At 43.8% G+C, this 144,179-nt stretch overlaps 1 protein-coding gene across 1 annotated transcript; it reads right to left on the bottom strand.

Annotated features, from left to right (window-relative positions):
- Window positions 1–25,975: 25,975 nt before the first annotated feature.
- On the bottom strand, window positions 25,976–140,939 carry POU2F3 (POU class 2 homeobox 3). The gene is made up of 13 exons (XM_086956787.1): window positions 140,813–140,939; window positions 122,222–122,287; window positions 79,723–79,757; window positions 62,380–62,481; window positions 60,512–60,608; window positions 50,029–50,099; window positions 49,082–49,258; window positions 45,045–45,186; window positions 44,047–44,180; window positions 43,494–43,655; window positions 43,320–43,386; window positions 37,627–37,753; window positions 25,976–27,150 (listed from the first exon to the last, which is right to left on the bottom strand). The coding sequence occupies exons 1-13, from the start codon at window positions 140,838–140,840 to the stop codon at window positions 27,111–27,113; spliced, it is 1,248 nt and encodes a 415-aa protein (XP_086812913.1). The 5' UTR covers window positions 140,841–140,939; the 3' UTR covers window positions 25,976–27,110.
- Window positions 140,940–144,179: the final 3,240 nt, after the last annotated feature.

Raw genomic sequence — 144,179 nt, 5'->3', positions numbered from 1 at the left:
CCAGGATGAACTGGCCAACCATCACATTTTTCTAAACAAAAAAAAAAGAATTAGGTGCCACATCAAGATGCACTGTCCCATTTTCTGTCGCAGTGTACACTTAATTAGATGTGCACAGTACATCTTATTACAAATAAAAACAGGTGTTTTCAGCACAAGCATGATCTCTGCTCTGACAGTGCAAGAATGCACTGAGGAGAGTGCAATAGTGAAATATAGGGCCACAGGTTGAAGCTGCTGCTCCATCTTTCACTAGAGGCGGACCGGCCTCACTTCGAAAATGGAGGATGACTGGGGAAACCTGGTACCCAGTACCCACTCCCTGTGCGGCATACAGTCAGTGGGCCTACAAAAATGGTTTAGCTTCTACTTCCAAATCTGCAATATGGTGCAGGAGGAAAGGCAGAGTGCAGTGGGGTGCAGGCACAAACCCCTGTTGTGGCCCAGGAAAATGTCTGTAATACAGCCGCTCGTGTGTGGTGTGTTTCCTGCCTCCCGCCCAGCAGAAAGACTGGGGTTAAATGTCCCAGAAGGGCAGAAAGACTGTTTTCCTCTATGTGCTTAATGAGGTGTGATGTCAAGACAGGTCAGCTCGGAGCCCATTTTTTTTCACCTTATCCCCGGAGCATAATGGTCTTCCTGCTCCCTTGTGGTGTAAATCCCACAATTGGCCCTCCAGAGAGCTAAAAGATTTTTGGATCTTTAGGGCTGATGCAACACAATGCCCGGACAGCCTGGCACTCACCCTATTATTTATTAATGCATCCAAAATTATCCCGGGTATCCAGTGTGCTTTCTGTACGCCCAAGAAGAGATCAGGCTGGGGTTACTGTTTCGCCGTGATTGAGCATCCCTGAGCCAGTTTTAATCTGGTCGTTACAACGCCGTACTTAGATGCTTGCGCTGCGTTCCTGCTAAAGCCGGGTGCTGATTCGCTTGCTGCCTCGCCAGTGAAGTCTAATCCCTTGATTCACAGTAGAGTTCTACAATTTTGATTTCCTATTTGCGGGAGTTCTAACCCTAGTGTGTGCCTGGAAGTTCCTAAAAACAGGACGACTGTTGACCGTTTATGAGAAGCGAGGGGCCTTGATTGAATTGGTGCCTCTCGAAATTGACATTTAGCCCACCTGCAGCAGGGCAGGTATTTTGATGTAAACCCTCATAGACAGGGAACCACGACTAGTGTTTCCTTGATTCCCCACTCCCTTCAAATCCTGTTGAAGTCAAGAACATCTTATTTTAGCGCCCTGAAGAAGGTGTTACCAATATTGTGGTGGTCACCGAAACATACTTTGGCACTGGTTACAGCAGGAACATTAGGATATTATACCTAGATAGAGGAAACTATTCTAGGATATATAATGTAAAGCAAGATATGTTGACAGCTATCTATTAGCTTTGTATTTCCTTTTGAATTGAACGCGATGTAGCTTTTATGTAAAGAAATTGTTTCTTGGATTATGGAACACTAGCAGCCCGTCCCGACGTTGTCCGGGTATGAATTGCTGCCGGCCAGTAGTATATTGTTTTGTAGGATTTCGTTTAGATAGCATTTCTTATCTGTGACAGGCCTGTGAAACGCTCCGATTCCCAGTGCACTGCTGATGCACTTAAGAGTGCGCGTTCAGTAGTGTGTGAACCCGAGTTTCCTTACTTTATTTTTCTTTGCAATATTATATAGCGCAAACTCGTCAACATGGTATGAGCACAATTTACATTACAGAAGAACACATTCATTTGTGGTAGGCACGGGGAGATAAAGCGATTTGCCTGGAATCACAGGATGTTGAGCTGATGCCGAGATTCGAACGTAGCTCCCCAGCTCTAAAGTTCGCAATTCTAGAACTTGTGGCGGGAGGTGTGTCTAAAAGTGTATGTCGGTGCTGGCCATCAATGAGAGAGACCTGTGCATTTTTCAAATGGGTGGTGAAAAAATATGAGTATGTTGCTGGAGATGTGGGCCGCCGTGCCACCAATGTACTTACCGGGGGAGGGTAAACACCCATTATTTCGCAACTTTCTTTCCGCATACCATCACTCCGCATACTTTAATTACAAAAGTACCATGACTCCGCAATGCCATTATAACGCATGGCATTACATTTTATGTGCTTTTACCATGCATACATTTACAACAAAATTCGTTGTAAATGCATGAATGGTAAAAGCATGTTTTTTAAAATGTTTGGATAAGGTAAGTATGGGTATAGGGGCATATGTTTTGGGGATTCTGTGGTATAAGTTTTGGGGTGTTGGGGTATTTTAAGGGTTCAGATATAATTTTGGGTTATGGGGTACAGAGGTAGTTGTAGGGTTTAGGGATAGGTATGGATTTTGGGGTACAGGGGTATTGTTAGGGTTCAGGGCTAGGTTTGGGTTTTGGGGTATAGGGGTATTTTTAGGGTTCATGGGTAGGTTTGGGGGTACAGGGGTATTTTAAGGGTTCAGGGCTAGGTTTGGGTTTAGGGGTACAGGGGTATTTTTAGGGTTCAGGGCTAGGTTTGGGTTTTGGGGTAGAGGGGTATTTTAGGGTTCGGGTAGGTTTGGGTTTTGGGGTACAGGGGTATTTTTAGGGTTCAGGGCTAGGTTTGGGTTTTAGGGTACAGGGGTATTTTTAGGGTTCAGGGGTAGGTTTGGGTTTTGGGTACAGGGGTATTTTAGGGTTCAGGGGTAGGTTTGGGTTTTGGGATACAGTGGTATTTTTAGGGTTCAGGGCTAGGTTTGGGTTTTGGGGTACAGGGGTATTTTTAGGGTTCAGGGGTAGGTTTGGGTTTTGAGGTACAGTGGTATTTATAGGGTTCAGGGCTAGGTTTGGGGTACAGGGGTATTTTTAGGGTTTAGGGATAGGTTTGGGCTTTGGGGTACCGGGTATATTTATATGGTTAAGATGGGTTCGTGTTTAAGGGTGTTGGTGTATTTTAAGGAGTAAGGGTGGGTTATGATTATGGGGTGCAGGGGTATTTAAAGGGAGCAGGGTGGGATTAGCACACAATATGAAACATGGCATGAAGGGCGGAACGTACCACACGCCCCCAGCGTTTGTCACGCCCCCAGCACACGCCCACAGCACAACGCAGACACGCCCACAAGGGACTACTTTGCTGGCACGGTTCTTTTTTTTATATTTTAGATATAATTTTGGGTTATGGGGTACAGGGGTAGTTTTAGGGTTCAGGGCTAGGTTTGGGTTTTGGGGTAGAGGGGTATTTTAGGGTTCAGGGTAGGTTTGGGTTTTGGGGTACAGTGGTATTTTTAGGGTTCAGGGCTAGGTTTGGGGTTTGGGGTACAGGGGTATTTTTAGGGTTCAGGGGTAGGTTTGGGTTTTGGGTACAGGGGTATTTTAGGGTTCAGGGGTAGGTTTGGGTTTTGGGATACAGTGGTATTTTTAGGGTTCAGGGCTAGGTTTGGGTTTTGGGGTACAGGGGTATTTTTAGGGTTCAGGGGTAGGTTTTGGTTTTGAGGTACAGTGGTATTTATAGGGTTCAGGGCTAGGTTTGGGGTACAGGGGTATTTTTAGGGTTTAGGGATAGGTTTGGGCTTTGGGGTACCGGGTATATTTATATGGTTAAGATGGGTTCGTGTTTAAGGGTGTTGGTGTATTTTAAGGAGTAAGGGTGGGTTATGATTATGGGGTGCAGGGGTATTTAAAGGGAGCAGGGTGGGATTAGCACACAATATGAAACATGGCATGAAGGGCGGAACGTACCACACACCCCCAGCGTTTGTCACGCCCCCAGCACACGCCCACAGCACAACGCAGACACGCCCACAAGGGACTACTTTGCTGGCACGGTTCTTTTACCTTTTAAATGTATATGGTGGGCGTCTGCATAGCCTATGTCCTTCTGCTGCAACTGCCCTTTTCAACGCTGTATTGGGTGTTGTGATTGGTGCTGTGGTTCCTGAGATTACCCGCCTCAAAGGTTTGGGCTCTCTCTTTATTATATTAGTATGGATATGTACTGTGACACTGCATTATTATATGTTCAAATTTCAGGTGTTATCTTTTGTTCCTATGTATGCAATCTTTTTATATGTATTTCGGTGTGTTGGATAATAGAGGTATGTGTATGAGATGAGTGATTGTGGATATAAGTCGATGAGGATTTTTTGGTTGATGGGGGATGTGAGATCTAGATTTGATTCCTTTTTTTTTTGGTAATTTATTGTTGTGTTGAAAAAGTGTGAACTATATATAATAATCTACTTAATTTGGGATTAATACTGTATGTATAAGCAATTTGAATTACATACTTTTATTAAATATATTCATACCTGGTTTGATGTATTGTGTTCTTATGATTAGCTGGGTCACATTTGGGGAATGAATATCCCAGATAAATGTGAGATATTCCATTTCTTTTATGAGTTTGGGCAGGGTAGTTCGTTTGTATTACATATGGGGGTAAATCCCTAACTGTGCCCCTGAGGAGGAGCAGAAAACCTTTTGGGGCTTTAGAGGTGGGGATGCAGCCCAATGCCAGGGTGAGCTGGTCTAACCCCATTTTTAAAAATAAATATTACTCCCTGGTAAATCCCCCAATTCGCCCATCTGGTGGGGCAGAAATACTCAGTGTGCTTTAGACATGGGGTTGTAACAGCCCAATGCCAGAATGGACTGGCCACAACCTCATTACAAAAAATAAATCATTCTTGCCGTATGGACTTTCTGCTGCCCTAAACCCAATTTCCCCCCTGGAGAGAGCCGATTGAAGTTAAATCCCATAGTTGACAGGGGAAGAAAAACTGTTGAGGTCTTAGAGGAGGCAGTGTGTCCCAATGCCATTTATCTATTGCAGGAAATGTCTCCAGTATCTAGTGTGCTTTCTGCCCCCGGAGGACAGGTAAAGGGTAAATCCCCCAATTGGCTTATTTGAGGGATAGGGACACAAAGACTTTTTGACCTTTAGGGGTGGGTGGTATAAGACAATACCAGGTCGACTAGTCCCCATCCCATTCTATTTTTTAAATAAACTATACTCTACTTTGGTGGCTAGTGGGCTTTCTATTACCCTCTATGGCTGAAAGCCTGTAGGTAACCTTGTTGGGTGGGGTGGGCAGTTAGCTATGCCCCGGAGCTGCTCCCTGAACCATTTAAATCTCTTGAGGGTCCTACTCGGGAAGTGAACTCATGGCCCAAATCCCAAACAGGAATCTGATAGGAGAGACATCAATGAAAAGGGGACAATCTCCCTTTGACGTCTGTGCTCAGAAGGCTGAGATGTGAAACGAGAAGGACAGAATGTCACCTCTTACTATCATTTTCTGTCATGATAAGGTCAGTGTGCCATGCACTCTGATCTGCTACATCTTATCCCTAGCACCTCCAAGATGGGGACTTCAAAAGGGAACCCCCTCTGTGAGAACCAAAGGGATTTTCTCCCTTTGGTGGGAGGACGTGATGTTCACGTGTGCCGCACTTAAAGAGTTAAAGCTCCTCCTAAACTAATTAGGCTGTTGGGCCTTTGGATGCAACTATGTGCTTTTCCGTTGTACAGGCCTGATGAAATACAAGCAGCATTTCATACACGCTGAAAGAGGTCAGCTACTTTCTGCATAAAAAAGATTAATCACCCATATGCTATGTTATGTTATGTTATGTTATATTATGTTATAGAAGTTTTATATCGCGCAGAACAGGAATGCAAAAAACAGAACTGGCTACAATAACTAACCGTGGACATTACTTTACTAGGGAGTTACTGAAAAATGATTTAATGCATTTACCAGAATGCAATGGGGACATTTTGCCGTGAACCCGGCAGTGTGCTCCCACCACTTTCTTTGTATTCCGATGTAGTGATTCTCAATATTGTGTACCTGGAGCCCTATTATTTAAAGGATGCACTTTTCCTGTGTGCGCCCGGCGCACATTAAAACAGGTGCGCCAGGCGCAAACAGCAAAAGTGCACCCTATTACATGGAATGTGCTGCTCCCCAGGGCAGCTGCGAACTAGCGCTGCCATAATGGTAGCGCATTCCTGTGAAAAATGGAGCAGCTGCTTTGAAGCCGCTCTGTGTTTTCACTGTCCAGTCGGAAATAAACCTGCACTTTCAAAAGGAATTAGAGATCCCCTTGCAGGCGGGTGCAGTCAGTGACTACATCTGCCTGCAAGGGGACGTCTGGGGGGTCCATGGGATGTACAACAGAAAGGGAACTCGCACAGCTGGTGTGATCCAAGTAAAGGTATTTTTAAGAGTTGTAGTGTGCAGCTGGGGAAACACTGTCTGGCCTTGCAGTGTAAAACGTGAACGTAGAAAAATGGCTCTCCCGCCTAGGGAGAGAACACCCCTGCGCACAACTAAGGGGGACCAAGCGGTCTGATTCAATAAATCCCAAGTTCAATAACTCATATTCACAGTGAAAGTATTTTCATTCTTCCAGATTTAATGAGCAATCTTGTTTCTGATGCGTTCAAAATTATGCTGTATATCAAATCTTGTAATCCAAAACAACGTGCATGATTCTAGGTGTGTTGATTATCACACAACCCAATGCATTTCGGGCGGAGCCCATCGTCAGGGGAATACTCTACAACAAAAACAGAATGGCTGGCTATAATCACGGGGTAAAGCAATGACTGGTTACAGAGATAAACTAAGTGCATGCAGCGTATTGAAAAATGAATAATGAAAAATGACTGAGTGAAAAGCACTATAGACCGAGTGGGGCCTGGCAGGTAAGTGTGCATAGATATCAAATAAATAGGAACAACATACGTGAAACTGAAGAAACCAGGTAAAAAACAATGTCCATGCCCATAGCGCAAAAAGACCTTCACCAAGAAACTGTCATGATGCAAAGCGAAGATACACAGTGTCTCACCGAGGCAGGTAACCCCATGCTACTCAGAGTGAAAAAGTCTAACCAAAGGTGAGCACAATAGCGAGTGTCCCAAAGCGGGGTACTTACTTGTGTGATAATTGTGTTCGGACTCCGCGGAGTTCCGAGAAAGGTGACAAACCGGCGAGGAAGGGAAAAGAATCAAGTAGCGGGTACTAGATAGTGAAAAGGGACTAAACGACCCGGAGGGACTAAAAGTAAGAAAAATGTGGGCGCCATGTTATAAGAGACAAACAATACGAACACAGAGTCTAGAAAAACGAAGCAGTTCACAAGAAACATTGAAAATGCAGATGTGAGAACAAAACATAAGGATAAAAATGCAGCTAGTGATGAATAAGTGAAAAAGTTATAGGTAGCACAAAAATTCAATACGATCATTAAGCCCCAAGGGCGCCATCGTGGACAAAAAACGAATCCAAAAGTTCTCCCTCTTGAGTAAGAGGATCTTGTTGTTCAAGGTGATAGGTACTTGTTCCAGGATCTGATATTTTAATTGGGCCACTGAGTGTCTGTTTTCCAAAAAATGGGTGGCTACCGTAGATTTGAGATTTCCAGTGCGAATATTGGACTTGTGTTCTAAGATCCTAGTGCGGATCTTTCTTTCCGTATGTCCAACGTAGCATTTACCACATGGGCATTTCAACACGTATATGACATTTTTACTGTTACATGTGGCGTTGACTCTCAATTTTATGGAATTGCCTTTCATGGGATGATGGATTTGGTTCCCCAGTATACAATTATTGCAATTGCTGCAATTATGACAAGGTCTGAGACCGGTGTAAGTGACCTTGGACTTGGGTCCACTGGTATCGCTCAGAATCTCTTTGATATTCTTGCCCCTGGTGAATGCAAAGATAGGGGGTTCAGTGAATAGGCCTTTGAAATCCGCTTCCATTGTCAAAATGGGCCAGTGTTTTCGAAAACACTGGCCCATTTTGACAATGGAAGCGGATTTCAAAGGCCTATTCACTGAACCCTGATAGAATTCACTTTTCGTATCCCTTGCAGGTGCAGATGCCTGCTGTATGAGAGCATTGTCCACTGTTCTGAGGCTCGGTAACTTTCCACAAGGGGCGTACCCCATTTACTGTATTGCATTATAATGTATTGCTGTGATGCAGAGAGTCAGTCCTCTCGTTCGCACTCCCTAGGAGTGAGGTCGGACAGGGCCCTCTCATATGAGTGTTGTTTGGCCTAATAAAGACTTTTGTTTATACTTCTCCACTGTCCGGCTGACTTCCTATAAGGTAATTATAGGTGAGTGCTGTAAGTCACTCCAGTGGATTTGAGCCACGCTTATCAGATGGCGCCCGAACAGGGACCCCGCGATAAGGATCTTTCTCACCCGTAAGTGGGTAGCAGAAGACCGGGGACCCGCTGGTCGGCACGGTGGGCCCGGGATCCCATTTGATGCCGAGCTTGGTTCTCGCAGCGCTGCCCCACCCTGATGATCGGGAGAGGTCCCGGTTCGGATCTTACGCCGGGGTCCAGAAGGCGGAACTTGAAGCTGACCGTGTTGGTCCTGGCAGCCGGAGGTGGAGAACGGTAGAGGTCGGTGCCGCCTACGGAAGGTGAGTGATCCACCTGTGATTGCTGCAGGAACGGGAGTGTTCCGGGAGACTAGAGTGTCTCCGATGGTTTGAGGAGCCGGTGTCCTCCTGGGGCTAGTGTGCTCCGGGGAACTCAGAGTACGAGTTGGTGCTCTGACAGACTTGACGGGGTTGGGGATGTATTTCGAGGTAATTGTTTGTAGTGATCCGACCGAATGGTACTGTGGTGAAGGCGTGGCTCATTGTGGGTAGACTCTGGCGCGCTTACCCTGAACTCCTAGTGTGGTGATTCAGTGGAGGTGTGATCCGGGTTTCCCGCGGTAAAGTGCGCAGTGATCCACAGTGCCGCACGGGTGGCGGATTTGTTCCCCTTCCTCAGAACAGTTAGCGTACTGTTCGGTCTGCGGTAGAGTCCAGGTTCCCCAGGACTTGGTCGACGGGCCATGTCCCATTGGTAACACGTGTTTGGAGATATTGTATATGTGTACGTGGTTCTCTAATGTACGTCTATATGTTTGTGTGTGAATGAACTTAAGTTGTGATTCAAGATAAAGTAAAGATGCCGTGTTTTAGCAAGTTGCGATGTTTTGGATGCTGTTGTCGACCCTCAGATACTAGACTGGCCGAGAGCCAACCTGCACCCCCTGAAGGGACGCCAAGTTTTGATATGTATGTTAAACATGGGCTGGTCCCGATTATGTTTGGTACCTTGTGGCATCGGTACACTGCTGATAATGTGGATTTACAATGGCCTTTGACGGGTTCTTTTGATGAAGCTAAGTTGGATTATTTGCAAGACAAACTGTTTGCTAGGCGTAGCCGTCAGAGTATGTTCGACTCTCTGCGAGTGTGGCAGAAAGAGGTCAGGAAACGCAAGATGCGAGAGGAAAAAGAGGAGTATAAAAGGTCCACCCAGACTATGGCGCAGAAAGCGAAGGAACAGGTGGGGAATGAGAATGCACTACGCATGGAACGCGCAGATAGACTTTGTAGGTTGAGGGAAAATAAAAGTTACGTAGTGAGAGAGGACGACCCAGATGAGATGGAGGACATTTTGGATGCCCGACCCCCTCCCCCTTATGCCCCGCAGCCCTTGTACCCCTCCTTGCCACTCACGGCACCCATTCCAGGTCCTTCAGCGAGTGCCCCCCAACAATCCCTACCCTCGACACCCCTCGTTTCTCTACTCCAGACCACTTCACCCGCCCCCTCACCATTTTCTTTAGCACTCCCTACTGTTTCAGCTAGTACCACTCCCAGTCAGGAGATGCTAACACCGAGTCGCGGCGCAGGTAGCGGATTGTTTTCACAGGTACGGAAGTTGCTTACACGTTCTACAGTTGGTTTAGATGAAAAAAGTATGGTGGCTAATCAGGCATGTCAATGGGCCAGGAATAATATTTATTCGTTCGAGGATATTTGGTCCACCATGAAAGATTTTGAGCCTTTGATGCAGCAGCACGCTCTGTGGCACATGGCTGGTGTATTGATACCGCTATGGGAGCAGGGATATGGAGGTGTGGCTCCGGCGGTTTTACGGGATATACAGGCTGGAGCGTACAGAACGAACACGGGGGTGAAGGAGGTGATGAGCAGTTTGCGTGCACTATTGCAATACAGGAATGAATTGCCCTCTGCCAGTACACCCCACTTCCCAGGTCTCCACCCAATGCGAGAGGTGCACCCTATTTTTCATCCTGAGGTCCCCGAGTTGTTAGACCCAGTAACGAGAGCTGTCACACGGAACAGAATTGATGCGCATTTTCAGGAGCAATGGGTGTATACGCCATGGAAGAGAAGCGAGGTGTTGTCATTGAAGGCTCAGCTACCGGATTCTAGAAAGAATCCGACCGCCTATTATAAAGAGCTCACGGAAGCAGCGTCTTCTACTGTGATGACGTTGGCTGATGTGGAATTATTTTTCGGGCTTTTGGTCCCGGTTGATGTGTGGCGACAGGTGAAAGGTACGGACCATACGGAGGAGCTGGGAGGTACATGGCAGGAGTTACAGGATTGGGACAAGGAGCGTAAGCCAGGGGAGAAGCCGAGGGCTGAGATATTAGCTCTGCCAGGACGCATTATAAAGTATATGCATTCTCTCATTCCCCCGAAAAAGGTAGATTGGGACAAATTGACGGCTTGCAAGCAGAAAAAGGATGAGGCGGTCTCAGATTTCTTTACGAGGTTTGAGGAAACGTTCATGGATTTTAGTGGACAGGATGTGTCACAGGATGGAGGGTTACGACTCTTTGTTAACAGGTTTGTCACCAATTTGTTGCCTGAAATATCAGCTAGACTGCAAGCGTCCGAGAGCACGTGGACGACGTCCTCTCCTTCGGGAATACTAAGTATGGCGCAATATTACGAGCACAGGGAAAATGAGAATAAGGACAAGCAGGAGAAGAAGGCTAAGGATTTGAAGACGAGGGTTTTGTTGCAGCAGGTGGCCAGAGGTAGAGGAAGAGGTGCGGCGCTGAGTCGCGGAGGTGGTTTTGGGAGAGGTGAGAGTAGGGAAAGGTTGGGACCGAACCAGTGCGCCAAGTGTAAGCAGGAGGGGCATTGGTGGCGAGACTGTCCGCTGCTCCAGTCAGGTACCGGTCCAGGAAGAGGACGAGGACGAGGTAGTGGTGATTTTGGGAGACAAGCTGCGCGATCAGAAGGGGGCGGGAGACCAGGAGGCAATTACTTTGACAACGGGACGGATAGACAACAGTCACAGAGGAGCGGGGGCCAGTATTACAATGATGATTACTCAGTGGACGATTTGACAGGGTTCTCCCACAACTAGGACAGCGTAGGACAGAGCATGGGACCAGTACTTATGGAAGTTGATCAGAGGGGACCTTATGTCGAAGCCGACTTACTAGGGTCTCAACAGAAATTTCTAGTGGATACGGGTGCAATGAAAAGTTCAGTGGCTCGTTCTCGGGTCCCAGGGGCGGCTCTGTCTGGCAAGAATAACATATCTGTGGGTTTCGCAGGAACTCCGGTGATTAGCCCCATTTCCAAACCTCTCACGTTAACGATTGGTCCTTTTACTGTTGATTCACCGTTTTTATTGACATCAAATTGTGGAGAAAATTTGTTGGGTTTAGATTTATTGAAGAGATTGCATGCCACCATTTATTGTTCTCCGGATGGCGTGTACCTTACTCTCGGCCCCAATGTTGCCCGCCCACTACAGTGTTTTTCAAAAGACGATCCGCTGCCACCTGAGTTTCGAGGCATACCCGACAGCTTGTGGGCTGTCAGTGATAATGATGTAGGGAAAATGGATATTGCCCCGGTGTCAATAAGAGTGAAGGTGGGAGCAAAATTGCCCAGAATTCCACAATACAGAATACCTAGAGAGGGGGAGAAGGCCTTGTTACAAATAATTCAGGAGTTGATACAGTCTGGAGTTGTAGAAGAGACTGATTCGAATATATGTAACAGTCCTATTTTGCCTGTACTTAAAAGACGGTCACCTGATGCAACTGATAATACTCCTGATGTCTATAGATTTGTGATTGATTTGCGGCAGGTAAATAGAGTAGTGGAGCCACAGTATCCGGTGGTCTCGGACATCACTACAATATTGACTATGATTCCACCTTCGGCCAAATATTTCTCTGTCCTAGATTTGAAAAACGCCTTCTTCAGTATTCCAGTACATGAAGAAAGTAGGTATCTCTTCGGATTCTCATTGGCTGGCCGAAGTTTCCGCTTCAAGAGAATTCCTCAGGGGTACACTGAGAGTCCTAGTATATACAGTCAGGCTCTAAAGGCACAATTGGATGACCTGGAACTTCCACCTGGCAACGTAATGTTGCAATACGTGGATGATATCCTAATAGCATCGGATGATGAGCAGGGTTGTCGGGATGCTACTGTAAAATTGTTACATCATTTGGCGAAAAGGGGGCATAAAGTGTCCCTTCCGAAATTTCAATACTGTCGAACGGAGGTCACCTACCTCGGTCACCTCCTTTCGAAAGTGGGGAGGAGATTGACGCCGGAGCGCATAAAAGCGATCACTAACATGCGAATACCTAATACGCAGCGAGAGGTGCGCGCGTTCCTAGGCATAACATCGTATTGTCGTCAGTGGATACCTAACTATGCGCTACTAACAAAACCCCTATTGTATCTGACTACCAAAGAAGTGCGCGAACACCTACCCTGGACCCCCGCATGTCAGGAAGCGTTTGAGTCACTAAAAACGTCTTTGTGTTCTGCGCCAGTTCTTGGAACACCTGATTACCAGAAGCCTTTTGTTCTTTACGTGCACGAGGCGGAAGGTTGCGCGTTGTCTGTCTTAACTCAGTGTTTTGGGGGGAAGCAGAGACCGTGTGCATACTTCTCTGCAGTGCTCGACAATGTGGCAAGAGCGCTGCCGAGCTGTCTGAGAGCCACGGCGGCTGCTGCGGTCTCTATAAGACAATCGGCAGGGCTCGTGCTGGGAACAGATCTCACAGTAATGGTACCGCATGCTGTGGATATTTTACTGAACAGGACACAGACGCAGCATTTAACAAGCGCTCGTCTGACGGGTTACGAGATGACTCTTTTTGCGCCCCATGTAACAATTAAAAGGTGCGCCACACTGAACCCGGCCACCTTGTTACCTATCCCCACAGATACGGACATAAATGACGATGACATACATGACTGTCTGTATAGGACTGAGGAGGAGACAAAGGGGAGGGTGGATCTGACAGACAAGCCCATGGAAGAACCAGACGGGGAACTGTATGTCGATGGATCCTGTTTTAAATTACCAGACGGGACATCGACAGCAGCATATGCAATAACAACATTACAGACAGTGGTAGAGACTTCTAGAATACCTTACAATTCTGCTCAGGCTGCCGAGATTATTGCCTTACTGAGAGCCTGTGAGTTGAGTGAGGGGTTGGATGTGAACATTTACACCGATAGCCAATACGCCTTTGGCGTGGTTCATAATTATGGGCGACTTTGGGCAGAACGGGGATTCTTGACCTCCCATGGACAACGCATTCAACATGGTCCACTGATATTACGACTGCTAACGGCACTGACATTACCCAAAAGATTGGCTGTGATAAAATGTAGCGCACACAAGACAATAGTGGACGATGTCGGGCGAGGCAACGCTTTTGCCGACGAGACAGCAAAAGAGACTGCTAGAGAAAAATTACCACGAATGTTTGTGGCAGGGCCAGCACGATGGGTCCCAGATATTCATATGTTCGCAGACACGGTACAAAGTGTCAAGAACATACAGGGCAAAGCGACGGATGAGGAGCTGAGAGCATGGAAGGATGGGCAGGGACGACTGGATGCGGATGAATGTTGGACAGATGTGACAGACAAAAGACGATGGATGTTACCAAATGCGTATGTCCTTCCAGTAGTGACGATGGCACACGGGCCTGCCCATGTGAGTGCCAAGGGCATTTGCAAATTGTTAGACCCGGTGTGGAGCAATAAGAATATCTCTAAGATGGCCACCAATTTGGTTCGTCAGTGTATGGTGTGTTTGAGACACAATCCTGGAAAGGGTACCCCTGTCCCAACTGGAAATTTTGCACCCCCCTCTTTCCCTTTTGAGGTGATTCAGATGGATTACATCGAAATGGAAAGAGTCAATAACTTGAAGTACGTCCTCGTAGTCGTATGTGCTTTTAGTAGGTGGGTGGAGGCGTTCCCAACGAAAGACTGCACGGCTATGTCTACTGCAAAAATGTTGATAAAGGAGTATTTCTCCCGCTTCGGATTACCTAGGGTGATCTGGAGTGATAATGGCACGTCCTTTAATGCTGAATTAGTGAAAAATATATGCAAAGGTCTACACATCACCCAGAAGTTCCACTCAGCCTTGCATCCTCAGGCGGCAGGACTGGTGGAACGGTTTAATGGCACACTCAAGTTAAAAATTGCCAAAATATGTGAGAGTACAGGTCTCCGTTGGCCAGACGCACTTCCCTTAGCTTTGCTTTCCACAAGAGTCACTGTAAATGCAAAAATGGGCGTCTCCCCGCACGAGGTGGTATTTGGCCGCCCGGCCAATATCTGGGGAGTGCCCCGACCTAAATGTTTTTCCGAAGTTCCTTACCCTCTGTTGACAGATTATCTGTATGCTTTGACTAAAGATCTTCGTTCTATTCATCAGCAGGTAGCAGACACTCTGAAGCCGTTGCCGGAGGGGCCTGGACACACCATCCACCCAGGGGATTGGGTCGTGGTGCGACGATACCAGCGGAAGTCCTGTTTGGAGCCGAGATGGTCAGAGCCTCGTCAGGTGCTCCTAACAACGCGCACAGCACTGCGGGTCGAAGGTAGAAAAGCGTGGACCCATGCCTCTCATGTGAAGAGGGTCCCGCTCCCGTTGCCCTATGATCAATGGGTACAAGACGGCATCGCTGACCAGGAGTTCGAACATATCCCGAGGTATGTTCCTTTCTCGGATGCTTCACTGATTGGAGAAGAGCGAAGCGGAATAGAGAATACTGTGAGCTCTACCACTCCTTTTGTTGCTAGCAAAGAGATACCGGAAAGTTCAGCGTCTGCCACTGATACACCTGCTTTGTTTTCTGACCCCGAAGTGCCAGGGAGCACTCCCTATAATTTGCGGCCCCGAAGAAAATAAGCACAGTGCTGGAATATGATGGACTAAATACTGGAAGAAGGGCTTAGTGGACATTCTGAAAAAGAAGATTTAGTGGTAGGGATGGACTTGTAAGAGCCCTGGTGTTTAGCCGAAGATTGTGTTCCTTGAGACTATAGAGTGGCGCGGGGCCCGAATTAAGTGCTTCCCTTGTTTCAAATTGTTGAACAGCGACGTTGGAGTAGGTATGGACGGTAAAAGCCTGCCTGTGAGGCTTTGAAGGACACAGGGAGAAGATCCCTTTTTAAGGGTTGAAGAACCCCTCTGGCCGGTTGAGGATTGTCTGGGACTATTTTTTTAGAAAGAGTGTGATTTTTACTTTTTGATTTTTGATATTTTTGTACGATTATTAGAAATGTATCCCTTTGGGCGGCCAATACCTGATGAGGAGCAGCCTTTTGCAGCTCCCCCGAGACGTGAGCCTGATTCCCCCTGGTTGGCCCTTTCCCGAAAGGGAAAGATAGTAGTGGTAATAATAGTTTTAATTGCCTTTCTGGTGACTCTTGGAATACTGTTTTTCCTAGATAAACATTATCCCGTTCATACATTCGCACCCACACCTACTGCTGTTCCGGAACACAAAATGTTAACTGTTGAGTATGGTGAGAGAATGATACGCAAAAATTATAAAGATAATGTTTTTATTAAGACTTTGCATCATGCACATGCCACTACCAACATGACAGATTGCTGGGTTTGTGGGCTCTTGCCTTCTGCTGCTTATAAGAAGGATAGGTTCCTTGCTCTCCCTTTAACTCCAGTGAATAGTTGTGTGGGGTGGTATACTCTTATAGGTCTTGTTAAATATTTCCAGCAGCCAGATTCTTTGACTCCACGCCTTCAGAATAGGGGGTGGACAATGACAATGCGAGTGCGGCCTTTGCCTTCAGCTTCCCTTGGACGAGTATATACTGACGGACGTTTTGACCAAACTTTTATACAGACATGTGAGAAAAAGTTGGGTCGTTTCTTGACACCTAATGATACTGATCGACTAAGGGATAGTTTCATGAAATTGAACGCCACTTTGTCTTACAGGCATCCCCCTAAGAGTAACGACAGCTCCAAGTCTTTGATACCCCTGGCTGTGGTAGGTCCTCCTCCATTTTTCTGTATAGAGGGAAGGGGTCCCATCAAGGTTGGAAATAGCTCTTGTAATGTGACTGCTTCAATACGCCTGCCCGTTAGCCCCTCTTTGATTGCCCCACCCAGTGTCTATTTTGTATGCGGTGAAAATGGATACTTATGGTTGCCTGAGGGTTGGGGTGGGGTGTGCTACTTGGCTTATATGATTCCTCCTGTGTATGTGGCCCCCTCTGATTACCACAGAACTCATCGACGATTCCCCAGTCCTCAAGAGCAGCCGCAAGAGCAGCGTAAAAGGAGGGAACTTCAGGTAGAGGACGTTGATCAGACAGATACCTCGTATCAGCAATGGACTGATTTTTCTAAGGGTCTGCTTCCTTTCTGGGGTCCTATATTCAACAGTAGAGCCATTAGACGACTATCTAGGGTAATGGAAAAGGTGGTTCTGGTTGAGGCTGACATTACGACCAACATCTCTGTTGAGGTTCAGGCTATGAGATTATTCACGATCCAGAATAGGATGGTCCTTGACGTCATACTAGCTGATAGGGGCGGGGCCTGTCGCGTCATCGGGACCTCTTGCTGTGTTTATATCCCTGACTCCGCCCCGACTGTTAACTTGGCAGTGCAAAAATTGCATAGATTAGCGACTGAACTGCATCAAGATAATGGGACATGGTCTCTCCAAGGGTGGCTCTGGGGTGCCTTTTCTTCCTGGGGTTGGAAAATACTGATGGGTTTGGTTGGAGTGGTGAGTGTAATTCTGTCATGCTGCCTTTGCATATATTGCCTCCCTCCATGTTGTTCAATGTGTGCTGCAAACATACGTCCGAAAAAGAAGTTACATGGTCAATATGCTACTTCTATGATTACTGAAATTCCTGCTGATGCAAGTTGGTTAATGTTTATCGCAGAAGATGTTCTAGACTGAAGTGGTAAAGTCCTGCCCCTAGAATGGATGTCGGCACTACCTTTGGCAAATAAATGAGGCTATAGTTAGCCAATGATGCTAAAAGGAGGGTCTGATAGAATTCACTTTTCGATGCTCTAATTACCCTATGATGACGTGTGAGTTAGCATCATATGACTAACTAATGCATTTCGTATATACACCTATGCTGAATACATATTCTTACTTACTGCTTATATTCAAATATATGCGTGACCATATTAGTTTCTTAGCTTAGCCTGTGTGCCACCATTTTGTGTAACTCTCTGTGCCTGCGGGCTCTGCTCGCTCATGCCCCTACCGCAGGAATACAGAAATATACTAAGACAGCAGTTTTCGTTTCTCGGCTTACTGTGGCCGAAACTAACAAGTTCCGCTATCTGCAATGTTCTCATACCCAGAGGCGCCGAAGCCTAGCTCCACGGCCTTGAGCAGAGATAATAATGTATCCCTTGCAGGTGCAGATGCCTGCTGTATGAGAGCATTGTCCACTGTTCTGAGGCTCGGTAACTTTCCACAAGGGGCGTACCCCATTTACTGTATTGCATTATAATGTATTGCTGTGATGCAGAGAGTCAGTCCTCTCGTTCGCACTCCCTAGGAGTGAGGTCAGACAGGGCCCTCTCATATGAGTGTTGTTTGGCCTAATAAAGACTTTTGTTTATACTTCTCCACTGTCCGGCTGACTTCCTATAAGGTAATTATAGGTGAGTGCTGTAAGTCACTCCAGTGGATTTGAGCCACGCTTATCAACCCCCTATCTTTGCATTCACCAGGGGCAAGAATATCAAAGAGATTCTGAGCGATACCAGTGGACCCAAGTCCAAGGTCACTTACACCGGTCTCAGACCTTGTCATAATTGCAGCAATTGCAATAATTGTATACTGGGGAACCAAATCCATCATCCCATGAAAGGCAATTCCATAAAATTGAGAGTCAACGCCACATGTAACAGTAAAAATGTCATATACGTGTTGAAATGCCCATGTGGTAAATGCTACGTTGGACATACGGAAAGAAAGATCCGCACTAGGATCTTAGAACACAAGTCCAATATTCGCACTGGAAATCTCAAATCTACGGTAGCCACCCATTTTTTGGAAAACAGACACTCAGTGGCCCAATTAAAATATCAGATCCTGGAACAAGTACCTATCACCTTGAACAACAAGATCCTCTTACTCAAGAGGGAGAACTTTTGGATTTGTTTTTTGTCCACGATGGCGCCCTTGGGGCTTAATGATCGTATTGAATTTTTGTGCTACCTATAACTTTTTCACTTATTCATCACTAGCTGCATTTTTATCCTTATGTTTTGTTCTCACATCTGCATTTTCAATGTTTCTTGTGAACTGCTTCGTTTTTCTAGACTCTGTGTTCGTATTGTTTGTCTCTTATAACATGGCGCCCACATTTTTCTTACTTTTAGTCCCTCCGGGTCGTTTAGTCCTTTTTCACTATCTAGTACCCGCTACTTGATTCTTTTCCCTTCCTCGCCGGTTTGTCACCTTTCTCGGAACTCCGCGGCGTCCGAACACAATTATCACACAAGTAAGTACCCCGCTTTGGGACACTCGCTATTGTGCTCACCTTTGGTTAGACTTTTTCACTCTGAGTAGCATGGGGTTACCTGCCTCGGTGAGACACTGTGTATCTTCGCTTTGCATCATGACAGTTTCTTGGTGAAGGTCTTTTTGCGCTATGGGCATGGACATTGTTTTTTACCTGGTTTCTTCAGTTTCACGTATGTTGTTCCTATTTATTTGATATCTATGCACACTTACCTGCCAGGCCCCACTCGGTCTATAGTGCTTTTCACTCAGTCATTTTTCATTATTCATTTTTCAATACGCTGCATGCACTTAGTTTATCTCTGTAACCAGTCATTGCTTTACCCCGTGATTATAGCCAGCCATTCTGTTTTTGTTGTAGAGTATTCCCCTGACGATGGGCTCCGCCCGAAATGCATTGGGTTGTGTGATAATCAACACACCTAGAATCATGCACGTTGTTTTGGATTACAAGATTTGATATACAGCATAATTTTGAACGCATCAGAAACAAGATTGCTCATTAAATCTGGAAGAATGAAAATACTTTCACTGTGAATATGAGTTATTGAACTTGGGATTTATTGAATCAGACCGCTTGGTCCCCCTTAGTTGTGCGCAGGGGTGTTCTCTCCCTAGGCGGGAGAGCCATTTTTCTGGGTCCATGGGATGCCCATTCTCCCCGTCGGAGGGCTGTCATCAGGGGGCGCACTGTCAGTGTGCCTCCTGACAGCTTCTTTGCCTCTGAGCCCGCAATATGGTGCGAGCGCAGAGGCAAAGCAATTCCCTCATTTTCATGGGGCACACCCCCATGCAAATGAGGGAACGCCCCCTGCAGATAGTGCTGGTGCTTGATGTGCACCAGCACTATCGGTATTACAGAAGGGGTTGCACAAGCATCTGCGGGCCCTTCTGCATTAAAAAAGTGCCCCAGGGGCACGCAAAGTGGGCACAAATGGCGTTTGTGCCCCAGGAGCTCTCTGTAATATGGCCCCAGATGTGCAGGGGGTGCGCCCAGTGAGACAAGTGGCCAGCCTATTCTTAGATGCTCTCTATTTCAAAGTCATTGAGGGTCTACATTTTAAATCATTAAGTTATTCCTTGGTCAAACATAATCAGCTCAACCAACACCTTTATTGATGCACTTGCAATAGCCCTCTATAAAAATGCTAAACACCTTCCCTTCAAAGTTTCTTGTTATTGCCCACCAACTACTAATTATTTCTAACCTTGTTCTCATCATTTAAGAGTTGAGTATGTCATAGTTTGTCAGGGTGACTCTATCTTGCTTGTATGGTTCATCCATTTTCGAATTAACTTCCTCATCAAATGTGAATTTATCATGAAGCTGTGTTTGAACCCAGCCTTGAAACTATGGCCACTGGTCAAAATTCTTATCAAACTCAAACTGGCAAACTTTCTCAAAGCTCTTGCTGCTTTCAAACCTCTCCATGTAGCCTCATGGACTACATTCTCTGCTCAAAGAAAGAGCTGGCACAGTCTAACAATTAACTTTCCTCAAATAAATGCACCCCAAGCTCATCACTAAAAAAACAGTTCATATATGATCTCCTAATAAAGATTGTGGAGTGAACTGGAACAATGATGGACAACACCAAGTCTTGTCTTTAGATGTAACAGCATAATGCACACACCTCTGTGCAAATCGTACGCTAGATTGGTTACCCTTTCCCTCTGTAGAGCCGCCCTAACATTTTCCAAAATGCCTTGTGATACTAAAGGTATAAAATGCACCTTTTTGCTGAAACATTACATCAATTGGTCACCAACAATTTCCCACTGCAAGTGGATCACCATGCAACTCATGTTAGAATGTTTAGACCAGGCAGTGGTGTAGAAACAGTGCTGACGGCTCTAATGTAAGCAGTGAAACTGAGCCACTTACCCACCTGTTGGTTATTAAAATACAGCCACACCAGGGTAAAGTTGACACCTCACCAGTGGCCCTGCTGTCCTAAATATAGCTCTGCCTTGTATTAAAACAATGAACATCTGTTTCTCTCAAGACTGTGGTCAGATAATCTCAATTCTACGATTCTAGATCTGGACCCACCCCTTACATCACATCTTTCATGAGTGTTCTCAAAATCTCCCATAATCTCTAATAGACATTCAACACCATTAACTTAAGGGCAGAATTTGTGCTTCAAGATAAAGAAACCTGTGCAAATAGAATCAATAAGAGCTGCTTGGACTGAGTGAAAAGGAATGCCGTGAAAGGCTGCCATATGTTTGCAGTGTTGAGATGCTGGCCATATTAATAAGACTTATGAGAAATAAATTCGGAAGAATTTAGATGAAGTCCAAACACTCCTGAGAAAGAGAGAGACCCTCTATGAATAACACTTATAATCATGTGCTCTTATGGATCGTTTTGACAATAGAAGGGAAATTAATTCATGATTCTGCATTATTGGATTGTGGTACCTGCAGAAAGTACTTTCATTAAGATTGAGCCACTAAGGATAACATCCCAAAACGAATAAAGAGCACTGTTGTAATCATTTGAACAGTTGCTTTTCCTCCATTAACTTCGGGTACAATAGGGAAGCCTCATCACCATTACAAGTTACTTCAGGCATTATACGGAAGTGCTACCTTTTGACATTGTTGCCTCTTTCAATTATGCAGAAATAGTTGTATTCCTTGGTTGAAGAGACAACCCATATGTCAATTTGTTTACCAGGATAATATTGTTGTCTTCATAGTTTATCACAATCATGGTTAAGATGCATAATATTATTGGTCACCTAATGAGGAAAGACATCCCACCTCAAATGTGATCGTGGATAACCTTTATTTACTGTCACCTCAGTACCATGCCTTTTCTCCGGATGTTGCTAAGCCTAAGGTCACATTAATTCTTTATCACAGCGAATATGATAGCATCGTTCCAGGTGTCCCGTGTGCTATTATTCCTTTTGGATGCATTTATTGTTTAAGAGAAAGAAGAGGATGAAATACTGAAAGTTTACTTACAGGGGAATTTACTAAATAGGTTAATTGCACCATCTTTCGGTCAGGCTGGTGCAACTTTATTGTTTGTACCCAAGAAGATTCAGGACTTTGTCCTTGTATTCATTATAACGGTGTAAGTCATATCATGACTAAGATCAGTATCCTTTAACTGTAACAGAAGATAAATTACAATTTGTTCCAGGAGCAGAAGTCTTCACTAAGCTTCATTGATGAGGTGATCATTTTTTGCATAAAATGGAAGATGACTAGCAGAAAATAGCTTTTTTAAATTTTCTGATGTGTTGAATTTGTTTCTCTACCTAGATTGCATCCTGGTGTTTTCTCGCTGGTGGAAGAGCAGAACCATGTGAACCTGGTTCTATCAATACAAGACTTCAGCAATATTCTATGTTACTGTAATGCAATCCAAGATAATTGGGACAACTGCAGGATCACATTCTCCTATAATAATGTAATTCATACTGCTACCAAATCATTTTATTTTTCTCCTCAGAGTAACCTTTTGTTTCTTTCAGCTACTCACTGTTTGTCAGTTACAAAAACGAACACAACTTGTTTCACAAAGAGTGCACTGGTCAAAGATCTAAGTGAAGGAACATGCCGATACGCTTTTTTTTGTTCCCGGAGTTAAGGTTCAGCTGTCTTCCCACTTTCTTCCAGTTCTTACATTAGCAAGCACATTTTGACAATGATTCGTTGGCACATTTTTTAAAAGTCATTAGATCAATCCTGTGGACTTCCAGTTGAAGTTACCTAATACATGGAAATTCATTTGGCCTTTCATTCATCTCAACAGTAGCCACACACACCAGCTCCTGATTATCAAATTTCATCTGAACCTCTGCTAATTATGGTACAAGGAAACCCAGAATATGAAGTTCAAGAAATTTGTGACATTTGGATTTTCAGAGGTTGTTGTCAATTCATGATACACTGAAAAGACTCTTTAGGTAGCACACTTGGGAAAATGCTTCTTCTGTTAAAGTCCCCTACTGGTTTTCAGATTCTTTTAAAAGCATCCTGATAAACCTAGAGGTGTTGGAGGGGGCACACTGAAATATCTTTGCCAAAGGCCTACTGGAGGCTGTCTGTGGTTAGAGGAAGATTGGGTGCACCATGCTTACAGGTGGCATGTTGCTGCGTGCCTCCCCCAGTGCCTAGCTGGGTGTCCTGATTTCCTGGGTCACTCTGATAGTACTGTGGTCATGGTCACCCAGACAAGTGTTACAGTATCAATTAGAGGCATTTGTTGGCATGGGCAGTGGTGGATCTGAAGCATTGGGAAACGATATAAAAAATTGCTGTCTTTGTGGGTTTATCGGGTGGCATGATTCTGAGAGAACAGGTGTGATCCAGCCTATTAACTACCCTTCCTAAGATGGTGGGTTTTCCAGGAAAATCCATTAGTGGATCTCAAACCAAGATGACATATATGTCTTTCATGTACTGTCAGTTGCTGTTCGATCATATTTCAACAAGGCAATCATGAGAAGATGTGACACAATGGATGCGTTCCATTTTTGTGCCATGTTCATCACTCAGTTGTTTTCTGTTTTTGCCCTTAATGTTTGCTTCTTGCAACAGGATTCCATTTGCACTCTTATGAATTATTTGGCCAGTCTTTTTTCCCTTTCTGTTGTCAAGTGAAGAATGGTTTCTAGCGTATCTACTGCAACATAAATCTACATCTACAATCAAATATTATATGATTGCCAAGGAGTTTTTTTTTACACCTTGTCAATTATTTCCCCCTTAATATGTACCCCATAAGTAGGCACATGACATCAGTCATGTGGGTTATATTGTGCAGGAAGGCTGTTGAGGACTCACCCATTCTTCTGTCAATCAAGAAGGAAATGGAACAGAGCAAGGGTAATATCTCCAAGAAGTAATCAAGTCCTTAGGGGGTTGTATGTGGCCAAACACAATTTAGCCTAGGTAATTATGAAGCATTTACAAAATGCAAAGAGGTGGATATGCTATCTTGATCTGCACATCATCATATGTACAAAAGTCATGTTAATTGCACTATGTCACTTTCCAACCTTAGTATCGGGTGCTAGAACGGTGGCAGATACTCATCCCCATAGAGTATCACACTTTTGGATCTACCAAGTAGTCCAAATCCAAATACACCTCATAAGCACTGTAGCCCACCAGAGTGAAGTCACTGTAGAAATTGCTTGAACAGTTCTGTCATTATCATTTACCTTATTACTTCAAAACTGATCGGAACGTACAAACTAGGAATGATGATGATTGGAACTATTACCATATATTTCACTCTATATATTAGAATCCTAATGAAGTGACTTTTGCAAAGACAGATGTCCATAAAAAACCTGACTGATTATATGAAAGTAACAATTACTCATTCTAAAAGCCTTGAGGAAGCCCTGCTGGGGAAACACGCGGCGACTGCTGTGTGCATTTGGAATAAAGATTGATTACTGAAATCGTGACGTGGATCTGGATCACTTTGTGGAGTTCTCTGTGTCATATAGGACACATTTTGAATGGATATTACAATTGTGAGCCTGTTGCATTGATAATGGCAGAACTGTTCAAGCAATTTCTACAGTGACTTCACTCTGGTGAGCTACAGTGCTTATGAGGTGTAATTATGAAGCATGTATGTGTGACAGCCAGAGGGAGAGGTGTGGCGCAGCAGCCAGGGCAGCTGACTCCGGACCGCGGGTCTCACAGTTCGATTCCCAGCACCGCTGGCAGCTCAGCCCAGCACCATGTGACTCTGGACAATAGCTCCCTTAATCTTCCCGACTGCCCCCAGCTCCTTGAGACCCTTAGGGGTGATTAGTTTGTGCTTTACAAATACCGGGTAGACAGAGTAGAATGGAGCAGAGTAGCAGTCCTCATGTAAAAATGCTACTTCTGCCACTAGGTGCCAGAGGAATGCATCTGCTTCTTGACCAAAATATCTGCCGGTTCCAAGGCATAACACCAATATTTAGTGTAGGATTCTGTGTACGGAGATCACAGTTTGAATGATAATTTAAGCAAGCTTGGGAGTTAGAAAGACTGGCTCAATTCAAGTGCATATAACAGGGAAGATTTGTCTAGACGGAGGATTCTCAGACTGAAAAATGGAAAGCAGTAGGAAACCATCCCCTTCATACAGGGCAGGGACCCTATGACTTGTTTCTTTGGTGTTGGTTGCTGATTGAGAAGGGAAGATGAATTGTTAAAAACATTGTGGATTGAGTAACTGTACCAGTGAGCTCTCTCCGGTGTATGTCTGGCTCCCAAAGCATTCTTCTCTGAAACTACCCTGCCTCACCTGGCTACCAGCCATATACCGAATTCTGATTTGAATGCACATAGTTGTGGGTTCCTCTTGCAGTGCTCTAGCTATGATCTTTTCAGTAACGTGGTTGGAACACATCATCTACATATGAGAATTAAGAATTGTTAGGGTCTATACAAGTCTGTTAAGCCATTTAAACATACATTTTAGATGTTTCTGCAGTGTGCTAAACGTCAGGCATAATTATACAACACATTTCTCAGTTTAAATGTAACACTTCTCCGAAGCAACGGACTCTAGGACCACGATTTTTCACTTTCATGTGCAGCACCTTTTTGATGCCAGGTCTTGCAGAGCATGCGTCATCTGCAACTTACCTTCTTCCCCATCTTTATTATTTTTACTTACAGTGGTATTGCAAGTCACAGTTAAAAGTGCTCACCAAGAGATTTCAGTTCGTGGACCACACCAGGAAACTTTGACCTCTCCTTATCAAAATATGTCCAGTCACAGTGCACCACCTCATAAATGTGTTACAGTTCCCTCTCCCCTCACCATAACACAGCTTTCTAACATTTCTTGCCACCCAACAGATGAAGGTCATAGGAATCTCTCTTCTCCAAGGGGCAATCTTCGATGCAGATCCTGTTACAGGGGTTTGTAATATCTTGTGTATTACATTAACTATTTATATTATTTGTTTTAGCACATCTTTGCAAGTTTTATCTGTACCCTTGTTTTCCTTTAACTTCCCTCCCCGACCACGGCACTGTTATCCCATCCATGCCACTTCCGTTGCTTCTTGTGTTAGAACATTCGGTGAGGGAAATTGTAGAGATCTGGGTGAATGGCCATTGTATGTGGGACACTGGCCACACCAGATGCTGTAATTGACTTCCCTGGCTGTATGAAATAAGAGGTTATCTACTTAAAGACTTTACTGTTATAGGCCTGCTTCCATTGTAGCGCGATAGCTAGGTCTCTTTCTACCACTAGCTTTTGAACACTCTCACTCAGTAACTGTACCAATCTTTCAAAAAAGTAAATGCATTTTCCCAATATGAACAATGATTACAATGACAAAGGCAGGAAACAGCTTTCAGTAACATAATATTTACAAACAAGGAAATAATTTAGCACATAGTGCAAGTTCCCTAAAGAACTGGATACACACAATGATAAAACAAATAAAAATCAAACAGGCAAAATGAAACATTCTAAACATAAATACAGAAAATGCAGGACTCAAGAAACAATTCAATTTCCATAAAGTAACAACAGTGGAACATTTCTTAGAAGCCATTGCTCATTAAACAGAATGACAGCTAGGGATCCAGATATGAGGAGGAACACCCTCAGAAAAGGCAAACCAGCAACTTATAAAATGGCAGTTGAAACACAGGAGTGTCAATTGTTTTCTAAGAGCAATTCTTACACAGAGGTTATTGATTATAAGACGTAGGGTCTGTTGAAGGATGTCTACAGATTTAGGCACCTAAAGCTCTAAAGCACTTCCCATAATGGCAGCTTTGCATGCATTCAAAGAGATTGACTCAATGGAGCATCAAATCTTCAAGCAATGAATGCTAGGAAATGTCACATTCCTTTCCAGGCATGACAAGACAACAGTACCATCCTAGAACAATCCTACATCATGAAGAATATTATCTGGATCTTTAGCAGGATGGGGGAGTTATTAAAGATTACAATTGGAAACAGTGGTCTTGAAGTGGAGGTGCCTGAATGGAGTATTAGAATGGATTCTTTTAAGAGTTTCCAAATAAAGGATCAACTTGACATAGCTCCATGAAAGGCGTTTTGGCAAAACAGGCCCCATGAAGAATTTCTTGCAGTTGTTGAGTATTCTTTGATAGGAGGTTGATCTGGTGTAGGCGCCATAGAGTTTTTTCTCATGGGGAGGTAATGTCCCCTCACAATGGATATCTCAACAAAAGCATTTTGTAGCATTAAAGACAACCTTGGATTGAAGGTCAGCAGGATTTGTGGGAAGAATTAAGCCCCTGAAGATGAACTGGGTAAATTCCAAATGGGCTGGATTCATGTCTAGATCTCAAGAGAGCCCATTCACTAAGATTTTGGGTTTGAAGCATCACCAATGTTTTTCTCAAACAAAGTATGTTGCTGCAGAGCTTTCCAAGTGTGGACTTCATGTTCTATGGTGGCTGTTAGGAAAAAGGTTCTCAAATATGTCACATGAATCCGTGGTCTCAATGAAGGTATGTTGTTGGATTCCATCGATACCATGTGCTGTTAAAAAAAAAAAAGCACAATAAAACATCTCACAAAATAGACATTCATAAATAGAAACCTCCACCTCCTGCTAACTACTCCATGGAGATGAAAGGACAACCCAAGCTTCATATCTGAGTCATGTTTTGACTTATGGTCCCCACTGAAAACAGTCATCCCTAGCTCTAAGATTCACTAGATAGTGTTGGCCATATTTTCCATGCTGCAGAGACTACTAATTCTACAGAGACCAGACTACACTACTTAGGGCTTTGTTGATCATTATCCAAATGTTCGGAAGACTAACTTTGTATCTGGTAGAAAGCTGCTTTTTGGGGCACTTTGAATGGTCAATTGATCATGGAGGTTAAACTTTCAAAGAAACACAGAAATATCCTCTAGTAAGGGACAACTTATAGTAAAGTGGAAACAATTGCTTCAAATCAAAGTCTGAACCTCAAACAGTATAAGAGCAATGCACATTGTTGAACTATTTCATCAAAGCATGAGTAGACATACATTTTTTTAAACTTGGCCGGGGTAACACCAAAAAGAAATATTAAAAAATCACTTATACAACAACAAAGCAATTGGAAAGGCAACCTCACTTAAGGATTGAGCCCCAAAAGTACCCAATGCACCCAAGTACCCAAAAGTAAACCGTGGAAATTCACAATGACTTTGGAATAGGAGCTTGGATTGTGATCCTCACCCAATGGCACAAGTTTAGCGGCTTATCTCTGCCCATAGTAGAGTTTGCAATGCTATGATCTATCCCTCCCCCGTACAGCAAAGCCTAAAAAGTCACACTGACTGGAAGAGAATGTTTGACACATCACCCTTAATTATAGTTTGTCACCCATATGCAATTACAGATTCAAATGTCACGCACAATCCCAACCCACAGGTCAGAACCCACACAAAGAGATGCTTGGAGTTGAAGAGGCCAGACCATTCTATTTTAATCAGAGAGACACAAATTAAGCCCTTTTAAAAACAAGTAATGCTATCTTATTCTACACTATGAAGTGCGGCTGGGATTAATCTTTATGCATCTTGAGAGTCACTCTACAACCATGTTTTCAGAATTTTGGCCCTTGATTGCTTTCTGTGATAAACATTAAAGTACATCTATTAAATCTCCAGGCACACATTAAAACACATCTATTAAGTCCACCAGGCCCCTCACCATTATTTTCCCCATTCTATAATTTGTTGTTAAAATCATGAGTGGCGTATCTAGAAAACATTATTAATCAACCATAACATGAAATCTTATGGCTTCAGAGTACCTGGCTGGGTATTAGTTTGGAAGGTGAAAGAGTGTTTTTTTGCTTAATTATGGCACCATTTGGGATATGCATCAACCTAGCTTCTTTAGATTGTTGCGATAATTCTAATGTCATATGTGTAATTCTTTGTCGCTATTTGTTCCTTTCTGCTTCTTTTTATGGATATTGATAAGCACAATATTTGCTAATAAGGAATATATGCAGTGGAACGGGAAAGAAGTAAAAAATTGAGAAAAAAGGGCCGGTACCAAGAAAATACGCTGAGTGCAGGGATAATGAATGCATATAAATGTATATGAAAATAGAAAAGTTTGAATCCTCATTTTTTATGTTTACAAGCAGTGTGATTTCCAGAAGTCAGCTGCATCGAGGGTAGAGGTGGGTAAAAAGTAAACTTCACCTGAGAAGTTTTTTAAGTTTACATTTAAAGTTTTGGAAATTTCACAAATCTTTGTTTGAAAATTCCTAAAAGAATATTTTTGCAGAAGAATTTTGCAGCAAACATTTTAATTCCACCACTAAAAGTCAATTTTCTCAGATATTTTCAACATCTTCTATGTGTCTATATACAGGCATTACTGGCTGTACTTTTGAAGATGTGTCAGCAGTACAGGTTTTACTTTCAATATTAATTCTTTAATTAAGGATAAGGTAAACACAAGATTGTTTAGTTTTCGTAATGTTTTTGTAGACACTATTACAAGGGTACAGAGGTGTACATGCTCTGGCAGCGAGGGGGTCTTTTCTCTACCTTGTCTTCCACTTTAAGCTTCAAGCCTTAACACAAATTTCACTAGCATCTCAAATTCTCACAGTACGAGCCCTAGCTCAGACAAATCTTACATTGGTCTGCTAGTCGTATCAATCTCCCTGCACTTTTAAATCTTAATTTTGTGAACCTGTATTCTGTAGAATATAGCTCGTCCACTCTTGCAGCTTAGTGTCCCTGAAAATGTGTCTAGGGTTCAGTCAATGAATATGTGTAAGATATGGAGGCTCGTGGGTCCTTAGCCACTTTCTGCAGAAGGGCCCCATAATGTTGTGTTACGCCAATGATTACTACTATTAGAGCAGGACCAATACTGGTTTGCATATCGCTTGGTTCTGCATGAAGTGGCATAGAGTGTGTAAAATGAGGGAGTCGTACTTGGGCCCGGTGATCATCAGTGGCTGAGTTTAATTCAGACATTCCTCTCATCACCTTTTGGTTTCTTCCTGAAACCGCTTATGTTGCATGGAAATGCATTATTTTTATTAGCCAAAGACATGGACCTGCCCTTCTCAGCAGCATACATGTTGGACGTATTTTTCTGGATATTTGCGCCTTTTTCATAATTATGTTTAGACGCTTATATTGCTGTACAGGTTTTCTTGCCCAAGGTCATGAGGGCTCTGGATTGGATTTAGGGTGGCATGGTCGGGGTAATATGATCACTTGGAACAATACATTCCCCACCCCCCCCCCCCCCCCCCACCCCCCCAAAACACTAAACCAATAGTCACCATGCTGGCTGATCTGACAGAGAACCACCTGGAAGAACTAATGAATGGTAGACAACCATGTCCAGTGTTATACACATTAAACATCTCCTCAACCCGACAGAACTCAGGACAAGACAAAATAGAAGGTGGTGCTGTGTAAAGTATGTATGGTGTTGTACTCATCAGGGGTTTATCAAAATTACATTAAAGTCTCCATATTTTCCTACAATATTGTGAGAAAGTGGCTCTATATATACTGGATAATAATGAAGTACAGTGTGTAGAGAGTCCACCAACCCCAAGGGTATAACAGAGGTTAAAGTCAGAACTGACCTTACTTTCAAAAGTGGTAGCTTGTTCGAGCAGTAAAGCAGTACCAGAGGACAGTGGAAAGCATTTGTTGTGCACACTCAGTCAGCAAAAGGTTTCACACACTCAAGAACTGAACTCCAGGCCAACTGTTATTATATCCTCAGATATAGTTGTTTTATTTTTAGAACCAACAGTTATAAAAATATACTTTTCAAGTTATGAGTACTCTCATGTAAAAACTTTGCAGGGGAGCAACAAAGTTTGTGCACACAATAATTACAGGATAGCTAGTAAGCAACATAGTTCTGAAACACACTCTAGCATTGAGCTCAATGGGTTTTTCACAGGTAAGTACAGTTGATTACTTTATGGATTACTCTGGTAGTTCCAGGACTAGATCTTAGCAGAAACCAGATTAGCAAAAACGTTTTAGTTACGGTGATGATTTTTCATGAATATAAAGCCGTTTTAAAAGTTCACACTAAAAATCTTTTCAATGTAACTCTGACAATGTTATTCAATGGGAGGAAATTCAGGTTGCAGGTAAAGTGCGATTGTGTTACTTTTGTAACCCAGCATTAGTCTCCTAGGGCCAGCACTGGGGGCTTAACTCAAAACAGGTAAGTAATTGCGTTTCAGTATTTCGTACGATTTTTAAAGTATATTTGCAGATTTCAAAAGTAGTCACTTAGAAGACATTTCATAGAAAAGCAGACAATGGGTTCCTAGGGAGAAAAAACATGTTACTAGTAAACCCACTTGGGATTACTTTTGCGGTTCAGTACTGGGCTGAAAGGTCCAGTAAAGTACTTTCGAATTCGGACTTTGGCTGATTTTAATGGAATATTTTCAGTTTTCAGAACTTCACACTTAGAAAATGTTCGAGTCAAAATGGGTCAAAGTTATCCAATGGCAGGTAAGTGAATTACCGGTTTCCAGGTGAGTACTTGGTTGGTGAAGTTAGGGTTCTGGGCATAGACTCAGGGGTCCACCAGGGTCAGGTGAGTACAGTTAGTTCAGTCCCAGCGGCACAGGGGCGGCCGGGTGCAGAGGTCGGTAGGCCCAATGATATCCAAAGAGGGAAAGGGGGCCTTCGGTTGGTGGCTGCTGGCGAGCTGGCCACGCGGCTCTGGGAGCTCGGCTCCTGATCACTTGCTCAGGGCAAGGGGGAAGTAGGATAGGGCCAAGGGGTTACAGCCAGAGGCACTCGGGCGGCTGGGTGCAGGGTGCTTTTGAGCCGTCGGGAGCTCAATGTTATCCAATGAGGATCTTGAAAAAGGAACAAAGGCTGCAGGCTCGGGGACGGTGACGCTCCAGGGGCAACCAGCACTTCGAGAGGTAAGTTGGGATGATGGAGCACAGGTAGGTACCCCAAAGGGAGGCACAGGGGGCCGCGGGGCGCCGGGTGCAAGGGTGTCTTTGGAGGTCGGAAAAGCTTACCCTCGGCTGGTCGTGGTTGGGGTGGCCCCTGGTTCTGAGTCTGCAGGCGTCGGCTGGTTCGTCGAGGAGGGTCTTTGGGCACTGGACTTTGGGTCCCAGTCGCCGGCCTTGTGGTCTTGGTTCGGGTTGGCCTGGCCCGGGCTCGGCTGATGCAGAGTGGGCTGGTCCGGAGCTTCCTGGTGAGAACCAGGTGGGTTAATGCAGCAGAGCCTCTGCTGATGGGAGTCCCAATCTTCGAGAGGGTCAAGGCAGGCAGGTCCTCTGGGTGTCCCAAGGTTGCTGTCTGCGGAGGTCGCCGGGATTAGGCAGGAGCACGTTCTAGGATCAACAGGCTGGTAGAGCTGGGGCCAAGTCAATTGTTGTTGTCCTGTTGTTAGCAGCGGCACGGTGGGTCTTCTTCTTCTTGATCTTCTTTCTTCTTTTGATATCGGGATAGAGGAAGGAAGGTTCAGACAACCCCTAAATACTACATTTAGGGGCAATACAGGTAGGGCAAGGGCAGGGACCAATGGGTCCCTGTCCTGGGGTGAGGACACCCCTAGCCTGCTCCTCTCCTTTGGGAGGGGGGCAGGAGCCTAGCTAGGATTGGGTAGGGCTCCCCATCTACAAGATGGCCGGAGCCCGGGGTCCTGCTTCACCTCGCCTCCTCCACCTGAGGGGTGGATTTGACAACGGTTGGCACACCCTCCTTCCTGACGTAGTTTTTCCCACCAGTCTTCCCGCCAGAGTGGGGGTAGAACGGGTAGGGGGCCAGTCGCTGGGTACAGCAAATGGTCTGGAGAAGCTCTCGGAGGCTTCCCCCTGTCCATCCGGGGGGAGGAGACCTAGCACCTCGTCCAGGATGTGCATTGTTGCAGGCCCAGGAGAGCAGGGGCTCATCACCCAGGGGTCCAGCAACATGTCTGCTGTGTGGCAGCCTCTGCAGCTACTCAGCCCAGACGTGGATTGTAGGTTCGGATTTTGGAGGGCATCTCTAAGATGCCCTCTCGTGCATTTTACATTAAATCCCACACTGGCATCAGTGTGGGTTTAATGTGCTGAGAGGTTTGGTACCAAACTTGTCAGTCTTCAGTGTAGCCATTATGGTGCTGAGGAGTTCGTAATGACAACCTCCCAGCACCATATACTCTTAAATGGCATCACTGCACTTACAGTGCCCAGGAATGGCCCTGGGTACTGTAGGGGCACAGGGCTCATGCACCCGTGCCCTCGCCTCTGGCATAGGGCACCCAGCTAGAGGGGTGACTGAAGTATGCCAGAGCAGTGGGTTCTGTGGGCATGGCACACAGGGATGTGTGCCATGTCGACTCTTGTTTTAGTTCTGTACTTCGGCACTCAGCCTGCAAAGGCAGTGTGTGGGTGACAGGGTACAGGGCCACTGAGGGTGGCACAATAAGTGCTGCAGCCCTCAGGGGTCTTCTCTGGTCACCATGGCCTGGGTACCTAGGGTACCATTTACTAGGGGCTGCCAGGTGGCCAGAGATGCCAATTGGGTATTTTGTTTCAGCATAGTTTTTCTTTTTAGGGAAGGAACATAGGCCCTGGGTACCTGATTGGCAGGGACCCAGGGCACACTTAGTCAAAGCTCATCAGCAGTTCAGAAACAAAAGTGAGGGCATGCCAAGGCAAGAAAGATGGCACTTTCTCACAAATATACAACATTCGAAAATGTTGTTATCTCACCTTATTAGGATGTGAACTCCAGTTTGAGAGGGTATATACACAGAAGAGAATGGTGTGGGTATATGCGGCTATAGGTGTGCTTTATGCTGTTAACCTGGCGAAGATAAATGTTATCACCTTCTTACTCACCATTGCCTCTCCCACAGGATTATCAAAGCTCAATTATTGTGCCCATATTTTCCTAATTGTACCATATTTGACAGTGTTGTGACCTCAGCTCTGTCCATTTTCAACATTACATCATTTGTGATTTTTCTTACCTCCCTAGGGTTTCCCAAAGACATCCTTCTGCTGACCCTTCTAGAGTCCTAAACTAGCATTGGCATGTCTCACCTATGGCTTTACCAATATGTTTTAGCTATGTCGCACACTAGTGTGGCTGCTATTCACTATAGCTAAAAGTTGGGGTAAAGGGGCGTGGAGTGAGGTGTTCTAAAGTGGAGTAGAGTGTAGTGTTCTGGAGTGGCGTGGAGTGGTGTAGAGTAGAATTGAGTGTTATAGAGTGGCATATAGTGTTGTGGAGTGTAATGTAGGGAGGACAGTGTTGTATAGTGAAAAGGCGTTGAGTGGAGTAGATTGAGTGTAGTAATGTGATAGAGTGCAGTACAGTGTTGTGGTGGGTTATACCATGTTATGGAGTTGAGTAGAGCAGAGTTGAGTAGCGTAAAGGGCGTTGTGTAGATTGGAGTAGACTGTTGTAGAGTAGAGTGGCCTAGAGTAGAATGGAGTATATTGTGAGAGTGGAGTGGCACAGAGAATGAATGAGCACATGCATCAGCGTACACGTAAAGGTGTCCTTTGTGAGACTACAGTGTGTGAGACTGAGTGGGAAAGACAGGGTGTGGTTTGTGGGTGTGTGTGAGTATATATATGTGTGTGCATGTGTATATGGGAGGGTGTGAGAGAGACAATACAATTTGAGAGGCAATGTCTGTGAGAGATTGTCCTCTGAGGCGAGGTAACTGAGGTTGACTATTACATGGACATGGTGGGATTGGTAGGGCTCACCACATCTATTTTTTTAACTTAAAGTTTATACTTTTTGATCAGCTCCTGAAATGCACAAGTACAGGTACTTTGTAGAAGTGGTCGATGCATTAATGAATAGAAATTCATAGCATATCATAATCTGTAATACATTTCAATTCTCAGCTTCCTAAACAGGTAACTAAGGGAACTCGAGAAAGTGGTTTGTCATGCCACTTATTTTCATAGTTTGAAAACAAAGTCTATGAAATTAGCTTTACTCAAACATTGAAAGCAGTTTAAAGGCTTGTAGGCATTGGTAATTGTAATCAATTATGTGGCTTTTGCTGAGACAATATAGGGCATTTAATTAACTGTGATACCAGTAAAAATATTAGAAAAACGTAATTTAGTGAATATTGAAATTAGTTCACACGCAAATGGCAAACTTAGCATTTTGCACCGTCTTGTACCAGACATACACGGAGGACTAACAATGTAAAAAGAGAAATAAACAGGTTTGGATGAGCTGCAGTCTGTTTATCCAGTGGACACTGTATCATTAATTGCCTCTTGGCACTTGATAGTAAATGCAATTATGCTCCTATTATTTCTCTTGGAAAGATGAAAGAACGAGTCAGCAAAGATTCAGAGGTGGACCTAAAGACAGAGTTCAATCCACTGAGCTAACACCCTATGTATCGATCAGTATCAATGTCGGTTATATCTCAGTGCACATACCTCTTGTTCTACAAAATGGTGAGGCACTAGAGAGGCCCTGCGACCTCATGGGTAGTGGATCGATTTTAAGCCGGGAAAGATAGCTCGGGTGGAACAGATGGACCAGCGGAACCAGTGGAGCATCGTGCGGAATCATGGGGACATAGAGTTGAGCCCTTGCCACACACTGTCAGCTCCATACTCAAGATGGACCAGTCAACTACCACAAAGGACATAGCGGTGGTCTCGATGCAGGCACTACTGCTTGCTAGATAGACAGCCTGGTGTCTTGCTGTGCACACTGCTGAGAGATGACTGCAACATAAATAAAGATCATTTTGTCTACGAATTTCCTGACTTTTTTTTTAACTCAATAATTTGAGGAACACTGCGAATATATTTAAAAAAAAAAAGATTGTGGATCTGAATAGTGCGCGCTTGTCTGCGCCGCTTGCGTGTTAGTAAAACAGAAAAACATACAGAACTATGTTTTTAGCCATGAACTAATAGGCTGTCATTAGAGATTATTTGAAAATTAGGGACTCCAGGGCCACCTTGTGCAACTGAATATCTATTTATTTGTGTGTTTTATAGACCATCAACAAGGCTCGAGGATGGCTGTGTGGCACTTACAAGAGGGGTAAAATGTATACATATTCCATGAATGTAGGTCCTCCAATAAGCATCATAAACATACATAGCTCCTACGCGCTGAGCGTGACTGCTGGAATACTAAAACCAGAACTTTAGCTACATGACGGAGATCTCCACTTTCCTCAAAAAGCCTTTTGTCGATCGTCTTTTGAAAACAACAGCTGCACTAATTAGACTGTATCACAGAAGCCGAACACAGTTGTTGCAACAAGTTGAACAAACGAAAGAGAAGTAATTCAACGGGAAAAGAAAAGTGTTCACTCACCAAAGCCTTCTACCAGGAAAGCCAGCATGTGTGTTTCAAGATCAGAGAGACAAAACAGTAGCAGTAATAAAACGTGCAATGTATCGTGCGAGTGGATTTAAACACCAAGGTGATACAGAACTTTTACTTGAGTAACTTTTATTAGGCTCTTTCCTTTGCTTTCTTGACCCAGAAGTTTGTTTATCCTATTAACAATTTAGGGCTATAAGTCTCACAATGCATAGAAAAAAAGTGTGTTGTATTAACTAACCCATTAAAATGAACACCCTGGGCTATCTTTCCGCATTTACATGCTTTACCCAAACATTTTCAGTTGTGCTACATATGACAATGATAGGTGATCATCATGCAGAAAAGAGCATGATAAACAAATACATTTAACTTTTGCTTAAGCTTGTTTTGTTTGCGAAATGAAACACACAGAACCATAAATATGACAACTTCAAAACAGAGATTGTGAATTCTCTCATTAGTAATCCCATTTCCATTAGTATTTTGTGTGCTTGTTTCACACAGAACAATCGCCTTTTCAACATGTCCCTCATTTCTAATTGCAGTGAACTGCAAGAGTATGAGTTTTGCTAACAATACAGAAGAGAGCTGTTGTGACATCATTGACAAAATGTGCATATTCATGATGCTCCGCGTCTTCAACAGAATGAAAGCCAATGTTGTTGCAAAGACTTTTTGCTAAAATGTGAATAAGTGTGAATAATTCACTAAACATCGAGGACTACTTAAGAAACAATAGCCATAGATGAACTCACGGTTGAAAAATCTACTTTCAAGAAGCACTCTTACTTTTAAATATTATGAAAAGTAGACTTTATATATCAGCTCGACCAGCTTCGGGTTTGTGCTTGCTTCTGCAGCACATATACTAAAATTTTAACTTGGGGCTTAGGTAAATGGTCAGTGGTCATGAGCGCATGGCGATGCAGACGTGGGGCAGATGCACCCATAGGAGGCCTGGGGAGAAGACCCCTTCCCCTGACTGCTTTCTTGACCTATAGAAGGACAGGGCACCTGCGGGCACACAGAACCCAGACACTGAGAGGTGCCATAAAGAAAAATGAATGAAATACGCTCATATTACGACATAAGAAAAAAAATAAACAAAGGAGATTCATGATGCCTTTAAGCTGCCACAAGGAACCCACCAAAAGGGAATGTTTGACAAAGGTGAGCAGGAAAGAAAGGAAAAATAGTGCCCCAGTCAAAATTAACCACTGATAAAAAGCAATGGGCGGGCTGTAAGCCCACAAAGTGTACACAACATGTCTTGATGAGACAGGGCAATCGCTACCTAGGCTCGACCTAAAAACAACAATGGGAAGTCATTTTCTTTCATAACAGCATATATGTTGTGTAGGCTGTTCATTAAACTATATAACGTGCAAAAGAGATGTATGTGGTGTGTTTTAGAAGCATTTACAGGAGATTTTGCAAAAATAAACACATTTTTCCGAAATTATAGCTTGTTAGTACCTCCAAAATCTTTTAAAATATATAAATAGTGTATGATCAAAAATGTATTAGCCGCTATTTATATCAAACTGGGATACATTAAAGACTTACTTATTCAGAGCCAGGGGAAAGAATGCTGTCTATTGCACCTGCTGCCCCTGCTAACTACCACTTTCAGAAGCTTTCTCAAGGTTCAAGTGTGCTCTTCCTTACCTGGACGGGTTGAACGAAGCGTTGCTTGATGTTTTGCAGCTGCTCTGAGAAGCATTTGGGCTGCTGGCCTGGAGTGCAGATCCAGGAGAGCAAGACCGGCTGTCGTTGCCTGAGCATGATGAAGATACTGAAAAACAAAAGGGGAATGAATGTGTTTTTGATACATACCCCATGGCTTAGTGAGAGGTTCCACTACAGTATATGGGAAAGAATGTATTACCCTAGAAAATATCTGTGCCCTCAATACAGAGCCTAATAGGTATACTAGAGGATTGAAGCACCTCAAAATCCAGAATAGAATGTTTCACACTACAGTGTATCTTCTCCAGATTACATGGATAAAAATGTCACAGTCATGCACACCATGGGCCTTATTCACAAAGGTAAACTTACACTTTTGGTGTAAGTTTATTATTTTTCGTGCTATAGTAAACTTACAAAAAAAGTGTATGTTTATCTTTGTGAATAAGGCCCCAGTGTCTAGATAGAAAGTTGTACAGTATGAGTAGTAGTGTATCAAAGTGAGTAGGACCTGTGGAATGCACGACTAATATTTCCAGACAATCACTTTGTGTACTAAGTGAAAAAGATGGTGTGACGAGCAGTGGTTGGGAGGGGGTTTTGTGGTTGGAAAGGCAGCAGACAAGCTAAACATTGAGGTCTCAGTGTGATGTATAAAATAAGCTTATAAAAAACAGATTAATGAGTTAAGGACATGTAATAGAGACAGTGCCAAGTTACAGGCTTCAATCCCACTTCTATAACCAATGAGGTTGAGTGTTCTCCATTGATATGTGGGTAACGGGCAGGTCATAGGTTTCCATGCCAGGAAGGTAGCTTGGTGGGTTAATGCTCCTATAGGAGTTATCTGTCTGTCCTCTCACTTTCATGTGGCACACCCACATCCCTACCTACCCTCCCCCTCTGTGACATCATCTACTCCATTAGTTTCTCTTACCCGCTTTATTCTGATGATATCCAAATCTTTTTCTCATTTCTAACTCTCTCTTCAAGAATGTATATCCAACTGCTTTGCTGGTGGTGGCCATTGTAGCTCTCAGAGTCCCTCATGTGGAACTCATCAGTCACTGAGGTCCTGTATTTTACTTCTTCCATGCACACATGTCCTTATCATACTCACTTCTCTGTCCCCTTGATTCTCTGACCTTTGCCTCACCTGCCAGACACCTTGGCTTCCGTTTTAACTCATCAACACACCTGGTATCCATCACCAATGCCTACAGCCTTGGTGGCACTAGCAAGTTATAAACAAGCAAAGGATCCTCTCCCTTCATTTCCTTCCACCAAATCAAAGCACTGATCAACTCTTTGGCATTCAGTAACCTCGGCTATTGAAATAGTTTACTAGTGGGACCATCATAGAGCAGTTTCCTCTCTCAGGATAAGGTTCTCCATTTTGCCTACTGGCCTCTATAAAATATCCTAAAACAACTAACTACCTCCGCTTAACACCATCATGCCAGCTCTCTGACAAAAACATGGCCCTCTGCGTACTGCTGCTACCGATGCCAAGGCTGGTAAATCGCCTACCACAAGAGACCTTTGAAACTCCGAACTTCACTGCCACTTGTAACCTTCGACCACAAATCACAATCTCTCTCCATCACAAAAACCTCCATGTGCTACATCTAGTTTCCAGTCATTGCGTCTAGTATCCCCTTCACGGTACTTAATTCCAACAATAACCTGGGAATGTTCTTCCTTCCAGAACTTTAAAATAGTTGTGAAGAATCATCATCTGATTCAAGCATTGCTTGAAGTTATGTCTGTTGTTCCTTGCACATCATGTATTTTTAGATGTTTCTGTCCAATGACCTCCTTTGCTTCATGCTTGCAAATGAGTGCACCAAACTTCGTTATTCCTGTTTCTCTTGTTTATTTTTTTATACATATATATATCAGTCCTTCCTTATGTGTCCTATCTACCCCATATTCCAAAGTACAAAATCTCTGATTTGACATTTTATTTTAAGTATGAGCCAACTCCAAGGAGCAGCTAGGTGCTTTACATAGAACATTTTAAAGCCAGCAGTGGTGTCTCGAGGTGCCGTACATAGAACTATAGTGTGGTTGGTGTCCACAGCAGAATCCACTGCACTAATAGAACCTGCTTCTCAACTTAAGATGGAGGTTTGAAGCATGTACATCTAGCCCATTCAACAGCTCTGCTGTATGGAAACAGAAAAAGGTGCCTTCCAACATTCAATCAAAAACAAACAACACATGCACACATTTGTAGTTACAGATTTGAACATCAGGATTGTCCTGCTAAGAGGTATAGGCTGAAAATGTTAACAGATACATGGAGTTTTCTAAGCAAATGTCCTACTTCCATATATAAAAGCATACAAATACAAAGAGAGATGCTGTTAGCTTTAGTCCTGCAACCACACACCACCTACAACTGCCCTCTACAGCAACATAAGAGATGCCAAGCAGGGGACTACCGGAATTTTTAGTCCTTGCCCCCTTCCCATCACACAAACAGTAATTTGCGTGAGCCTCTCTACTAGCATATGATGAAAAGTAGATACAGAAAGGGTGACATGCACACTTTTAAAATGTGAAAGGTTTCTGGATATCAGCTATGTAAATAACCATCAGGGCATTTCTCCATTTGTTCCCCTAGCTGGGATGTGTGTGGTAGGGGAAGAAGGAGTGGGTCTGAAGGAGCACCTCCCGGTTCAGAGGGACACGCGTTTTTGCTGCTGAATGATGCTTATTCAAGAAGAAATACTGCACAGACACTGCCTTATCCAACTGATGTCCCACATCCAACCCAATAGTACATCTGTTTGGGGTGTAACACCCAAACATGCCCCCAGAATCTCTACCCTTTATCAAGAACACATGCGTCCAATATCAGTAGAAAAGGATAACACACCAATATCTAGAGCTGACATTGGAGAACATTTGCCAATAACTATAGAGGAATGTGGTACATTTGACAAATCTTGGACACCTCACCAGCAGGAGAAGAAAACAGTGCTATATACTACAATGCTGGGAGCGGAATGGGTTGCAATGGCAGTCTGCACCTAAACATCTGCAGAGAAATGTGCCACATTGGAAGACATCAGGGGAATTTTACCTATGCCTCTAATACTGATTGAAAAACAATTAATGCATGAAGAGGGGTAAACCAAAATTTATTCGTTCACCCTGACACTTGGTTTATGTTATTTACTTTTTGTTGAATTATAAAACATTAAAGATTTCAAGCCAGAGAAAGATCATCATCAACTTCACATTATACCATACACCATTGTTAAAACAAGAGAAAAAACAATATATTACAATTAATGTGTGAAAAATAAACATACAATACAATTGTGCTCTCAAATTACAACACAAATTAATATGAACAAATCATTAAACAGTTGCCAAGGGACAGTACAAAAAAACTGCGGTTGACAAATGAATTAATTTCCCAGGGGGTAAGCAATATGTAATACCACCCACATTCCTGTTCCAATATTACTATATTTGGATATTGTTTAACACAGGGAATGTAACAAATGCCGATAGCACGATTCCTTTAGTGAATAAATGAATGCCGACGCGTTTCGAGTCTCACTGTATTAGTCACTGGACTCTTATCAGGGCAGGATAAGTCCTATCCATAGGAACTGTTTGTGAAAGAAAAAATGGGGGAAAATATTTTTCCCCATTTTTTCTTTCACAAACAGTTCCTATAGATAGGACTTATGTGTTGTAATTTGAGAGCACAATTGGTTTACTCTCTTCATGCATTAATTGTTTTTCAATCAGTATTAGAGGCATAGGTAAAATTCCCCTTTTGTATTACTTAAAGGCCCAACCTACCCTCTTTCCCACCGGGCCAAACCCCCCCTTCTCTTTAATTTAATATTGGAAGACATCAGCATGTCCGCATCTAGGTAGGAATGTTGTACATTAGGGGAGCACCTACTTCCTGACATATAATGAGGAAAATGCTGCAATTAGATTAACAAAATAAAGAGCGGAATGTGGTGCGTTCTGGGGAAAGTAATGTAAACTATACACCTGAATTCCAATATTCAGAGAGGAATGTGTTGCATTAGCCAATACCTTAGAGCAGGACTTGTACCTTGTGCCCTAACATATAAGGAGGAATGTGTTACATTAGATGGTACCATCATCCAGTTTCAAGACAGGAAAATATTATAGAAAACCTTAAGAAGACATATACCCACATTTACGGTTGAAGTGTGCAAAGTAGCAAGTTCTTCAGGCTCCACTCCATTAAAAAAAAGAAAAAACATCTAAAGTGTGCTTGCTTCTCAGGGTATAAATCTTGCAAAGTTTGAAAGGCAAAAAGAAAAGGGACAGCTTCAGAAACCCTGAGAATTGGCATCCAAGCAGGGTGGAGGGTAGGGCATCCACACATTCATATTGCTAATGCCCACTAAAAGGAAATCACAATAGACCTGCCAAAACCCACCCACAGAGTCCCACTGGTGCCTTTCAATCATTACTGCACAAGATAACATCACACTGTTGCCACACAGCTCTCCGCCACTCTGCAAATTGCCTCTATAGCCATTTTGCACCACACCAAGACAAGATCCCACTGCTACCATTCTTATCGCCATTCCACCCCCCTTCATAGACCTCCTGCCACTCAAGGCAGATCTCACCCACATAGCCCTCCAACCTTATCTTTCAGAGCAGATGCAGGCAGGTAATCATCATGACAATTTTCTGTTCAAGGATGTCATTGTAATGATTTTCTGCTAGCGATAGGCAAGATTTACTTTGCCCAATTTTGTAGAAGACATATTTCTGTAATGTTGGAATACCGTACTACCCCTAATCTAGAGTTATTATCCACACAAATATCTAAAGTCATTTAGTTTATCAAAGAACAAGCAATCATAATAACATGAAAGCTTAAAATAAGCAATTTTTGGAATATGTTTAGCACTGGAATTTTATTTTTACGTGTAAAATCTATTAGAAAATATGTGGTTTATTACTAGTTCTAACAGTGCAAACCTAGAACACAATCCCAGTGAGCATTTGGCTATCCCAGATACGTAGGAACTGATGGCAGCTGTGCTCCAAATCTTATCTAAGCTTCAAATATTTTTGTTTGCTGCAACACCAAAGCTGCAAGCCACATTTTCAGGGTGGCCATATACATACCCCAAACCGGAACGAAAATAGTTGACATAATCGGAGGTTATCCTAGTAATCTGGCATGTATGCGGCCCTCCTGGACATGTGTCGAACACCCCTGTCATGGAGCCACCTTTATTTTCGACCCTGTATTTTCAGAGTATATTGCTCCCTATGCAAGTTCCAGCCATTGTAGAATGGCTTCAAGGTTTGCCTTCATCTTTCCAGACAGGAAGTTCTGGGAGCTCTATTAAAGCTTCTATTTGGGAACGCCTCTCACATATTGGTTGGCTTCAGTTTATACAGATGTGTGAGACACTTATTGCGAACAATCTGACAGATGGTAAGTGCAGCTAGTAGCCCGACGTGCATGGCCACAGTGCTCTGGTGCCCGACCATCCTGGGTTTCAATGGTACATCACCAGCACAGCCCAGGCCTTATCATCTTCCTGTCATGAATTAAAGAAAAAGTTCTCAAGCTCAGATGACAGACACTGATTTTTGATACATCAAGGATGAGAAGTGTATGTGTGTTTATTTGAGAGTCTCACCTGCTCCAGCCATGGTGGTTTGCATCTGAGTCGCTGCTAAAGACCCCAGGGGACAGGTTGTGGGAGCCTAAAATAAAACAGAAAGGCTTTATTCAATAGGTTACCTTTACTTCCCAAAGCACTGAATAATCTACTCCACAAATGAAATCTATAGCATAAATCTCAAAGAACTACCAGTCTGGAGTTGTAGGCTGGGGGCTTCAGTGACACTGTATTTGGGCAGTTAATCCGTTTTTCCTTCTGCCGGCGGTTGCAGAACCAAACACGGACCACTTCCTTCTCCATGCCCAACTGCTCAGAAATCATGGTGATCTCCTCAGAGCTGGGTTTGGGATTCTGCAAAAGAAGAGCAGAGAAGTATCAATCAGACAAGTCAGCCATGAAGTTTACAGCAACAGTGCTTGCTTGCTTACTTAAATCTAAATTTGCAAGGCATGTATAGATATATAACAATTCACAGGCAGCAAGCGTCTTGAAAGGTATGAGGAATATCTGACTGAATGACGCGGTAATGAAAAATTGGATTCCGAATTAAAGACCAGTGTGGTGGGAGAGAGGAAAGAGGTGGCAAAAGAAGTTCAGCTGGTGTGATAATGATCAAGGGATATGAAGAATCCAAGTGTAATGCGAGTGAGGATCAAAGAAAAAAGTGTAATGCGAGTGAGGATCAAAGAAAAAAGTGTAATGCGAGTGAGGATCAAAGAATCAATGTTCAATTGCAACATACATCACTGAATCTTTTCTCTAGGGTCATTCGTATGTTGGTTTCGATACTTGTGCGTTTCTTTCTCTTCCTCCCGAATCCTTCATTGAGAGAGTAGGTGGCAGGGACACTCACTGCAGAATCCGCAGGGGCACACTCTAAGGATGCAAAATCCAACTTTATTAGTCAACTCCCGTAAAAGTCAGCCTCTTCTCCAAAAGAATACAGCCATTAACTCTCACATTCTAAACCATTATTTCTAACGAAAAACGACACACAATAGAAGGCAAGTGCTATCCAATATACTCTATTAGAAAGAGTCCCTGATCATACAATAGTAACTCCCCCATCCACTTAAACAGAAAATGCTCCAACACTCAACCAAAAAGACCCAATTAACCTCATAGGAGCGTCGAACGTTCAGCGCCCAGTGCTGAACGTTCGAAGAACGAATGCTGGCCCGTCGGCCAACGGTCGTGTGCAGCACTGGCAAGGTAGTGGTCGCGATGACCGTTGGCCGACGGCAGCACTTAAGGTGTTAATACAATCTCCAATAGAATCTACAGCCCCTCCATAAGCACGTCACCCTTGTCAACTCCAACAGAGGACACCTCAATGGAGGATGCCCTCTGCACACTCCAACATTCTGCATCCACATCTTTCCCAAAAAGAGGCACGCTACAACGATTCCAATGCAAGACGCCACCTCTAATCTAACAGAAGATTCCCCCCATCTACTCCAATAGAGGATATCCAATCAGTCGGTGGTCTTCTGACATAGGTAGATTTGTCTCATTCTTGGGCTCTAACCCAGTCACAACAATGCCAATAAGTGTTGTTTGTCCCAAACTCACTTGTCCATTTTGCCCACCATGACCACTTTAATGTTTACGGCAATGATCCTATCCTTCCAAATGTCAGTATAGTCTCTCTCCTATTACTCACGCTCCCACATGATGCTCTACTGATTACTGAGCCATATTCGCAGATCCTTTCATTCTCTAGACATGCATTTTTCATACCAGCATCACTCAGCCATTTCTCCAGCAAGGGTTTGAGTTTGCACATGTTCTTGAAACTCAGATTGAGGGCTTCGAAGCGGGAGATGGTTGTCTGACTGAAGTCATTGCCGTACAGCTTTCCCATCGCCAAGCCTACATCTCCCTGTCAAGAAAAGGAAAGAGGATTGGTTAGAGCACCCTGTCACTTTGTAGGGAGTTGCAAACCATGTTATGCATAGGATCTGATGTCAAGAAAAGGAATAATTTTCATTATAGACTGGAAATTGCTGGATAAAGCTGAAAATGTCCATAGATGAGGAAAGAGTTTGGAGCATTGCAGCCCCCCTGTGAGATTCATCTAAAATGACACCCACTCTAAAACCAATGCTATTAATTGACAATGAGTTAAATTAGAACATTTGGAAACGTAATTCACCGAGATATCTGCGAGACTATTGTTAAAACGGGAGCTGCAAGCAAGAAATGAAAATAAGTCCAAAGGATGGTAGGGACCTCATTGACAGCAGGCTGGAAACCGCAGTCAGATACAGTTAAGCAAGAAACCTTGAGGGGCGGGCATGAGCAGGTAACTCGAAGAAAAAAAAAAACAACCTATACTATTCAGCTCACAAAGGGAGCGGACTTGAGGTTTATCTTCATTTGCCTACCTCTATATACATGAACTCACCAAAGACATAATTACACGTGTTCTTCATATTCGCCCCATCATTTCAACCATTATATGATGCCCATATGTATGGTTGAAAAAAACTTGGTACATTTACACTGAATTTACAGACCTAAATATTGTATTCAGTATGTGCATCTGTTGGTAATGAATGCTATGATTAACACTAATGCCTACTCAGAGGAGTAAATAGCCAAGAGCCAATTGAACATTTAGTGCATTATTATGACACTGGTGCATTGCTCGGTTTTGGATTTTATGGATCAGGAGCGTGAGAGGACATAGGAGCTGATTACGATGGCAGGCGGACTTGAGTCCGCCCGCCATCGTAGCGGGATCGGGACCGCTCACCTGTAAGTCGGCAGTCCCATACCCCTATTTACGATGTGACCGCCACTGTGGCGGTCGCATCCAGCAATTTAACATTGCGACGGGTACTGCTGGCTGCAGCACTCACTGCAATGTCAAATGGCCATGTCGAGTTTTTCCTGCACATTCCTTGTGCATAGAAATATCCAGTGCACCCCCCCCCCCCACACAGAGGGGGCCCACAACTGGCCCCCGATTCCAGCCTCCACCTGCCTTTTTGCGGCGGGATGACTGCCGTAAAAAGAGAGGGGGAAAGGGATTATGTAATCTTTACTTCGGTGCGTGCATGGCACCGCCACAATGCAGCCCTGTGTCCTGGTTCCGCAAGGAGGATGGAAAAGGACCGCCTTGTGGAACCGTGGGGGACGAACTTTCCATCCGCCGCGGACACATTGTGATTCCCACCGCCATCCTAATTTGGCGGTGGGAATTTCCTGTGTGATGGCAGAAGGACCGCCACAACCGGACGGCAGTGGCAGCCCTTCCGCCATCATAATGAGCCCCATATTTCGAACCGGATGGTCACTAGAAGACAGGTCAATTTCAGGCTCCATTCAAACACACTCAAATCTCAGTTCTGTATGTAATTACTTATGCAGCCTATGGATTTTCCCGTGCATTCCTTTACCATGTTCAATCACACATTTCTCAGGCTTAACTACATTTTTAACCCTATTTGTATTACTTTGTGTCTTCCCAAGATTTTTCATTGTAATTCCTTCCCTGCGCCTCTATGCAATATTCTTCTTTTTTTTCTGTTCCTACATTTATTCCTACAGTGTTTTTTAGATTTAATTTCAAATCACATCCTAGCGGGCCATCTGTAGTGTTTTGACCTTAATTGTCATCTCCCACTGTCCCCTCCTATTTCTTTCTCTTTACTTCATCTTTGCAAGATTCTCTCATTTAGCGTCTTACATGTTTCCTTCCTCATATATTCATTCAGCGTATCATTGGTTTTCTTCCTTTGTTTGTACCCAGATATACCTTATGTACATATATATCCAACCAAATGTATTCATTATCTATATATACAAGATCCACAGTGTGTAGCCAAAGATTTCTCCGACGCACTGTTTACATTTTTCATGCTGCAATTTTCAAGACGTTTTCGCTCATGTTTTTCCCTTTATACCTTCTCCTTGTCCCCAATAAAATTAACTGCTGAATGTTGATCACTAGGTTTCTTCCTCAATCTGTGTCCAAAGTTATTTTGCCTGCAGTGTGGTACAAGCTATCAAACTCTGGATCCTTGTGAACCACCTCAAATTTAATACCACAAAAACTGATAGACAGACATGCAAATGGGCCACCTATCACCCTTCAATTATCTGGCCTCAGGACCTAGGACCTCATCCATCCTACTCAACTGAAGTAAAGAACTTGATTGTATTAGGGACTCCAATCGCCTGCTCGTATCTCAGGTAAATCAAGTTTCCAAAGGCAGCTTCTACATTATTAGATTCCTTGGACAAAGCTTCTATACCTTGGATTCTCTCAAAAGGTCAAGTCAACATTGCCATAGTACTTTCCCTTCTCCACTATGCAATGGCCTTTAAACTTGGAGCACCTTTGTTAATGCCTCAGAAAACACAGACAATCCAGACTGCAGCTTCTTAACCGCTTCTGAATCTGTTGATACAGGCTCACGTCATGCCAGGCATTGTATCCTTACACCGACTGCTGGTGTCCAGATGCAGTACTTTCAAAGCAGTATTCCTCACTCATCAAGCAATCCACTCTACCTTCAAAAGATTTTGTTAATGGCACTCTTCAAAGAGACACAAAATGGTGGAAGCGTGCCCTCTGTATAAACAGCCAAGCTCTAGAACTCAATTCCTACACAAAAAGGAAAACCAGCCACCACCTCATATTTGAGAGGGCACTAAAAACCGGGCTCTTCCTATTCACATGATCACAAGACGCACATTACCAGCTAAGTAGTTTGGAAGGTGGTAGGCTAAGTACAAATATCACTATTCACTCACTGTCTGCAACATTGGTTCATGGTGGTGCATTTTTACAGCACTCTGCAGCATCTCATGTTTATGCATAGATTCATGCCACACTGTTTACATCTAGCGTCTTTGAACCTTAAGCACATGTTATGTTATGCAAATTTGTAGAGTGCGCTCACCCGGGATGGTATCCTGGGACAACATAACCCATAGGATTCATAATACATCCAACATCTGTCCAATAATACACCCTGAAAGGGTGCTGAGAAACCCGATTTGAATCAGAGCACTGGATTGTCTGATTGAGGGTAACAAGTGCTGCACAAATCTTGTAATCAAGGACAATTCCCAGATTTAGCATTACTAGTAGACTTGGAAATGTGCCAAAATGCTACGCCTTTGCAGGGGAGGCGTAACGAGGAGTAATATCTTTATTTCTCCTCGTTGTTGCCTCTATGTGTGCTGTATTCAGCAGCACACATAGAGAGGGAAATACCGCAGGGGATTATTTTTGTGCAGAATGGTGTCCCTTCTTGCACAAAAATAATCCTGGTTACAATGCAGGCACACTTGCACTATGGTGCAAGAGGGTCTGCATTGGTGCTAGGTAGGCCATTGTGTGCCAGGGCTGGAAAAGGACAGGAATGCTTCCACTTGTGTTAAATACGGCACATTTCTGCCCTTTCTGTGTCACAAAGAGCAGCACAGTGACTTCCTGTGCTGCGTCACATCTTCATAAATATGGCCCTCAATATACATTCCTAGAAAACGTCCTTTATGTGTATCCTTATTAATGACGGCTCCTCACATGGACTCTTGCCTTTCTTCTGCATGTTCATCATTACATTTTTTATCAGTATTTAAGATGATATGTCTTTCCCCACATTTCCTTACATTTTATCTCTTGTCTTTAAAAGTATCTCTCTTTCCTATGTGTATCAATGTAACTCCTGTCCCTTGTTTATTTCTAATTATGTATTTCCCCAAAAGGTACTGTTGCATTTTTTTCTTTTGGTTCAGGAAGGCAGCTCATCTGTTCTAACCTGTGTGAAGCCCAATTTAATCCGCCTCTGCTTAAACATCTTTGCAAACTTCTCCAGTTCTTCCAGGTCACTCGGCTCATCAGGTACGTTAGAGAGGTGCTTTGGGACTTGCAAGTGCTGAGAGATCTCTAGATGGGACTCCAGGGATGATCCTGGAATACCCGGACGTCCAACTGCCTGGAAAAAAGGAATTAGATAACAATCACTTGATTAACTTAAGTTGACTCCGACTTCTGTATTTCAAGCATACTTTTCCCATTTTCCCCTATCTAGCATTTAAATTAATAGGAAATTTAGCCAATGTGTTTTATTGTAGGTCATTAGGTTAGCAACAACCTTTAAACTAAACATACCCATTTGTGTGTGAATGTGTTATCTATCGATCTAGCTATTCACACATACACATATATATATATACACACACACACATATATATATATACACACACACATATATATATACACACACGTATATATATATATATATATATATATATATATATATTTATATATATATATAGATAGATAGATATGCACACACACACACACACGCACACACACACACTCAGTCAGGTCAGTATTTCCATTGGAAGGGTGCTTTTTGTTTTTTACGTTGTGTGTGTGAGGGCGGCTTTTACATTTATAGAAGAAATAAATCAAGTGAATTGTCAGAAACAAGGTTTTGAGATTTGTTTTTGTCCATGGTGTAAATGGGCAAAGTCTGTTTATATGCAGTCATTTAAAGAAAAAATCCTAGAAAATATTTGCAACCATTGCATGTAAAGAATCGTCTGCAACAAATTACCCATTGGTACCCTCTACTGTTAATGTGCATTAAGGTTTGTATAAATATGTTAGTAACTTTGTTTTCAGCTATACCATTTCCCTGTGGAGGTCTGCAAATCAAATTAAATACAGTGAACAACTATCACCTTGTATGCCACTCACCTGAGGAGCCAGACCTAGGCCGGGTTGTGGCTGCAGGAGACCACCATGATGAGGAGGGAGTGAGAGGAGAGCTGATGAAAGAGAGAGACCAGTCAAGGATACTTGAATAAACACATCCAGCATTACAATAATAATCTTATTGTAATGTGTTACAAAGCATCTAATTGCTAACTACTGGGGGTGTATGTCTTCCTTCACTTACATACTGCACTTCACAGTGTTCACCAGAGGAATACTCTAAAAGACCCTCAAAAGGGCAATCGTCGATTGGGAACATGAGTTCACTGGGACACGTCACCAAAGCGTTTCCTGTTGACAAATATCACCAGTTGCCCTTTGACTGCAAGAAAAACCCAGTACAAGGAACTTGCAGATTCCAAACTTTTAGTGAGTGAGAGGTGACTGGAATTTCAAAGTGATTTCCAGCTAAGCATGGGCGGAAAATCCGTTTCGCTCGCGGATTTTGCGGATTTTCGGTAAATTCGCAATCCGCGAGATTCGCGAATCTCCCGCAAAATCCGCAAATCCGCGAGCAGCGGATTTTATGGCTTGCTCGCACTGTTCGCGTGAGTTCGCGGCTTCCCAGTACAACTTCGCGCCCCGCGAATAAGCGCAAAATTGCAGAAATACGATCTTAGCAAAACTGAAACTACTTACCAGGTTCAAAAGTTCAGGCTCATCATTAGTAGCCATTTCCTGTAGTGCTTCCTGAGGGGCCCCTCCAGAGTTCAGTTGCCAGTTGCAACTATTATGTGACCCTGCTCTGAACCTCAGAATAGTTACACATATGCCACAAAGGTCCTGAATTACAGCTAAGGGAGACAAGCAGGAGCCAGGCTGGAAGTTCAAATCCATTAATCAGCCCCTAATTCATTATTGTCAGTTGGGGCAGGGCAGGTGTTGTAACTAATTTTGCAACAATGAAAGCACTTAGCAAGTGCAAAAGATCACTAATCAGGAAGCACTAAGGAAGCAGGTGCCAGCTAAAAAAATATTCTGTGACACATTAATCAGCCCCAAATTAATTCAGGTCACTTGAGGCAGGGAAGGTGTGCTTGCTTTGCCACAATAATGTACACTGACTGGACAACCAGAGGGTGCTGTGATGAAACAGAGGGTGGCATGGGTGGGCCAGAGGGTGGCATGAGTAGTCAGAGAGTGGCAGTGGTGACAGAGAGTGGCAGTGATGAAGAAGAGTGTCCCAAACAGGCTGGACACGTAGAAACAACAAGTTCGCGAAACTTGCGACCCGACAGGTAAGTTCGCGTTTTGCGAAATTGTACAAAACCCTCGCGAACTGGCAGAAACCCGCGCGAACACAAAAAAAAAAAATCCGCAAATTCGCGAGAATTCGCGGATTTTGGGGATTGCGAGTTCGCAAATCTGCAAAATTCGCGAACGCGAGATTCGCAAAATTCGCCCACTTAATTTCCACCTTATCCTACCTTTACCAAACTTCATGAGAAAGTAGTCCCAGAAACTAGATTTGACCTGGGGGGCTGGTGGAGTAGACATGAATCAAAATGGATTCATCTTATAAACCTATCCTCATTTCCATTTAAGATTTGTGTTATTGGAATGGTGCATTTCTATAGGTTTTTATGCAATACATCACTCTTTTCTAGTGTGCAGTGTCAAAAGAGTTGCTCCTATGCAGCTGTGTGAGTTCAGGTTGTGGGTGTGCCACAACTGAGAGTTGTGAAATTCATACTCATTTCAGTGCCAAAAGTGGCATAGTTAGACCTACTGTCACCCGTGGCGGCCCCTAAGTTTGTTGCCCGGTGCAGGTAAGAGCGGAGGGGGATGGGTTGGGGGTGGCGGCCGCCAGATGCATTGTTCCTTTAGGCAGCCGCAGCCAACTTGTTCTCAGAGGGGAGGAAGGGGGGATTGTGGTAGTCGACATACCCCACAAAGATACCTTCGCTCTGCCAGCACCTATCTTCTTTCTGTCCCACGTACCAGAACCGCCAGCTGGGGAGACAGGCGTTTTTTGGTAGCCACCCCCAAGCTGTGGAACTCCCTTCCTCTGCTCATTAAAACCAGCCCAACCCTCACTATCTTCCGAAAACTCCTGAAAACATGGTTATTTGATCAATGATATTAAGGTAGTTTATCTCAGGAGTCTGATCTGCGCAGAGACACCCTCGGGTATTTGTGCGCAATAAAAATTTCAAAAACATAAACATAAACATGACTTGCTCACCTCCACCGCCCCCAAAAACAGTACCGCCCAGGGTGGACCGCTCCCCCAGCTATGCCACTGAGAGTGCCAATTCCTCACAGTGCTGGTCACTGGCTCATAAAGGGTTTTGGAATACATGCTCCTCCAATACTTGAGCTCTCTGAAGAGCACATAGAACAATGGTCAGGTGGGCCTATTGTAATTGTGATTAAATGCGAAAGTATGTGAAGGAAGTACACAGCTGTCACAATATTGACACGTCACAAGTTTAAGACAATACAGGGCACACGGGCGAGTGGGTGTGTTGTTTGTTGCATCTCCTTCACTTCACCAATCACCCCACAAAGTATGTGCAAGAGAAAGTGAAAAGAAGGTGCTGGAGAGGAAAGAGAGGACGTGTGATATGCAGATTGAGTGTTTCAGAGAGATATTAAGAATAACTGCGTAAAAGGCTAACACCGAGACTAGAGAAGAGAGAAGTGTGGAGAGTACAGGAGTAACTAAGACACTCAAAAAACCTTGTTTACATAAACCATAATCTTTATTTTTTTCTCGTTTGTAGGATCCAGCCCAGTGTTGAAGACATGCTTGTAATGAATAACAATATACAGGAGGTGGCAGCAAAGCTTAAGAAGTGTACAGCATCACAGCCTACGCCAGTCCTCCCTTTGGCTCCTATTTGAATGTTTCCAAGAAAAAAAAAAAAAAAAAAAGAGTGCGAATTGAAGATCACCCTCCTCCCGCTGCAGGGGGCCAGGTTCCATCTAAATGCTGTACCTTTAATTCTCCGAAATATTTTATTTAAAAAGTCAGATGACCGGTTAAATCCCGGAAGTGCTCCTGACGTAGAAACGTGGCTGGAAGAACAGAGCACATGTCGACGAATTTTGATGTATAGGTTTATAAAATGGAATATCGGACGAAAAATAATTTCATTGATTTTATGCGGATACGCATTTGTTATTCACTAAGTACAAAATCGAAACCATAAGAAACTATAGAATTTTCTCAAGGTGCATACATTATGAAAACAAATAACAGGCCGAGAAATGACAAATAAAACAAAATGCAAATAAGGAGAATAAATATGAGAATCTAGCAGCTGTCTGCACAAGTACCTGGCAGATGGTAAACATACAGAATTAGTATTCCCGATTTTTTGACTGTGCAAAATGAGGGGGCCAAGCATTTGCCCAATGAAAATGTTTTTGGAGATAGAATGCTGGCAACTGCATGGAGAAACACCCATCAGCAACTCCTCAAGGGGCAAAATAGCAGATTAGAGGGGCAAAATACCACTATATAAAGCGCTCTATAAAAAATCCTAACTTTAATAGCAATACATACAAAAACAATAATAGTAAGAATAAAAATAACAAAAATACAACCAACACTACTTATAGTAGTAACAATAGCAACAAGTAATAACGAAACCCCAGCAACTCTGTGGACCAAAAACCACCAAGGGAACTGGGTGTTACATTTCCATGGTGAAAACATCTCTCAAACGTGCGACACGCAACCTATAAACCAAAGAGCAAGAACCTTGAATACTGAATAGGTTTATATCATGAATTGTAGAGACCTTTCCACATGGTTGTATACTTGAAATCCATAATAATATCCACTGGATAAGACTAAAACTTCTGAAGACTGTTCCTCAAATTACATGAGCAGCGATAATCCTTTACTTTTTTGGGGGTAATTTTGGTAAGTCTCTAAATGCCACCTATTGGTGCTTCACCAAAGTTTAGAACGTGGAATTGAAAGCTGGAAACGTTTTTGTCAAAACTTTCGTACAGTCGCAGCTCGTAGTGGGAGGGCGGTGGGGCGGGGTGGGGGAGGGTCAGAGTGGGTGGTAGTAAGCAACGGCATACGGCCAACCAGAGGTAAGTACATAAATAAATAAAGAAAACGAATTACATTGCGCGCGCTGCAACGCAAATACCGAATCAGATTGGTGTGTATTTATGTTTGACAAACAAATTTCTGTTGCAATAAATTTAACTTTTACCACCTGCTCAAAGGAGGCGGTAAGTCAGTCGCAAATAAGATGGGGGGGACCCCTTCCACTTGGTGATTGTTGTCCAAAACATTTTTTAAGAGTAGGCGATGGTCCCATTGACCTCCACCTACTCTTAAAAAATGAAACCGACACTTTTCATGTTTTTTTAAACACATCTTGTTTTCCTTTAAGGAAAATGGGTTGCATTAAAAAAAAATGCTTTATTTAAAAGCCGTCATAGACATGATAGTTTTCGGAGCCCAGCAGGCTGCCATCCCTGTGATAGCTGCAATTCCTAGTGGGTCGCAACCTATCTCATTAATATTCATATGGAAGGATGAATTGTGACCTACTAGGAATCTGGAATTTGCAAACCGGCCTATTAGTACTTAGTTTACCATATGTATTTTGCAACCAGTTCTCATATTATATTCTTGTCTACACTGGGAGCCAGAGGAGAATGTTTTGGCTGGGCTGGATTGGTCGTATTTGCTCGAGATAAGCCGATACCCTATCACTTGGATGCTTTATAGGTTTTAGTGCTATAAGAAAACATGTGATGCATCACTCGAATGCAAGACTCGCCAATGGAAACAGAAGCACTGTAGTTTAAAAACATGCACATTTGCAACTCATTCTAACTTCATTAGAAAACCTTTCTCCTTTTTTTAATTCCCACGTCTGTCAGTTTGCCCAGCCATTGGACTGCACTCATGATTACCACCATTGAGAATACCTCTAAAAAAGACTTTGTTTTTTCCATGTTTGAAAATAAATACAAATTATCAAGTGGGGAAGGGATCACTTGTCCTGCATAACCTTGGTTAGCAATTCATATTGTTCTGTGTCCCAATACAAAACACTCATTCACGTGCAAAAGATGGAATATGGCGGTATATCTTGATTCTCCACCTTCTTAATCACGTGACAGCATCATCATCGGGTTAGTGGTCGTGCTGCCTCCACCTGGAGGTATGCCCCTGGTTAGTGCAGTAGTGATCAGTGATATAGGGGTCTTGAGTGGTTTAAAAAATACTCGTACAGCCAGTAGTTGGTTAAATGGATCTGGATATTAGTTAAAAGTTTTTGATGTAGTGCGTTCTAAGATATGATTATGGGTCTCCCGCACTGTAATAGTCCTTAAAAAATGGTCGACATGTTTCAGCCCCTGTTGTGCCTATGTAGGTCGTGTGGGCTTTCTTCAGGACCAGGGTGAAAGGTGTGGTGAGACAATGGGCGTCTCTAAGTGAAATGACCATAGAAAATAGATTTATTCTCAAGGTAGTGTGGGAAAAAAATGTATTAATCTATTTCCATTAAGGTCCAAAGATACCTGCGGATAGAAGAAAAGGTGGGAAAGGGGACACAAGTATATACAAAGAGGTTAGTTTACCTCTAAACGGTGCTTCCAGTAAGTGTGATACTTAGAGAAATAGCAACTGGAAAATGGCAATACTTATTCACTGGACAACTACTTTCAAGAATTGGCAAAATATCTCTACCAGTTCACAAAGATGGATTTAGAAAAAGTGCTACATGTAAAGAACTAGTCTGTTTATGGCAAAATGTCTCTGCTTATTCTGAATTCAAGAGGTCACGGTATCTCTTTGTATGGAGCAAGCCCCCAATTCCTTGCGTATTGCTAGAATGGTAAAATGGCAGAGAACGGGTGCACTATTGTATTGTTATCAGCGGTGGTATGGGGATATGGCTCTTTCATATACACGTTAGTATTGGGATATATCAACTTATTCTGCTATTTCTAAATGAGTTCCTCGTGTTACAACTCAAGGGGTGTTAGGGTCGGGCTGTCTGAATTATTGGTTAGTGGGGTTGAATTCGTGAGTACTCGCGCTAGTAAGCTGTACTGCTTGGCATCGCGGTTGTTATGGAGAGCCGTATTTATCGGCAATCAAAGGTTGGGTTGGGTTCGCGGGTACACGTAACTGTAATCATTAGTGCTAGCAAATCAGTTGTGGGGAACATCGCATTATCAGCAACTTACGGCTTGATGCGTACAATTATACATTGTGATCCACGTGTATAGGAGCCTGGCAAATGTCTAAGTTTGTGCTCTAGGCGCAAAGTTACTTTTACAAAAAATTGGCAAAGGGCCTATTACACAAAAACACACACACATGCCTTCGAAGTTTCTCATTGGAACTTCAACGGGCAGCCAGTGAGTCAGTGGCAATCTACTGGATAAAGGGCAAGGATCCAGTTAGGCAAATACAATTATACGTTACGGTTTTGAGTCGGCTCCGCTGCATGTGGTGGCTGCTACCTTCGGCTCCCAGTCAACACAACTTGTGCTGACTCTTCCGTTCTGGCCCCGGATATTGCAGTCTCTTTCAGGGTCGATGTAATGTATATTTTTTGAGCAGTGAAAGAGAAGGTAGACTATGGGTGGGATGTGTAGTCTGTTTTATGAAGACACAAAATAAATAATAATAAATAAGTGATTGTTTTAGCAAAGTTTGGTTAAAAACTTGCAGTTACAGGTTCCAAGTTTGGAGCCTTGGAACCTGTAACTGACCTTAATTAGGACCCTATTCTGTGCACTTCCTTAAAACTTCCCAAAAACATCATGATCTAGCATTGCCCTAAAACTCACATAGCCAACAATCGGAGCACCACTGATAATAATGAGATGCAGGAAGTGGATACATGGAGCATGAGACAGTCGGCATGAATAACATAGCTCTCTGCCTACACTATTAAGCCTCACATACAATGTGTCTCAGAAATAGTTTTGTAGAGGCCAAACTTGGAACCTGTAACTGCGAGTTTTTAACCAAACTTTGCTAAAACAATCACTTATTTATTATTATTTATTTTGTGTCTTCATAAAACAGACTACCCATCCCACCCATAATCTTCCTTCTCTTTCACTGCTCAAAAAACATACATTACATCGACCCGGAAAGAGACTGCAATATCCGGGGCCAGAACGGAAGAGTCAACACAAGTCGTGTTGACGGGGAGCTGAAGGTAGCAGCCACCACATGCAGCGGAGCCGACTCAAAACCGTAACGTATAATTGTATTTGCCTAACTGGATCCTTGTCCTTTATCCAGTAGGCTGCCACTGACTCACTGGCTGCCCGTTGAAGTTCCAATGAGAAACTTCGAAGGTATGTGTGTGTGTGTGTTTTGTGTAATGGGCACTTTGCCAATTTTTTGTAAAAGTATCTTCGTGCCTAGAGCACAAACTTAGACATTTGCCAGGCACCTATACACGCGGATCACGATGTATAATTGTACGCATCAAGCCGTAAGTTACCGATAACGCAATGTTCCACACAACTGAGTTGCTAGCACTAATGATTACAGTTACGTGTACCCGCGAACACAACCCTACCTTTGATTGCCGATAAATGCGGCTCTCCATAACAACCGCGTTGCCAAGCAGTACAGCTTACCAGCGCGAGTGCTCACGAATTCAACCCCACTAACCAATAATTCAGACAGCCCGACCCTAACACCCCTTGAGTTGTAACACGAGGAACTCATTTAGAAATAGCAGAATAAGTCGATATATCCCGATACTAAAGTGTATATGAAAGAGCCATATCCCCATACTACAGCTGATAACAATACAATATTGCACCCGTTCTCTGCCATTTTACCATTCTAGCAATACGCAAGGAATTAGGGGCTTGCTCCATACAAAGAGATACCGTGACCTCTTGAATTCAGAATAAGCAAAGACATTTTGCAATAAACAGACTAGTTCTTTACATATAGCACTCTTTTCTAAATCCATCTTTGTGAACTGGTAGAGATATTTTGCCAATTCTTGAAAGTAGTGGTCCAGTGAATAAGTATTGCCATTTTCCAGTACTATTTCTCTAAGTATCACACCTACTGGAAGCACCGTTTAGAGGTAAACTAACCTCTTTGTACATACTTGTGTCCCCTTTCCCATTTCCCCACCTTTTCTTCTATCCACAGGTACATTTGGACCTTAATGGAAATAGATTAATACATCTTTTTCCCACACTACCTTGAGAATAAATCTATTTTCTATGGTCATTTCACTTAGAGACGCCCATTGTCTCACCACACCTTTCACCCTGGTCCTGAAGAAAGCCCACACGACCTGCATAGGCATAACAGGGGCTGAAACATGTCGACCATTTTTTAAGGACTATTACAGTGCAGGAGACCCATAATCATATCTCAGAACGCACTACATCAACATTTTTTAACTAATATCTTGAATCCAGATCCATTAAACCAACTACTGGCTGTATGAGTATTTTTTAAACCACTCAAGACCCCTATATCACTGATCACTACTGCACTAACCAGGGGCATACCTCCAGGTGGAGGCAGCACGACCACTAACCCCATGATGATGCTGTCACATGACTAATAAGGCGGAGAACCAAGATATACCGCCATATTCCATCTTTTACACGTGAATGAGGGTTTTTATTGGGACACAGAACACTATGAATTGCTAACCCAGGTTATGCAGGACAAGTGATCCATTCCCCACTTGATAATTTGATATAGCATAAGGAAGCTGAATGGATCATAGCTTCTTCTTTCTCCTGCACCCTTGGTTATTTGAAAATAAAACAGGAAGAGAAACATATGACTTTTGTCGGTATATACATGTAAAAATCTGTAAAAATGGATTCCACTCTCCCACTGAATCAGAGAGGACAGTATTGCATGGTCAAAGCAAATCACAATGGATAGTGCTGAGCTTTCTCAACCCATCGCATTGGAGAGTGTCAGTGGCAGCTCCTACGCTAAGGCGGAGAAGCTTCGCTCACTGCTCAAAGGGGAAAAATAAAATGATAACGTATCATTATTATCATTTTATTTTCCCTATTGCAGTCAGTGGTGGACTGGCGCTGGCCAGAGCAGGGAAGGAGGGGTGTGCATTCCCTAAGTGTTCATGAACTGTTTGGATGGCCGTCTTGGGCCGACCAAACAGTTCATGCGCACTTTGCATGTTTCTACCAGGCTGCTTTACACAGCCTGGTCAGGAACATGTAGAGGCTCCCTTAGTCTGAGCGCCGATCTACGGTGCTCAGACCAATCACAATGCTGCATTGCAGCATTGTCATTGGCTCAGGGTAGCCTGTCTGCCAGAGGTGCTTCCTGCTGCAGCCGGCGAGGACAGGAAAATTAAGAGGACGAGGACGGAGGAGAGGCGGCACCCCCCTTTTACCCCAACCTGCCCCACCACCCCCATCTGGTAGCAGTCGCTAATGGACAGTATCTAAGGAAATCTTACTGGGAAAGGTTGGAATGAATCACTGGAGTGAACAAAAGTCCCAGCAAATACTAGTTGGTACATTCCAAAGCCCCAGCAAATTCCAGTTGACATTGCTCAGCGTTCTTAGGAAATCATAGGGGGAGGTGCTACTGAAGACTGCCTCGTAGTGCCATCCTTTCCTGTCTATTAGCCTCGGAAAGGGCTCTATGCACTACTGTTCTTTACTGGTCAGAGGAGCTTTGCATAAAGACAGTGGGCCTAATTGACAAAGGGCCTCCACACTCATGGTGAAGGCCCCACAGTCGTGGGGGAGTCTCCACACTCTGGGCGGAATCGCCACAAAGAGAATTCTCATTTTGGAGATTCCGCCTGAGTGCGGAGACTCTCCGACGACTGCGGAGGCACTTTGTGAATTAGGCCCTAAATCTTGTTTCTCCATCTTGTGCCCAAGATCACGGGGGGCACGTTTCCTGGTGCACTAACGGGTATGCCCGTTCTGAGTACACGTACTGGTTCATTCCTTCTTGTAAAACCCGCAGGACTTCGTATATGTTGGGCCGCTACTTCTGCCCCTAAAATCCAGACCTGTTCTTTATTCTATAAGCCAATCAGGTAGGAGGGAATCAGTGAGTTAAATACTCACTGCTACTAAATTATGTGACCCGTCAGTCAAGGTTCGAATCTTTGCAAGGTCAATTCAGCCTTCCAATCTTACACAGTGAGTTCCAGTAGCGTAATAAAGGCCCCCACAGCCCCTGCGGTGTAGGAGGGCCCTGGAGCTCCAGAGGGCCCCCTCAGCACTGTACCCTGGCCTTAGAGCTCCTAAGTGAGTCTGGAAGGGGGCCCCTCCATGTACTTTGCAGGGGAGCCCCCTCAAGTTTGGTTACACCACTGGTGAGCACACTGAGTGTCATTAAAGTGAGTTAAAATGAGAATAGTTACCTACAGAGATTAGAAACTGGCCACAATCGCTATGTTATTATCATGTGTTTGCAGACAAACTATGGGCAGATACAGTAGCAACTCTGGCCTTTGGCAGTTGTGCCCCTTTTCCCCATTACCTTGCTGTCCAGGCTGAGACAACATGAACTGTGGGCCTGACTGGAGGTGACTGGGAACCAGCACGAGCTGCTGAAGAGAGTGAAGCGAGGACATGTCCTGCAAAACAGAAGAGGAATATGAGTGAAGCAAATGCTAGACTGACCAGATTTTGAAAGCCAAAAAGTTGGATATTGCAGAAAAATTGAAGTAGGACTACAATTTCACACCAATCGAGTAGCACAGAATGACTTCAGACAGAGCTCACCAACCTAGAAAACACAGACAACGAAACACTCGGGGGGGGGGGTACATTAAATTAAGCTTATCATCTGCGTTAATTACATTGATTTCCTCAAAAGCCTGGTAACCAATCCTGCAATGGAGCATGACAGGAAGTCTCCCTCTTTGTTCTGTTGACCCTCTCTAAAACCCAGGACCTGTGCTGAATTTAGTGAAATCTGCCAGGTCTGTCCCGGCAAATCTGGAACGCCTGCTCAACCCAGCAAATCCCAAGGTCTTTGACCAGCAACTATTTCCACCACACACCACCTGGGCACAAACTACATACAGTCACCCATGTAGGCTATGTGTGCTCAAGCACGTCCCATCGCTCCTCTACAACAAGGAACTGAAGCCCCCCTACAAGTAACACAACATCCATATATAACCCTCTGGATGTTGGACGTCGGCTGCTACTGCCCGTGTCCAAGCAGGATTGTCGCTCTCTTTTGACTGTATGCATTCTGCCCTCTTACTCCACCTTTGTGTAGCTCTCTGTGGCTTAGTATCAAGGGAGTATCTGTACACACACACACACTATACTACCTTTACATAATATGCATTTCTGCCCTCTCCCTTTACCTTTGTACAGCTCTCAGAGGCTTAGTATCCAGGCTTGCATCCATACATACACAATCCTTACTATCTTCACAGGTTATGCATCTCTGCCCTGTTGCTCCACCTTTCTGCAGCTCAGTGGCTTCATGACACAGAAATATTAGAATCCCACTGGCCCTTCCCACCAACACAAATGCATACGAAAAGAAACACCAGAATGTATTTGCATAGTTCGAGATACAAACATAACCTCTGGTATCAACTGCAAACACACACCTGGACAGACAAAGCTACCCGTCCATACCCATCAGACATGAGGAAACAAGTGATCCTCCGAATCAAAAACAGCCAAATGTCCACATAACCACATACCCCAGAAATATAGAAGCAAACACTTTCACATATTAGGTATGACAAACACACAGCCTCATAGTCAGCGACAGTGAACCATGCAGAAGACCCAACGTTAGTGTATACATAGTTAGCACACAAGACACAGAGGCTTAGCCACGCATAGATGAATCGATGCCAACGGACATGCATAGGAAGAAGCCTATGCAAATCCACGTGTCTCCCTAACAATGCACAAGACCACATTTGCATATACACTACAATAACCATCGCCGCAGAAATGTCGAGCGCACGAATAGAAGGCTCGAGAGAGAAGTTAACCTGTGTAAACAGATCCGGAGATACCCGAATCTTCTCAACAGAAAACACAGCACTGGCTGAGGCGAACATGCAAATTAAAGCGCTCCCAGCTGCAGGTGCACAGAGGCCCAGTCCCGCCCAATGGAAACAGCTCATGGAAGATGACGTGGAGCAGGTCTAAACTCTGCTGTAAAATCCACTCTTGCGAATCGGCTGTTGCATTAAAATCCGATAAATAAGAAATAAAGAATTAAAAAAAAAACGAAGTGATGTGACTAGACCCATCGTCTTCCACAAGACAGGTGCGCGCGCGCAAGGCGTGCGTGCTTCTTTAAACACGCGCAGCCTATGCCGACCCAAGCACACGCCTTCCAACCCTCGGAAAGGTCTAGAAACTCACCCCTTGCATCTGACCTGCTGTCATCATCTGTGCCTGGGGCAGGTGACATGGCCGCTGGGTGGATCCCGGCTGCACAGCCTCACCCAGATCTTCCTTTTTAATCTGCACAAAACAACAAAAAAGCAATCCTTAGTACCAGCGGGGAGAGTGAGATGTGTCGTGCAGTGCGTGCATGACTCTGTACTGTGCCACACGCCTCAAAACACTCTTAAAGGGTATGCTGAGCAAGCCCACCTCAGTAGTAGTCAACGTGTACATGCATGTCGAAGTGCATGTGTATATGTCTATTTCAGATGATTGCATGGCTGTAGTTCTTTTTAGTCGCACTAAAAGGCTGACCTGTCTATTCAAGGGGGAGGAGGGTAACCAAATTAATATTTATATTTTATTCAATTTGTGGCACGAGATTGAACCCCTTAGGGAGACTGGTGTAAACCCTTGCTGCACAGGAACTTAAATATAAGACCTCTCTGAAGGACCTACGCAGTGTTCTGCTGATGTTACTGAAAAGAGTAGATAGGTTCCCAGAATACTGTTCAACATGTCATGTCATAAACCCAATTAAGAGTTCTTCTGTAGTAACTGGTGTCCTCTGGACACCATTGGCTCACACGTGCCCACTCACTTTAATGCTACTCCAGTATATCAAATCGTGTTTAGGTTCACACGCTGCTGCTGCTCACGCTAGTCTGTGGTCAACGGAAGATGTCACCTGAGGGCTGACAAAAGGACTGTCATATTTCTAGGGCGTTCATTGGTGGAACTTCAAGATGTCATCCCAACCGCTTCCGGGGTGGCAGTCTATCAGCCACCTCATTCCTTTCTATAGGGACAAGCATCCTCTTTTCATGTGGTATTGCATGAAAAGTAGATGCCCGTCTTTCTTCCCAATACTTCGACTGCACATTCTCCTTGAATGAAGGCCATTCTCTCTCTATATATGGAGGAATACACCTGTGTATTCTACTCCTGTCTCAGTCCTACTCTTTAAGCTATGCACATACCTCTGCTCCAGTGGGCATCCAATTTCTCCCGAAGTCAATCAATAGAATTACTTTGCACCTTCATCCCTTCTCACTTAAAGGTGGTACCCTGACTTTTCCACTTTATGTCCACAGTTCTACGGCTTTGCCACATGAAAAGCTCAACTACAAGTGTTCAAACTGGCAAGCCTTCCTACTGGTAATCCCAGGTGAAGGCTTGCAAGAGGAACGAATGTTAACAATTTACTGTTCGCAAAGCCATTTTTGCCACATTGTGAAAGTGTGGGCACCATCAGTCTTAAAAGCAGGCAAGCTGGGTCCTGAAAAGTACAAACTCAGCCGACTTAAAATGATATTGAGACTAACCTCGATGGACTCTAAAAACAAGGAACTCAAGAACTAGATGCGATTTTCAAATTGTTCCTTCGATAAGGCCTATTGAGTTTTGCTGTGTATGCTTTTTTGTTGCGGATACCAAGTTATGTTATGTTATGTTATGTTATGTTATGTTATGTTATGTTATGTTATGTTATGTTACTTTGGTTTGTATAGCGCCAGCTCACCAACAGGTCTCAAGGCGCTCCGGACCAAAGAAAACACACTTTATTCTTACTCACAGAAAAGATAACAACAGATTACAAGTTAACCTGTGTGTCCAAAAGCCTCCCTAAACAAGATCGTTTTCAGCTGTTTTCTGAACAAAGAAGATTTGACTGCTTGCGCAAGGAAACTGGTAACTTGTTCCACAACAGTGGAGTAAGTATGGAAAAGGACCTTCCGCCTTTTGTGGCCAAATTAAAACAGGGACAGGTCAACAGCAGGGCATCGGATGATCTTAAGGTTCGTTTCGGGTTGTAAGGCATTAGACGATCCTTAATATAAACAGGGGCTTGCCCATGGATTGCCTTATGTGCAATACACAGGCTCTTGAAATCTACCCTCTGCTTCATAGGAAGCCAATGAAGCTTAGACAGTAAGGGGGATGCATGTGATCTTCTCGGAAGTTTAAAGATTAGGCGTGCCGCATCGTTCAAAACGACCTGCAGTCTATTGATCAAGTTCTTTGGTAGACCTAAATAAAGCAAGACGTTTTTGCACTTCCTTCCAAAATAACGGCTGACGTTTAAGGAAAAAAAAGTTCAAACACTAAAATCATAAAAAAAAAAAAAATGAAAATCAGTGAATATCTGTTTTCAATTCTAACCCATACTTCGAAGGCAGTTTCCTTCGTGTGCCCAGATTAGGCCCCAGTGTGGTCATGTTGAAATTGCATCATTAAGGGATTTAATGGCCTGGCTCATTTGTTTTTACAGTATCCAAAGCATTTCCAGGTTATGAGATTCTGCTTGCACCCTGTACTGAAAAAAAAGTGGTGTTTGCGCTTTCCGTTCACTATTTGATCCTACTTTTTCACTGGGCACATCACCAATAGCTAGCCGAACGTATGCTGAGATGATTTTATTATGTGTTTATACATAAGATGATTTATTTAAATAATCTAATTTAAATTTTAAATGCCCGCACCTCGATTAATCCATCACTGGGGAGGAGCCCTTTCAATTGTAAATGTTAGATAATCTTCAGCTGTTGTTTGGATGCCTCGATTCTATTAGTGAGAGCAATTATTTTGATTAACAGTCCTTGTATGCTTAATTACTGAAGGGAGATGTGTAAGAATTGCAAAAACAAGTTGCACAATGTGATCACCATCCTGCATTGATCCACACAGTTCTTATGATCTTAACTTGATCTTCGACTGAAATGCAGATTCACCTCCCCCCCACTCAGCGTCTTGAGACCCTTACAGGTGAGTAGTCGTCACGCTTTATAAGAAACCTGATTGATTGATTGCTGACTGAAAGTTATAATTTCTTCTAAAAGTTCTTGGTGTGGTTTCTAGTTATTAGCTAGATCAGCCTTCTTGCCTCCCAACTGAAGGTACATCTCTGATGGATGGATCTGCACCATGCTCAAGTATCTTTGCGCATGCCTCCGACTCAGGGATCACTTTTTCATGGCAAGCTTGCTTGTCATGCGCCAGTTTCAGAGAATAGGTCAGAAAATCAAGGATCTGAGTTTGTCACTCACTACACTGTATTAAGTTGTCACTGGTTTGTAATGTGCTTTGAGAAGTATTGTCGCAGAAAACCTTCTTGGTAGCTTGCAAGCTAAATAGTGGTCCTCAACTTCATTGGTGGGTCTTGGATAATCCTGACGTAGTGGCAAAAAGGTTTTTTCTTGCAATGCATTAAAAAGTTATTTTTTTTAATCTTCCTGAAGGCTGCACAGTCGACTCGTTTCCTTCCCTTGTGCAAGTATATTTTCTCTGCAGATTGTGTTTATGTTCGGTCTTTAGCCCCCTGCCCCCAGACGACACTCACCCAAAAAAAGTCAAACACGATTCCTAGAGTGTTATTGATAATGTTTACAATATGGTTCTATGCTAGATTTCTGCAGAATTCTGAATGAATTCTGTATCCGGTTAAGCATACTTCTGTATAATATTTTTTTTCTTTTAAATAATGATCCATGGGGCATGACCAAGATGGCTGTAGCATGGATCATTCTTTTCAGGGCCATAGTGGCAGTAGTTGGGATGTGAACCCCACCTTGCAGCATAGGACGAGTCCCAGCATAGGGGGCTCACTTGACACGGCGTGGGTGTGGCTCCAATACCGTGGCATCAAGATGTCGACCATCAAGGAACCTGAGGGGCTCTAGGTACAGGGGAGCCTGTTAGAGTGTATAGAGAGGTGGGACCTTCCCTTATCCCCTTTGAACAGCAGCTGGGCGACCTCAGCAGCCTGACGGGGTCCGGTGCCTCCGTTGGATTAGGGATGTAGAGTGCGGTGGTTCATGCTGTTCCGGGCCAGAATCCCAAGATCAGTGCAGACTGCGCCAAAGACTGCAGCTCTTGAGCTGACCTACAGAGGCTGTGCCCAACTTTTGTTGCTGGCCAGTCAATAGGCAGATGGGCATATATGCTGCATGCACTTCCTTGGTAGAGGTATGTGAAGACTAGTGGGGGTTAGAGCAACAGTTTCCCCACTCCCCCCAAAGCATTTCCTCGCGGTGCTCACACCTGTCTGTCACATTGGCCCGAAGCGACCGGGACCAGACAGTAGAAGTATTTAGCTGTGGACTCGCCACTTCTGGCTGAGGCAGCTGCAATGAGGTGCATAGATTGTTTGACTGCCCCTGCCCTGGAGGTTCCCTAGCCCCGTCATTGCAGATGCAGACTGTGCCACCCCAACGGCATAGCAGCTCAGGACTCAGAAAATGGCTGCATCCAATGGCAAGAGAGACAGCAACCTACGAGACATGCTCATCCACTTGACTAGCACGGCCCCTGAGGAGGGCCAGTCCTTTCAAAGATGCCCACCCATGGATGACATGAGAGATGATAAAGTGCCCCCAAACAGGGAATTCCTGGAGTTGCTCTTTGATTCTCTTCATGGAGATCTTCAAAAAGTGAAACATGACCTATTACAAGACCTGTGCTGTGAAACAATACCTGGAGGCAGTAGGCAACAAGGTTTCTACTCTGGAAGATAACACAAACGCGAGAGGTGAAGAACTGGAATAAGAACTTTAACGCCTCCAAGAACAGCAGACGGCCCTGCAGGCCCATGCAGAGAATCTGGAGAATTGCTTGCACAGGAACAATATTCCCATCAAGAAGCGCCGGCAGGCATGGAGGGGTCAGACATAGCTGGCTTTGTGCAGGCCATCTTCAACCACATCCTGGGCCCTGACACAGACAGCAACGTTCAGCTGAGCAGAGTGCATGGACTGAGCCACCCAGAGGTGGACACCGAGCGCTCTCCGGACATCCTCAGTTGCATACACGATTATCAACTTGAAGAAATCACCTTGGAAGGCCAGACATGCTAACTCTATCCTGTTCCAAAGCCTCAAACTCGGACTCTACCAGGACCTCTCCATGCTAACTCTACAGAGGCGTAGCGAGTTTAAATCTATTACTGAGAAACTTTAAAACAAAGGCATTTCATATAGCTGGGGCCACCCATTCTGCATTATCTTTCGGGGAGACGACAAACTGCATCAAATCAAAATGCTAGCTTAAGCATGCTGGCTCCTCAACTCACCAGAGAACACCCCAGAGAATAGGAGAGGAGATTTTGAAAGACTCCAGAAGGGTGACGGTATCAAAGGCAACAGGTTGTGAAATCCCCAAGGGGCCTGCGTCCAGACCCGGATACCATTGCTCAAGAGAAGCAGGCAGTCCTAGACAGACTTACCGGAGAGACTTGCCTCCAATACACAGAATGAGGGTGGGGCTTGTACTGGAACCATTGCTGTGGGTCACACCCCTGGCCAGGGGCCCCCTTCCTCATTCTTAAGCACATGGGGCGTGGGAAGGTGTTTTTTCCCTCAATAACGTTTGATGGAAATTGACCCGCCCTCAGTCCAGGCTATGACCTTTGGCCTCTCTACATGGTCCCTTACATATTAATTTTTTTTGGTCATGTATATGTTTGGGTAAAGTACTCACACTGTTGAAACAAGACAATACCCAGCCCTACCAACGGCTATTACGTACCCTACCTTGCGTATCAGCCTGCCTATCTTCCCAGTAGGGGATGCCCTTGCATCTCCAGGCGGGGCATCCATGACAATCACCACTGCCCTCTTGGCACACAATTAACTTTAAAATAATTAGCCTCAACATGAGAGGGATAAACAACCCTGTTAGGAGGGTGGCAGTGCTATCATTCCTAGAACAGAAAGGCGGGGGCCCAACAATAAAGTTACACACAAAAAACACAAGAAGACAAAACAAGAATTGATAAATCCAGAAGGCTGCTGGCAGTAGATGCCACACCTAGTGTTTTGCCAGTGTGTGTTACAATTGTATGCATGCCCAAATGAACAGTTGTAGTTAGGGCCAGAGTGCAAAGTCTGCCTCCAGGGCTGCTTTCAAAGGCAATACATTATATTAAAACATATTGTCTAGGCCTAGACTGATCTAGGACTCCAAGGTATTTTAGCTTCTCTGGCACCCAGGTGGACGTCAGATCTGTCAGGGAGGCTCTGGAGAGCCTCTTGTTATTGGTAGTTCCTCACTTTTCCTCTAAATTGGTATTGTATCTCTAAAAGGTGTCAAAGGTCAAGATGAAACTGAGTTATATTGGTGAGATAGCATTAGCAGAATGCCATTGGATACAATATGATCTATTCTTCAGCAACTGATGTGCGCATGCCTTTGATGTCTTGGGCGTGTCTGAAAGCTGCTTCCAGAGACTCCAAGGCCAGAATAAATAGAAGCAATGAAAGTAGGCAGCCTTGGTGCAGGACTCTCTTGATCAGAAATGGATCTGATAGGAAGCATCTTCAATTTACCTGAACTGTTAGGGATTCATAAACCCTCCAAACTTATGCAATGAAGCTGAAAATAATCCTGCCTTTTGTAGTGTCTTGAAAAGGTTGCCCAATTCCACTCCTTCTAACACTTTCTCAGCATCCAGACAGTGTTAGTTTTCAGTCACTGTCATTCTGTACTTGCCACAGAAGGTCGTGTGGACTATGTAGGTTCTCCCAGAGGATTTTTTAGAGCCATAGGCCATGTGCATAGGGTCAGTATCATCGTTTTAAGACTGTCTGCTGGAACGTTTGTCAGAAACGCAGTGTCCACATTGATAGGTTATAGTGGTTGGTAGCTTAAGCATAAATGTGGGTATTTGCCTAGTTTCACTCTTAGGGAAATTGTTGTTTCATTAAATTCCAGTATTAAGTGGCCAGTCAATTCAGTACACTTGTATATCTTATGAGCCATAGAAATTTCGTCTGGAGTAATGCAACCTTCTAATTATTCACTGACGTCTTGTGACACGCAGGATAGCATCAGTCTGTTCAGCAATTTTTCTTCATTTCCGACATATCAGAGGGAGAGGATTTGTAGAGCTTTTCGGAGAAGGAAGCAAACTCTTTGATTATAGTGATTGGATGTGTCAACAGCTTGCCTTTGGCAGGTCTTATCTCCAGTATGGCAAACATATTTTCTCACTTTTGGAGTTGTTGTACCTTCTCTTCATGCACACAATGGCAGCTTCTGAGTCAAAATAAAGTATATTCAACTCTGGAGATCTATAACAGATTGAGATCATATTTAGCAGTTTCAAGAGTTCTAAAATGAACTGACTTGGGGTTGCTCGTGTACAGCACTGCGAGCTTCTTTATTTCAGCCTTCGGGATTAGTTGCGGCTTCTTGGTCATCTTCCTTCAGTCTGTTGAGTCTTTCATCATTGTACCATGATGGTAAACTTTCGCAGCTGTCCATAATTTTCAGACGAGGACACAGACCAAGTATTTTCTTCTGAATAGGTGCTGATCTGAGAATTAAGCATTCATTTTCTTCCAGACATGTATACCACGTTTCATTCATTTCCATATTTAGATGAAGGAGCCACCCAGTGTCTAACAGCAGCTAGATGGGAGAACCGTTTGAAAAACTTCCTTTGAATAGCTTACACAATTTTTTCTGGTCTCAAGGATGTCAATGTCAGAAAGAAGTTAATCTTGGTGCATGTATCATGGGCACAGGAAACTAAGGTGTATTCGGTCAATCAAGGATTGGCCAATCTTCAGAGGTCGACCAGGTGGTCCTGTTCCAGGTCTCTCAGGTGGCATGTCTCTGTCACATATTGTGTCTGACTTGCCTGAGCTCTCAAATAATGAATTACAGGATATGTTCCAATCGCCCCCTGTTATTGTTTAGCAGAATTCTGTAAGTATCCTAGATAGGTTTGAAAAAAAGTCTGCACATATGGAGCAGGCAATCAGAGTGTTTCCTTGAGTGGAGAACTAGATGAAGACGTATCTTCTTGATCGGTCAACCTATGTTTTCAGAAACCCTATGGTTAATGTTTTCTGAACAGTATGGCCACGCCTTCCCTTGCATAACACAAAGAGGGAGAGGCCTGATCTAGGGAGGCGTTCTTGACGTTTCTGGCAGCAAAAACTGTCCCCACTCCCTTCTCGGTTTTCTGGTTTCCAATGGGGGAAGAGATGGGTTTCCTGTAAAAGCGCAACATGTGTTGACTTGGATGGCATGTAGGATCAAATGTATTTTCTTTTAAGGTAGTGTGTAAGTCTATTAGAGTTCATCAACGTTACGTTTTTAAGGGGTGACCTAGTATTTGGCCTGCACACTTTTAGGTTTCAAGAAAACTTTGCAGGTGAAAATCGGAAAATATTTCTAATAAGGAAATATTAGTATATATTGTCTTAGCATGATTGCTAGAGATAGGAACAAGGGATACGTAACAGGGATAGGGCCATAACTCAGTTCAAGAGGTTAACAAGGAATTTTTAATAGTTGTAATGTAGAAACCATCCATCTCCAATTAGGAAAGTGAAAATATAATTCAATCTGCTGTGTTTCACTTGCACAGATTTTTAAGAGGGATATGGATTTGTCTCTGGTTCTAGTAGACAAGGCTGTGTTTTCTGTTTTCCATTTTCAGCCCATTTCCTCTATAAATGATCTCTTTGGGGTTGTCCAACTGAAATCTAATTGGTATCTCTTTCACTGCTGTAGGGAATCCTGCTTGCGAGAAAATACTTCTTACGTGTAGGGGATAAGCAATGTGCCCAGTTCTAAAAGTCCAGAACGGATGACCCATTTGGGAAGCTGTGGTCATAGAGCTAAGAACTGAACATCTTGCATTGTATGTTATTGTCAGGTGAACTCAGCCGATATGGTAATGCACGCTCCATTACTAGAAAAGATTTTTCTTTGTAGCTTGAATCACATGTCTGGCTTGTTGATGTCTTAAAAAGCTAACAAATATCAGACAAGGGATATTTGATTTGTCTTGATGTGTGGTTGAAGTCTATGGGCCGTCTCGAATGTAGTGGAGAAAAAAGTCCTCAACATTTCTGGTGCATTGAATTAAGAAAGCTGCATATGTTCTCCTCCCAATGTCTATGGAATACCTTAGATCCATGCATTATGCTTTCTGCTCCTGTCTTCTAGATCTATGTTTTCGCAGCATAGATTCCATATTTACTATCCCCCAGTCTGGTATTCAGAGCAATGATCTTCTGTGGCCTGTAGACATTTTTCTGTGGCTTTCAGACTTGCATTGAAAGGGGAAAGGCCGCATCAGGTAATTTAATCTCTTTGGCCATTTCAGTGGTGTTTCTTTGACCGTTCCTATGGCAGACTTAATCAATGTAAGCTCTGTTAAAAGAGAATCCAAAGGAACTGTAGCCACAATTTTATTTCGCTGGCAGATTTGGCCAAAGTTCAGGACTTTTGCTTTTAACATAATTCACAAGTTTTGAACTTATTTTCCCATGAAGACCGCAAGAGAGTGAAAGCTGTGGAGCCCATTATGATTCAGGCCGCTTCCACAACAACCTATTTCCTATGAAACCTCTTCCCCATAAAATACTTTATTTGCTAATTTTAGGTCCAGCAAAACAAATCAAAAGATCCTAAATATTTCTCACTAAATTTTGGAAAGGGAGCTCATAAAATGGTCATTTGGTTGGATGGTCACTTGCAACAAAATTTGGGGGGATTTTTCTTCTCACATTCCAAAATTATGCAAACTTATAGATTTTCAGAAAGATGCTGTATTACTCACAAAAGTTCAGAATATATGGAAAAGTAGATGCTCTACTTCGAACACAATATAGATCAAGCAATTACAACTCTTTTAGCAAGCCACACCTCTGATGAACATGTAGCCACCTGACCCACCAAAACCACTAGTAACTCATTTTAATAGTCAGACAACATTACACTTGGGCATGTGCCAGACATTACCCTGCACGTGTCTTTGCTTTCCCGAAATTAAAAACCTGCATGACAACCTGTCCAAAGTTTCCTTTAGAGCAGGTGGATATGCAAATGTTCCCAGAGTGAGCGGGAACCATCCGCCCAAGCAGGGTTCCACAAAGCAAGACACACATGACAAGATTGTCTCTGCATCCCAGGCAATGAACCACAATCCTGTACACACTAGTGCCCCTGGGAAAATCAAGAATCAACTAGGGGAAGACCACTTCTCCATTCAAAACAGTGACAAAATAAACCTTCGTCCAGGAAAACCACTGTAAAAGAAGGATAGAAGTATGTTTGGGGGGAGGAAGATCAGTCCTCCCCTACCAGACAATAACCCTCAGTGCTGATCTCCTGGATCATACATTAATGTTACAGACTGTGGCTCACACAACAATGCCACTCCAGTTAGCAGGGTGCAAGTAGGCAATTGATGCTCAGGTCCTCATGCCTGTCATTCTATGGTCTGGCAGAAAACCAAAAGTAAAGATAATAGTCACAGCAGGGTACAAGTAAGTGACACTAATCCCCTTAACCCCTTCCACGCTCATGACGAGCTGGGCTCGTCATGGTGTAGCCTCCTCGCACGCTGATGACGAGCCCAGCTCGTCATGAAACAATGTAAAATAGCAATTTCCAGCACAGGAGGGAAATTGCCTTAGCAGCCATGGAGTTAAACCAATACATTCAGTACTAGGAAATTCAGAACAAAATACAAGTAAACAAAACCCACAACCTTTAATGCAGCAAATTCACTCAAAACAACAAGATACATCTAGGAGAAGAATCCGCCAGATGGACATAGAGAAAAGAGTGAGAGATGGGGGGGAAGAAGATGGACTATACCAAGTGATCAAGTCCCTCTAGAGGGTAGACGGGATTGGCCATAGGGCCTTAACTGGGGTACAACCAATATGAGGGGATGCTTAAGGCACTACATGTACTGGGTATTCAGCATGTAATATCTTATTTGGGGCAGGTGGGCTGCAGGTAGGATAGCAACTGAGGGCTGAAGTTGTGGAAATCTAATCTGGGGGGCAGTGGGCATCCTAACCTTTGGTGGCTGTCAATTCAATCTGAATTTGGGAATTTGGGGGATATTAGCACTGTGTATGAAGACTGAAGTAGGCACAATTTTAAACAGTGTATGTGTGCCTCTAGGCCCTTAAACATGGGCCGATCGTGGGCCTACGCTGATGCTGGGGACCGCAGGCGCAAACTTACCTGGAGGGAGAAAGCAAGCCCAATATTATAGGGATTTGATAGGCACAATCTTACCTGAGAGTGGATAGGAAGGGAGAGGTCCCTGGAAACACTCTAACTCAGGCACGACTCTCCGAGAATATATTTATTTGGGGTTTTGGAGCATATACTGACAAGAAGGGAAGATACATTTACTGTAAGTCTTGGTGTACCTTGGTACAATTTCCTGTCAAGGCTCAATTCCAAAGGTACGCCCAAAAGATTTGCAATCTCTCTTCAACCTATCGGGGCAGATCCCAGTCACTTGTTTGAGGTACTGCATCATTGTGGATTCCGGTTTACCCTTAGTTAGTTTGCCTGTAATATCCATGTTTCTATCACAGATGGGGACAAGCATAAAATAATCTAAAATCAAGTGAGGCAGAAAAGCAATGTAAATCAGCTGGTGCAGGAGTAATCTTTGTTTGGATAACATCCCCTGAGTACAGCTAAAACCAGAAAAAGTGTATAATAAACTATGTGTCGTCATTTATATATATAATTTTTTTTTGTAGCGTTTTATATAGCGTGAACTAGACCCCCAGATATCGGGTATCGAAGCCCTTTACATGAGCACCAGTATCGTTACAGAAGGACACATTCATTGTTAGGCACAGGGAGATTAAGGTATTTGCCCAGAATCACAGGATGTTGAGCGTCGTTACCGAGACTCGAACCCGGTTCCCCAGCTTCGAGGTCGACCGCTCTAGCTGTAAGTATACATCCTCTTCCCCTTTTTGAACCCAGTAAAACAAATCTAAAATGGAGACTTAGCTGCATAATGTAACCTGTACACCCACAGCATTATGCAGCCTTATGAGAAAACTGAAAAAAACTAACTATGGGACCCCAACCACATAATCTTACACAGAGCTCCAAATACCCTGACAATCCAACCTGTAGACCCAGCTTCATAAACTGATCTGGTGACCTAGGTGATGAATTTTACCTGGAGCCCAGCTGCTTGATCCAACCTGGAAGGCCATCTGTATGATCTAACTCAAGGTCCCAGTGCATGAACTAACCTGGAGACTTGACAGTGCTATCTGGCCTAGAAACCTAGCTGGCGTATAAATCAGGCATCCTGAAGCATGGTGTAGCATGGAATCGCAGCTGCATACTTTTTACTGTGAAACCAGGTGCAGAAACTAACCTAGAGACCTAGCTGTAGAATCTAACCAGGGTTCTAATGAGCTCACAGCTCTCCTGTTTTTTTTTTTTTTAATTTGTTTTTATTGGCATTTCATTATGGCGTACAATACATACATCGCATATGATCATTAAATGAGCACAGTACAAATTTACAGCGATTCATTCGATATACAGTTGTGTCAGTAGTCAGTGGGGACATAGATTATTTTTAACCTGATGTCTCTGCTATTAGAGATGGACTTGCTAACACGGCACATGGGGACACAGGGCATTGTCTGTATGATGTACCGTGGGCTCTGTGTTGATCTGTGGTGCCGGTGTACTCCGCTTATTGTGCTTTTAGTGAGGAACATAACTCTTCCACTAGGGTAACTATAACTGGGATTCACTGTATATGAGGTACCGCATTATGATGGGGGTCGGTAGGCTGATTTGTCAACTTTGATCTCAGAACTGTGTGGATCTTGTTGTGGGGAGGAAATGTCATGGTGGAGTGTGCTGGTTGCTGCTCGGCTTAGGGCCGTGCACTACTGTATGTTAGTTTCTAAGGAGGGGGGTGAGCTGGGTCTCTTCATGACATATCTCTCCCGCAGGAGGCGGGTTAACTTGCGTTGGTGGGTTGTCTGCCCATTTCCTGCTTAAAGGAGTGGAGTATTGTCGACCATTACATGGATATGTGGTGTTTGCGAATGCCTTTAATTTCTTCTGCCCCTAGCGCCTCCTCCTCCGAGGCTCCTCATTTACTAACCGCTCCTTTCCATGCCGCCAGCGGAGGTCCCCCAGGTGCTCTCCAGTGTATCGCTATACTTCTATTGCGAAGCGGGTCTCCACTTTTTGGTGTTTTCGACGCTTGGTAATGCCTAGTGCACATGCCTCCCACATTTTGATGTCTGTGAGCCCTGTTCCTGCTAGGAGGGTGGCATGTACCGTGGTCCAGTAAGCCCAGAGCGTTGGGCAATCCCAGAACATGTGGAGAAAGGACTTGTTGGGTTCTGGGCATCTGGGGCAAGTGAAGCGCATGTTTGGGTAGTAGTGTTATAACTTTTTGGGTGTCATGAAGGTGCGGTGCTATATGTGAACTTGTATGTTTTTGAAGCGGTAGTTACAGGACACTTTTTGGGGGAACTCGAGTTTTCGTTCCCATTCTTTGTCATGGAGAGGTTTTTGGAAATCTGCTTCCCATTTCTCATGGAGTGTCGTGAGAGTGATTGTGTCCAGTTCTTGCACCGCTTTGTATAGCCATTCACTAGGAGTCATCCGTGGCCCATCTGCAGGATTGCATGTAGAACTGGGTGTATGGGCAGTTCTGTATCTATTGCGTGCCACACGCAGCGGCAATCTTCTAATAGCTGTCTGTGTAAAAGGAATTGTCCCCTTGGGAGGTCTGTGTCCGTTACAAGTTCTGCAAAAGTCTGCAGGTGCCCTTACACATAGAGGGAGCCTACCTCTATGATGGAGTGTTCGGTCCATGTGCGCAGCATGTGCTCTGTGTAGTGAGCACGGCCGTTGGTGAAGCCCACCAGTGGTTGTATAGGGGAGTACATGGGGTCCACCCGTTATATCTTATGTACCCGTGTCAGACATGCACGCACCACCATCACCTGGAGCGGGCACTCCTGTATTGATTAAGCTCCTTGGGGAAGATCAAATGGCTACAGGATGTAAAAAATACCTTGTGTGGGATGGGGAGGAGTGGGCTGAGGGAGCACCCTGAGGTTAATCCATTTCCATCCAAAAGGGAGCTCAAGGCCGCCTACTGGGACATGGTCAAGAGTAACTATTTCTCTTCTACCACTAGGCCTTCACTGGCAATGGCCTACTTGTCGCTAAAGAAGGACTTTGTGTTCAAACCATACTGGGACATTATTTCCAGACCAGTGGATAGGAAACTTTACCACCAGTTTAGGGTTGGCTCCCTCCCAATCAACACCTTCACTTGTAAATGGTGGTTGAACGGGACCAAGCACTGCCCTGTTTGCCCAGCTCCCCTCGAATCAATACCCCATTTTCTGCTTGCATGTCTGGCCTACAAATCCCCTAGGCAAAAGTGGCTGAAACCTATCTGTACGAACATGGGCACCAGATCGGCTGTGGTGGCACTAAGGATCTTGCGGACATCCACGAATGCTCCCATAGTTGTAGCCATAGCAAAATTCCTGAGCTGGGCATGGCTCATTCGTCGTAAAAAATTAAGAGAACTCCAAGCCTAGTTACAGCCGCATTAATGCCATGTAACTCCAGTGTGGTACAATTAATTATGGAATCTCAAGTAGCAATGATTGTCTGTTTTTTTACTGTGTTTATGTATTTATTAGTTTTTAGCGGTCCCCTGTTGTTGAGTATTTTTACTTGAAATATACATTGTATTGATTATTGACCGCAGCACTGTTTTGATTGTATATATGGCACTGTGCTTTTTATTCAAAAACTTTTTATCTATTGTTGTATCTATTGTCTTTCATGATTATTTTAATCGAAATAAAGACATAATGAAATAAAATTAAATGATTAAGCTCCCGGTATAAGCATGTGGCATATGGTAGGGAGTAGAATTGGTCCCGCATTAGTGAGAGTTTCCCCAAATGCGCGGCTGCTGCCCACTATGACACCCATTGCAACTGGGCCGTGAGGAAGTATACCTCAAATGAGGGGGAACCCAGACCTCCTCGGTCCAAAGGTAGCTGCAGTTTGGCGAGGGCAATTCACATGCATCCTGTTCCTCAGATAAGGGTACCGAGGTGGGTATCCAGTTCCGGAAGGAAGGAGCGGGGGGCCACTAGGAGGTTAGTGAAATAATATAGTAAATTGCTGGACCAATAGCATCTTGGCCACTGAGATTTTCCCAATGGGAGCCAGGGGGAGATCCCTCCAGATATTTATAGATGATCGGATCCTGGCCAGTGCCCTGTGGTGGATGTGGTACAACCCTATTCCTAGGTACCGTACTGCTTGGGCGCTCCAAGGTATGTCTAAGCCTCCCAATTGTATTTTCTGGGGGCGAGGGAAGATTGTCTGAGAGTGGATATACTGTGGACTTAGCCCAGTTTACCCTTCGGCCCTCCACCACCTCATAGTCCCGAAGTGCATTAATAATTGGGGTGAAACGTGATGTCGCGGATGTAAATAAGCACATCATCCGCGTATGATACCGCGTGGATCGTTCCTGCGATTGGGATGCCCCAATTCTCTCCCTCCTTACGAAGGCTAATCACAAGTGGCTCCATCGCCATAGCAGAGAGCAGAGGGGGGAGGGGACAACCCTGGTGCATGCCCGGGAGTATTGATAATGATGGCGACATATGGTGCCCGAGTTTCACTCTGGAGGTCAGCTTGACGTATATGAACTTAGTGTATGCTGCAGAAAGTAGGGCCCCAGGACCAGACATGCCACAAGGAGGAAGTGGTTCCAGACCTGATCCTGGACACAGTACAGGCACCGTATGTTGTTGGAGTTGTTTCTCCCCGGAACAAATCCACACTGATCCTGATGTATCAGTGTTGGAAGGATTGTGGAGTATCGATCTGCCAATATTTTCCCATATGTTTTGTAGTCTGCTGGTAATAAGTCTACAGGTCGATATGAACCAACGTGGTGAGGGTCCCTGTCTGGTTTGAGAAAGGAGACTTTTACCGATTCACACATGGATTGTGGTAGCTCTCCCATGTCTAGGACCGCCTGGAATAGTTTTACCATTTGGGGGACTAGCTGGACGGAGAAAGTGCGGAAAAACTTGAAGGCAGCCCAGCCCAGGAGCCTTGTATGTAGCCAGGGTCTGTATTGCCTGTGTGAAATCTGTCGCAATGATAGGTTCATTCTAGGGCGTGCCGGACGCTTTGCACAATGCAAGGTAGGGGATGCGCTTCCAGGAATCTGTTGCGCATATCCGAGTCTGCTGGGTCGGGGCTGTATATAGTTGTGTATAGTGTTGTAAGAATACTTTTAGGATGAGGGCTTGTGAATGGACGAGGGTGCCAACTGTACTTTGTATCGTTGTGATCGGTGGGAGGGTTGCATCTTTTTTCACCAGCCACGCTAGCAGCGCACCTGCTCTGTCTCGTTCTATGTGGACCATAGCTGTGTGCGCTCTAAAATTATACCTCATGAGGTCCGCTAGTGCCTCTCTATATGAGGTTATAGCTTGAGCTACTTGAGTCGGCGTGGCCTTGTTCTTATCTGCTGCTTGTGTTAACGTGGCCAGTATGCGTTCCTTTTCGTTTATGCTTCGTTCTAGGGTTTTCCGCACTCCTGTAATGTGCTGTATGCATGTGCCTCTGATTACAACCGTGATCGCACTCCATTCCATTGCACGGGTGGTGGCCGTGTGTGTGTTCTCGTGGAAATAATTCTAAATATGCACCGCTTGAGTTGGCCTAAACACTGGCCCGTCTAGGCATTCTTTAGGTAGACGCCAGATGGGGACCAGTGGCCTGGTTGGCCACGATGCTAAAGTGATCGTGTGGGTATTATGATCTGACAGAAGTCTGCCTAGGTATTTGGACTCTTGTATCTTAGGCAGTATAGGGGTGGGAGCAGAGGAAGCTATCCTGAGATCGTGTGGTAACCAGTGGAATGAGTAAAGCTGTGTGTCCGGATATTTGCAGCACCAGGTATCTCTGAGGGCCCAGTGAGTTGTCCATGCTGCAAAGCGTTTGGCCTGTGCTATTATCGGGGAGGGGGTAGGATCTATCTAAAAGTGTATTTTGTACACAATTGTAATACTCTCCCAGGATCCATGGTGCTTGGGTGTGTAAGCTTAATGGGTGTAAAAGTGCATCCTAGAGTTTACTTTGGTCTGTGTTTGGTGCGTAAATGCTGTCTAAGACTATTGGTTGGCCATCCAAAGCCCATGTAAAAGAGCGTAGCTGGAATGGGACCCCCAGTCGTAGCCAAATAAGTGTCCCCGTGCATCAGCCGAGTACACTGTGACAGAGAATATCCTGTGCCATCTCTTGTGCAGTTTTTCTAGCTCTCCCCCTACCAAGTGGGTTTCTGGGGAGGGTTATATGGTTGGCCGCGGCGCTGAGCCTTAACCCATTTCCCTATCTTGGTCTGATCTCGCTGCTCTGGTTCAGTTATGGCCCCCAGTGGCATGCATGTGAGAGTACAGTGTGGTGATATTACAATATCTCCTGTGTATACAAGCAAAAACTCACCTGCCTGCTGAAGTCCAATCCATTTCTGTCACTACCTGGATGAAGAGATAAAATACAATCAGCATTTTTTTATATAAAGTGACCTGCAATTCTGCCTTTCTTACAGTCCAGCAAAATAATGTTTGGACTGGGCCAGGCTTTAGACACACAGACCTCTAGTCCAAAGGGATCAGGTTCCCACAGCTGTGTTTGTTTTAACTTGTCCAACAACATTGAATTGAAAATCCAGTTGAACTTTGCCATACCTTGCAATGTTGTCTCTTTAACAGAACTGTGAGGATACCTGATTTGCATTTTGAAGAGACTTCCATGCCTCCTCCCAGCACCCGCAAGCCCCACGCTCTGTAGGCTCAGACCGTAGAATGGAAATATCTCCAGTAGAATATGCAAACCCATCTCCATGCAAATCTGCCCGAACCCTTGTCCCAAGGTGAGAGTTAAATACATTAGCCAGAACGGAAAAATCAGCGAGACCGCCCTTTTACTTATCTATCCAAGCATCTCTAGAGCAGGCAAACAAAGGTCAACAAAAGTGCGTACTTCACCAACATAGCCGCAAAATGCATACTTCATCAACATAGCCACATCTACGAAGGAGTATATGAAACAATGACATTTAAGATCTATTCGCATTCATTTAATCTGAATGGAGCTCATTTACTTAGTTTCACTTCTTTACAAGCATTGCAAATGCCAATTGGTCAAGCTTATCAATGCACTGTCTAGCCAGACCTAAAAATCTATGTAGAATATTGACTGCCGTACTCTCATCTGTGCTGCTGCCAGGGAACAGCAACATAAATTATCTAGTTATCTAAGACACTTTAATAGCTTTACAATATCATGTGTGTGCCCCTGAAAGTTCAAACTCAAGTAGCTGGATAAATAAAATGATCACAGCTATGTGGAGAGCAGGCACTTTTTTTGTGGAAGCACACAACGTCTGTCCAATCCAAACAGTACTCCTTGCTCCCAATTTATACGACTGCGCCAAAGCCCCTCTCTTGTAATGCTCACATAATTGTCTGGCGACAGCTGAGCTGTCAAGCCAGACCATGAAAATGTTCCAGGAAGGACAACGAATTAGCAAATAAGAGTTGTGGAGTGGGAAAATCTCACAGTGGAGTGATTACTTTGATGGGCCATTTTACGTAAACAAATTGCAGATTGCTGAGGGTGACGTCACAAGATTTAAAATGGAACCTTGCAAATGGTGATTCACTCTCGTAAATTTGGATACAAGCAGTGTTGAAACACACTTGCAACATTTGTGTTGCGTGTGTAGTAATGAAGGGAGAAACTTACATTTACACCAGAGGGAAATAAACAACAAACACACTGATTTTACACGATTGCCGTTTATATAAGCAATAGATAAAATAAAATTATTCTACTCTTCAAATTATGGGCCACTTCGCCGTTATCTTATTACAAAATTAGCAATAGGTTGCAAGGCCAATTTCCTTTATTTTTCTTTAAAAAGGTGTATTCATGATTAGGATCAGCTTCTAGAAGCCACTTCAAATGATTTATAGACAATGCATGTGCTGGATATGGTGTCGCAATCTGCTTTATCCATGTTTCCACTGCTGCCAACGCCTTTCCGTGAGGTGGGCAGGAGCACAATCTGCCTGCTCCCTTTTGTTTTACACAAGCAACAAAATTGTTGCAAAATATTTTGCTCTGTGTATTTTTTTAACCCGTTCAGAGTCTCTGCAAGTGAGTTGGTCTGAAGTGTCTTAGTGAAAGTAACCACCAATTGGCAACACAGGCAATAAAAGCAACTTAAAATATGTATTCTTTTCTTTGGTGAGAGAAGTTTTTCATCACACTCATGGATGGGGTTCTTGGGCAATTCTCGGCTCCATAAAACCAATAAAGATTTCCTCTTAGTCTATGGATGTGTGAAGCATTGGGAAAAGCTACAATCTCACCACCTCAATAATCCAAGATCTTCTGCGGGCAGAAGTTAGTGAAGCACAAAATCATCATTGGGACAGCCACTGACAAGGACAGGGTGATACTGTGGTGAAGGCTGACCTTGCTGGAGCAGTGTCACCAAGAAGGGGTTGGGTAAGAAGATGGCTGTCTGTCCCACTGGTCTTGCACAGGTTGGCAGGAAAAGTAGGTCCAGGCCCCTGGACTTGCCTATCTTGAGGTGAGGGCCCAGTGCCAGTGGCGTAGGAAGGTGGGCGCGGGCCGCTAGGTTGTCATCCCATGAAGGGGGTGACAAAATGTCACTGAGGGGGGTGACAAAATGTAAAAATTCCATTCCCCCATCTCTCATCTGCCATCTTCAGTGTGGCACTGTCGCGGGGCGGGAATCCGTAGATTCGCCAGCAACCCCCTCAAGGGGTCCTGCAGCGGGGCGCAAATGCAGGTACCGCCTTGGGCTGTCTCAGGTCTAGCTTCGCCACTGACCAGTGCATCAAATTGAGGGGCTGCATCCTAGTGGCGATAACCCTGCACTATTGCCCTGATGTCACATTCCGGTGGCAGGAATATTTCCCACCACTGCAACAGCCCATAATCGACTTTGAGTTTTCGAAACAAATTCACGACCTTCATTTCACACCCGAACAAGCATTTGCAATGCAATAGGTCTCGCATTTGCAAGAGTTTAAGCTATTGCATTGTAAATGACAATGCCTTTTATTTATCTGTTTTGATAATTAACAGATAAATAAAAGGCATTGTCATTTACAATACCAATAGCTCAAACTGTTGTAAACACAAGAAGTATTTCACTTCAAAGAGGTGGCCACCATTGTCCTGGGCTGCATGGAAAGAGATAGCATGCATGACGTGCTGAATGTTGTAGAAAGGCATGTCCTGCCTGCAGTAGGAAAAACTCATTCAAGAAAATAATGCTTACAGACTAAATAAGACACACTGTGTAACAACTGAAATAAAAGGGCCATTCCTCATGAGAGGTTACAAATGAAGACAAGGTGGTACTAAGGAGGGAATAACAAGCCAATTAACTAATCAGAAGCCAGCATTTACGAAGGACAATGACACAAGCCGATGACAATAATGGGCGGAGAGTGGCAGGGCTTCAAGTCCATACTCCAATACAGCATGTCTCGCAGAGCAGCACATGTGCTGCCCAGGCTCACCCTAAAAATGAAACAAAAATCTGATTTGCCAGACTACTATGAGGAGCCTAAGGAAAATATTCAAATGGCTACCCCTGCTATACCGTAAACCACTGATACAAGGCCTAATCACTAGCCGCCTTGATTATGGTAACGCACTTCTCGCAGATGCGAATGAAGGCACACTAACTAAACTACAGACACTCCAAAATGCAGCAGCCAGACTGACTCTCGACCTGCCCCCACGCACTCCTTCTGTCCCGCGCCTGAAGAAACTGAACTGGCTTCCAGTCAGAAAGCGCATAAGGTTCAAGATCTGCTGCCTAGTGCATAAATCATTAAATGGACAAGGCCCCAAATATCTAAAAAACAAACTTCAGGGATATTGCCCTGAAAGAACACTGCGCTCTTCAAACAAAAATCTCCTAAAAATACCAAGAGTTCGTACTGTCAGAAATGGAGATAGGAGTTTCTCGAAGGTGGGCCCTATGGTATGGAACTCCCTGCCTACGGCTTTAAGATCAAACCAGAATCATAAAATCTTCCGGAAAGAACTTAAAACATTACTATTCAAGGCAACAGCATAATAACCCTTCTTTTTCGCATCCCCCATACCCTCTGTCAGCGCTATGAGACCTAATGGTGAAATGTGCGCTTTACAAAAACAAATACATACATACATACATACGCGTCTACACACCCGCCTATTTTTCTTTAAAGTCACTCTTGTACACCCTTGCTCAAAGTGAAGGGTTTATGATCGAATCCACCATTACCTGGTTTTCGAAGAAACCTCTCTTTGCAGTTGTGCAATTGCTTGGAAAAAAATATAGAAGGGCATTTATAAAAGCCAGCATGGAAAAGTTGGAAAGGGTAGAAGGTAAGGGATCCACAGTAAGGGAGCCAAAGTGGAGGATGTAAACATTTGCTGTAGGTAAGCAGACAAGAGCTTTTCCTCTTAGTAAATTATTTAATTGTGTACAAGCATTTGGTTATCATTTTAACTGGTTCAGGGTTTTATGACCTTGACCTTAGATCCCAGTCACAATGTACAATTAGCAAACACTTCCATATGTTCACATACTCTCCTAGAAGATAGCTACATCTTCTACTGCATTGGACCAGGCAATGGTTGTGGTTAAAAAGGCTTGTGAGGCTTTTCCCATGCTTTTTCTGTGGAAAAAGCATAGGGAAAATCTACTGAAAGATTCCCAAATGTCTACAGGAGAAAGAAATAAAATCTGCAGAAATATGGTGAGGAATTGTATTATTGTTTCATCGACCCGAAGAAAACAAAGCGAAAAGTACATCAAACTTATTTACTTGTATTTATTCTCAACATTCCAAAACGTTTAGAAAAAAGGCAATTTAAATATTTGGGGTTCTGTCTTTACCCCATGTGTCTCTTCATCTACCCTTTAAGAGTCATGATATCAAGTTCACACATTTGTCAGGAGTCTTGTTTATTCCTGAAGACATGATATCACTCTTATGTGCCTTCCTAAGGTGCCCCCTTTGTACGTTTGCACACCTAGCAATGCACATCTGCATGCTGCATTCATTTGTATTGGACAGGAGTCACTTGAGGACTGAGTGAATTGGCCTGCTTGGTCAAGCCAACCTCACCGCTTAACCGCATCGCTGCGGCGGTTATTTTCGCGCTGCGCGGCTTTTTTCTAAAAGCCGCGTTAGATGACGAGCTCAGCTCGTCATCCGCACACGCCCCCCGTGGCTGATGACGAGCTGAGCTCGTCATCAGCATCGAAGGGGTTAACTATTACTAAAATAAAGAAGTCAACTAGTCAGTTCTTGAAATAAATGTTGGTAGTTTTATGGCAATAGCTGCCACTGTGATTTGGCCCGGGTCATTCATCATCTTTTTCTGATATTTCTTCACTTTTTTCATTGCTGAAAATTCAGACAGGAAAAGGAAATCTGCAAGTAAGTTTCATTGTTTCAGAAATTCTGCAATTTGCAAAACATTAAAGAGGGTTAGACTCCTGCTGGGAACCAATAAAAATATTTTGTGCTACAGGACAAGGATTTGAGCTGTTCCTACTAATAACCTTTAACTACTACTGCTCCTGCCAGTGAGTTTTCTAGAAATGGTGGGCCTCTGCCACAGAGAGCATCGCATTGACCATGCTTCAGTGGAGGTAGCCAATGGAGAGTCCACAAATATGGTTGAATGTATTAACTGTTCAATTAATTAAAATCATTACAGTAAAAAAGAATACAACTGGTGAGAAAAAAATGATCACATTAAAACTATAAAGACTGCTGGTTAAACATTTTTTTGTTCAAGTATTATATCCCCTCTCCCCTGCACCCACTCGGAACGCCAGCACCAGGTCTTTATCATAAGTCCTTGCACCAAGTTTCTTAGATAGCTGCGTAGGCCTTGGCCTTGGAGAGTTCACAGTACAGGCGTCGTGGAGTGAAAAGGGCTGGACTAGAAGCAGATATCAGCACCAGCAAAAATATTAATGGCAGCCCCAAACTCAGAGCTCTGTGACTAGGTGGGGCCATGGGTGGGTCATGGCCGTCTATCATGCTCTGAGAGAAGGACTCGAACCTGAGAACTAGAGAACTGCCAAGAATAAAATCCAACTATTTCCAAAAATAATGATTGAAAAATTTGAATCAAGCCCAAAAAGCTGAAATCTCTCAATCTATGACACTGATGGAGTCTCATCATTCTTAAAAAATGGAAATTCCACATCAACTTCTCTGAAATAGCCTCAAAGAGGCACCAGAAAAGTCCATATTGGCGTAATAAGTATGTGAGTGCATCAAAGGAGATCGCCCTCTGATAAAAAAATCTTTATATTTATCTGAGGTGTGCAATAATGAAACAACCTGGAGAAACAAAGGGACAGATGTACTAAGCAATTTTGCAATCACAAACCATGAAATTGGTAAAGTTTGGGGATTTGCCACCAGAACATGTCCATTTCCAAAATAAAACAACTATTTTACGAGCCAGAAATGTTCACCTGATTCGCAAAATGGGTTCTGTGACACATATCTATCCATAATTCGAAGGGCAGTGGAAGTAGAGTACCTTCTAAATTGCAGTTCGGTATGGTGTGTGTCAATGGTTTGCAACCACATTTCAGGGCGCATAACATTGACCAGTTACAGATTTCTCAAAGAAAGTGGTAACTCATTTGCAAAGGGTAAGCGGTACTTTTGATACCCGTTCCTCTTTGGGAATCACGTTGGCAGCATGGGGGGGGGGGGATACTACAGTGGCGAAGAGGACCACTGGCTGCTCTCTCTGATGTTTCCCAGATGGAATTCGGGCTAGTTAAAAAAAACAACAACGAAAAACGTATTGGTAGCTTATAAACCGGTGCCCACACCACAGCCTCCCACCCCTCTCAAACTGATACTTTCCAGCCCCATGCTAAATGACCGAGTGAGAGCACGCACATATACACACACCTACAGATAACCTGAAGCTCACCACCCCCACCCGCTTACCCCCCCCCCCTCAATCTTACTGACCAGGCTAATCCCCTGTTGGAAAAGCGACTGCCACCCCAGGACATACAAAGCTCAAATGCGTTCAACTACCACTGACAGTGTTTGCCTGTGTTCTCGGTTAGGATGCATGTGGCATGCATTACACCAATTACCTTGAGAAAAAAGGGTGAATACATCCACTGCGATTGGCGTTGGAAAATGAACAACATTCATATGCTACACACTCCTGAAATTCTTCACTAAGAATCGTGGTAAAATGGTAAAAAACACACAACGGCAAGGCACATGCATGCACCAACCAATACGGACAGTCAGAATGAAATATCATTCTGTGGTTACCAGCCTTATATTATGAAGTCAGTTCAGTACAATATGAAAGCGGAGGATGTATGACGTTACAACGCATACTTTTACCACGCATGCCTTTACAACGCGGTTTTTACATCGCAAATCTTTACAACGCATAGCGCTTTGGGGTGCTGGATAGTGAATAGTTTAATTTACTATTCCAACTCCAGTCCCCGTGGACACTAGGGAAGGTGTTGGATAGTAAATTAAACTTATTCCCTATCCTAGAGCGCCCCCCAGCGCAATGCGTTGTAATGGTTTTCGTTGTAAATACCACATTGTAAAGGCACTGCGTTGTAAAAGTTTCGTTGTAAAGGTTTTTCACCGAAAGGGGAGCACCATAGGGGAAGGCCCGATTTCACAGGCTATCGCTGACCTCAATGTACCAACAGAGTAAGCATGGAACAGCTTCAGGTTGGCTTTTAACCACACCAGCAGTGAGACAGTATGCAGGTTCAGAACCAAAGAAGCCAGAACAGAATTAAGGCGGGAACAAGGAGCATTAATATTGTGTTAATAAGGATGAGCGAAGGAACAGTAGCTTGGAAGTCTAAAGAAGTGAAAAAATTAAGCTCAATGAAAAAAAAAGTGAAAAGGGTAGAAGGAAAAGTAAATAAAGGTTCACACTCCAGTTAACCACGTGCAAGAACAACAATTCTGAATTTAAAAGTGTATGTTCCATTCAATGACATCCTGAGCATTCACGGGGCACAAGGTAAGACATTCTTGTGGGGCCCCTATTTGCAACCATTTTGACAATGTTCCCGGTTTCCTAGTAATTCTCACTCACATGATGACAAACTATATTGAAGTACACGTTAGATTTCTGAAACCACAGCAAACAAAAATGGTCCCAAGCTGAAGCTGCCAACTATCTACAGGCCAAATAAAACAAAAGAACACTCTCTTGAACAAGCAGTCATCATGCCATGTGTTTATGCACTTGGATTTAGATACCTTGTTGCCTACAACAATATTTTAGGTGGAATCAATTGTCTAACCTGCCTGTTCCTCCTTGGTAATGAAAGCACAAACTTCTTCCCATCAGTAGCTCCAGAACCGTCCGTCATCTATACTGACTACTGCAGTGAACAAAGGCATCGAAAAATAACCTTAGAGTGGCCCAAAAAATGTCCTCAAAAGCTTGTCTTTAAAGGTTTCTGACACACTGCTGCAGAATCTGACAGTAAACAGCATATGCCTTTTTTGGCAAGAGGCTAAAGATACAACAGAAGAAGAGGGAAATTCCATCCTAAAGAGGAAGTAAGGTTGGATTAATTAAAAAAAAATGTCTACTTGCCTTAGGCCTAGACTATGTTCCACATTAGGGTTATTCATCAGTGTTTTTTGATTCGCCTGATGCTGTGCTACTTATGCAAAAAAAAACAAAAAAAAACTTCTTTTATTGTTTTCTTTTTCCATAAATATTGTCAAGACCTTTCTGATTGCAGCTATTAGATCTTCGAAGTCCTAGAAGATGGCTGCGCTACAGGTCTTTAATCTACTTTTCTGAAACTGCACTCAGAGTCAATTCCCTCTCAACAAATATGACAAACATACAATCAGCCTATTTGACAAATGATTATTTTAGACATTTCAAAGACGGGTATAATAGCACATTTTAGTAGGAACCATATAGAGGGCGTTTGAGACTGCCTCATGCCTACCTCTTTACAAAAACATAGAACTTTCAGTCAAAAAATAAATATACAGACACCCACCAGAAGAGCGTCCTAGCAACTCAAATGGGGATAACTACAGATATCCCCACCCAAAAAACCCTCAAATGTAAATCTCTATCCTCCTCAAAGGAAAACCTATAGCCGTATACAATTCGAAAATGTTATCTAGATCCAATGAGAAAAGCAATAGAAACCCACACAAATATAGAACCTTCCTCAAAAAAACTACTGTCAACATTAATTAGGACACTCTAAAAGAATAAGGTAAAACAACTATTACTTAAAGACACCTCGAAAGGGGAATTATGGCCATGCCCACAAAAGATCATTAAAAATGGCCAAAAAGAGAACTACAGCCCCCATAAAACAAACATTTGTAAACGCAACAGATCTGGCATGTTCTGTCAGCTATTTGTCTTTGTAAATTATTGTTCTATCATGATTTTTGCAAAATGTTGTGTTACAAACGTTCTGTGACCACATCAGTCCAAAAAACTCGATTGGCTAAAAGCAAAAATATTTTGTGGTCACAAAAAGCACATATTGCCATAGTAGTCTCTGGCATGGTGGTGAACTACTTTGTGTGCGGTAGTGCTCCTTGTGACAGAGCAGAAAGCAGTCACTCACAATACAGATAGCAAATAGATGAAGTGGGTTGACCCACTGCTCCATGTTGGATGCTGTAGTGGGGGCAATAAAAGTGCGAGCAACACAATAACAGAATCTATGAAGAATGCTAGTCGAAGGCCCCTAAAAGTAGACCTAATTTATCCTCCCAAAATAAGTCAGATTACAAAAATCGCCAATGATATAACCACAAATAACACCTATTCGAAGATATGCACTTCAAGTCGCTTGATGACATCATTGCGGGGCATTCACATGCAACCCTAAAAGCGATATCACAAAGGATTCTCCAGTAATCCTCAACCACGTTTACATGGTTTTGCACCCCAAATACGTTTTTTTGTTTCTATCCTGGTGACGTATTTGCCCCTTACTGATAGTTTGTCTGGTTTATACATTTATTAAGAACCAATTGCAACTTACACCATTTGATTCTACATATAGCCAGAGAGGTCGCCATGATCATAAGAAGTTGGAGTCGTGAATGGCAGAAGTATTCTTGCCTCTCTCCCACAATCAATACTCCACTTGAAAGCTTTATAGGGATTGTAGAAAATGCTCTGCTCAGATCAGCTGATTGGTAGAGAACCTGCTGGGGTCTCCAGGCATTAAAGTTGGGGTCCTTCTGGAGCTTCTGATAAGGATACGAGCACAGATTCTGCTTCCAAAGACCAAGGAGTCAATTATCCTAAAAGTCATCATCTGCAATAACCCATGCTATGCTCCCCACAGCATAACACTGCATAAAGTCTCAACAAGATACACAATCAATGCACTCCCCAGACTGTTGCATATGTGCAACCCTGGAAATTGTTTTTTGTCCATACCATACATGGCATTTTTAATTTCTGAAGCAATAGCAACCTCTGCTACCTGGTCAGTTATAATCCAGCACATAGCAAGTATCATGGTCTGTTAAAAAAGATGTTTTACTTGTAGAACGTGGTTCAAAGAAAGCCCAAAACAGTCTAAATTTGAAAGCTACTGTTGTGTTGCTTACTTTTTATTACTGTTCCTTTAATCCTTCACATTCTACTTATGTCACTACTGAATGTGGAATGTTGCATATGTCATGTACTTGCATTGCTGTGTAAGAGTCAGTTATTCTTGGATACTGAACTTGCTGGATTACTTCTCATATGCTCTTCGATTGATTAAAGCATCTATCATAACTTACTTGGATTCTTCTTCATTTCACTGGCGACGGGATTCGAAGAGCAGAACCTACGTGGAATACCTGATTTTAATCAATTTTAATTGATTTACCTCATCTTTGTTGGAAGGACTTTAAGGAACTCTTGGAACTTCTATCTACATGGGTGATCATTCCTGATAAGTATTACCATTTTTGGATTATCTTTGCGTGTTGAGCATAATTATTTCTTATTAATTTGAAGCGAAAAGCTAAAGGTGTTTTAAACAACAAGATTTGCTCCTAAGGTGTGTATTGGCGTAACGAGGTATACATTTTTCTCTAGGAAACAGACTAAAGAAGAAAATATTGATCATTTTTTAGCTGATCTGAAGAAATTGTCTTTGGATTGCAAATTTGGTGTCCTACAAGAAGAGTTAATTAGAGACCAAATCGTTATGCATTCATACAATACCTCCATACAGGATAGGTTATGGATAAATAGGGACTCTCCTCTTGATGATATTCTTGCCATTGCACGCAAGGCAGAAATGTCTGGCAGATGCGCTAATGTGATAAAGAATGATAATAGTGCAATGACTAATGAGGTAGTTTGCAAAGTTAATGCTACTGATAAAAAAAGGTTTAACTATAGTTCTAGGCAGTCCTTTAGTTCTAACAACAAATCTTTTTCAACTAAACATCCTCAGTCCTCCTCTAATTTTAAACCTAAATGTTACAGATGCAACAGTTTAGACCATTTGGCTGACTTCAAAGGATGTCCTGGTTTGAAAGCCAAATGTTCTAGTTGTGGTTTGAAAGGTCATTTAACGAAAGCATGCAATAGGAAAAAGAGAAGTAAAGTAAATTTCGTGAATGACATTGATGAGGAAGAGAATTTTGAAAATGATGTTGAGGATAATCTAGTGATGAATGTTCATGATAAGTTAGTTTTAAGAATAAGAGACGAAGACATGGTTAACAAACCTATTTGTACAATGAGTATTGGTGGTGTAGTTGTAAAAATTTATGCCGATTCGGGCTCACCTTATACCATTGTTAATGAAGAAATGTGGAAATCTTCATTTATCCAACATGTTGGGGAGAAATTATTACCATCAGATATCCACCCTGAAGGTTATTTGGGAGACCCTATTTCCATCTTGGGTTTTCGTTGGTTTGTTTTCAGGTTCAAGGACAGGGAGTGTAGAGGGAAACTATATATTTCGAAGAAAGGACCACCTGTTTTAGGGTGGTTCGACCAAAAACAACTCCACATTATCTTAGATCCTAATAGTAAAGAACAAGTCCTAGTAGTTGATGATTGTTCTATTGTTACGGATAGCATTTTAAAGAAATTTCCAAAAGTTTTTAGTAAAACGTTGGGGAATTTAGTTGGTTTTGAACATAAAATCATATTAAAGGATGATGCTTGTCCAAAGGTGCACAAGTGTAGAAATGTGCCTATCTTAGTGAGAGATGAAGTCAGTAAAGAACTGGATAAACTTGTGTCTACTGACATCATAGAACCTATTGAAGCGAGTGAATGGGTTTCGCCAATTGTCGTCGCAAGACGTAGCAATGGCAAAATCAGGTTGTGTGTAGACCTAAGATATTTAAACAACAACATTGTGGTTGACAAATTCCCACTTCCTAAAATCAATGAGATGGTCTCTAGTATTGGTAATGCCCAATGGTTCTCTACCATAGACCTGTCGTCTGCATACCAACAGATTTCTCTATGCCCTGATTCAATGAAGTTCACGTCTTTTGTGACACCTTTTGGTTGCTTCCGTTATAAACGCATGCCGTTTGGCTTAGCTTCAGCGGCTGCTGTTTTTCAACGGCTTATGTACCAATTATTCAAGGGAGAAAAAGGTGTCAGATTCTTTCAGGACGATATTCTAGTCTTCGGAGATGATGAAAATGAGCATTTATCAAGGTTACATAAAGTTTTGAATATTCTTGAAAGCAAGGGCCTTACTGTTGAACATTCCAAATGTAAATTTGCTCAGAAAAGTGTAACTTATCTAGGCCATATCATTGACGCTGAGGGGGTTAAACCCAAACCCTCTTTGGTTTCAGCAATCTCCGAGGCTCCTGTTCCTACAAGTAAAGATGACATCAAGTCATTCTTACGAATGGCTGAGTTTTGCTCTAAATATGTTCCTAATTTTGCGAGTGTTTCATACAATATTCGGCAACTTTTAAAAAAGGGTGTGAAGTTTGAATGGTCAAAGTCTTGTGATGAAGATTTCATGAATATTAAGAACGCTATTGCCCAGACCACTGCCTTGCACAGTTTTGATCCTTCTTTGGAGAATGTAATTACTACGGATGCAAGTAACAAGGGTTTGGGAGCTGTTTTGGTGCAGATTGATGAGAAGGGGAAGGAAAATGTTATAGCCTATGCCTCAAGATCTCTTTCTCCTTGTGAAGAAAAGTACCCTATTATAGAAAGGGAGGCTTTGGCTTGTGCCTGGGCTCTTGATCATTTTAAATCTTTTGTGTGGGGTAAAATGTGTTTGTTACGCAGTGACCATAAACCATTAGTAAAGATTTTGACTACTGAAGGGGTTATTAATGCTTCTGCTCGTTTAGCTAGGATTTCCATGAGATTGCAGAATTTCATTTACAAGATTGTTTATGTTCCTGGCAAAAGCAATGTTCTTGCGGATTTTCTGTCAAGGATGCCTGTAATGTTAGAAGAGGTGGACAATAATGATTGGAATGAATTACAAATAGCATATGTTCATGATGAAGGTCTTTCAGCATTCAGCAAAGAAGAGTGGAATAATGAGTATTTATCTGATGAATGTTTACAAAAGGTGATTTCCTACACAATTGAGGGTTGGCCAGATAAGAAAGATGTTTTGGATGATATTTTTAGACCTTTTTGGGAAGTCAGGTCTGAACTTTCTGTTTCTCATGAGACTTTATTGAGGGGTGAAAAAATCGTTCCTCCTAGTGGTTTACGTGAGGGAATTATTGAACTTTGCCATGAAGGTCATCCTGGTATTGTGAGATCCAAATCTTTGGTAAAAAACTTATTCTGGTGGCCTGGTTGTGATTCTCAAATAGAAAAGATTGTTAGGGATTGCGTCATTTGTTCCTCTGCAGATAAAACCTTACGTACCTTGCGTCCTCCTATGTTGGAGTGTTCCCCCCCTGAATCAACTTGGGAGTCTGTTGCTGTGGATATTATGGGTCCCATTCAAGATCAAGATGGTTCTCATCGTTACCTAATAGTCATCATTGATCTGTTTTCCAAATGGCCGGTTGTTAAGATAGTAGAGAGAGCAGATACTGATTCTGTTTTAAGTTTCTTGGATGAAACTTTTGTTACTGAGGGCATTCCCTCTTGCATTCTCACCGATAATGGTGTTCAGTTCTTGTCTGTTAAAGCGAAAAGATATTTTAGTAAACTTGGCATTAGGCATAGAACAACTTCTCTTTATAATCCAGGTGGAAACGGAGTTGTAGAACGCTTTAACAGGGTTTTGAAAAATACTATTCAACTTTCTTGTAGCAATAATTTGGATTGGCCAACTCAGGTTGGGAAAGTTGTTTGGAATTATCGTATTACTGTAAATGATTCTACTGGTATTTCCCCATTTGTCTTAATGAAAGGTAGGAACCCACGTTCTAAAAGTATTCCTACTTGGTTATTCTCTGGAGAAACTGAACCTTACTCTAAGGATCTTGTTAAGGCACGGTTGGTACAGGTACACGACAAAAGTAAAAAATATCATGATTGGAAGCATGGATCTAAAGAAGTTAGGATAAATGTTGGTGATTGGGTTAGAATAAAAAAACCGTATAAGGTACAGAAGGGTGAATCTACCTTTTCTGAACCTTTTCAAGTAATGGAAATTTTAAAGAATTCTGTTAAACTTAGCAATGGAAAGGTTTGGAATTTAGGTAGAGTTGCCAGATGTAATCCGTGTTGTTCTTCTAGTCCTAACATTTCTTGGAAACCAGAAGATTTAGATGTTGAAGATTCTGATGGCAATGATAATTTATTTGACAATTCTAGTGCGAATCCTGGTACGAGTTGTATTCCTGATTCAAATGTAAATTCAAATGTAAATGTTTCTGAAAATAGTGATCTAGGGTCTTCTAACAACATCTCTGAAGATTCTGTTATCACTCCTGTGAACCAAGTTCCAGCTACTAGTGGAGATTCTTCCCTCCGCCATTCCTCAAGGAAGAAGGTGGTTCCTTTGTGGCTTAAAGATTATATCACTAATAATAGTTAACTATAGTTATTATTTCGCAACTATTAGTAGTAGTTCCTCCTAATCCTTTCTTTTGTTTTCTTTCCTTCCTTTTATTTTTTTTATTATTAGATAGGGGGATGTGTTGTGTTGCTTACTTTTTATTACTGTTCCTTTAATCCTTCACATTCTACTTATGTCACTACTGAATGTGGAATGTTGCATATGTCATGTACTTGCATTGCTGTGTAAGAGTCAGTTATTCTTGGATACTGAACTTGCTGGATTACTTCTCATATGCTCTTCGATTGATTAAAGCATCTATCATAACTTACTTGGATTCTTCTTCATTTCAGCTACGTGTTGCATATGTCACCAACAATCACATTTCCTATAAGCAAATGCTATGAATAGTAAGCCTTCCATTTCCTAAGCTGCACATTAACCCTGTACACTACTCTATTATCACCCATGCTGACAGCATATGTTGTTGAAAAAAGCACACTGTAAAAGACAGTAAGAGCCAGCTATTAAGGCTTTTTTTCACGGTAGCAAACATTCTATTCAGAAAATCAAGACATTTGTTAAAAAAAGACCCTTTTGCATTTATCACACCCAAATTGCGATTCTATAACATGTAATTGACTATTGGAAGGGGTGTATTTAGGGTGTCCCATGCAAATAGCGATTTGGAAAGGGATGTATTAATGTTTACCGACCTAAATCTGAAAGGTATGCTAAACCATTCACAAAATGGGAAGGGGTGTCAAGGGTTCCCTTCCCCTTTATTAATGTTGACAAAAACATGTTTTAAGAACAGGCAATGGTCTCAAGGAGTCTTGAAAAATGTTTGTTAAACTTCTGATTTTGTTTTAAAATGAATCTTGATTTCCTTTAAGGAAACAGACTGCATTTAAACAATGTTTGCTTTTTTAAAAAGTAATCTGAGGCAAGGTGATCTGACTGCAGCATGCCACCGTCCTTGTGATGCAGCAAATCATAGTGGGTCGCAATTTGCAACCAACCTTATTAATATTCATGAGGTAGGTCGAACTGCAACCCATAGTCCACTGTTTTGAGAAATCATCTATTAGTACATAGGTTAATTTGCAAAATATCACACTCGCCGCAAATATATTGGTCACAAATTATGATCAGTATTTTGCGACCAGTGTTTACCTCTGGCCCTAAGTTTAGCCTTGATCTGTTTTATACACAGAAACAAAAAAAATGTTTAAGCATGTTTTTATGAGTATCTTCCATTTTTAACAAATCTAATCAGGAGAAAGTTTAATATTTTCAAAACACACGGAGACAACCAGTTAATCATACATTTCTTTACATTGAACTAGTAAATTGATCATAAATATACTACTATCGCTAAATATGCAGGCCTTACATTTTGTCTCAGAAACATAGGAATCAGAAGTGTGTGGTCCTGTTTTTACATGTGTGTGCAGTTTCTGTTTAGACACTGTGTTTTGTAAAGTAGTTTATGTAAGACAGTAAAAGCAGTGTATGACTTTATCATGACTATGGGCCTTATGTATGAACACATTTTCTCATTGACACAGAATGGGTAAAACCCTTTGATACATCAGGCCCTAAATCACTCTAATCCCGCAATTAGGTTTACATGCCTGGGTTATCATCTCTGTAGTCAGTTGTCATCAACTGATTAGCTTAATTTTGAGGTGGTGTTTTCCCCAGTAAAGGAGGGATTTTTTGATAAGGGTGGATTTCTAATGTGTTAGGGATAAACAAAGCTATTGATATTTGTATTACTAACACCCAGCGGGCAATGCAAATCAGACTTCAGTAGTTAAGCCATTGATGGTGAACTTTTGTAGTACATATAAGAGTAATGAAGATCGTGAGCAGTAACGTTTTCAGAGAATGTAAGGTCTAAAGGGGATCTATCTATAGAGAACTAGACCGTAAGAAATTGAGTTATTAGTTGAAGGGGGTAAGTGCCCACCTCAGGTAAGAACCACAAACCTTGATAGGGTGAATCAGTAAAGTCCTTAAATTAACTTGCAATCAATCCTCTAGTAACTATGGCACAAAGGACACTGGCCTTTTTTAAGGGCAATGTGTGAGACATTTATGCAGTAATGAAAAAGTAACGGGGAGAGGACGTGGTCTAATTACTTGGGCGGTCGTCCTCAAATCTGGGGAACCTAGTTCGAGTCTCGGCAACGACGCTCAACATCCTGTGATTCTGGGCAAATCACAATCTCCCCATGGCTAACAAAAATGAATGTGTCCTTATGTAACGCAACTGGCGCTGATGTAAAGCTCTCTAATACCTTCGGGTCAAATTTGAGCTATATAAAGCTCCGGAAAAAAAAATACTAAATAAAGTAGAAATGCAAAATAATAAAAATCTCAAAATGTGTTATAAAACAGATTAAAATGTAATAAACAAAATTCCACCAAAACGACAAAAATTCAATAAGGGGAACTGGAGTTATGGATTTTTAAAGGTTTAAGTGGCAATACCACCAAGAAGGATATAATGCCAATGAGACTCAATGGTTGCAGTAGACCATAAGTACAATTGGATGCTGACCGCTATTAAGGGAGGGTTAGATATACTAATCAGGTTCAAAGATGTTACCTTCTGACTTAAGTCCTAAGTCCTCATCCACCAGAGAGGTGTAATTCTAAAGCCCCCGAGGACCTAATGGGAGGCATGTAAATCACAGGGTGTTGGGCAGAGGCATGAGAGTAGGGTCCAGTCCAGGTCCAATTCCCACTACTTAGATGGACATTTGCAGGAAAAGGCCTCCTGTAGTTTGTTGTGACCCTGTAGGTTTAACAGGAGGTCAGCCTTATGGCCCTTGGAGTCCAGTTTTTTGTCCTGGGTAAATGAGAGTGAGCAGGTCCAATCCTACAGGGCTCTTTTCAGACAGCGTGTTCAGTCCTCTTCTGATCTCCCTCAGGTCCAGGAGTGTTCTGAAGTGGGTGCCTGGAGATGCCACACTTTGGTCATTTTCAAGAAGGTTGAAACCTTCGATCAAACTCAACTTGAGCTCTGAGGGCCGGGTGAGTTTGTGGGAAGGGTACTTGGGTAATCCTAGTGTATTCTCCAACATCTAACCCTACAATCCATTTTGAGGCAGGTCCTGTACGCACAACAGCCCCAGAGACAGACTTCTGGTAGAACAAGGCAGAGTTTTCAGCAACTATAGAGGGGATACACAAATTTGTTTTGGCATGCAGATTCCCTCCTTTGAAGTGTGCTCCAAATATTATATATAAACTCACCAGTCTTATCAAACAGGATTGACAGTGTAATGTCACAAAGGGGCCCACTGGGTTTGGGGCCTGTTTGGCTGAGGGGGCGGGGGGCAGAGGGAAAAGAAGGGCCTTGCCCAAGTGCCAGGTACCATTTGCATGTGACAGGAGAGGCTCCAAGTAACATACTAAAGACCCTAGCAGACCTATAATGCAGGATGTGACATTCAACCAGGATTTGACACTTTAATGTCAAAAAGGATTCTCACAGCCCCACCCTGCATATTTTGTCTGATTCAAATGGCTCATGTCTGACCAGTCAGGTCAGCCAATTATTTAGTCCTAGGATCAGGTCTATTCAAATGTAAATTACTGGCTAGTAGAAGGTGTGGGGGCGAATGCTGATTTAGCATCCAGAGACATCAATTCCTTTTCCAAAACATTTATTACAAATATGACTTCATCAATGAATTGGGCTTGTAATAAATATTTCAGGAAGTCAAAATATAAAAAATGTAGCCGTTTCCTAGCCAGAGACAAAATTCATTAAACTTAATATTGCATCCCAATTCTTTCCTATGGAATATTCAGCCCTATTCAGTTAAACTAGCTTTTAGGGCCTTTTCACAGTAAGGACGTTTAATATTAACTTTTCATATATCCTATTTATAAATGCCATGGACCCTGCCCTATGGGTAGTCCTTTTTTGTTTTTTGGGGTGAATTACTATTAAATAAAAAGAAGGTGTAGGTCTGTTGATAGGGGGTTAGTTTGACAGGTGGAATTTAGGGTCACATGTACAACCATTTCCTTTTTCGACTCAATTTGCTGACTCGCAAAATAGGGTTTGTACATTGTAAAATGCATTTTACCGGGTGCAAATGGTCTGATGGGCTATTTGCGTCTGGCAAAATGCATTGTACATCTGGCCCATACTGTTTAAAACTGCACAGCCAGCCTACAATAGTAGGTCTGAGACATGCGGAACAGTGCCACTGCAGTGGATTGCATAATGAATACTGCACCTTCACTGGTAGCATTTAATTTACAGGCCCTGCATATACTTAGTTCCATATACCAGGACTTATAGGCAAATTTGGTGTATACCAATTTTTCCATATTGAAAGGAGGAGTACAAGCACTGTACCCATTGTTACCAGAGGCAAAGTGCACAGAGTTCTATAGCCGGTAAAATTAAGATTAAGCTAAAAGGTAAAAGTAACTCTGAGGTGACCCTGCAGAAAAGGCAAATTTCCAACTGAGACCAAATGACAACTTTCTTTCCGCGAGTCCTATCATCTGGCCTCATATATCACTCGAGTAACAAGTAATGTCTTATTGAGCAAGTATCAGGCCTAGAGGTAACAGTGCCTTTGCAGAGTGGTTCACTTCTTTGTCTTTGAATGTGTGGAGAAGAATGGATTTTGGAGTATAGGAGATTAGTCAAACTAGTACCCATGCCAGAGTGTTAAGAACGCTTCCCCAGAAGCACTGGATCTATGTGCAATCCCAAACAGTGCGGAGAAAGTGTCTGTAGAGATATAGCATCTCAAGAACATTGTGGAGGTTTCAACAATTGGCCCATTTCCCTGCTGCCTTTTTTCTCAAAAGTTCTTGAAAAGTATGTTAACTTAGTATTAACGGAATATGTGGAAGTGAACCATATCCTCCATGATAGCCAGTCGGTTTTCAGAGCCTCTCTTAGCACTGAAACAGCGCTTTTGGAAGTCTAAGAAATTATTAAAACACAGCTGGATAAAGGGGGTAGCGATGTGGCGATATTACTGAACCTGTATGCAGCCTTTGATACCGTGCCCCACGACCGACTCCAGCGTAGACTGTCAGAGTGTGTTATTGGGGGCACGGTATACAAATGGTTTGCCTCTTTTTTGAGTGAGCGGCAGCAGGAAATTTGGTCCCCTCCCCTATCAGCAGCAATGCCACCCATGAAGGTGGGTGTTCCACAGGGTGCAATTTTGAGATCTTACGCTCTTCAACATTTATATCGCCCCCCTTGCTTTCTTAGCGGAGTCGCACGGTGCGAAGATTATCTCCTACGCAGATGATACGCAATTGTATTAACATGTGAGAAAGAGATGAACTTCAGAGGGAGTGAGATTAACAGATGTTTGTCGGAGGTCTTTTCTTGGATGCGTTTCAATCAACTAAATTGCAATCCAGAAAAATCCGAAATCATTTTTTTGGGCTGTCCTCCATGTGAGGAGTGGAGCCAATTGTGGCCCGGGACATGTCTCCCCCCTCTGCTCCAGTTAGTTCGGTAAAGAACTTGGGAGTTAAATTGGATGCTAATTTAGCGATGAAGACTCAAATTCATACTGTTGCTGGCACATGCTTTGGTCTACTAAAAATGGTAAAAATCTTTCTTCCTCTGCTACCGGTTGAATACCGTAAAACTGTAGTGCAAGCCTTAATTTCATCCAGGTTGGACTATGTTAATGTCCTATACCTGGGCTTACTGGAATTCCTTCTTAATCGACTGCAGGTTGTACAGAACGCCGCAGTCAGAGCTATTCTTATGGTGAAACCCAGGACACATATGACACCTCACCTGAAGGCACTGCACTGACTCCTGGGTAGAAAGAGGATCCAGTTTAAGGCTCTTGTCCTGGCCTTTCAAGCATTCCATGGTACTGGTGCTGTTTATCTGAGAAGGAGGATCCAACATTACAAGCCCCAATGGTCCTTGAGGTCTTCAGGGTAGTCCCTCATGTTCATCCCTAAGTTTGCCTGTTCTCGGGCAGGGGGACGTTCCTTTTAGGTTTTAGCAGCACGTCTGTTGAATGACTTGCCCTTACATCGCAGACAGGTTCAGAACTTGTTGCTTTTCAGGAGAAAAATAAAAACTTGGTTGTATCAGCAATATCACTCTGGTAGGCAAGTTTGAGTTCATCTTGTTGCGGTTTCGGGTGATTTAAGCACCGGGAAACTCTACGTAAGTAGCCGTGTGCTTTATAAATACCTATCTTCATTTCATTTCATTCACATCTTATTTTGTAAAGCTGGGCTCACGGGCGATATACTCTATAGAGGTTTTCGAAGTGGATGAGGTAGAGTGTGCAGGAATATCCACCTCACCAAAAGATATTACGGTATCTTGTCAATCTGCTCGAAACCAATTGTTACTTTTATGGCAGGTGGGAGATCTGCCAGAAGCTTGCCTGCATATAGGCAAATGGTCCCCCAATTTCCATCTCACTGTGCAAAATGCTGGATCTGAGCTTAAGACAAATAACCATTCTCTAAGGACCAGTAGGAGGGAGGTCCAGTAGTATGAAACTAAGGGCCTGATTTCGATTTTGCGGACTGGTTACTCCATCGCAATGGTGACAGATATCCGGTCTGCCGAAATATAGATCCTATAGGATAATATGGGATTTATATTTCGGCGGATGGGATAACTGTCACCATTGTGATGGAGTAGCCCATCCGCCGAAACCTAAATCAGGCCCCAAGTCTGGCATTTTAAGTCCTCCGTCATGTAGATTTATAGCATTGTTCCTGAGAGTTTCAGGGTGTCCCAAAGCCCCACAAGAAGCTCCACACCATGGTATTAAGGGTGCAAAGCTACAGGAACACAATGAGAATTGCTTTGGAGAAGACATCACAAATTTGGTAGGGAGATAATTTAGACAGTAGGGACATGTCTCATCAGTGACAGAGAGAGTGCACACCAGTGATCCAAGTGAATGCTGTGAATCTACTTTGTCCTGAAGAAGGTGGGGTAAACCAGCTGCACACCACAAAAATTCTGCATTGACAACTTGCAATATATAATTTTAGAATCTGTGTAATATGATTTTTTGTGTTTATGAACTTTTTTGATATTGTTTTTATATAGGCTCATGGAACAATAAGCAACATTATGATTTAAACTAATGAAATGTGATTATTATGTACATATAGTACAGTACCGAAAGGGTGTTAATATATAAAGAGAGATGGATTTTAAAGGCTATGATGATTTTTAGATTTTGAATTGTGCTTGATAGCATCCAATTTGATTACATTTTAGATTGTTTGTGAGATACTATGACATTGCGATATTTTATATATTAAGACTTTATTTTATAATATTATTTAATAAAAGACAGATATTTTTGCATCAAACAGGTCTCTCTGTATGGATGTGTGGATGGAAATTGTTGTATGATTATCTCCCGAGAAAGAAGAGGGTTGATGGGTGTGTTACCACGTATATGATTCATAAGAGGGACTCGTCATTGTTGTGAAGTATCTAAACCCTGTCCCTTTTGTTTGAAGAGTTCCTCTCATATATTATTAGAGTGAATCTATCAGGGCCAACATAATGGGGCCAGATGTTTGCTGCAAACCGGCCATATGGACACCTAGCTACTTGAAGCCATGAGATTAACATCCAAGGTCTCCTCACACAGTGGCCCGCATACCTGTAAGAGGATACAATCAGTCCAATTGCCTTCAAGGACCAACATTGCACTGACGCAGTTGTGGAGCTGCATTACACAGTGACTTCCTACAGCAGGTTGGCTAAAATATATAAGACTATCATCTACATCTAGGGAGACTGTCCTCTGTTGCCTTCCCACTCAAAGTCAGATATCTCCTCAACAGTTCTCAAGATCAGAACCATGGGCTTTATGGCAAGGTGAAGGAGCAGCAAGAGATCACCTATATGTATTTAAAAAAATATATATCAATGTGTACCTAGCTAAGCCATATTTATGGAATTTATAGTAATGTACAGGAATTGTTAAATTATTCTATAACACTAAAGGGCATCCCACATCCAGGAGTATTGTTAAACACTGGTGTCTTACGGGCTACACCCTCCTTTTTGGAAACAAAATGGTTTTCTTTGTTAGGCCCTCACCAACTCTGTTAGTGGCATGCGTCATCATCGGTCGCATCGTGGTCACTAAAAAACAGGATGGGCTTGACCATATTCCTATAGCCCAGGGTCTTGTAGAAAAACAAACATACCTTACCCTGCTAGTCTGTCGACATGTTTCAGCCATCAATATAATGGCTCCTGGGTCCAGGGTTTTTATCAGGACAAGCATAATGCCCTGAAGTCTGCTTTATGTCTGCCTATCTATTTAGGTGGGACAAAAAACATGCCAGACAAACATGCACTTGTAGGGTTTGCTCACCCAATTGTTGAGGAAATTATATTTTGATTTTCTATTTGGGAACCATATAATTCAATATGGGGAGAGGTCTGGGGCATTATATCCCCATCTTATCCCCACATTGGTTTTCTAGTCATACTTGAACAACACTATTGAAAGGGATACCTTGGTTGTTTAATGTATTTTATATTGCTCTGCAAGGGCTATACTTCTTTCTAAAGTGCTCCCTAGAATATGGTCATGCCCATCCTGTTTTTAGGGACCAGGATGAGACCCGTTGATGAAGCATGCCTCTAAAGAGTGGGTGAGGGTCTAACCAAGAAATCCATTTGGTGTCCAGAAAGAAGGATGTAACACGTAAGACACCAGTCTTCGACAATACTCATGGGTTTGGGATACCCTGCTGAACTCTTGCAATGTTATTCCTGTATGGAAGTACCCCTTTTTGACATGGTCACCCCCACTTCTTGCCTGGTATTTAACGCAATTTTTGGAAGAAATGCACAGGGTGTAGGAAGGTGGATATCTGACTATGGTTACCCCCAAACTTTTTGCCTGGTGTTTAGCTGGTTTTTTGACATAGTTGGCCTGGGATCCTGCTATTCAGGGCCCCAGGCAGATTGCTCTCTCCTTAAAATGGACTCCATGTACCTTAGGTGCATACACAATTGGAACTGGTTCACCTTATTGGGCCCTGTAACAGTGTACCCTAGGTACCCAGGGCATAGGTGTTTCCAAGGCCTACCAGGGGCTGCAGCATGTATTGTGCCACCCCTGGCCTGGCCTCCATATTTGACACAACTGGCTGATCACTCAGCTGGGGTAAGTTGGTGTAATCACCTCTTACTTAGATATAGTATCCCTATATCTAACCTTAAACTGGACACATATGTTCCTATCAGCCACTCCTATGGAAGGCCTATTCAATCCTGGAGGCAGAGTGCTTGGAAATATGTGAGATGGTGCTCTAGCATGAGCTGAGCCTGCCTGCAGCTGCCAGGAACCACTCCCTTAGCTGTTCCGGGATATTGCCATACCATATACACTTAAGTGCATTATAATCCTCGCAGTCATATGCTAACTTTGGTTTGGCTTTATCAAAACATGTCGAGTAAGGTGTCATACGATTTGGAATACTATCCCCTCGACAGTTCTGTCGACGGGGATAGCATTCCACCCTTCTAGAGGGACACGACATGTGTGTAGCCTTAACCCCAGTTAAAGTTAACCAGAGCCTCAGCATCACAAAATGGATGCTGCCACCACAGACACAAGTCTGACCTCCTGCTGCTGGGAGTCCTTCCAGCGAGGGAGGCTTGGACAAAGGGTTTCCTGCCTTGGGAGGTGCGAGCACCACCCCAGACAGGATTTTGTGTATTGGGTAGGACAGGGCTGAATAGATTGAGACATGCCCGGGGCACACAAGGTGTCCCCGTGCATAAGCCAGTCCAAACCGGTCCTGGGACTTTTCAGACCCAGGCCTGGCGAGGAGCTGGACAAAGGAAAGGGGGTGTAACCGCCCCCCTTCCTGGTCCCACCCAGAGGAGGGACCTAGCAGGTGATCCACCCCTCAGATTGGGAATAAGAGTGGGAGCAGTGCCAGAGCACCTCAGATCATCCTGAATCAACTTGAAACTAAGAAGACAACTGGACTTCGACATTCTGCTGCACAGAAGACTGAAGAGCATCTCCCTTGTGGCCTAGGAGTGGCCACCCTGTGTACACAGGCACCAACCAGCGAATCAACGTCTGCTTTGCCGCCGCCTCCCGCCGGAGCCCGAGCCCAGAGCCTGACAAGACCCAGACTCCCAGACTTATCACAGCCCGATCCACAGTCCCTGCAAAGAAGGGATCCGTGGAGGCATCGAGAGACGTGGGACTGGACATCTTGGAAGACACCCGAAGAGCTGACTGCGCAGCATCAGAGGCACCCTCAACGTTGTGCTTTGGAGACTGAAACCCCCCACCACCGAGCAGCCTTTGCACTGAAGATCAGCCCCCCAGCATCTCCACAATCTGCGTGGGGCCCTTTTGCATTGTGCCACTTGACGCGCCATCCCGGCCACTAGCCACGTGGTCAGCGGCCATCTTGGCGACGAAACCGAAGAACTACACTGCGGGTCTGGTTGCTCCAGACTTGCCCTCGCTCCTGTAAAAAGGAGCACCCGCTCTGACCTTGCTGGCCCGAGTGATAAGCCTTTTTTGACTCCTGCGTGGCTTGCATTAGCCAAGGCCTGTTTGCTCTAATCAAGTTGCCGATACCGCCAACAGCGAGAAGCCTGCGTGCGACAGTTCGTGACCGACTCCTGGACGTCCTCAACCCCCGGTGTCCACGTGGCTGCAGAGAGAAGCTACACCTCAACGCCTGTTTGCACCCAACATCGCCTGGTTCCATCCTGGTTCCACAGTAGTCACTGGCTAGTGTCTTTGAACATTGTCCCCTCTGCTTTCAGGTCTTCACATCTTCAGATCCACCCTTGGATCCACCGGAACTCTTCACATCGAGCCGCCTGCAGCATCTTCAGCTCCAAGCACCATCGACCAGCGTGACGAAACCCGACACTACTTCGACCCTATGCACCCGCTTCCTGTGGGTGAGGTAACTCAGCAACGCCGGTGTTCCCACACTGGTACACACCTCTAGGGCCTGTGTCTTAAGTTTCAGCTTTCTAGGTCACTCGGAAGGTTCCGAACTAACTAACTTTCCAACTTTTACGCACCATAGACTTTGTATTGGTGAGTGCGTGCACTTTAAACACTGCACCCGAGTCCCGCGGGCCTTTCCCGACTTAGTCACTGCTAGTCCCGAACAGCTCCAGCGATTCCCAAGGCCCTAGGCCTGTTTCCCTATCGATTGGTATCTCTTATACCACTTTCTTAGTATATGGTTTAGGTAGTCCCTAGGGCTCATCCATATTGTGCAACTTTTGTGTATTTTAAACTGTATTTTGTTAAACGCTTGTGCTTCTGTGCTCATAAAGAGTTTAGGGGATATTTGTAGTTAATAAATATATATATTTTTTCAATATATATCTGTGTGGTGTCCTTTCATTTGGTATTCAAGGGGGTTGTGTATGGTAATACAGCTGGCTTCACATGCCTTTCAGAGTTTAGCCTAAGACTGCTTTGTCCACGTTACCACTAGGATAACTGGTCTAAAAGGTTGACTTACAACCGATCATCATAAGGGTTGCTTGGCATGGGACAGGGTGATCACTAGAATTAGTGAGCATCACATACCAGGCCAACTTCTCACATTGGTGAGCAGCGGATTGGGATCTGAGCTTGCTGTTGTTTTACCATTACAATCTTTGAGATTATCATTTGAAAGATCATACAGGTACCTGTTAGGTACATATAAAACAAGACTAGTATACATAAGTTCTACTGAACTTAGTTGTTGTAGAGGATAGGGAGTAGCACACCCTGACTACAACTACTAGATAGGTTTAGTAGGTAAACACCAGTGTAGGTAGATTGCAACATATCCACCCACACTAGAGCAATGTCTGGAGCAGAGGGGTCCAGTGGACTTACTCCTGTTGAGAGTGACCCTCCAAGGGCACCATCCAAATTTGCTATCTTTTCCTTTAAGGAATTAAGGCAGCTTTGTGCCTTAAGGGGTCTGAAGACAGGGCCTTCCCCTACTACAGACCACCTTAGAGAGATCTTAGACCAGTCTGAGACTCTAAAGACCTCTAAAGCAGACCCCACAGGGAATGCTGAAGGAGGCTCTCCTTCAGAGGATGACAATGCTGATGCCCCTGTCCCTATAGTCCTGGTAGATGAGGATGTCCACATCACTGGAGCTCCTCAGGTAGATCCAGAGGAGGAAGAGGAAGAAGAGACAGAAGGGGGGGAGCAGTGATTCTGATGATGGTAGAAATAGCCAGGTGCTAGTCAGTAGGCTTAACCAGGCTAATTTAAGTGTATTTGGGACTGAAGCAAGGCTGACCTTGCCCAGACACCCAAGTGGACTTAACCAGGAGCGTAGGAGGAGGAGGAATCACTCAGGTGAATCTAATACCTCCCAGGCTTCTAGAGGTTCTCATGGTCACTCCAGAAGGGAGATGACTAGCCCTCAGAGAAGGGAACATGAGGCCAAAATGAGAGAGGCTGAATTGAGGATCCAGAGACAAGAATTAGAGGTTGCCCTGGCCCAAGAGAAACTTGCTAGAGCAAGACAGCCTAGAGAGAGTGGGGTAATAGAACCCACTGGTGGCAGCAATATTAAAAAGGATAAAGACAGGTCTTTTGATAGCAGAAACCTGAGTAAGATTGTGCCCCCCTACAAAGCTGGGGATGATATCCACAAATGGACGACTGCACTTGAGAGAGCCTGCAAAGTACAGCAGATCCCTCAGGAGCAGTGGGAAGCAATCTTGTGGCTCTCCTTTGAAGGTAGAGCCGAGACAGACTCCTCACAGTTAGTGATGGGGATTCTAGAAACTACCTGGTCCTGAAGAGTGCTCTGGTTGATGGGTTAGGCTTAACCACTGAACAGTACAGGTTAATGTTCAGAGATACCCAGAAGACACAGACTCAGGACTGGTCTGAATTTGTTGAATGTGCCACTAAGGCTCTGGAGGGCTGGTTGCTGGGAAGTAAGGTTACTGACTATACAGGATTGTATAATTTAATTATGAGAGAGCAAATCTTAAGTAATTGTCAAAATCAGCTTCTACATCAGCACCGGGTTGACTCTGATCTGACCTCCCCACAAGAATTGGGTAGGAGGGCAGACAAATGGGTCAGAACCAGGATCAGGCCTAAGAACCAGGGTGGTGACCAAAAGAAAGAGACTACCAAGCCTCAAGAGAAGGGTGGGGATAAAAGTAAGGAAAATACTTCCCCAGGGCCCCAAAACTCCAAGAATGGGGGTGGGTCCCAAGACACTTCTTCAACCCAGAAAAAGCCTTATTGTCATGCCTGTAAACAGGTTGACATTACAAAACAGACAGCTGTTGTCCCAAGAATGGCAATAAGGAAAATATACCTCCAGGTAAAGCTCCAACACCTCCTGTTACTGTTAGCAGTGGTCCCCCAGGTGGTGGGAGCACCCCCAAGAATTTGGATGGGTTTACTTTTGGAGCTCAGGTGGATTCTGGCCTAACCAGGTCCCCTAACTCAGATACTCTTGTCTATGAGACTGGCATGGGGTTTGCCAATTTCACAGCTTGCCCAAACACTTTGAGCAAGTATAGACAGGAGCCCCTCATCAATGGCTTGAAAGTTGAGGCCTTCAGAGACACAGGGGCTAGCATCACCATGGTGGCTGAATGTCTAGTCCCCTCAAGGCAACTTTTACCTGATGCCAGATATCAGGTGACAAACATTGACGGCATAGAAACCAATCACCCCATGGCAGTAGTCAATCTTAGCTGGGGAGGTGTCACTGGCCCAAAGAGAGTGGCAGTGTCAGCAAACTTGCCTGTAGATTGCCTACTTGATAATGATTTGGAAATCTCAGCCTGGGCTGAGGTTGAACAACAAACCCATTCTAAAATGGTAAATCTCCATGGAAAGGTTAGTGGGGCTGTGATGGCTACAGCCCCAATCCAAGATGTCCTTCCTGAAAAGGTTGGTAGGGCTGAGCAAATCTCAGCCCCATCTTTAGCTAACTTCCCTCCTGAAAAGAGTAGCAGGGCTGTGATGGTAACAGCCCATACCCAAACTGAGTCTCCTCCTGAAAAGGTTGGTGGGGCTGTGATAGCCACATCCCAAACTCAAACTGATACATGGGTAGTGAAGCCTGAAATGATGGATCACTCCACCCAAACTGAGAGCATTGAGGAGGAAGAGAAATCTCCCTCCCACCAGACTTTAGGAAAGGATCAGCCTCCTCAGGGAACTGATCTTACCCCTGATGAAGGAACTGTCCCAGAGGTTGTTAGGCCTAGCCTGACAAAGCCCCTGATGGCAGTGGACCCTTCTCAGGTGGGACCCAGTCTGGAGCAGGTAACCTGCCCCTCTCTACCTTGCCTTTCTCAGCCCAGGGCTGCAGAGGACAAGAAGGACAGTGAGACCCAAAGGGCCCCCTGTCAAATAAAGCACCCCCATCAACAGATTAGGGGCACCAAAACTAGTAGCCCTAGTGAGGTGAAAACTTTAAGAACTCCTGAGGGAGCCCCCTTAAAAATAGTTAGGGACCTCCCACAGATGGATTCTGTTGGGCACAGCCAACCCTGGGACCCTAAGGGCCCAAACCTGAACTGTCCCTCGAGTAAGCCAAACAGAGGGACCCAGCCTCCAGCTTTAGGTAGCCAGAGGTTGACCCTGAGAGCACAGTGCAACTCAGTCAAAGAAAGAAAGGCACACATGGTGGAGAGTGATTGGAGGAAGCTGAGTCCTACAGAGGAATCCCACTTCAGTACTCCAACTCAACACCAGCCTTTTACTTTGCAAAGACACACCACAGGTAGAGATTCCTTATGGTGGAGACCCTCAGATACCCTTAGGGTGAGGGATTGCTTAGTGGACCATGAGACAGGGGGTTACCAAGCCAGAGCTGGTACTTCCTTATATGGCCACTTAGGCAATATAGGCTTACCTGGTCAAGGATAGCCTTATCTCCTTTCGTTTGGGGGGGTTATGTAGGAAGGTGGATATCTGACTATGGTTACCCCCAAACTTTTTGCCTGGTGTTTAGCTGGTTTTTGACATAGTTGGCCTGGGATCCTGCTATTCAGGGCCCCAGGCTGATTGCTCTCTCATTAAAATGGACTCCATGTACCTTAGGTGCATACACAATTGGAACTGGTTCACCTTATTGGGCCCTGTAACAGTGTACCCTAGGTACCCAGGGCATAGGTGTTTCCAAGGCCTACCAGGGGCTGCAGCATGTATTGTGCCACCCCTGGCCTGGCCTCCATATTTGACACAACTGGCTGATCACTCAGCTGGGGTAAGTTGGTGTAATCACCTCTTACTTAGATATAGTATCCCTATATCTAACCTTAAACTGGACACATATGTTCCTATCAGCCACTCCTATGGAAGGCCTCTTCAATCCTGGAGGCAGAGTGCTTGGAAATATGTGAGATGGTGCTCTAGCATGAGCTGAGCCTGCCTGCAGCTGCCGGGAACCACTCCCTTAGCTGTTCCGGGATATTGCCATACCATATACTCTTAAGTGCATTATAATCCTCGTGGTTATATGCTAACTTTGGTTTGGCTTTATCAAAACATGTCGAGTAAGGTGTCATACGATTTGGAATACTATCCCCTCGACAGTTCTGTGCACGGGGATAGCATTCCACCCTTCTAGAGGGACACGACATGTGTGTAGCCTTAACCCCCGGTTAAAGTTAACCAGAGCCTCAGCATCACAAAATGGATGCTGCTACCACAGACACAAGTCTGACCTCCTGCTGCTGGGAGTCCTTCCAGCGAGGGAGGCTTGGACAAAGGGTTTCCTGCCTTGGGAGGTGCGAGCACCACCCCAGACAGGATTTTGTGTATTGGGTAGGACAGGGCTGAATAGATTGAGACATGCCCGGGGCACACAAGGTGTCCCCGTGCATAAGCCAGTCCAAACCGGTCCTGGGACTTTCCAGACCCAGGCCTGGTGAGGAGCTGGACAAAGGAAAGGGGGTGTAACCGCCCCCCTTCCTGGTCCCACCCAGAGGAGGGACCTAGCAGGTGATCCACCCCTCAGATTGGGAATAAGAGTGGGAGCAGTGCCAGAGCACCTCAGATCATCCTGAATCAACTTGAAACTAGGAAGACGACTGGACTTCGACATTCTGCTGCACAGAAGACTGAAAAGCATCTCCCTTGTGGCCTAGGAGTGTCCACCCTGTGAACACAGGCACCAACCAGAGAATCGACGTCTGCTTTGCCGCCGCCTCCCGCCGGAGCCCGAGCCCAGAGCCTGACAAGACCCAAACTCCCAGACTTCTCACAGCCTGATCCACAGTCCCTGCAAAGAAGGGATCTGTGGAGACATTGAGGGACGTGGGACCGGACATCTTGGAAGACACCTGAAGAGCTCACTGCGCAGCATCAGAGGCATCCTCGACATTGTGCTTTGGGGACTGAGAACCCCCACCACGGAGCAGCCCTTGCACCGAAGATCAGCCCCCCAGCATCTCCACGATCTGCGTGGGGTCCTTTTGCATTGTGCCACTCGACGCGCCATCCCGGCCACTAGCCACGTGGTCAGCGGCCATCTTGGTGACGAAACCGAAGAACTACACTGCGGGTCTGGTTGCTCCAGACTTGCCCTCGCTCCTGTAAAAAGGAGCACCCGCTCTGACCTTGCTGGTCCGAGTGATAAGCCTTTTTTGACTCCTGCGTGGGTTGCATTAGCCAAGGCCTGTTTGCTCCAATCAAGTTGCCGATACCGCCAACAGCGAGAAGCCTGTGTTGGACAGCTCGTGACCGACTCCTGGACGTCCTCAACCCCCGGTGTCCACGTGGCTGCAGAGAGAAACTACACCTCAACGCCTGTTTGCACCCAACATAGCCTGGTTCCATCCTGGTTCCACGGTAGTCACTGGCTAGTGACTTTGAACATTGTCCCCTCTGTCCCCTCTGCTTTCAGGTCTTCACATCTTCAGATCCACCCTTGGATCCACCGGAACTCTTCACATCGAGCCGCCTGCAGCATCTTCAGCTCCAAGCACCATCGACCAGCGTGGACTCCGTACGTACGGTTGTGGGGGGTTAAACATCGCGAGAAGGGAGTTAGTTAGGGGATTCTTTTAAATCTAATTACGGTAGCTTTTTGGCTCCGGTTTCCGAGGGTAGCGCTTAAAACGTGTATAACCATGGGGAGATTTCAAAAGCAGTATAATTATGTGACCTCGTTACGAATTGCATTTAACTGTAGTCATTTAAGCAAAATGTTTATAGCAACGTTTTTATTTAATCTTTCAGTGGACCCCTGAGGAAGGACTTCCAAAAGTCTGAAATGCATTGGGTGACATCATCACTGTATTCTAAGGATGTTACATGTTTGACGCGTGCCCGGAAAAAGGCCTGTTGTGGCATATCCGTGGTATGAGAAGTGTTAAAAAACATCGGCCAATCATGTGTGGATAGCACATTGGAATTAAAGAACTAATACAATTCAAAACATGAAGTAAAATGGATTTATCAGCAAAAAGAACAGAGAAAATGGGAACAAGTAATTTAAATTTGTGCAACTTCAACGATTATAGCTGAGCGTCTGGATTTGGGGTGCAGTGGCGCCCCATCTGCTTTGTTGTGTTGTCAACTTCCACGTGGAAAAGGGCGGACCACGTCATCCAGGGAGCACGCAAAAAGGCTCAAATTGTGAAACAAGGAGCATAATAGTTTAACTATCAAAAACAGGGTGTGCACGGCAACTCTTGTCAGATTCTAGGACACTGCCTGTGAACAGTGAAGCCATCTTGAGTATATGTACTAAGCACTGGGGATTATGAGTTTCCCAGCTACATAATAGCTTCACTGAAACTAGAGACGTTTGGTATCAAACATCTTGTATTAATAAGCCCACACTGATTCCAGTGATGGAGTTAATAATACATGCACCCAGAAGGCACCTTAGAGGTGCCCCATGAAATCCTTACATGCTCCAGTGTACTGGCTGACTGTGGTAGACCAGCCTGTCTCCATAGATGGGTTTCTAACCCCCTGTAGGTGAGAGCCCACGCTCTCTGAGGGCCTTTTCCAACCGGAGGTATATGATGGACATCAGCACGACAGAGACCTACTTTCAGGGTAGCCCAGCTGTCCTGATTTCTGCAACCTCAGCCCGTGAGACTGACAAATGCGAGGGCCTTTAACGCATGGAGCCCAGTAGCTGTCTATTCTGCACCCGAGTGCGCCAGCCCAGGTACCTGAGAATCGACTGTCCTTTCAGGACACTTGTGACCCGACCCCTCCTGTTGGGTACTTCTGGACTTGTACCCAATTCCACCTCTGCAGCCTATTCTTAGGTGCTTTCAACATATATTAACAATCATGACTGAAAGATTATATTATGCCATCTTCACCCCTAGGGAGGTACAATCGAGCAAAGTCCCATCACTTTTTTCCAACTCCTTTGTCATCTTATGAAAGTGGATTTGCCATAGGCAAACTAGTCAGACACATTTCCATAGGGGAAGTCAAACATGAACAGCTATTTCACGTCTTCTCTATGTGAAACCCATTCAATCCGCAAAATATTTATAGCTTCTTTTGCTTCATCAAAGAGGTGTAGGCTGAGTTTCGAATCATCGTGTGAGAGGAACCTAACAAGGAGATGTTGTACCACAGTAATTCCTTATTTGACCTCATAATTCACATTTTGAAGACTTCTTTTAAAACAGTTGTAGCACTCAAGGTGTGGTACCACTTACGTAAGACTCAAAAGACCTTCTGTTCATGTACTTTTCTACAGCACGTTATTACCATAGGCTGGTGTTCCAAATTCTTTGCAACAACAATCAAAATGAACTGAACAAAGTGTTGGGCACTTACCACAAGTCTATCCCCATGTCTTTGGTAAAACAACCTGGTGATTAAGTGTATTGTACTTAATATCTGACTTGAATTGCAATGAGCATCATGGGTTCTCAGGTTACCAGTACATTTCTGCAGACTTGTTGCACCTTGACCTGGTGATGAGCTCAAATGCTATGAATTGATTTCAAAGACAAAGAAAAGGGAGGCTGGGGTGCATCTCAGTGTAAGTTAATGGATTGTTTGCATGAGTACCAACACAGCTACCACAAGCTCTTTGGTCTTGAAGAAACATTGTCAGACACTGAATTACATCAGGATGTATTCAACCCTTTTTGCTAATTTTTTAGATCTCCAATTGATCGCTTTCTTCTTCATATTGCAAAATTCGTGCTCTGCAATATGGTGAAGGGTGGATTTTTTTTATTAATCTCAACAACTGGTAAGTTATTTGGCACATTTCATTAAAAAAAAATAGTTTTTCCTTTGCCATTGCAGAAAGGGAGCAGCAACAGGGCATTTGGCTATGGTCTAGCTCCATAATGACGGAGCTAGTTTAAGTTAGGTTTACTTGTGTTCCCATCCAATGGGGATTTGACTTGGCAATTCCAGCTGGTCCATGGTTTTGAAGTGTGGCCACCACGATTTGCATATGGTCATCTCTGTCTGTAATAGCACAAAAAAGCTAAAAAACATTGCAGTACAAAGCATCCCAACTTAATCAGAGTTGGCCCACAATAACTCAAGCACTTGTGACATTTTTCCTTCGCATAATGCTTGGATTTTTCAGAATCCCATTGAGTTTAATGATGTAACATTGATGACAGCACCCCCACTATGAAAAAGGTTCCAGCACCACTGATATGCAGTCTCCAGTAATGGATTTTTTGGCTACAAATAATTGTTTTCAGGTGTGCTAGTCTAGTTGAACAAAAGTAGTAAAACAAGACTGTGAGAATAATTGGGTGGCACACTTAGTGCTGCAGGCCCACTAGTAGCATTTACAGGCCCTGGGTACATGCAGTACCACTATACTAGGTCATTTTGTAGAAGTAAATTACATGTGCCAATTGGTTTGAAACAGTTTTACCATTTTTAAAGGAGAGATCACAAGCACTTTAGCATTGATTAGCAGTGCTAAAGTGCACAGAGTCCAATGGCCAACAAAATTGAAATTCAGAAAATAGGAGGTTTAAGGCAAAACGTTTGGGAGTGACACTGCAGAGGGGCAGGTCCAACAGAGGCTATAACACCCAGAATGCATTATTTTATTGCAAAAGAGTCTAGGAACGGACACAGTGTCCATTATGACCTGGGCAGCGGTGGTCACCATAAGAAGATGGAAGACAAAAGACATTGTTTTCCCCAACAAAAGATTCCCAAATATTGCTAAGAATTGCAGTTTGGGTGTGGAGCTGAGTTTCTCACTAACACAGGCCCCATCCTGTGCAGTTTGCAATATGAAGTTGCACATTTGCATTCCATACAACTTGGTCTAATAACCTACAAAGCACCATGGGAGGGGTCAGATGCCTGCCTTTTTGGTCCTGATAGTTGAGCCACTGTCTTCAGCAGGGGTGCCCAGCATACATCAGCAAGGGCCACACCTTGGCCAGATTCTTGGGTATCCACGTAAAAAAAAAAATGTGCACGAAGTGAGTCCAAACACGCCTAATTTATATAGGCATTGGTGAGCCAGAAAATATGCCATGGATCCCATTACTATACATTGGGCACTCCCTATCTAGAGCCTTAAATAGACCTACTGTCTGTACATTTGGAAGACCAAGTGTGCCACTGAGAGGGCATGCATGACAGTGCAGCCTTATTTTACTACACTTATTCCTTCCAGGGTTTAGTTCATGGCTGGTCCGGATCTATGCCAGATTTTCAGGATAACCCCAAGTGAATGGATTCCATTTACATTCACATGTAAAAAAATGATCTCCTGTGGACATCCTACAAATCTGGGGTGAGTCCCAATCACCGGGACATACATTGGACACCACATCCATATAACGGACGAAAGTTAAATAGGTAAAGTGGGCAAGACAAGGAGAGGGAAAAGTGGATTGGTGCACCATTTAACAAGGAGATACTGAACGTGTGAATAAATAAAACATGGTGCAGCGGAACATTGGAGGGAATGACAAAGAGGAATGAAAAGAGGGGAGCAGAAGGGTAGTGGGGAGTCTTCTGTGAGCACCCCATTGCTGCCAATCTCAGCTTGCCCTTAGTTCAATACTCATCCATCTTCCGAAAAGAATTTTAAAAAGTAAAGAGGTTTCCATCGTCGCCGACGAAGAGAAGTAGGTGAGATAGCTCGGATGGTCAGCACCGCTGCAGCAGAATCTCTCTGCAGCGCGGGGTTGACTCCCTCTCGCCGTCTGCTGGCCACTGGATCTTGGCAGTGTCAGGAATCCATAAAACTTTGCACATGAAGAGTTACTTACTCAAAAAACACATAGCTAATGTGGCATGCAGAGCAGCCTCCTCCCCCCCAGTGCTTGCAAACAGCAGTCATCCGGTTACTGGTTACAACGTGACGAGCAGGCGATATTTGCTCAAGGATTTTTAAGGAAAGAACGTCCTGGGACCAGGGGAGTAGCTTTAGAGGGGGGTGGGGGATGTTTAAGGGTGTTACACCCCTCTACTAAATGTATTCTGTATTAAATAGTTGGGTACAGGTGCTTTAAGTCGGGCATGGTGAGCTGTCTGTTGGATTTCTCCTGGGATTTCTACATACATACACATGCAGACAAAAACACACACACAATTCTCATTTTTAAAGGGCTTAAAAATGGTTCTTTTACAAGTATCCCTCACAATCCGCACTCCTCTCCCCCCCTACTGCTCCTAAGGGCCCCCTTCCTGCCCCCCCGAATGTATAATCTATACGTGATTGTTGTGGAATCTGAAGCTCACCAAACCCCCCCCCCCCCCGACCCCCAACCTTACTGACCAAGCTACGCTCCTGCCTGGGACCGAGGCTCTATTTGTACATCTAAGTGAACTGAAGAGTAAACTCACAAGACCCCACTGCTCAATTCTTGCAGGGGCCCACATTTGTTTTCTTATACGAAGGGGTTGCTGAATATCGAGGTTGACAAACCTTGATTTCATCGCGTACATCTTTCTTCCATCGCCTCCCACCTTTGTCTCTACGTCTTGCTTTTACAGTCTTATATAAGTCAAGACCTTTTGATTGAACTAAAATGACACATTTTCTTAGAGAGGGTTTTAGCCAGCCCTCTTCATTAGTTGATCTGTTGTTCTGTCATTTACATTTTTGTTCCACCCTCTATATTAAACAGCATGGGGCAATGGTTCAGCCCACTTCAGCCATTCACTAACTTTACTCTGAGTGACGGCATTCTGTTCTTTCCAGTGTCGGGTCATAGCGTCGCCCCACTGCTTCAGCTGTAAGATGAATGCAAAAAAAAAAAAAAAGACAATAACCTTTGTTATTATCATTTTGTTTTTTGCATTGAGCTTTCAGCTGAAGTCATGGGCGGGGCTGGGCTCCCCCCGCATCACAGGGGAAGGAGTGCTGGCTGCACCTAAAGTGCGCATGATGGTTTGACCAGCCCTCTTGGGCCAGCCAAAGTTTCATGCACACTTTGCATGTTCTCCACCCAGGCTACATTACATCCTGTGTGGAGAACATGCACAGCCTGCCAGTCTCTGTCTGAGCACCGAACCATGGCGCTCAGACCAATCACAATGCTGCTAAGGCCGCATTGTGATTGGCCACGGGATTCTGGCAGGCTGGTTGCTTCCTGCTGAGTGGAGAGGTGGCCGCCGCAGTCGCGGAGAAAGGGTAAGTGCATTTTTTTTAATTAGAAATTTCCTCCCCCCCTCCATCCTCTGTCCTCGGTCCTCCGTCCCCCGCCTCACCACCCCTGGTTGGTAGGAGCCGCTACTGGTTCTTTCACAGGAAAAATGTGAAATAAACAGACATGGCTCACGCACTCCGTGAGTTCCTCCTTCTTAGGAATATACCCCCTGATGAAGGGTAGGGACCTGCCCGAAATGTATTGGGGATATTTTTCATACATGTGATGTGAACAATTGCAACTTTGAGAGAAAAAAAATGTACTTTGATGAAGAATACATTTAATCAGAACTATATGTTGATTGAACGTTTGTAAAAGAATTTAAAAATGTTGATTTCCATTTGGAATCCAGCAGTGCACTGAAGGGACGCTTCCCTGAGGGATAGCGCAACAGTTGTCTTTCACAAGAAGCACATCAGCATGCAAGAAGTTCCCTTTAGTGCTAGGGACTAAAATGACAATGTGTGTTTTTTTAGACCAAAAATGTTATTTATTTATTTTTAGACATTTTTAGATTGGTGAGGGGGGGCTGGCAGCTTCCAACAATAAAGCGAAAGCCATGACAAAACAAAGCAAGCATTGACAAAGACAAAAGCCTGACAGCCAACGCCAGACCTCTTGGCTTTACCAGTGCTTGTTCATCCTTGCTTTCCCCTTTTGTCACTATTGTCCTACCTTTCTCTCCCTTCTTTTTTCTCCATGTTCTGCCTGTTCCTCTGTGCAAAGTTTGATGATGAAAAAATAAGTCACAGTCCCCACAAATGAGTGTCGGTGGCCACCACCTCTAAGCAGGCAGAAATGAAGCACTGCTAAATGTAGAAACTCTACCTCCTGAGACATATATATATATATATATATATATATATATATATATATATATATATATATATATATATATATATATATATATATATATATATATATATATATATATATATGTATATATATATACACACATATACACACACACACACGCATATATATACACACACACACATGTATATAGCCACCTGATGAGGATTCGTACATCAATGCTCATACCTCTTGTCCAGCACTCCTTTTCTCTTGCTAGATTCATACTATACAAAAGCCATTGTATAGATACACAGATGAATGATTGTATACATACACAGGTGAATGAAAGAATGCAGTGTTTTTAGACAGTGTTAGAAACTAAGCAGGACCAGAGCAACTGCCAAGACCTCCCAGGTCACATGATCAGGGTCTGAACAGCAAACTATATACATTAATGCAGAACTCAACATTCTTCTCCACAAATCACAAAGTCCTGATAACACCCTATGGCCTTCTGCAGCACCAGGCTCAGGCCTTGTTGAGCACAGGAGAGATGCAGCACTTTTACTATGATAAAGTCCTGAAGGATTTCCCTGTGAAGTGCCATATTATCTGGTCAGAAAATATATTAGGGAGTATCAGTAAAGCAGTCTGTTTTATGCTATGTGTTTGGCCTCCTTGGTGTTCCCTAACCCAAGGCCAGTGTGTTCCACACTCCTCCATCCCAGTCGCCAGTGTGGTCTGATATTTGCTCTTAAACTCCCATGGCATCAAAATCTTCAGGTCAGGACCCTCTGATTCTTCAACTGAGAGTTTTGGGCAACAACAGTGATATACATTAAAACATATTGGGAGTGGTGGTGTTAACCAAAAAAAAGTCCAGCAAGATTCAGCAATCAAACCAACATCCATCAAGAGCTGGAAACAAGGCCCCAGAAGCCGGCATCTGTCTTGGGGAATATTACGAGGATGGCAAGAGTGCACCAGGTGGGTAGTAAAGTCTGTCCTGGCCTTCTTGAGGTCTCCATGATCCCTGGCCCCTGGAGCGCTCGTCTTCCCACTGAAGTGTGCCCAGTCCGGATACATTTGCCCTGTATGTGTCTTTGGCAGCAGTTCCCCTCCAGGCATTTATAATTGCAACAGGCCCTTATCATGATCCAAGCTGGAGTTGTCTAAGCTCCACTTTGGGGAGGGCACTCAAACAACTCTGCGAGTGGCACCAGCAGTCTCTTTTGTCTCTTCTGAGATAGCAACCAAAGACTGTGAAGGGTCCCAGGCCCCGCCATACACTGCAGCATCAACTACCCTCAGGCCCTACTGCACTCACGACCTTTACTCCATCAGCTGATGAATGCTACATCAGTTCTGACACAAATTTAGCAGGGGGCGTCAAACACACCGGGTTATACTGAGCACCAAGAGACCAGTGTTTAATTTGAGCAGGTGTTTCCGGTGCTCTGCAAACGGCACTAAATTGTCAACACCAGCGCTTGTGACAGTCTGCCACTAGGTGGCGCTGTCTGGCTAATTTAGAGATGTCCTAAAAAACGTAAATTATTAATCCAATATACATCAAAAATGACTGTTACCTGCGGCCCAAGCCATTCTTATAGCTTCGGGGGGCTGAAATAGTCTGAATTGTCACACCTGTAAGAGAGTGATGGTTGGTAGTTGTGTTATTGAATTGAATAATTGAATTGAATAAAAACTTATAATGCGCAAACTTTGCCTGGAGGCATCAAGGCGCCTATAAAAAAGATCATAATAAGAAGAGAAGGCAATCCGATAACTAAGGGTACGCTTTGACGAAAAGCCAGGTCTTCAAGGCTTTTCTGAAGGACTGCATCGATGGCAGGGTCCTAATGTCACAGGGTACAGAATTCCACAGTCTGGGGGCAAGGCTCGAGAAAGCTCTGCCCCCCACTTAGCTCTTCGCACTCGGGGGACCAGAAGAAGAAAATTCTTAGAGGAACGGAGGCTTCTAGAAGGAGCATAAGGAGTCAACAGATCTTTTATTCCTCCTGTCTCCTTTCTGGACAGGGCCCCATAGTTATTACTATGGTTGGCACCATAGCAGGGAAAATGTGTGGTGCCAGATGCAGTAGCCTCCTGAAGAGAGCCCTGGCACTTATTTATTACACATTAAGCACAGGAAGAGACCATAGTGCTAACCTTGCCTGTCACAACAGATATTCTTACGGATTTACAAACTGCTATTCCGGCTGCAAGCCAGCAGAAGCCCTAGACCCGAAGTCCGTCTGAACGTTAATAAAAGTTGGCTCAAACTTACAGTGGCTAGTTACCAGCCTCAGAATTAACAATGCTTTGGGTTTGCTACTATTTGTTTTGCTATCAATTTTACTCTCTGATGATGTAGTAACATTAGACGTGTTCCTAGTAAATTGTATTGTATTGTATTGTATTTGAATTTGTAGGGCGCGCAGCTACCCACAGGGGGTCTCCCGGCCCCAAAGAAGTACTGATTTCACATCTCAGTTGTTATTGAGAAAAGAGCCAGGTTTTAAGGTCTCTGCGGAATTTCAACAAAGATGGTTCAAGTTTCAGTGCAGCCGGAAGAGAATTCCATAGCCTGGGAGCCACACAGGAGAAAGAGCGTCCGCCCATTCTCATCAATTTAAAGTGTGGAATCAAAAAATTGCCATGGGTTGATGATCTAAGATGACGGGATGGAGAGTATTGTTGGACAAGAGTTTGGAGGTAGACTGGAGCTGCCCCTAACTTGATTTTATGCATAATGCAAAGGGCCCTGAATTTTACACGGTTGGCAAAGCGGAGCCAATGAAGGTCTCTAAGAAAATGCAGGACCTAGGGGGAGACATTGAACTTTAGTGAGCGTGACACCTTCTACATTATACCGTATCTGAGCCAAAACCAATTCCTAGTGTAAGCCTTGATTGCTCGAGCACAGCTACCGTTGGAGAGTCACAGGCACCGAGACCGTGATTACAAGGTGTGTGGACACACATGGGGTAATTAACAGACCTAGCACACATCATTGTCAATTATCTTAGAATCCATATCCCAGTGCAAGGTCCCGCTTGTAAATGGACCAAGCTTTAGCTCTGGAGGGTAATCAGGAGTTTAAGGAGTTTGGGATTACTTTTGTAAATTCTGAAAATGCTGCAAGATTATCCAACAAAACAAGCAATAATGCGAAATGCAAAGCCGTCATTTCAATGCTATATTTTCGAACAAAAGGCGTCCTCGCATCAGCGTTTTTGCCACGAAGTAACATCTAAGCAAAAGCACCACGAACAATTGCAGTTCATGTTCTGCTGCTCCGGTAAGTTTGCTGTAATATCATAGCGTGAATGGAAGGTTTGGTGAGGTGTACAATTTCCCGCGAAAGGCTTGAAATTACGCAAAGACGCGTATGAGTAGGCTAAATTCTCAAAATTATGCTGGTGTAATTTTAATTGTGCCTAGGCCTAGAGAAAAGTCAATAACAAACACTGAGACCGACCAGTAAACCCCACACCATTGCCGTACAGTTACATAAACATCAGCTTTATTACTGCTATTTAATACATACGTTTTTTTAAATATATAATAAAAAAACAAGAGTGTAAAAAACACTAAAAGGAAAAGAGACATAAACACTGAAGACGCAAAGTGGGGCAGATAGAGAGAGGGGGAAGGTAACAGACAGCTAACAGGGTGAGGCAAAGAGACTAAACGAGATGAAGAAAAGTCACTTTTGTTAGAAACATTTGTTCTACGCCAGTTATTAAAGTTGTTCAGTCGAGATTTTTATTCATTGCATGGTGGTATTTGCAGCTTTGTTTAACCCATTATAAATTCAGGACTACAAGAACCAGACTCGCCACACAACACTAGCTACTCACACCTGATGCGGGCTGCTCCACGAACTCCAAGGGAGCAACACAAGGAACAATTGAAACGAGGATAAAAGTAAGGGAGGGATGCTGGAAAAAGAGATCAAGAAACAGAGTGAAAGTGTTCGAAGGAGAGAAAGAATATAGAGAAAAAATTGAGGTTGATAAAAAGAGGATTATTTGCCACATGGGAGAGCAGCAAGAAAAATATGTAACAGGTAAAAAGAAAGATAACAGGCAAGAGTAAAATAAAATATCAAAACAGTAGTATAGAGAAAGGCATAGAACTGAGGAACGGAAATAAAGAGGGCTGGGTAGAGCGAGAGGGAGAGAAAAGAGGAGACAAGGAGACAGAGAAAAAAAGAGATTAGGGTCAAAAAGTTATAGGGGTAGAGATAGAAACTGGTAAAAGAAAGAGGACGAACAGAAAGGTAAAATGGATGAAGTGAAGTACAGAAAGAATAGAAAGCAAGAGACATGGAGACTGATAACATAGTTATTAGTACCGAGTGGAAGCTACATTGACTAATAAAAACGAGAGAGAGAGAGAGAGGGCGGTGGCCTTATCACGGGCCCTCTCCCAAGCCAGGGCTGCAAACGCAGTCGCTGTCTTACCTGGCTCTGCCTGCTCGGGTCTGTGTCCGGGCTCTGTGGAGTCGGCCTCTCGGCTCATCTTAATATCTGAAAAAGAAAAAAGTGATTTTAATACCAGTTTGCAGCTTCAGGGAACAGGAGGAAGCGCAGTGCAGGCTTCACGAGGCTGGCAAATGACGTTTGCATGAGTCTACCCATCAGGCATTCAAATTTCAGAGCACACAGTATTACCATATGTACACGTAGGACAGCCTCGTGCCAGGCTATGCCCCTCCCCCTTGTCGCATACTCCTTTAGGAAGGAGCTTCACCCCTTACACGTAGTCCACGACCAGTAGCCACTCTTATGTCAAAATAAAAATTACAAAATCAGTGTCCACACAGATTTTTATCAATGAGCGGAGGGTTTCCCCTATGACTCTGGGAGAAGGGGACAAACCATGAACAGGCAGGAACTTCTCTCCAGGGAAAGAATAAAGCAACATATTTTAATGGCAACCGATGAATTAACGCCTAAATCTATTTGCACATATTTAGGGATTTTAAAAGGACAAACATATAATAGGAGGAACTCAGTGACTGTTGCCATCAACAATCTAGGTTTCACATAAAAATCCTTTTGTTGATATTTTCCAAAAAAAGGGAAACGTTTTCCATGCCTTAGGGATAGAAAACTGGTTTGGTCATTTAAGACTGAAATTAAAATGTTGTCTGGAAGAGAATCTTTTTTGCAGTCCTAATGTGTCTGCTGTAACACTTTTGGAGATTAAAGTTAATTGATTATTTCAGATTCCTTAACAGGAAAATGCCTCCTAAATGTGTTGATGCGTTTCCGCCTATAAATATATTTGCAAAGGCCTCCTCAGGACATCAAGCAAAGACATATGCATGGGTGAAGTACTTTGCAAGGTAGGTAATTTGTCCTGAGGTTCAATTAAATGCACTCCTTTCAATTCAATTTGTGTTCGAATCTGTGATCCTGGTTACTAGGTGTTGATATTTATGCATATTTCCATATTTGTTCTTTAATATCACGAAATATGTATATAGACATTTACGCACTGGCACCTGTGATTAACAGATTACCTTTAAATATATTGCTTTATTCTTTCCCTGAATTTCCATTATATTCTTTGTATAGAGGGTGCAAGGCTGGGAATCAAACCAGTAATATCCAACTGACATCCAAGTATCTCACAGTGACATCCAAGTCGCAGGGACGTAATGCATGCTCCTGCGATGTGGCCCTCAGTTCAACCTAAGCCTTGTGAATATCTGTAAGCTATGGGAGACTCAGAGACCACTCTTCCCATTCTGCTAAGGGAGCTCGTAATTTTGTGGACGGAGCGTTGAAACTTTTTAGACACTCACCCCCAGTCACAGATCTGGGTTCAGTCCATCAACGTCGTTCTTTAGCTCACTCAGTTCAGACCCAGCTATATGCAAATCAGTCTGATCGTGTGCCTCATGGGAAGAGTCCAGCCGAACTGTCAAGCCAGGTCTTCCCTGGAACGGAAACAAGCCTCCTGGGACCGGTTTCGGGGTAACACCCTTCATCAGCCAGGCTAGCTTGAATCCAGTGGCAAAGTGAGCAAGGGACCCACGTCTGGGCATACCCTGCCAACTTAGGGCGAAAAAGGCGATACAAAAGGGGATGATGGACGGAGCGTTTGAGCAAATCAAACACTCACCCCCAGTCAACTGATCTGGGTTTAATCCATCACCATTATTTAGCTGACTCTGCACCCCAGTTCAGACATGGCCATATGCAAATCAGTCTGACCCTGTGCCTCATGGAAACAGTCTAGCCCGAACTGCCAAGCCATGCCTTCCCTGGACCGGATTCAAGCTTCCTAGGACCGGTTTCTGGCATTACAGCCGTCTTCGGCCAGGCTTGCTTGAATCCAGTGTTAAAGTGAACAAGGAACCCACGTCTGGGCATACCCTGCCAACAGACGCATTTAATTTATGGCTTTCTGTCCTGTGCTGTTCCCAGTTTCACCACTTTACACTGCCAACCTGTGGGCAGCTCCACACACTGCCAACCATTGGAAGCTCCCCTCCCCCTAATAATTTCAACAGACTCTTACCCTCACGGCACCTACCAGTGCCACTGTGCCAGCCCCCTGGCTCTGACTGACCCCAGTCTAGCTGCTGGCACTTCCCGTCTGTGCGGGGGTCGTCAAAATTCCCACACGTGCCTTCCAGATAGTGAAAAGCGCTGAGCTGCTCCGTTCAAATAGAGTTGTTTTGTGTTTGTGTGCACACGGTTAGGTGTTCTCCTCGCGTGCATGCACACTCACTCACACGGCGTTTTTTCTCATCGTGCACGCAGTTCTCCTCAGCCCCTCTCTCTCCCACCCACCCAACTGTTTCTCTCTTATTCAAGAACAAACACACTTCGTCTGTATGTACACCTCACTTCACACATCTGGCTCCCTTTTATGCATGGGTTTCTTATGTGCATGCCCAATTAGAATTGATTTTTGCAAGCATACACAGACCTATCCAATGTCCCTTTCTATGCCTTATACGCACACAACTACATTACGTTGCACGCTGTGTTTCCTTGTACAATCAGACGTACACGCGTGCGGCTCTTTAACCAAGAGCAACAACGTATTTAGTGCTGGTTTGTGTACACGCAAACAAGCCCCCTTTCTCTTTGGCACTGTCGGGGCTTATGCACACCCTGCGGCGCATGTCATGAGCTTTTGCGTGCACACGCAAGTGGGGTTAGTTTGTGTGCACGCCCGCATATTTGGTACTTCTGTTGGCCCACGGCCCTGCTCCTGTGTACGCACACTCACGCCCTTGGTCCGCCGGCCTCTCTTCACGCATCTCCCAGCCACTGTAAGCTTCACGCACCAATATCCCGCCCGGGGTTGGCCGCTCCATCCGACGACCCCAGATAAGCGCCCTGTAAACAGAGCTGTCATATTTATATTCAAATAATCTCACCCCCTGTCCCGGCCAGAAGCAGCATTTAAACTATTCCCAGACAGGGAAAGCAAACACACGCGGGGATGCTTTGCATGCGCCTCAGGCGACCAATCCGAGTCCGGCTGAGCACCTGCTTTGCATCAAGAATTGCGTGCTCGGCTGCAAGGGAGGGAAGGTTAACCTTACAGGTGCACAGGCTGGGGGACGGGGAAAGAGGGGACTGCCACCCTTTTCCTTGTGTCCCAACCGACTCCAAATCTACCTCCCCCCGTTGCAGTTACCAAATAAGTTCAGCTCACTTTCCAGGGTTTTCATCTAATAAACAGGTGCATTCTGGGCCATGTGGCCATGGTTATTTTGAACTGAAGTAATACACCCGAAGACAATAATATGTAGAAAATAAGAGGAATAGGGCTTGAAAAGTTGTGTCCTGGTGGTATGTGAATCATCTGGCAGCACTTACCACTAGGCACCTGTCAAATCCTTGACTGTTGGGTAACCAGATGGCTCTATTTGACTGGGACACCCCTTGCTCATTCCTGGACTTTGATTTTACATATCAATGCTATCTGGGTGTTGAGCCAATCAGAGCACAGACAATGAACTACAACTCCCAGAATGCTCTGTTATGTAAAAGCGAAATCTGGGACTGGAATCACGGTGTCCCGGTGACATGGAGTCATCAGATCACGCTTCCGGAATACCATGCAAAATTACGAGCTTGGGAAAGTGGTACCTGAGGGTCATTTAGTAACTGTAAATTCAAATATCTACGTATATGTTAGATAACTGCATGTTACTGGCCGCAGCATTGCTCAGCGTAGGCTTTCCTATTTACAAGCCACTTAGGGGCAGATTTATGAGTTCTGGCGCATCTCTGCAAATCAGCAGGGATGCGCCAGAACTGATGCGTCACGCAATTCCCTCCTTGCGGCACCACAGATGCGCCGCATTTACAATGCGGCGCACCATGGTGCAAGGAAGGGCAGATGCGTGCCGCATCTTGTGGTGTACGGGCGGCGCATTGCTGGAGTAGTGTCGCAAGTGCGTCGCAACTCCTGCAATATACAGAGGCCACCCATACATAACGTGTAGATTTCACTGCGTCAGTTTTACGGGGCTTTCCTACGAGGAAACGCCCACCCTGCGACAGAACGCCCACATGAAACCTGACGCAGGTTCCATGTGGCGCAGGGCTTTACAACGTGATGCATCTGCCTAGATGCGCCACGTTGTAAATAGGTCGCAGGGATGCGCCACGTTTCCGCGCCGTTGCGTCACGCAACGGCGGCGTAAACGTGGCACATGTCCGACATAAATCTGCCCCATTATATTTTCCAGGACTATTCTATAAAGGTCAGCAAGGCCTGATCCATGCCACATTTTCAATATACCATCAGGTGTGTAGATGACTCATTTGAATGCATTGTATGTAAAAAAAAAAATCCCATGTGGTTATCCGGAAAAGCCAGTCAGACCATCCCTGGCACCACTGCTTCACCCCAATTGGTGAAGCAACTCAAAGCGAGAGTCTTTTTGTGCTGTTAAATGAACATGTTGTCAGAAGTGACATAATATCATATGGTAAACCCACACACCCACTTGCACAAGTCGGGCGGCCTTAGGCATGTGCAAGCTGTGCACCTGCACAGAGACTCCAAACCCCAGGGGCCGCCACACCGATATATATCCTTAATATAATAATCCTCTGAGGATGGATACATATTTGCGTGGCAGCCCCTGGCATGGATTTGGCGGCCTCCGGCTCTGTTCCGCTTCCAAACACCCTGACCCTCCCCCATCTTCACTGGCCTCCGCGCCTGCGTTCCTCCGGGGGCCCCCTACCTACGCTCCCTGCCCAGGTCCGCCTTGAGCCTAGAGCCGCCCCTGCACAAGTGAAAACCACCACACCGACCAGTCAAGACCCACCAGAATGACCCTCTTATGACAGCACGTTGATTTTGCTAGTCCCTTCCCCTCATACACACTCACTTCCTGGGGTGTAAACTGTGTGCAATGGGGGATGGGCAGGTCTCAGGAGCTGCCCTTCTCTCAGGGTCTCTGCTTCTGAGCAGCAGCAATCTAACATATGAACATTCATGATACTACTTCCAACTCACCACCTTACCCAGGCAATCCATGGTCCTAGCAAAGGAACAGCAACTATTCCATCGTAATGCCCAGCAGTTTTAGCAGCCCATTAAAAAATATGTTTTGGGTTTAACACCAGAATGCACAGGGAATCATCGTGGTGGGCAATCTACTCGCACATGACATGGGACATCCTTAAGGTCACCAGTGTCACTAAGGACGCAATGGTCCACTCATTAGCTTTTCTTTAACATATGATTGCTTTCGGGCCTGTTAAGTCAATTTCCCCCACTAAAGTGCAACAGAACTACAAGTTCCTTCCAACATACATTAGGACTGGCTCACTGCAACCTTGGTGACAAGGAGTACGTTGGTTGTCTTCAGCACCCAGTTCATTCTGCCTGCCAGCATCCATGGACCACTTACATGACCTAACCGCCAGAATGCCATCCTAACAGATCACAACACACAGGGGTGACAGATGACTCTCTTCCACAATCACACAATTAGTTACAGTTCTATTCTTTCAGGAACTCCTTTAATGCATGCTGAGACTTGCAGTCTTGGTTTAGTTAATTGAACCTTTTGAACTATCAGACCTGAAAACAATAATAATCAAAAAAAGTCATGGACGGAAAATGTTGTGTTCTTGTGCCAAGAAGGCAAATATTGACACTGAGCATCTCTCCCACCCCTTCAGCCTCTGCCACGTGGTACCGCCACCTAACTATTAATTTTGGCATCCAATTTACTAAACGCAAATCAAACAAAATATCAGACAGAATCCACTTCTTCCCAGCCCTACACTTCTTGCCAACATCACTTTACATGCTGATATTGTAGTTTCCCTTTTTGCATTGCATGCATGAACCTACAATTAGAAGCACAAACTACAAGGCCCAGGATGCAAAGTGTTCTTGGCCATGACAGGAGGCGGGACATGGGTTTGGCAACTCTGTTAGCCACTTGTGAATACCCAAGTGGGCAACTGGGTCATGTTGACTGTCTCTTCTCTCAACAATGGTAATATAAAGCACATTATAGAGCGAGGATCTTAATGTGTGTGTTGTATGCCATGCTGCTTTTTTTATGAGCATAACTAGATCTCAAGTATAAATCTATGCAGTGAAATAAAATCACAAGAAGTAGGACCTGTGAGTGTGGCCCAAGTTGTTTTCTTATGGAAAGTAATTCTATAATGGAATCTATCAGTGTTTTTTCTAGTTAGTTATGCTCTGTCTTGGTAATTACAAATTTACCCAGTAATGAATCTGTGAATCTATGTTTATTATTATCATTAATATTATTATTAGTACTTGTAAAAGTAGAAGAGTAGTTGTAGTAGTAGTACTAATGGCACACATGCACCCATTCACATACTTTACGTGAGCCCTCTTCATCCATTGGTCTGTTCAACTGTCATTCGCATTTTACTTTCACCCATCATAGACTATTTGATTAAACAATGGGTTGTCCCACTTAAGCCACATGCTCTCTGTGAAAGCATTTTCCTGATTAGATGTGCGCATCAGATGTGCGCATCCACCTAATAGAAAGTGCACATTAGCGACAGTATTAGTGGGCCTATACTTTTTTCTTTCCATTTTTTATTCTTTTAAGTCATTGTTGAGTGTTTAAACAAATGTCTTCAGCTACACTAGTTTAAAGTGAATAGTACCTTTCTTGCGCCCGTAAGAATCATATTTTGCAATGATGTGCATTCAAACTATGAAGGATTTCTATACCTGTTCTAATACCTGCCTGCTAAGAAGTCCGTGTACAGATCGATTAAAGCTATTCGCTATGGTTATTTTTTAAAGAAACAAATATAGTGGAAGCACATGGCCGTCATGATTAGGTGGTGGGATGTTTTCTTTTTTTCCCCATTGCATTTGTTGAATATGCTTAGAATGTAAAATCAAAAAATAACACTCTCACCAGTTTGCCAAGGCCACACCTATTGGCTTTGATAATGTTTATTTTCACCAAAAGAACAAAGTATGTGAAGTTAAAAAAAAAAAAGTTTTCAAAGTAGTGAGCTGTGCATCATTGCAAAATTGCATTTCTCTAATATAGTCAAGATCTCAAGTTGCCACATTTAAGTTGTGATATGTTCAGCCAGGCAAAGCATTTTAGGTCACATTCCTTTACGTTCTTGTACCTGTCTTTGGATTATTATTTGGGAGCGGTGACTACCCACCTCAAGGAAGAATCACAACCCTTGTCAAGGTGGACCTTCGGAGTCACTAAATTAAATTCTGAGAGCAGAGTTTAACTTAGGACAATATAAAAGTACTTATGCAGTACCAAATCAGTAATAAACTTGGAATACAAACCAATGAAAAAGCCAAACTCTAATTAGAAAAATAGAATAAAATGTAATAAACAAAATGCCACCAAAATGACAAAACTCCCAAAAGGGAAACCAGAGTTAAGGATTTTTAAAGTTTTAAGTAGAAATATCACCAAGGACAGTGAATGGTTGCAGTAGATCGGCATCTAGGTGCAATTTGAGGCAGGCTGACCATAATGGAGCGCATTTGGATACATAAACCAGGTTGTCCTGGTCAAAGATTTAACCTTCTGACTTAGCTCTTTAAGTCCCAATCCACCACAGGAATACACATCTAAGACCACCAGGAACTCAGTGAAGGCACTTAGAGACTCACAGGTGACAGACAGAATGAGTCCAACAGCAAGGTCAAGTGCAGGGTGAGTTGCCACTGGTCAGCTGGGTATTTGCAGTAAACGACTATTGTAGCTTATTGTACCCCTGTAGCTTGAACACACAGTCAGCCTTATGACCCTTGGAGTCCATTTCTTTGTCCTGGGTACAAGAGGGAGCAGGTCTTGTCTTTCAGAGCTCCTCTGAGGTGAAATTCAGCATGTCCAATCCTCTTCTCTTCTTCATCAGGTTAAGGAGTGTTCTGAAGTGGGTACATAGATATTCAACATTCAGAACAATCTAGTGGGTGGGAATGACTCTTGGTGGGAGGGCACACCCTAACATATTTGGTAAAAGTTCTTTGGGCCAACCCTGTTCACTTTGGGCGTTTCAAGATGACAAAAGTCTACAGCCTTGCTAAACATGGGCTCTGAGGGCTGGAGATGTGTTTGGAGAGTGCACTATAGCAATTCCTGTGCCTTCTATCCAACACTAAAATACAGATTAAGGCGGCCATTCTACTCCGAATAAATCCGGAGACAGAAGTCTGGTAGAACAAAAGTAGGGATTTCAAGCAACCTGACTGGATACACAAGAATTGTTTTAGAATCTCGTTTCCCTTCCTTTCAAGTGCGCCCCCAGTTTTGTATTTAAAACCTAGAAACAGAGGTCTGGTGGGACAAAGCAGGTCCTTCAGGAACCAGACAATGGATACACAAGAATTATCTTGGCATGCTATTCTCTGCCATTCAAGTACACTCCAAAGAGTTATATGTCAATCTTGCAGGCCTGTCAAACAGGCTTTGACAGTCAAGAGGGATTTGACAAGTTAATTTAAAAAAGGAATGTCACAGTCCCTAACATGCATATTCTGTAAGGTTCAGAGGAGTCATCTTTATCCATCCCGGTCAGCTTAATTTTTATTCCAGAGAGGCATTTCACACCTTTTTCTATTCTATGCAAAAGCTAATCAGTGGCTGGAAGAAGTTTAAGAGGAAATGCAAGTTAATCTTCAGGGACATAAAGGCATAGAAAAAGTAACTTTCTAAAAGGTACTTTTCCTTATAGTTATTAAAATCTGACTTGCCTATTGAATAGGAATTTTTAATAACTATTAAAAACAGTTGTTTAATAATTTTTCTAGCTAGTCCCATTCTCAAACTACAGCATAAGAATTTTTAATCTGTATTCTAGTTTTCCACATAGGACAGCTAGGCCTGCAACGGCAAAAGTTAGCTTTTGGGTGTTAACATAACATTTATACATGTAATTCTTTTAAATAGCATGCACCCTGCCTTGTGGGTGACAAAGCATACATAGAGGTGACTTATTAATATTAAAAAAGGAGTTTAGGACCTGTCAAATGGGTTTACTTTGACAGGTCAAATTGCAACGTTTAAACTGCTACAGTCAGGCTACAACTGTAGGCCTGAAGCCAAGATTGACACTGTTACTGTAGTGGATGATACAAAATGTGCTGCAGTTCACTAGTGACATTTAATTTACAGGCCCAGAATTTATTAGATACAATATACTAGGGACTTATATTTAGTTAAACATAGCAATTAGGAACATGCCAAATCAACCATGTTTAAAGGGGGAGCAGAATCACTTTATCCTGAGTTAGCAAGGTTAAAGTGCATAGAGTTCTAAAGGCATCATAATTATAGGGTTCAGCAAAAGTTGAAAATTACATGGTGACCATGCAGAAAAGACAGATGTCCTATACGGTCGTTTAACATTCATCACAAGAATGTAAAATTGCAAGAACCAAAATTACAAGTGTTATATTAAAATCATGAACTGGCTCAGCATCTTACACATGAACCTGGAACATTAAGATATAAATCAAATGCACAAATACATTTATCCTAATGAACGCTTGGCAAGAATACGTTGTAGCCCAATAGTAGGGTAACAAGTACTACAATTCACCAAGGAAAAAAATGACTCATGAAACTACCCAAAAGCCCTTTCAGAACCAAGGGTCAGGACATCTGTTATTCCAGCAGCAAAATAGCAGGTCAGCTACTCCAGGCCCCATTGACACAAGGGGTAGCAAACATTTTAGGATACATTGAGAGAGTTTCTTGATGGAGTATTTTTTAATGCCACTTTTGAGGTTTTCTATATGCCTCATTGTTCTTGGTGTCCTGATGAATGTGCGTGACTATTGTTGCTGAATAGGAGTAGAAACTAGTTGATTGAAGTGTTATAAGTCACCGACAAGACTGGTAGTTTTCAAAGTGATGACCTGTAGATTTTAGCATTGCCATCCCATAAAGGCTGAATAACTTGGTGTTAGTCTTGGAATGAATGACAATTTGTAATATTATAGAAGCCCGAAAATTCTTCTTTGACACATTATAGGCACAGTTTAAAATTTTCTTCACTCTAGATGACACACGGGGACAAAGAAAACATGTGAGGTTCTCCCAATAAACCCCCGATGTACACAATATCACGCTATAAGTACTCTCTTGGGGATACATCCAAAATATTTTTTAGATGATAATTATCCTAAGAGGAAACTGGAGTACATACCAATGTATCATTCCACATTATTTATCATTCCCCTTATTAGCTATGTCTTATTCGCATAACCCATCCATTGCCCATTCCATTGTTCAGGTCGGAAAAAAACTCCTTTAATGCATGAATTATACCGTAAACATATATATTTTATTTGCAAAACAGACCCTGACATGATAAATATAAAACTAATCAGAAATGTGTAACACAAAAATACACCCTTTTTTTCTTAATTCATCATATGATTATATCTTATTTACATAACGTCTTGCACATAAGGGGCCTCCTCTACAAGAAAATGTTGCAGCACAGCGCCGGAAGCGATTTAGCTGCCCCGTGCTGCATGTTGGGATACGTCGTATTAGCAAGAATACGAGTCGTCCCTGTGCTTTTCTCTACGTTGGCGCACAATTGGCTGCCAAGTGCCAGGGCAGAGACCCTTGCGTCATTTCGCAAGGGCGCCTGTGCTGTGGGGGTGATTGCTTTTGTGCAGGAAGAGACACCTTCCAGCAAAAAAACAATAATTAATGGCATTTTCCTCTTTCTACGTGTGCTGCAAAACACAGAGCACATAGAAAGAGGAAATAATGCGGCGAAATAAAAGTATTTGCCCTCATTCGCCATTCCTATGCCTCCCCTGGGGAGGGGTAGGATTCTGACGCATTCCCAGTTTTACAAAATGTTATAAATCTGGGAATGCCTCAAGTTTCATGGATGTTGCATGGGAACATCAACAGCAACACCCATGGAACGCCCCTTTCATGCAGAATAATGTGTGAAAAGGGCCAATTTATACAAGGCCATGAAAAGTCACGAAGGGTGACTTTCCATGGCCTTGTAAATATGGGCAAGTCCATTGTGCTGCTGGTGCGTACTAAAAAAAGTGATGCACCGGCGGTGCAATGGGCTCAATGAGGCCCAAAGTCTTCGAATTTCAATATTGCAAATCAAGACCAGTATTTCTATTCCTTCTTGGTTCAATGGTGTGAAGCTTAGAGAATGGCATGGGAGGTCTGTAACTTCAGAGATGTGACCAATACTATGGGTTTGGCTTCAGATTTACAATTTCTCGTAAGTCTAGCGCAGTGTCAAAAAGCAATGGATGTTGCTGGAAACGCCACCAGCAACAACTATTGCACACCCGTTTAATGCAGAAAACGGTGTTAAAGGGAACAATATTTAAGAGGCAGCATTAAACAAGAAAAGGGCTTTGTGCTACCTCGTAAATATGGAGCAGGCACAAAAAGTGACGTTCCGGTCGTGCAAGGGGCCTCATTATGAGGCCCTTAGCATGTTGTTCAAACTTGCACTTCAGACGCCTATCTGTAATTGTGCAATGTATGTTGCAAAGTATTCGCTGCAACTCTACTTCATGCACGGGCATGTGCATGTGCGTGTGTGACAGCCATATTACTACCGTCCATGCCATGCCTCTTCTGTATGAAGGACGCTTGTACGTATAATGACTTCCATTTAACTCCTAGTTCGGTGAGAACTGTAGATCACGGTGGAACATCCATGCTCTGTCTGTCACACCTGAGTGTGTGTGTGAGTGTGTAACTAAAAAAGAAAGAGCTTCTGCCCAAGATATGTTTATTGTGTTCGAAAACAGAGGGTTTGTTAAAAAGGGTTGAGTGGGCACTCTCGTGGCGCTCTATACAGATTTGTCGTAACTGTAAGTAAATTGAAGCAATGCTTTGCGTTGTTTTGGGCTCAGTGCGTGCCTAGGTGAAACTGTAGTAAAGTACTCTGAAGTTTTCAGTTCTGATACTTGTACTATAAAGGTTTAATGTGTCATATGTAAAGTGCTCATAACTTCGGTCTGCATTTCATCTGCCTTCTGTATGTCACTGTTGTATGCGATTGTAAATAGAGGTGTGTGGTACATAACATGTGGTCTGGTGCTTCCAATAGGGTCAACTCATAAACAACAATGGTATTTCAGAAGGTGAACACCTAGCTCACAGGCGAGAACCAGTCTGCAGACTCCCATGGTGTTACTCCCGTGAGGCACTGCCAACCTTTTTTCACCTTTTTTCTACTTGTTAAGTTTGGTCTTTTCACACTAGAGGGTGGGATAGACAATGGGAGAGAGAATTCACAGACCCCACTGATTTTAACACCTTGACTGCTATGGCTTTTCCCCTCCTGTGCTGGGTGACTTTGAATAACATTATTTCATGACGAGCTGAGCTCGTCATGAGCAGCGAAGGGGTTAACGAACTGGTGATCCAGGTCCTTCCTGAACAGACAGTATAAGGATTACCGCTGGTCCGTCACACAAAGTTGGGTGACTGCTTGGAAGGGCCATTGAGCTAAGTGTTCACCTTCTGAACAGGTCCATTGTTGCTTATGATTGTGTGAGTGGGGGCGACCTGTTCTGTACCCCTCTCAGCTCCTTGTTGTATTTTGCTTCCAATGGGGTACCTGTGCCGTGTGTGAGGAAAGCTTGTACTCCTGCTACATTGTATTGTATTTTATTGCAGCAGTTACATAGTGCTTACTACCCGATGTGGGGCGCAGAAGCGCTTACTCACGTGAGTAGCTGCTATAACATGGAGGGTGTGCAGCTGCAGAGGTGTTGCCTTTGTTTTTGATCCTGTGTGGGCAGCGTTTCCATGTTGTGTGTGATCACCACCAACGTGTGGTTAGCATGCTATCAGACTCTGCGCTTAGCAGTGTAGTGGATAAAGAAGTGTGTAGATTCTTTGGACCTGCAGAGGTGGACTAAATTGAAACTCCTCCATTGACCAGCGGCATGTGGCAGATCTCTCTAGTCATTCTGCGTCAATTCAGTGGGTGATGGGTGGGTTAATGCCGTGGACTGGTATGTCACTGGGCCATGAATAGGACCTTTTATTGTCTTATGTGAGCGTAAGAGTGTCAGGCCGCATAAGGGAATTACCATGCAGCCTCTGTGCACTACAATCAACTGCTCAGCCACTGAGTGTTATGGTATTAGTATTATTGTGGATTCTATACTGTATTGTACTGCAGTTGCATTTATACAGCACTTACTCCCCGCAATTAAGCATTTTAGAGGTTTGCAGTAGACACCACTCTGCTCCCGAGCCTAGGGTTAGTGGTGTTTTTTCTGGTTATTGTTGGTTATTGGGATTAGTCTTGCACTCTTAAGGAAACCGCGCCATGTATTTATTCCCGTTTCCATCCGGTTCTGTACCGGTTCTCTTCAAGAAAACCTTTGACTTCTGCTGCTTTGGTTTTGTGCATTTGCATAGGTTCCATTTATAAAGCATGTTCTATAAGTATTCTATGTTTGAATTGTTTAACAAAACATTTTACCGCAGATGTCTAATAAGCCAAGCAGAGAGAGACATACAGAGCATGAGAAAGTGTGAATGCATATCTGTGGGCCAGCCTCATATTATTACTTGCCAGTGGGTGTTAAAAGCACATACTGCCATGTCTGTGACATATTTGTGGTGTGCGAAAGAAGGTTACGTATCTCGTATCCTTTAAATGGTGTGTACTATGGAAGCTTTCACTGCTGCATCAAACTCTCTACCTCTTACATGTCTTAAGGAAGCTTTCACCATCAGTGCTGTGCTGCAATGTGTGTGAGTAGTATTGTTGTGAAGTTACTGTCCATGATGTGCCTCTTGTGTGTGAATAATTCTTATTGCAAATGTGAAGATTGTATTTATTTTGTGCTTTTATGGCCTTTTCTTAGGACGAATGAAGTTCTTTTAGAATTTTGTGTGTGAGGGAAGCGTGCACTTCTGTGTCCATGCTCTGCCTGGTGTGTCTGAGGTAGCTTTCACTACTTTACTTTTTTTCTCAAGATGTGCCCATGAGGGAAGAGTGCTGCCTCTTCTACACGTGTGTGTGTGTGTGTGTGTGTGTGTGTGTGTGTGTGTGTGTGTGTGTGTGTGTGTGTGTGTGTGTGTGTGTGTGTGTGTGTGTGTGTGTGTGTGTGTGTGTGTGTGTGTGTGTGTGTGTGTGTGTGTGTGTGTGTGTGTGTGTGTGTGTGTGTGTGTGTGTGTGTGTGTGTGTGTGTGTGTGTGTGTGTGTGTGTGTGTGTGTGTGTGTGTGTGTGTGTGTGTGTGTGTGTGTGTGTGTGTGTGTGTGTGTGTGTGTGTGTGTGTGTGTGTGTGTGTGTGTGTGTGTGTGTGTGTGTGTGTGTGTGTGTGTGTGTGTGTGTGTGTGTGTGTATTTTTGTGTTTTGGGGGAAGGGGAGTATGCATTTCTTTACGTAGTTTTATAGAGCGCGAACTTGACCCGAATCGGGTATCATAGCGCTTTACAAAGTACCAGTTAGGCTACATGAGGACACACATTCACTTTTGTTAGGCACGGGAGATTAAGTGATTTGCCCAGAATCACAGGATATTCAGCGTCATTGCCGAGACTCGAACCCAGTTCCCCAGATTGGAGGCCGACCGCCCTAAAACTCCTCCCCCCATTGTATTCTATTTCCACTGTGTCTGCCATGGAAGCTTTCACTTTTGATGCATGTGTTGTACACGTTCTGCCTTTGAAAGAGGCTTTTACTTCCGCTGCCTCTGTGTGAGGAAAGTGACTGCCTGTGCTTTACCTACTCAGTGAGTGAATTCTGCATTTCTGCTGCCTATGCGTCTGTGAGAAATCATATATACTGCTTTATATGTGTGGGAGCTTATCAGTGTTGACCTGGACTGTCAGACACTACCAGATGGCTGGCTTGAAAGGGTTTGTGTATGATGACTTTTTGGCCCACAAGGCCATGAAAGGGCCAAAAAACAGGCCAATTCCAACAGATCCATCTGGTACTGCAAGAGTGTCTTACAGGCTCGACCAATCCTTAAGCTGACGCCAAGCTGTGCATGTTCTGTGTGTGAAGGAAACTTGCAAAGCTTGAGCACAACTGGGGAGCATGCAACCCGGATGAGTCAAGCTCACATTGCTTCTGTCTTTTGCTGCTACATGATAGGGTGAGCAGACGTCCTGGATTTACCCGTACATTCCCGGTTTTCAGAGGTCTATACCGGTGTCCCAACGCTATTCACAGCTTTAAATTCCTGTCCCAGTTTTTATGTCGAGGTTTAAGCGATGCTGAGTAGCAGTGCCTTGACGCACTCGCGGGTGAGTAGTCGCACTTTATGAGAATACGGATTGAGTGTTTGATTGATTGAGCATTGAAACTTTGCATTTGCCCTCACTTTTACAGTTGCCTTCAATGTCTGAAACAACTTCAGTAATTATTTGCTTTATTTCAGGTAATGCATCTGCAGCCTCAGTCTTACTCCCAGAGGAGAGAAAAAGCTGCCATAGCTTATACTTTAAAAATTAAGTCTTCTAGTGAATTAAGACTTAAAATGTATGCGAACCTGAACCTTCAGTACGAGTCTATTCTGGCCAATGTGATGCCGGAGGTGCCAGATTCACAATGCTTATCAAGGTACTAAGTGGAGAGAATGTGGATGCGGATGAGAGGATGTGGCCTAATGGTTAGGACAGTTGACCTCGAATCTGGGGAACCAAGTTCGAGTTTCGGCAATAACGCTCAACATCCTGTGATTCTGGGCAAATCACTTAATTTCCCTGTGCCTAACAAAAAAAAAAAAATGTATCCGTCTGTTAGCAACTGATGCTCATGTAAAGCGCTCTGCTGCCGTCAGGTCGAGTTTGCGCTTTATAAAACTCAGAAAATAACAAAAAAACTAAAGAATGTATTCCACAGTTAAAATTATCTTAAATCTATGTGTTCTGGTGCATCTGAAAAAGTAGCAGAGCTTTAGTCTGGAAAAACGTTTTGAACTGTAACCTGCAGAACAGTTTTCAGAGTGTTTAAAGGTCACTGCCACTGCACTCACTCTGCACACACTCACTCTCTATTATATGCCCATTCCATTTTCATTGCCCACCCCCCCAAGTCCTACTTCTATCTTCTATGTTCAGCCTATCCCAGTTTTTAGGTTGTGCCTGCCGACATATACTGTCGCTGCAATGCGTATTGTGTCCTATAAGAGACTTGGAGCCCGTGTATTGCTTATCATTTGTTGACTTCAGTGTCACTCTTATTTGCTGCCTCCTAATCGGTCAGTGTTTGACGATGTCACTTCCTTTCCTTTGGAGCATGGACCAATTACTGATTGATTTACTTTGATTAGTGTACACCTGCTGTCTACCCACTGCTCGCTGTGATTCATGTACTATTTTTTTATGCTTCCCATTGATGTTGTTTCTTTCACGCTCACCAGCCCTGTTGCTCATCCCCTCCCATCTACCACCAGCTGTCCATGTTGCTTCTTCACCTCCCACCCTCCACTTTTGCCTGTGTTGCTTCTTAACTCTTGTCTGTGTTGCTTCGTTCCTTCCACCCTCCTGTTGTCCATGTTACTTCTTCACTCCTCCCACCCTCCTGTTTCTGAAGAAAAAACAAAGCGCTAGGAAGATGATGCATCCTATATATTTTTTTTACCATTCACATCATCCCTCCAGTTGTCAGTGCTGCCAAACCCCTCCCATCTCACGTTGTCAGTGCTGCCCACCTGCCATAAGAAGAAAAAACGCCATGTGACGGCCACTGCTGGACATGTCATAGCACCTTTCTTTTCTAACTTTCCTTTTTTCCAGCTTTACTTTTAGCCATGCTGCTGTACAACATGGCTAAAAGGTATTGGCAAAGCCAATAGCTTTTGCATATACACACTCGATTGGCTTTGCCAATGCTTTTTTTCTTTTGAAACTCTTGTCATCATACTAGATGAGCAATTGTTCTTTAAGCACAGGCTGCCTGCTCCCTGTGCAGTGCATGTTTTCAGTGTGCGGGCTCTACATGCGCGCTGTCTGCGAGACGCTTGCACATGCGCTCCATGCCATGTGCTGTTTTTTTCTTACTATTGTGTGTGCGCTCGTCCGTGCGCACACGAGGGGTGTTTCTGCTTTACTTGTGACTGCTTTCTTTGTCCTAGTGCAGGTTACATTGTTCCTGCCTGCGCTCTTCTTGCTGCTCTCTGACGCTTGTACTTTCCCCTCCTCTCGCACTTCTCTTTCCAGGGCGATCCTTGCTATGTGTGTGACGCTTGCACCGGACTGAGTGTGTATCGAAATTCGTGCCTTTGACTTCTGGCTAGCCACAGTCACGAAGTTCGTGAGATTTTGGGCCAGCCAATGTTTCCCCCACCAACTAGGAACACGGTGACCCGGGAGCTCGAAAAATAGCACGCACTTCGCGTTAATCAAAATACGAGAGACAAAAGAGGGATTGAAAGTAATCCGCTCTCTTTACTCTCCCCTCCGCTTTTGGTTTATTGACCTGGCAAAGTGGGGGATCGGCTTCACTACACTTTCACTGAAAGAGCTCCTGGGATTCTTGCCCAATTGCGCCCATTGCTTTGCTGACACTTAAAACCTTCCTGAAATTACCAATGTTTCCCCCACCCCTCCCTGTCTCACAGTTGATGTTAGTGCTTAGAAGCATCTGTGAGTTGGGCACAATCATATTGGCATAACGCATGCAACGGGAGCATGGCAGGCAGATGTTGCAAGTGGGCTGATGAGGCTGGCGCGCTGATTGCTCAACGCGTTCCCAGAACAGGAATTGTGCAAGGAGATGGGCGAAGCTGGCACAGGAGATGCCCAAGGCGAGCGGTGAGGTGCTTGTGATATTCGTGCCAGTGGGTCAGTGCATTTATCTGACAGAGAGGTAGGAAGACCCAGCGAGGCCGGCACCCCCCGGCGTGTGGCTGTGGAGACGCACCTAGCGTTCCGTGAGCAGGGGCGGCCTGTGAAGCTGGCACGCACGCTGGGCGTGCGAGCCTGACGCACTGTTTACGGGGGTGAGGGCAGTGGGTGAGTTTGGGACAGTTACCAGTGTCAGAGAGGCAGACACGCACGCTGGGCGTGCGAGCCTGACGCACTGTTTACGGGGGTGAGGGCAGTGGGTGAGTTTGGGACAGTTACCAGTGTCAGAGAGGCAGACACGCACTTGACACACCCGTGATGCACTTTTAAAATGTGTGTGCGCACCGGATTAGTAGCAGAATCTTGAGCACATAGATGTGCAAGATGACGCAGGCCCGTGATGTCATCGGTGCCATTTGCCTAGGGTCGCTGGTAAAGCCGCGCATACACTAGCGTAGATGCCAGCACACTTAACGCCACGTGGGTTGGTCCTAGACTTGTTGTGCACCATCAGTGTGCACAACCCCAGTTGTAGTTTCGTAGCTCATGGTCGATTGGCACGTACTGACGTCATAGAGGAAAGCCACACGAGTGCACACTTGATGTCACTAAAGCATTGTCAAATAGTGTGTGTGCAACATCAGTGGTAGTAGTTGAGAGATACACTGCCTCATCTCAGTTCTTCTCTCACCATAAGATCTGCTTAGGGGGTGAAAGCGCTTTGCCCTCCACCTCGCGGCGCTTCCAGCCTCTTACCTGAGAGCGCAGACTCTAGATTCACCATCCTCCAAGCAAGCTGCCCACGAGCTGTCCCACAGCACCTGCCCACTGCCACTGCCCCGCTCCTCGGCTCTGCAGGTGAGCCTGGGCGTGGAAGAGGCCTCTGTGCGCCGCCCCACCTTTGGCTGCCGGCCTATGCAAAGCGAGCATTTGCATACAACGACTCTCCTGCTGGCTCCAAGGCTGCTGCAGCCTCTCTGGGAGTAGGAAAGCGATAAAGAGCACAGTAATCCACCTGTACTGCCACCCTTACCCCCCTAAACAGCCACCGGCCCCCCAGTGTCCAGAGGCGCCCATGTACACTCCGCCTGCCAGAGCCGAAATCCCCGAAATTTCCCACAGGAGAAGGGAGACGCGGCGCAGTCTGATTGCCGAGAATCAGCAAGCCATAGATATCCTGGTGCGCCAGAGACCTGTTGAATCCTGCCCGCTCTACCCTACCCGACTGTCCCGACACCCCCCGCGGCACTTGGATGTGCTCCTCAGGAACACCGCATCCCTTGCCTTGGGAAGAAGGCCGCCTGCCATCGGAAGTGCAGCTTGTGCCCTCAGCCTTCCCTAATTACAACCAAACCACGCCTACGCCTTCCCAAAATCCAAACCTGAATACTCCTGGTCGAAACATTAAACCGCACGCTGATGCTAACACTTTGCCCATCTGTAACCCTAAGCTATATCCTGGGCTACTTGAATTATTTGGTTATGCGACGGCGGTATTTTCCGCATAATTATGGATTCGCTGCATTTATCACTTAATATATCATCTGCTGCCAAATTATGCAGGTTGTAACCGAAACAATTGTTTCTGGTTGAATCGCGTCAAAAGTTATTAAAAACGTGGAGACGTGTTCCGGCGCAGTGGAAGGACTTTGGCAAAGGGTGATTGGTCACCTGCCAGTCGTTTATTATGGTATTTGGTTGTTAAACTGGTACTAAAGAGGTACAATCTTTGCCCAGGCTTTATTACCAGGCATACAAAACACATCATAAGTGAAGCAATACTAACACAAAAGGTGCCAGATTCTGCCGCATAATTTGCCTTTTCTTGCCGCTTAATTTATTGAACCCTGCCACAAAATTTGGTCCTCCCCTGTCACATAATTCCAGTGGCCCTGGCTGTGTTTAAAATCTGCACACTAACTCTTATTATAACTCTAAACATCTTTTCAATTAATGTCACTTTGATACAGTCTAAGACCTCAAAAAGCACATTATATCAAAGATCTTTATTTTTATTCTTCAATAAGACCTAAAAACGGTCGTCAAATTCGCATGTCTTCATTTTGGATTGCACGTTATTGTATTTTTTATGATGGTTTATTTCCACATAATCAACGGAGGCAAAACTAGAGGCATGGACTTGGGGATATGTATGTGCCCTATTGCAGTTTTTCAGGATTGAATGTAAAATAAAGACAAAGGGGCAGTGGCAGATGCTGGAGTTTCCTATGAGCAGGCATGTTAGAGGGTTTTGCAGGGCCCAGTTTAACAAAATGAAGAAGGGCCCGTCTTGGGAGAAGGTCCTTGTCCAAGGTTTAAACAAGCACTGGCAAAGCTACTATCTCAAGACATTGGCAAACTGATGCAATGACTTTTTTTTGCAAGTATATGCCATAAAAAAGAAAATGGAAAATGCTGCTACTTAAATGTGACTGCTACATGTGTGCAATAAAATGTTTAAGTGAAAAAAATAACCATTGCATATCATTTTATCATGCCAGAATCTATGTCTCCTAATAGGCAATCAGGGCGCAAGTCCTTAAAAAAACATAAGTGGGGTACTAACCAAGTTAGGCAGTATGCAAGTGACATAATGATGAATGACATCACATTGCGACATAACGGCATAATAGGAAGTGACATCAGATCTTAATACATCATACAGATGTTTCACAGGTCTATCATGAGTACATTTGATCGCAATATGAGATTTAACAAATGAGATTTTGCATCAGGGTTGTGCCAAAATGGTGACAAAACCCGACACAAAATGTGAGCCTCATTTATAATAATAAACAAAAACTCTGACACAAAGTAGTTGTCAACAAGCAGAAACGTAATATTACATCTATTCAGCCTAATTGATTGCAAAGTCTGCATTTTAAAATATTTCAAGGGGTTAAGGCGTCTACTGCAGAGATCTTTGTGTGCCCAGTAAATCCCAGGGAACAATAATAATAGTAAGATAACTTGAGGGTAACACATTGGCTGGAGAGAACTGTGCTTACTCTAATCCCAGTTTTGAACCAAATTAGCGTAAAAGGTTAATGGGCCTTCTGCAATGTATGTATGTATGTATAGGCATTTATATAGCGCACTACTTACCCGGAGGGTCCCAAGGCGCTTCGACCACTGCGAAACCCTTCCTGGCTTCCCTGAGAGATGGTCCCTTAATGGGTATCTCCAGGGTGAGACCAGGCATCCCCGGCGGTCTGGTGGGGCCATTAGTGAAGATGAGGCAAGCTAATGCCCAGAGTTGCCGAGTGTGATCGCTGATCAGAGTGGGCACCGAGGCGAGAGAATTATCGAGTCCGCTGACCCTGGTCCAGAAACCTGCCGCGCCGGGAATCGAACCCTGGTCCCGGGCCGTCCTCTGCTCTCGGGTCTGCCGCCTCTAACCAGTGAGCCACACTACTTGCACATGCACAGCATGTAAACACAGATGACATATTTTCATTTTATGTAGCTAGGTAAGTGAATTTCTCCTTTTAACACAGGGATCCGTTTGTTATTCACAGTTCATAAATTGTATTCCTTCTAACATAACACAGCAAGCTATGAAGGACACGTCGCTCTTACACCTTGTAAACCCCACTGTCTTATGTAACACATCTTGAACATTGAGTTACACACATATGATTCATTGCCAATATATAATGTGTATGTGTGATGTAAAGCGCCTTGACACCCAGCATTGGGATGAGCAGCGATATAAAAGAAATAAAAAAAAAGAAGTTTTTACATTGATATTTTTGTAAATACTGGAACAGACCAACACGTCTGGCCTTCTTACAGTGCATGCATAGCTCTTAAATACAGGGCTTTGAACAAAGTAAAAGGCATGCCTCTCTCAAATATTTGTGAAGTTATAACACACTGTGGCCTTTGTTACCCCTCCATTGCATTTGCATCTAGGTGTGAGGCTCAGATGGCTCCCAGTCAGGATAGTGGAACAAAGGGAGGCCTGATGGCCCCTTACATTCGGCCTTTGTTATGGACCCAACTGGAGTCTGAAATATGAAAGCCCATCACCGCCTGCACAGTGCTGCTCAGAACAAAAGCAGCAAGGTACAGGTGCTGCTGAATGTGTCCCGGTGTCTGAAAATTACATTGGAACAAGTTC

Source organism: Lissotriton vulgaris, chromosome 2_1 (genome assembly GCF_964263255.1).
Source record: "Lissotriton vulgaris chromosome 2_1, aLisVul1.2, whole genome shotgun sequence".
Lineage (NCBI taxonomy): Eukaryota > Metazoa > Chordata > Amphibia > Caudata > Salamandridae > Lissotriton > Lissotriton vulgaris.
Note: the sequence above shows the minus strand (reverse complement) of the source record. Positions and strands in the feature narration are given on the sequence as shown.

What these genes read in the sequence shown, in the direction of transcription:
- POU2F3 (XM_086956787.1), bottom strand. Translation starts at nt 140,840, where the DNA reads ATGGTGAATCTAGAGTCTGCGCTCTCAG. An exon ending in ACCCGAGCAGGCAGAGCCAG is followed by an intron (nt 79,758 to 122,221) that starts GTAAGACAGCGA and finishes CTCTTCATCCAG; the next exon opens with GTAGTGACAGAAATGGATTG. An exon ending in TAGAGAAAAGATTCAGTGAT is followed by an intron (nt 43,656 to 44,046) that starts GTATGTTGCAAT and finishes CTTCTTTTGCAG; the next exon opens with AATCCCAAACCCAGCTCTGA.